Genomic DNA, 104,724 nt, shown 5'->3' with positions numbered 1-104,724 from the left:
AATCCTGGGCTCCTTTCTGGGAAATGAAGGGGCTTGAAAGATACATGCATACACACACTGAGAGTGAGGAAAAAGAGGGGGGGCAACAGGAGAGGGGGGGCAACAGGAGAGGGGGGGGACGACACAAAACACAGCTTGCCAAGTATATCTCCAACGCCTTTTTGACAGTGAAGAGGTTGGATTGAGTGTCTGCCTCCTGTGGGAGGCAAATAAGGAGCATATTCTGCGCTTCCCCGGTTACTGTGTGAGAATCCGAGACACTGCGGTGTCTGGGCAGACCTCAGCGATACCAAAAACATCACAGGAATGAGAAGTGTTTGGCGGTGGAGGACAAAAGAGGAGCGGACGGAGGGAGCAAATAAGAGGGAAGGCGAGAGAAAGAATAGAAGCGTTTAGAGGCGGCCATCGGCGGCTTCAAATGTCAGTCGGCTCCCGGTCGGACAATGGAGCACAGCTGTTGCTAAGCTTTGAACTGCAGCTGTCTGTCTCTTGTTGGCATTGTTTGCGTGTACATGTGGTCACGGGTTGTGTTTGAACATGGGGCTGCTATAAAGTATTATAGGAAGATTAGTGTGTGCAGTATTTCACTGTAAGGAGGGTGGCTCGAGGTCACAGGGAGTTGACACATGAGTAGGTGGCGAGCATGTCAGATGTTCCTGATTTAGAAAGCCTCGAGCGAGAGGAAGGGGTGGCGAAGAGACTGCGGCACTCGGTCTGGAGTGGGCTGTAATGGTTTGGGGTTGAGGGTCAAAGAGGGGGAGGGACATGAAGGACGTAGCTAGCGAAGGACATTTCACTCATCCGATCGAGGGTCAAGAGACGAATCTAGAGATGAAGTTCGATTGCTTTCCCACGGGCAGGATATCGTGACTGAAACGGCCGCAGTGTCCGTCACGCCTGAAAACTCCTTCGAGTGCCTCATTATGGGTGTCATCTGTGGATCATCGGAGAATATCTCCTCCTCGTCTCGGCTGCTTTTTGATCATCCTCCAGACAATGCGCCATTAGGCCCGGGCTGATGATCTAAAGCACAGCTCAATTACTCAAGGGGAGGCTCATTAGCATATCATAAAGCACAGGCGTGACTCTGCAAATAAAAGAACACATTAGACCTCCACAATATGTTTCAATTATTCATATAATGTAAGAGCGAGCAGATAGAAGCGACTCATACCTTGATTTGCATTCAGCAGAGGAAATTAACATTTCTTGAGCTCGAACACCTCGCAAGTTTTACTCGAGCTGTGTGTCCGCCTCCTTTGTCGCAGACAGGCGATTTAAGTAGCCTGACAATACGCCTTAGCGTCAATATGTCTTAAATGTCACTTTTCACGCTACACCATTTTGTCACAGTAGTTAAGGGTGCCACCCTGAGTGCCTAGTCAGCGCCTGCTCAACTACACAAGGCTCTTCAATTATTCATAAGAGGAGAAAACACACACACATGTGGTTTCACTTTGCATGTGTGTGTGTGTGTGTGTGTGTGTCTGTGGAGACAGATGATAGCATTCCCCACGAATGATGCGTCTTGTTCTGGCGTTTTAGCGAAACGGGTGATGAAATAGCACGCGGCTCAACAATGAAAATGTCAGTCAGCGCCATTCATCCTGCAAACGCCATCGACAGCCATCGCCGGTGATAAATGAAGGCACCTCTGCCTGTGCGGATCAGATGAGTCAGCAGTGTGTTGCAGGAATTTGGATGGAGGAAAGTAGCCAGAGTATCGACGCGCCTGTTTTTGAGCGTTGCGTGCAGCGAGGTTAAAACATTGCAAGCTTCAGCTGTGGCAGAGAGGGAATTTCCCTGAATAATATATCAGCCCCTTTGATTCAACCTCTGTCTCACTATTTTTTTGCATGCATGAGTAAATTCCTCTGCGTGCTCGTCTGTGCTGCAGTGCAGGGCTCTGCGTCGCCACATAAGGAATGTGTGGATGTGCGTGTGCGTGCGTCGGCCGCTGACTTTGTGTTCATTCCACAGTAAATTGATCTGGCTGCTCACTAGACTGGATGGAAAAGGGCCCCGGGCGAGAAGTGCACACTGCATCAGCAGATGGGAGAGCCCACTGTGTTGCCATCACATGGCATTCCTCCTCACTGGGCATGCTCAGTGGGCCACGCCCCGCACACCACCACCCTTCCTCCCAGGGCCTGTTTGAACCAGTCAGTCGGAGGTGGCGGCAGTACTCTCTCTTGTTTCTCATCTGACCTTCAAAGCCAGGCGTGGGGACAGTAGGTTGACAGGGGAGGGAGGGAGGGGGGGTGTTTTTCTAAAAGCTCTTTGGGTAGCAGTGCTGATATGTCACTCATTATTTCCACTCTGTGCCTTTGCCCTGTCACAGCCCGCTGAGAAGCATGCAACAACCCAGCGCCGTGCACGCAGAGCTAATGTAGCAGAGGCTTCACAATGGTTAGCAGAGATAGCAGAATTTAACACAATCTAACATCATCGGATTTACTATTAAAAGGTGCGATATTCAGAGCATTAATATATCAGCAAACAACTATTTGCTATGTAAAGATATAGAGGAGTAATGTCTACCTGAGCAGAGAATGAAGTCACTCTCCCTCTGTATGTGTTGTAATCTGAGCTTCGCCTTGCTTTGTTGACATCGCTGGGCCAGCCAGGCGTGCTTTTAGTGCATGTGAGCGCGTCGCACTGCTCTCATACGGCAGTTACAGTTGATAGCGTCGTCCCGACCGACGGCGTCGCTGCAGAAGCGTAGCACCCACCCTCCGATTCCCCCTCAGGTAAACATTGGCTACGTTTCAAGTCACATACTTTTTCTTTTTACTTTTAGTACATACTGCAGCTGCCATTACAAAGAACGTACTGTTGCATGCCGTATGCATACAATTGGGACATACTACTTTGTCATAACACGCCTTGAACTTTGACCCTCTTGCTCATATATCTGCTGAGCAGAGGATTGTGGGTCAGAATAGCCAGAAAAGCATGCTGGCTTGCATACTGCAAAATGCGACTGGGTGTAGTAGGACATCCTGGTATTTTTGACATACCGCATTTGACATACTATGTATTGGGACATACTAAATCTTTTTCTGGCAAACTAAATAGTATGGTAGTATGGGTATTGGCAACACCACCGCTTTGTCACGCCCCTTGGCGTCACAATATTTTCGGCATCAAAACCACTATAGTTAAACTACTACGTTTGTACAGTGTAAATGACACTGAACGTTGTGAACACGGGTCAAGAATGAACAGCTGATTGTAATTGCAATTATCCTGAATGAAAGTCTTGTGTTTGTTGGACCCATTCGCCCAACGTGTCTTTTTCGCTCTTTAAACTACGGCACCACACTCCCAGCACACTTTCTCGGAGCGTTTACTGATGCCGCGGTTGGGTTTACATTATAGTTAATGGAACGCCCGGTGCATTTCATACCGGCGGCCGTGACAAAGCCTGGGTATTTAACGTCCTGGGAATGAGAACGGGCTGCTATTGGAACACACAGATTGTTATCTGTCAGCACTTTCGCTGTTGTTTGCCATGTTGTTTCACTGTTAGCACCGTTAGCTGGGAGCCGTTGGCTTGTCGTCGACATGTTAAGAGCCGCTAAGAGGCAATAGAAAGGCGCCCAATCCCGTATTTAGCTCCTTTAACTCCTGGCTGCTTGATAACAACTTTTAAACCGTCCCTTAAATATATATACTGTATATCTGAATTGACATTATCAGAAAATACACAAATATATAAGCAGATGTAAAAAGGGAACTTGTGTAGTGTTTACTCAAACGGCTGAATTACAGGGAAGTGGAATCATTTCAGTCACTTTTGGCTTCACTTACGTAATCGGCTACAAAAGTTGTGCAACCTTATAAAAAATAAAAATGTGAATTAATTGAGTCTCACATCATGAGACTGAAATAGAAGTGTACAATTAGAGGTGTTATCCTTTTTTGAAAAGGTGTAAATAAACGCAGGAGCTTTGTTTCTAAAGTCACAGCAGCGGGTCTGATATTTTGAAGTTGCTCCATGACCTCATTCACACTATTTACAGTTTAACAAACTGGATACAAAGATTAAGATAGTTTACCAAATGATATGTAAACATGTGAATATATGAAACCACAGAAGGAATATGATATGATTACAGTTTATGAATGGCATCATTTTGTGGTCTCCTGCCCTACTGTTAACAATACACCTCATCACCATTATCATTGCACACAGCCTGCTGACGATGCAGAGGACTGAATCACAGACTGAATTCCTCCGTGAGTCACATGGCACAAACAGAAAGACCGTTTTTTTTTTTCTTCTTCTAAATCCTTCAGGCTTTTACACATCGTTCCTTTGTCTTGCCACCACATTCTGCTCGTCTCTGGTCCTTCCGTCTTTGTTCGCTCCCCTCTCTGACTCGCACGGCCGGCTTCCTGTTTATGTCAGGCGAGCATCAAGCCAATCAGCTGTGAAGGCTGTGATCCTCCTCGTAGCTATTTACTACCCTGTGGTCTGTTTAAAAAAAGACTGAAAGCGAGCTAAGCTTGGTGCATGCTGCTGAGTAAGCAGACACGCAAAGCTCCAATCAGAGTCCACACAACTGACCTACCATACATCTCGTGCCCTTCTGCTTATGAATGTGTGTGTTGTTTTTTTTACTCTCTGAAATGTGCTGCTGCTCACTCGGTGTAGCATTCATTTATTTGCTTATCGCGTTTCTCAAAGCGCAGCAGGATCTGCACGCTGACATTTTTTTGTTGCCGCTGCTGAGGGCTGGAATGTGCTGCTTTGCAAGTTTTTAAAGATAACAAAGCAGCGTGAGGCGTGTAAACTTTGGATGAGGTCACGGTCCGCCAACACAGCGCGCAGTGACACAAGAGGGGATTTTGTTCTGGATTCTCCCTCAGCGGTGTCATACCTTCGCTCTGTTTTTCTGTTGCCGTTTCAGCTCACAATTGCAGGTTATCAAAAAAGAGAGCCTTAGCTAACGTCTGTTATTATATGGTCGGAGGAAAGTGCAGGCTGCATTTGAAAACAACAAGAATAGACTACGTAGAGGCCTGTTCATGAGTCCAGCCTGTGCCAGCTTTCTCTTGGAGTTCACAGTGTGCTATAACTCTGTTAGACAGGGAGAAAATATAATCTGGGCTTTGCCGGGGCATTTGAGTTCACTGCAGGCATTACATGAGTACTAATGCCTGATTCAACACTGGCTCTGGCAAACATGCCTGACATTCAATGTTTACACCCCTCGGTGAAAGCTGCTAGTCAGACAGTCTGATAGCTCGGCCTGGAATTAGATTCAGGAAGTCATGAGATTTCCAGGTGGCTCGGCTTTCCTAGAATTGTTAAGCGGGGATTTTTCAAAGCGTTGCCAACAACACACATTAAACTTCTGTAAAGAATTACACCGATACGTTTCCTGCGCTTATCGCGCGTGGCAACGTCTAAATCCGAGAAACAAAACACTTTTTAAAATCCAGAGCGCATAAATGCATAAACCTCCTCTCAAATTCTGCTCCTCCACATCTGAAAGAGAAAAATAGTGGAAGAACATTCAAGCACTTGGACCTTTTCAGAGAGAAGAGGCTCCCTGGGTGCCATGATTTGGTATACAGAAAATCTATGAATAATGAATGTGTGCTGAACTCCTGCTGAACCCTCTGCACCAGCGCCGAGCCAGAGATCAACCCATGACATTCAACACACTCTCATGCACTCAGCGACCTCTGCAAAAGCTCCAAAAATACGAGGCAATCTGCTGTGGAGTATTGCACTGTGCTGCTGCACCTGGCTGCAGTTATATAGAGAGAGGACTTCTCCTTTGATAAACCTGATGACTGTTGGGAGGTGGCGGAAGAGGACGCAGCCAGCCAAAAGTGGAAAGATAAATACTAAACTGTCGACCAACCGGTGCTGGAGCGGTTGAAGCTCCCGCCCTTTTGGCAGCTAAAGTGTGTGTAAGCGGTTCAATGTTTAACCCTTGTGTCAACAGCGCGCATGTGTCACAACAGCATTCCTGTGAGGCGCTTGTCTTGTGACAGAGAGGTTTCATAATGGGAGCACTGCCCCGTGTGCATTGTTGTGTGGCAGGAGGAAGGAGCTTTGTCTCGGTGTAGCCCGACAAGTTTCATGTCCCTGCATGTTGTGTGTTAATGAGCAGAGAGGTGAGGGAGTGAATAGCCGGGTTAACTAGTTCAAACAGCAAACGCAGCACCCTGTTTACCCAGAATACGCTTCTCCTCTTCCTCCTCGCTGTAAATGGTTAACTTGGCAGGGATCATGTGAGCTAGAGCTGCAGTTACATGTGAACTTTGCTCGTCTTGTTGTTAGGCAACGGCGTTTTTGATGTGAGGAGACAGACGTGCACGTCACACAGCCTCCGGAAGGAAAGCTCTCTGCAAAGATGTTTCTCGATGAAAGATATGTACATGTAGGAAATAATAGAAATGAGGAGGGTGTTTTTGTCCTTCAGGGCAACCCTGGGTGTAGCCAGACTTGTCAGTCAGTGTGAAACCATTTCCGCTTCAAGGCCGTCTGGCTCCTCCCTGCCATTGTGTGGCAACGCGCTGTAGGTGAACTTTATCCCTCTGTGTTGAGAGAGAGCGAGCTTTCATGTGATTTGCATAGAGCAAGGTCAAGTTACACATCTGTGAGCCGGCTGAACAATGTGGAGGCCATCACTTAACATACGGAGGGGGAGAAGTAATCACAACCTTTCATATGTTAGTCTGAAAATCTGTCCAAACCTGTATGTCAACTGTGTAAAACAGCCCCAATATACAGCCCCAGTGTTACATGACCATCACAAACTGAAATCACACAGATAACGTTCGCCACACCCAGCTCGACGTGACCTTTGGACAGGCAGGTTTTCTGCAAACACATGGTGTAAGACGGCTCCCAATCAGCAGCGAGCTCGTAGTCGTTACAAATTTGCACAATACAAACTCGCGGGTTCGTATCACCTCTGGCTTATCAGGCTCCTTCAAGGGCACTGAACTTTCCCACAGCGCTCCCTTCGCTCCGTCCTTTTGTTTCCCCCTTGGGACGTTGCTGTTGCGTCAAGGCTCTGCTATTCATCCCTTGTGCTTCCCACAGTATTACTGTACCGCCTTGGCTGAGCTTGTTGTGGTGAGACTCCACTATGTGCCTGTCAGGAATAATAACTGCGTGCATGCATGACAACATCTTTCATATTTGTTGCAAAACTAGTTTGCCGTAGATGAAGTTTACAGTGTGAGGTCAGGCGATCTCAAGTTCCCAAATACAGGCTGTCAGCACTTTCATTTCCATAAAAAATAAGGGCTGTAGCACATGGGATAAAATAAATGGGATTTGTCTTGAAGGTTAATTCCGGTTTATATCAATTTGGGTCTTATTTCTGTAGTTTTGGCCAACATTCCTATCAGTAATAATTACATTTTACCCACAAGGGCTCTCATCTTTTCAAAATAATATAGTTAAAACAAAGTTAATGGTGCTAAATGTGATATTCAGAGCATTAATATCGCAGCAAACATATATTTGCTATGTAAAGATATAGAGGAGTAATGTCTACCTGAGCAGAAAATTAAGTCCCTCTCAAGTCCGTTGTTTGCCCTATTCGCGTGTTTTTGTACGTATCAGCGGATGTTGCGGTAGTTTTTTTAGCGTGACGTACAATTGACACGCAAAAAGCCTAAAATGCGTCCTCATGACACGCGTAACGTCGTTGTAATGTCGTGCTATTCATACGCCTTCCCGTGAGACCGGGTTGGCATAGAAGCGTTCCTGTGTGATGGCTATAAGAGATCATTACCGACATTACCGGTACTCTGACGTTCTTGCCGCGCCACACGACATCAGGTTCCAGATATTAGCAATTACTTTTGTATGTAGGCTGCAATATTATCACAACAGATAGAGCCAGAAGGGCACTTGGAGAGTGCAGACTTCCCCAAGGCCAAATGCCCCATCTCGCAACGTCAACGAAAGGGAAAAATAATTTGTGTATCCGCCCCGTGATTCAGATCCACTCCAAAACATAATAGCTTATTCTGCACCCTTCTGCCAAGTTTCATGAAAATTGGGCCAGTAGTTTTTTCCGTAATCCTGCTGACAAACAGACAAACAAACCGAACCGAAAACATAACCTCCTTGGTTGAGGTAATTAATGGCCAAAGCTACAGAAATAAGACCCGAGTTGTAATAAACTGTGATTATCCTCCGTGAATTCACACACACACGGTTGTACTCGTCATTCCAGCTCTACTTTCTATTCCAGCTCCTCGCAGCGAGCTGTTTTCTGAGACGAGGCTTTGATGTGGATGAGGGAGGTGAGGCGTCGTGTGCCCAGATGCCCAGACACTGTGGTTAAGGGGGCTTTATCACACAGACAGGAGGACAGCGCTCATCTCCTACCCGCCCATCTTTCACCGCGGCGGGAGGCTGAATGTGACAACCAATGCTCCCCAGCTGCTAGGGGGGGCCAGGCCCGCGAAACCACAAGCAGATAATGAATGCCGCACCATCGTGACAACTTGCACTTTTATGGAAAGGGGAGGAAGGACATCTCTGGCACGGACGCTCGCAGCATATGATGAAACATCCCCCATAAACCACCAGACAATCACAGGGAGGGCAGGGAAGCATGTGTGGAATCCGAGACGGGAACCTCGACTGATTTATGACCGCTACCAAAAAAGGGCTGTTTCCAAGTAAACGTGTTTAGAGCTTAATTGCTGGAAAACCGAAGAGAGATTGCTTTCCAAATGCAACCACAACATATGTAAACGATGCATTACGGTTGCATTTCTCCATGATCTTCCCCACTTTTCCAGCTCTGAATAAGCCACATGCTAGTCATAAACAATTTCCCCCAAAAATGAAGAGTTTTCCAATTAGGTCAGTATTTGCTATTCTTGGTTTCCCCTCCTCTCACAGTCATGTTATTTTGTATTCTATACATCACATAAATTACTTTGCATACCCTTCTGCTTTCAAGGCAGATGTTACTAGAAAAGCTTTGATCTTCTTCCAATAGCAAGCCTGAAATATCTTCTAAATAAAGGAGTCATAATTATGCACACATATTTTTTATGTATTATTCACCAGGGTTTTATCCAACTCTGGCTGAATTAATACATGCAAAGGAGTAAATACTTTGTGCGTTATACAGAAAAGGACAGCAGCGATGTGAAAATGATGCCCGACATCCGAGTGCTGTGTTGTTAACTGCTGTGCCGGGGATGTCAGAGTCCATTTTCTAGCGAGGCAGCTCAAAAATAGACAGGAGCTCCAGTAATAAATAAGCCTACTTTGGGAAAGTTTTATTTTGGCTCAGAGGGAAGAGGTTACATAACGCATGAAATACTCCTTCTTTTCTTTTTTGGCTCAACAAGAAAAAAAGAAAGAAATGTAACCTTTGTTGAGATAAGATGCTGGAGGAAAAAAAATTCCAAATATAAACGTTCCTGTAAAACACACATTCAGACACCTACTGTACATACATATTCATACTGCTGTATAAAGATTATAATGAAGTTGAATGTGTCACTGTCACCTGCATCATTTAGCGATTTTCCACACTGACAGTGAATATATCGTATGTGTAAGTGTGAAAACCTTGGTTAACCCACTACACAACAGCTTTTCGTCATTTACTCTCCTGTGACAGCGAGTTTCTTTCCCCCAAAAGGAAGCGCAGCGTCGGTGATGACGCCATGCTGGTCTTGTCTATAGCTTGTAGTTTGGAGACATGTTTCAACTTCTTCTGTTTGTTATTGTCTATTAGCGACACAAGAGTGTTTATCCCCAAAAGGGGGCGTGGCCATGCGAGTCTACTCTGGATGAGGTATTGCCAGTCTGATGTATACAGAAACTAGTGTGTGTGTGTGTGTGTGTGTGTGTGTGTGTGTGTGTGTGTGTGTGTGTGTGTGTGTGTGTGTGTGTGTGTTGAACATTTTGTCTGAGTCTTTCACAAAACAGGAATGACTGCACAGCTCTGCTCAGTACGATAAACATAACAACTATGAGTCAGGGGTGAAACTGCCTTTTAAGGGCAATAAGAAAGAAGCCATTTATATGTGCAGCTAATGTTGCTCATTTTAATAGTAGCTGATGAATCGGACCACCTAACCTCAAATACCAGTTCAATGAGTTCAAACCACGTGCTGATTGTGCTGCAAAAGGCCAGGGAAAGTTTGTTTACATCAATGTCTGACTGAAATATGTTTGGGGGTTTCCACTGGACGGGAAATTATGTCGTCAGCTCACGATGCATGCGAGCTGAATTACAGAAGCAAAGTTCATGTCTTTCTGTTCCTGGTTGCCAAAATAGACTCTGCACGGCAACCTAACCGAAACTACCGTCTGTTTAAAAAAATGGATGTGAAAACGATGTTCATTTGCATTTTTCTGCGGGGAATATTTCCTCTGTTATTTACCGAGTCGTCTGTCTCCCCCCCCCCCCCCCCCCCCCCCCCCCGGACGAGCCCGGCAGATTAAGGGGATATGTTACCATCTTGTTTTTTTTCTAAATGGATACACATGTGGCACATCTGGGTCCAAGCCTGACTCATTACTCACTTTTTTATGTTCCATTCTCTGCAGCCATGGCAACTGCTGCATGTTTGGCAGAAAGCTTTTGAAGGCAGTGGAAAAAGAGAGAGAGAGAGAGCCTAGGGAGGGAGCATAAAGGGAGAGCGAGGGAGGGAGGGAGGGAGGGAGAGCGAGCTCTCAGTAGTTGGCCTACATCCAGTGTAATCATGCCATGGAGCCGAAATGAGGCCTTTGGCAGCACACCAGGTTTCTGAGAACAAAGATGTGAGCTTCTAATGTTGGCGGTGGGGCCTGCTTGGCATCCTTTGCCATTTCCCAGCATCCCTTGCCTTGGCCGACTGCCAGGGCCCCCCCCCCTCCCCACCCGCCACCCCCACTGGGACTGCAAAGAGGATCAGAATAAAGAGAGAGACTTGTTTTTCACTCGCCTCTTGCTCTGGCCCAATGACATCACCTCTGCAGCCTCCAGCCCCCAGATTCCAGCCACCCAGCACATTTTTCCCCTTCGCCGTCGACCCTCCATTTTATTTGAATTCCACCATTTTATACCCAAATCAAAGCCGGCTCTTTAAAACGCCTAATTTTGTGCATACGCCGTGCATCATTTCTCTGCATCATGCCAGGATAGCACCAGGATATAATCCATTCAGGAAAAAAAATCAATAGAACATCAAAATACAGGAAGCTGCTAATATGACGGATGTTATGCTTTGGCGTTGTCTTTCAGAGCTCGCCAAATTTTTTTTTTTATCTGCGCTCTAATCCTTGCTGTGCAAATCTGCGTCTAAAAATAGCACCGTAAACAGGATATATATGGTAGTTGGGGTACCGTGATAATCTCCATGGTTACCTCTCTCTCTGTTACATATACAGGAGCTCTATAAAGCATGCACATTCGTCCTCGTCTGTGCAGCTATTAATCTGCAAGTTAGGTCACTACAACGGCAGTATGTCCTGTTATAACCTCCCTTTAGTGCGTCTGTGCAACATGTTAGTTTAGTTAGGTGCTCACCTCAGCAGTTGTGCTGAAACAGGTTATATAACATGAATGTTGTTCTCATGCAGGAGACTCAGAAGACATCCTGTGCTGTGCTCGGCTTAGGCAGAAAACTTCAGAGAGAATTTGTAATGATGCCATGAATAAAAGATGACCAATATAAAATTTAACAGGCTCAGAAAGTACCAAAAATAACGTCATCATCTCATCAGGCCCGCGACGCTGTCACATGCTGGGTATTCCCCTGGCCGTCACCTACCTCTCACTCTTTATTTAGCTACTTCACGTCTCAATTTACATAAAAAAAAAAAAAGTTCTACACAGCGTTATACTCCATCTGGCTTCGTGGCTAGCCTCAAATGAGATGGCCGTCCGCCGGGTCACACTGTGGTGGTTTTACTGTATACATGCTTCATATTGCCAATCAGAGCCATCTGTGCATGTCTGGCTTCCTCTCAGACCTTTGTCGCCTCTGTTCAGTAGCTACAACTCTGCCTTTGCTTTGCTGCAGCTTTTACTTTAAATCAATGGATCTTCCTATTATAGAATGGGGTCATTTAGGATTTAATTGAATCCCAGCATGCCTCCGTCTTGCATAATAGTGTGTAGCTATTTGCTCGCACAAACAACGACTGAGTGGAAACCAAAAGGATCAAAGCGTTAGGCAACTGTTTCCCACCGATCCTCAAGGAAAGAATTTGTTTATTTGGCCCCAACACAACAGTCATTTCCTAACTGTGTCATAAAACACTTCCTAGTGTTGTTCACTCCAATGAGGAGTGGAGCTTTGGGAGAAAGCGGAGATGGGGAAACGGTGTGTTCATACAGTAGTTTACAGTCAGAGCATGTGATGTTCTGAAGGGAATATTGTTGTATAGACGGGTTTTTCTTGTATACAAACATTACTGGGTTGCACTTTGGCAGCCGTAAACAACGTAGATTTTGCATTGTTTGTACGTTCTTGCTGACTATACTAGACCACTAGATACCATTATCATAGACGTATTAGTATGAGATCTGTTTGTTATTATCACCTGTTATGAAATGGGTAACGTTAGATCAGACATAAGTGTTCAAGTTACGTGAGCCCTCCTGATGGACGCCGCCAGACACTTTTTTCTTAGCAATTCCTCAACAGGTATAACGTTGATATAAAACTGGAATTTGGTCTTGTTATTTGTACAACCAGTCACACAGCAGCTTTTTGTGTGTCGGGCAGGCGAACGTTAACTTCCACGGCCGCTTGGTGTTGGCTGCCCCGGTAGACTACCAGATGTTTTCCCTTCAAAATGTAACGTTACGGCATACCAGAGTGCGCTTTCCCCCGCCATAGTTGCGTAACGTTACAGCAATTTTTGACCCGTAACAAAGTCTTGCATCACTTTAAAGTTTTAAAGCATAGTCGCGAAATATATATAAATATTTCCTTAGAGTGTGGGTCGATCACCCCGTTGTTGATCTGTTCATTTTATCGATCTGTGGAGCATGACAGCTGGACATGACCACCTGCTGCTTTGCTAGCGCTGTGTGACTAGAATGCTTTTGCCCATCAGGCCTGGATCCATAATCTCCTTCTGTTTTTAGCAAAAGCATTTTTTCCATCTTTTCTGCGGATGGTGCGGTTTACTGCACAACAACTCCTCGTCATCTCTGCTTTGGAGCTTGGCTCTGCGAGACATGGCGTGCTTTCTGCCCCCTAGTTGTGCGCGTTGCACAGTAACCCGTCTATTGTTAGGTGTGCTTTACAGAAACAATCATATGGCAACTGCACCACAATTATACGTGCTTGGTGGCAACAGACGAGCAACATGGCCGCCTCATTTTTGTTTATGGAAACCCTTTGAAGAGAAGCCTCATGCCACAGTAGCGTGATCATGGCCGTCTAAGGCGGTGAGCCAAACGGCCTCACGTCCCGTAGATGGGTGAGGCGGATGAGGGTACGTGACTAAACAGCTTGCTTCCTCTTTCCAACGTCACATGGGCTTGCACAAACATATCCTGCTTTGTGTCTGCAGGTTACAGACGCATTGCCTCACCCAAAGCCCCGGAGCTAAGCTGCAATGAGCTGGAATGAGCCCAGATGAGAGGGAGGAATCTGAACCACTGGGACACTCCTCCACTTCAAACCTACACTTTTACTTCAGGGGATTTTCGGCTGACTTTTTTTGACGTATGACCGGTTTCTAGTAACGTTTTTTTTTTCCATCATGTAAAACATAATGGCCTTACCAAAAATAGGTTTATTCAAGTGTGCTATTAGTATACTTCTTTTAAACTTAAAGTAAGAGAGTATACTTTCACTTTCCTTATTATGTACTTATCAGATATACTTAACAAAAGTATACATAAGTATACTTGGCTCATACTGACAAGTATACAGAAAAGTCTAAGTATACTTGGTTTATACTGACAAGTATACAGAAAAGTCTAAGTATACTTGACTTATACTGACAAGTATACAGAAAAGTCTAAGTATACTTGGCTTATAGGCCTACTTGTACTTAATCTTTTGATCGAGATATACTTAAGAAAAGTATAATTAAGTATTCTTGCCTTATAGGCCTACAGAAAGGTATACTTGGCTTGTAGTCGTGCTTACTGTTTGATAGAGTAGCCTATTAAAGTGTCATTAATCTTGCTGTACCTCTCAGACTTCTTTTTATATCTTGAGCTGTTTGATTATTAACTTACTTTAAAAAACAAAAAGGGAGTCTGAATGGCTGATTCATTGCAGTGTAATTTCATTTAGCGGTGACTGCTCGGTGCACTTGAATAAAATGTAGGCAGAGCTGTATTCATGCTGTAACCCGCGATCCATTCAAGCTTACAACACACACACTGGCTGGAAATCCCCACCTCATGACAGAGCTTCCTGGTTACTGGCTAACTGGAGGCGCCCTTTTTATTATTAACAGGGCAGGAAAATATTTAACAAAATTCAGTACGTGTTGAATTCATGCTGGTAAGCTGAAAACATGGGCAGGAAAATAATAATATAATATTAAAAAAATGATTTGCTGCTATTAAAAGAAATATGTTGCTGCACGTTTTTTAAGCTTCTATGTATATTTCTATAAATTATAGTTGTTTTTCTAATGGTGGATCCACCTCATCCTCATTCATTGCACAGCAGTAGTAGTAGTAGCAGCTCATGGCGTCGAGGTGTTGTGCATTGAGAAAAACAAGCTGCACCGGATAACGCTCTGAATTTAGGACAAAGCAGCAGTCAACTGGAGGAGCTCTCTCTCTCTCTCTCTCTTTTTTTATCCCCTGGCAGTCTACTGCTAACCTACAGCCACTTTTTTTTTCTTGAAAAAAATCTCCTTCTCGTTGCAGGCACCCTCGTTACACGGAGTCATATTTTTTGCAGGTTTGACAATAATAACAACGAGCTGTGGGTTATTCCCTTCAGTCGGAGGCGGCAGTCTAAGTATACTTGGCTTATACTGACAAGTATACAGAGAAGTCTAAGAATACTTGGTTTATACTGACAAGTATACAAAGAAGTCTAAGAATACTTGGCTTATACTGACAAGTATACAGAGAAGTCTAAGAATATTTGGTTTATACTGACAAGTATACAAAGAAGTCTAAGTATACTTGGCTTATACTGACAAGTATACAAAAAAGTGTACAGAAAAGTCTAAGTATACTTGACTTATACTGACAAGTATACAGAGAAGTATACAGAAAAGTCTAAGTATACTTGACTTATACTGACAAGTATACAGAAAAGTCTAAGTGTACTTGGCTTATACTGACAAGTATACAGAGAAGTCTAAGTATACTTGGCTTATACTGACAAGTATACAACAAAGTATACAGAAAAGTGTAAGTATACTTGGCTCATACTGTCAAGTTTACAGAGATGTATACTTGGCTCATACTGTATAAATTATATAAATTATAGTTGTTTTTCTAATGGTGGACCCACCTCATTCATTGCACAGCAGCAGCAGCAGTAGTAGTAGCAGCTCATGGCGTCGAGGCGCTGTGCATTGAGAAAAACAAGCTGCACCGGATAACGCTCTGAATTTAGGACAAAGCAGCAGTCAACTGGAGGAGCTCTCTCTCTTTCTGTTTTTATCCCCTGGCGGTCTACTGCTAACCTACAGCCACGTTTTTTTCTCATAAAAAAAAAAAAATCTGCTGCAGACACGCTCGGACACGGAGTCATATTTTTTTTTTTTGCAGGTTTGACAATAATAACAACGAGCTGTGGGTTATTCCCTTCAGTAATAGGAGGTGGTGGTGGTGAGGCTGAACTGGGTGCAGTTTTTGGCAGAGGTTCAAGTGATTAAATTAAAAATAAAAAAAAAGCAGTGAGTGACAGAGGCTGCAGAGGAAGAAGGAAGAAGGAAGGAGGAGGAGGAGGAGTGGAGGGGGGTCTGTCGAAGAAATCAAGTCAATAGAAACTGAAGTGGAAGCAGGCGTTTAGAGCTCCGCGGTGACGTCACTGCTCCACATTGAAGCCAGTAGTAGAGCGAGTGAGTGGAGGTAGATAGAGGAGCGCTGTAGTAAAGTACACACCGACATGAACTTCTCCCTCTCTAAACTTCTGCTCTAACAAGTCGAGGGGAGAAAGATTGTGTGTTTTTTTTTTATATATATATCATCGACAACCAGGAACTTGTTGGCTTTTTTAAAGGGGGAAAACCCAGGGAGAAAAAGCTGGGAAAAGCAGGGAGAAGAAGACACATTTTGTTGGGTTTCTCTCTTTTCTGTTTCTTCTGGGAGGCGGTCGACGACGAGCTGCTGCAGCTGCTATGTCGTCCGCGGCGGTCGCTGCTTCTTCCAGGAGGCAGTCGTGTTATTTATGCGACTTGCCCCGCATGCCGTGGGCCATGATTTGGGATTTTACCGAGCCCGTGTGCAGGGGATGTGTCAACTACGAGGGTGCAGACCGCATTGAGTTTGTCATCGAGACGGCCCGGCAGCTGAAGAGAGCTCACGGCTTTCAGGAGGGCAGATCTCCCGGGCCGGGGAAAGCTCAGCAGCAGCAGCAGCAACAACAGCTTTCTGGGAAGGAGATCCAGGCGATCAACCACGCTGCTGCTGCGGCTGCTGCTGCTGCGGCCGGAGGAGGAGATCCAGGCTCCCGGCCGCCGCAGCCGCTGGACCGCTACCCGCTCTCCTCCGACCGCCCGCCCAGGCTGGGTCCAGAGTACCAGTCCAGCAGACAGCAGAACGGCATCCCCGTGCCGAATGGATTTCCTAAGCCCGACGAGCCGCCGGAGCTGAACCGCCAGAGCCCCAACCCGCGCAGGAATAGCACGGTGCCCCCAAACTTAGTGCCTTTGGTTAACGGGAGCATGCCACCGGTGCACGCGGTGAACGGTAGACCCGGCCAGATTGGGCTTTCCTCCGGTAGTCCCGTAGACATCATGGGCGCTGGCAAGAGACCCGCCTCGGTGTCCAGCACGGAGCACGACAGAGACGGCAAGGAGAAGCACAGACCGGACAGCCTCACGCCGGAGCTCTCCGACAGCCACAAAAACAGGGCGGACGCGGACTGGATGGGGAAAGGGAAGACGGTGAGGGATCTGATGGCTCTGCACACCTTCGACAACAGGTTCAAGAAAGACCATGCGGCCATGCAACAAAGGGTGATGGGCTATGAGGCCAGTGCCACCGCTTCCAAGTCAGGTAAGCATCCAAAATTGTGCAAATTATTATATTATCTTTTAATATCGAGCACATGAATGGGTTAATAATGTACAAAAATAGTCTGCAAAGCATCCAAATTGTGCAATTTATTATATTATCATTATTGCCTCATTCGAGCACATGAATGGGTTAATAATGTACAAATGTTAAAATATAGTCTGCAAAAATTAAAGGTGCATACATTATTATATTATCTTTATAACCTCATTCCAGCACATGAATGGGTTAATTATGTACAAATCTAGTCTGCAAAGCATCCAAATTGTGCAATTTATTATATTTATTGCTTCATCCGAGCACATGAATGGGTTAATAATGTACAAATACAGTCTGCAAAGCATCCAAATTGTGCAATTTATTATATTTATTGCCTCATCCGAGCACATGAATGGGTTAATAATGTACAAATACAGTCTGCAAAGCATCCAAATTGTGCAATTTATTATATTATCTTTATTACCTCATTCGAGCACATGAATGGGTTAATAATGTACACATGTTAAAATATAGTCTGCAAAAATTAAAGGTGCATACATTTTTTTTTATTGTTTGTTATTATTGTTTTTGTTCCCTGTGGTGCAGCAGAAAGGGAACAGCACAAAAAAATGCATGTCTACTCCTCCAAGTGTAATTGTTGATCCTTGTCTGAGCTGTGCAACTCAACTGTTTTTTTGTTTAACCCTTTCCCCACCTCCAGACAGAGGAAAACACCCCCGGAGCATGAAGAGAAAAGCCTCGCCAGAACCGGAGGGAGAGGGGACAGCTGCCAAGCTCAACGGAGAAGGACAGCAGTGGTTACCGCAACCTACCGACGGACTGAAAATGCCTCCGGTTCCCCCGCCAAGCTTCGCCTCTCCCCCCTCCACAATATCCCCCCACTCCCGCACCACGCCACCTGAGGCGGCCCAGAACGGCCAGTCCCCCATGGCGGCTCTCATCATGGCGGCAGACAATGCAGGTGGGAACAGCTCCCCCAAGGACGCCAATCAAGTCCACTCCACCACCCGGAGGAACAGCAGCAGCCCCCTGTCGCCGTCCTCCATGAATCAGAGGAGGCTGGCGCAGAGAGACGCGTCTGGCGCAGGCACACCCCACGTGCCAGGCATGGACCAAGTGCACCCCCAAAGCATTCCAGACTCATCGGTACCCGGCAGCATACCCCTTTGCTGCACGCTGTGCCACGAGCGTTTGGAGGACACACACTTTGTTCAGTGCCCGTCTGTGCCCTCTCACAAGTTCTGCTTCCCATGCTCGAGGGAAAGCATAAAGCAGCAAGGTGCCACGGGTGAAGTGTACTGTCCGAGCGGAGAGAAATGTCCCCTGGTTGGCTCGAACGTACCGTGGGCTTTCATGCAAGGAGAAATCGCCACCATCCTTGCAGGAGACGTCAAAGTAAAAAAGGAGAGGGACCCTTGATTTTGTTTGAACACTTCTTTGGGGAAGGGGAAGCAAAAAATATGAGTATAAATATATAAATATCACATACATACCATTCAAACAAACTAACGGACTTGTACATATTGGACCCAAGGGAAGAGTATACTTCGTAAACATGGTTGTATAATTTTTGATTTTTGAATACATTGTGTTTCTATATTTTTGAAGATAAAGGTATGTACTCATTATAATGGACTACGTTCCTCTTTGTTGATGTTTAACAAAATTCTTGATGTACTTCTAGGTCTGGTGGCAGTTCCTGTTTAACGTAGAATGTGACTAATGCTACTCTACGAGCACTTGGCAAAACTGAAATGCTTTTAGCTGTACTTGTATGCACTTGTTTAAAAATTGCCAAATACAATTTCTGATCTTGTATGAACTTTATTGTCTGAGCTTGCTTCATTTTGAGTGATTAAGTTACCTGTGGACAGACGATGAGATAGGGGCTCTCTTGCTCTGATACGCAGGCTTGTTGTGACGGCTCAGGAGACTTGATTTACGCTGCACAACATAAGTAGGCTACTGTTTCAAAGCTGCAGGACGGCAGCCTTTTTTACTGCACACATGCCTTTTCATGATTCATGGAAAAGCATGGGCGGAAAGAAAAAAACATTGTCCAAAATTTGCTCTAGTTTGTGCATCGCTGTGACGGATGGCGGCGTACAGAAATAGGTGCCAAGTCATGTTCAGTCAGCTGGAATCTGTTGAGTCAGTAATGTGAGAAAGTGCATGATTGTCAACATGATACCATAGTGCAACCACGTTGTGTAACCACAAATTGGAAGAATAACATTCTTAGCTTTGTGTGTTTGATGTTATGAAGGTGTTTATTTTAGACATTATTATCCAATAATCATATCTTTGATTCATCATGCAGCAGACGAACCATAAATTATGAATAAAGTCAGCATTTCAAACTATCTCCAAGCATGAATTGGGTGCATTAGCACTGCAGCAACACCCCTTTACTACAACTGCAACATGCTAAGAGCAGCCTCAGTATGCAACGTGTGCTCCCTCTGAGTAAACAATACCGCTGCTGCTGCCTCACATACCAATCTCGGTCTGTATCTCTTCAGATGCAAATTTAATTGTTGCACAGCCATAAAAAAAAAACCCAGCAATGCTGCCTCCGTAATGGCAAGTAGGCAGCCAGACTCCTCTCTGCAAAGCCTTATGGGGTCGTTATGTGACAAACTGTCTGCAAAAGACTGTTTTTCGCTCTCCCTCAGACAAAGAAATCTCACTCCCATGTATAGCTGACACTGCAGCAAGCGGACTCTGACATGGAGATTCATATCTAGCAGAGAGGACTTGGTGTAGCAGGCGGTTGCGTAATTATTTGAGACATAATCTGCTTCCTGCTCGTGTTTTAATCGAGATGTCAGTGCCATGCCCCCAGAATTCAGCATGTTTTTTGGTAATTAAATGCCCGCAGACGACTCTCACGTTGTTGCTTCAGTTGAATTGGTGCCCACGAATCAGGAATCATTGACCCCACTGTTTAAAATGTATTTTGGTACGCACCACATAGTCCTAACACGGGTTACCGACTCTGTAACAAGCTGTATGGTGTCCTGATTAACTGATTGATTCATAATGTTGAATGAAAACACAGCTTTTGCAACCCAACTGTTTAGCCAACTAAGGAAGATCATTCGTCCCCTTAATTGACACATATTCTCAAACATTTAGAGCAGCTTTTGACCGACAAACATTTTGAAGACCGCTGGTTGTTTATAGTCCCTTTCTCTTTTTCGGAGAGTTATCTTATCAGATGGACTTTAAACGCAGCTCAGTTTGATAACAACAACACACCCACTCCATATTCCATCTCACATACTGTTCTCAGAGATTTCTTTTTATTAGTCTTTGACCTACTTGTTCCTCATTGCCACATCCTCTGCATGAATGCCAGGTGTTAGTAACCTGGCATGAAACATGATGCAACGAGGCACAAGAGAACATTTTCTCTCTTTTCCCGTAAAGACTTCCAGCCAATACCTGTTTGTTCGGTGCTGACTGAAATAGCCCTGTGCCGTATCTAATACAGTGATAATGTGTCCCTGGAAGTGCTTCTCTCTGTCATAACACAATGCTCCGGTGTTGCATAGTTACCAGAAGACATCGGTGCATAGCAGATGCTCCGCTGCAGCCTGTCGATTTATATGCAGGAGGGAACATTATGGAGCGGTTTTCAGTAAACAACCAGAAGACAAGGTCACGCAGAGTTGATGGCGTGAAGTTCAGCTTGAATATATATTTATACTGAGTGAAACCTCTGTTTTCAGTGTAATCATGCAGGAGCCATTTGTGGTTAATGACTCACAGGCTTTTTGTTTTGTTTACTTATAAGAACCTTCAGGGATTTTTTTAATGTTTAAGCTCCTGCTTATGAGACAAACATTGTTTGACTTTGATGTGCTTTTACCCGGGAACCGTTTTAAGACGTCTGAGCAGGTGAAGCCTGGGTGAAACTGATATCACCTCGGGCAAAGATTCATTTAGATCCTTCCGCTGCTTTATTGTAGTAGCTTTTGTTTGAAGCTGCACTGGTTTACAGTCATGTTTGCAGGATTAGAAACATCCCTAAAACCCAGACGTTCTTTATCAACACATATAATCATAAAATCCCTCGTTGACGGTTTGATTGATTTACTCGACACACTTATGTTAATCAAGCTAAGTGAAAGGCAATAACAGATATGTGACGCAGGGAGTCTGTTGCCACCCTGCCTCTCCTCTTAATGGTTAACTAAGCTGTAGTTTGGTATGCAGTGTTACACAAAGATGTTGACGTGATAGTGAAGCCACAACTGGGTTGGTCAGAGTTCATATTTGTTGTCTTTGGAGTCAGATAAGCATTGATGTTTCTGGTTCAAACACGCTGAAGAAATACTCAAAGATTACACACAACATAAGACTACCACTAATGCTGACAACATCGACATCGTAGAGCATTATGAATTCTAATCCGTAGGCATTTATTTTACATTAAAACGTTGAATGTGGTCCAGTGTGTGGGTGGAGGGAGGGAAGGCATGTGTGGGAGACAGTGAAGCTCTCCATGTAGCCAGCTGTTTCACTAATGAATCTATGTTTAGCACAATAAATCAAGAGGCACGCTCGTGCTGCTGTAATCCCCCTGAAAGCGAGCGGAGAGACAGGGACGCGCCAAAAGGAGAATCTGGTCCACATTTCCCCCCCCTCTCTATCCCAGTATAACTGATCCGCTTGGTTAATTTTAGACCTGTCAGGGAAAACAAGGTCACGGCAAATGTTGTATCGAGGACGCGACGCTCGTATCTGCCTCTTTTTTTTTTCCTTTTCATCAATCAAAGTTTCCCCTTTGGAGTTTGTGCTCCTGCGAGACCAGTAATGACGGTTTCTCTTCTCAGCACCGAGGGGGAGAAGCTGGAGCTCCAACCGGCAATTAGGAGGAGCACGGTTGAATCCGCAGGATGTGTAAAATCTCCCTTCTGATTCTTGGCGTGGTCCACACCGAGGTTTTTTTTTACATCTGACTGGTCTGGCCTGGTTACCATGAAGGCCTGCGAAGTTAAGATGATTACAATGCCGAGCGCCAAATTTGTTTTCTCTCAGACCCAATTACTGAGAAAGGCCTACGAACCGCTCTGTGCTGGAATCTTTTTTGTATGGCAGCTATTTTCTTGAGTATCAAGAGGTCACACAAACAAAATGCATGTTTCCACTGTACTTTTAAGATATTTGGTGTATTTCTTCCCCCCCTTCACATTCATGTTTGCCTCTGCATTGCTTTGCTTTGTGAACCCAATTTTCCATTTTTTTCTTGCGATCCTGTTTTTGTCCTCCATCCTTCCTTTTCTCTCTGACTGGCGGTTATACGCTCACACTCTCAATATTCCTGTATTCCTCCTCTCTGCTGTGGTGTTGCTGTGAAATGGAAATGAGGACTCTCTCTCTCTCAGCCTCCCTCTCTTTCCAGACATCAAAACGAGGCTATGCCTCCAATGTTTTTCTCAGATCTTGGAGTGCTGCCAAATCTTATAAGTGGAGCAGAGAGAGAGAGGGAGAGGTGGAGGAAGAGAGTGAGCCAAATGCCGAGGAAGGAGGGGGGGGGGCAGGACGGAAAAGATGAAAGCAGAGAGGATGAAAAATGAACAAGGGAAAGAGGCAACGTGAGAGATGAGGACAAAGCACGGGACTGATCCAAGAGCATTTGGGCTTTTTCTCATATTATAGCCGAGCCCAGCACAATCCCTCCTTTTTTCTGCTGAGCAACTGCTCCTAAGCTTCTGGCTCAGGATCAGCTGATAAGATGGCGTGCTGCTACTATGCCAAATGAAAAATAGGAGGCGAGAGAGGGGAGTGCTATCTCCTGCGATCGAGAATATTCGGCACATCACGATGTGGCTGTATAATACAGCCCAGGAGGGGCTCTAAATTTACTCCATTTATAAAAACCCTCCTGCAGATTTGAACATCTATAGAGATCTAATTGTGTAAAACAAAAGTCGTGACTTCCCTTCCTCTCTGACTGAACTCTACCTTCCAGACAGATATATTTTGGGCCTCTGGGAGGGGCATGCCAGTCACAGTAGTAAGATGCTTGTTGCCATCTCCAACATGTCGAGCTAAAGTTAGATTTAGCCGTCAATCTGAGCCGCGCTAAAAGTAAACAGCAGCTAGCAGCACAGCTTTTCTCTAGAAGGATCCTACGCCAGCTGCTCTGCACTTTGGCAAATCGCAAATGAACTACGGTTCGTCAACATGCAGTGTGTATTCTGAAAGACAGTGAGCCAGACCTTTTCAAAAACACTGATGCAATCACAGTGATTGACTGTCTGCTGGTTGCGTCTGTATGGTCGGTGAATGGGCTTTTGGCTGAGCTGTCAGCTTTGTGGAGGTTGTGTAGTGTGTGTGTAAAGGCATTGGGGGGTAGCAGGTGACTGTCTGTCCCTCTGCACCCCCGAGGTGCTTGTTTAGTCAGCTGAGAGCCTGGATTCAAATGGATGTGATGGCTCGTGAGGGCCATCTGTGCGCAGCCTTTTAAGCTGAATAGCGACACAAAGCCCATGTAGGGTAACGCAGAATGTGCCTGAAGTGACGATACGGAGGTTGAGCAGATCATTTCAAACAACGGGCTGGTACAGAGATCCACGTTAAAGGTCCCATATCGTGCTCATTTTCATATTCATACTTGTATTTTATGTTTCTACTAGAACATGTTTACATGCTGTCATGTTAAAAACAACAACTTTATTTTCCTCATACTGTCTGCCTCAATATGCCTGTATTTATCCTCTGTCTGAAACGCTCCGTTTTAGTGCATTTCAACTTTGCAACGGAATTGCGTTGCTAGGCAACAGCTTAGGTCCATGTTTCCTTCCTGTCAGCTGATGTCATTCACATAGGCCTCATCCGAAATTGCATGCTATGCACTACATACTCAGTATGTGTACTATCGTTCAACATATTTTTGTGTGAGTAAACAGTAGTCTGTATCTTTTCGGACACACTGAGCTGTAATTTACGTCGTCACTTCCTGAGAGCCTCCTTGACAGTTGGAGACGCGTAACCATGGTAACCCGTGCCATCGTCATGTGACGAAAATGACGGTTTGCGAGAATCAAAGTCTGAACTAATTAAAAAATATATATTATGGCTAGCAAAGTGAAATCTTATACTTTCATATAAATTGAAGCGTTATTGACGTTACAGAGCCGTCCATCAACGTCTGTTATGAACGTTGTTGTCACAACTGCATTGCATCGTGGGATATTTATGCCGCAGTATGGAATATCGGACGCAACATGGGACACATTTAGATTGTTTACGTTTAAAACTATGAAATGTTGTACAGTTGTGACATCACAAAGTTACAGAAATCCTGACAGGCCTTTTAAAAGCACAGTTTCTGAAAACGAGCTGTGTGTATTTCTCTCTGGATTGAGCGTTTCGATACTTTGACAGTATTTATATAGCACTTAAACCTGCTTTGTAATAAAAAAGACATTTTCAATATGGGAAACATAACAGCTACAGTAATATTATGTAGTAAAATGTTTCAACTGAATGCTGGTGTGTGAAGGGCCTGATGAGGAGACGGGCTGGTGGGCTGATGAATGGCTCAGTTTCCGGGGTGTGTCGGCAGATCTGCAGTGATGCATTATGGGATGCTCATTTCCTCGCGTCCCTGTCTGTTGTTCTTCGCTCGCTCCTCCGGAGGGGCCTCAGCCACGGACAATTACCGCCAGTTCAAGCTGGGACACGGGCGCTCAGTGTCTGCATGCAACGAAAATCAACTGCCTCCGCCACAACCACACAATTAAACTTTCACCATCGTGTCGCCTAACAACAAAGCGCCACAAAAATTGTCTGAGACAACTTTTATGTGCTGCAGTAAAACCAGGATTCCTCAGAGATCCTCAGCGTGTTGTACATCTCCTTTCATCTCCTCGAAGGCATACAGTTGTCAGAAGATAAGATGAGATATTCTGTCACTTGTGTTTTTATCTGGGAATACGACGTGTGCACATGCCCACACACACACACACACACACACATATGAGCACACTGATACCCATCCGCAACCTCGCTGTAGTTTCTTTGTATGTTACATAACAGTGAGTGGGAGCAATTTCTCCTCTGAGTGCTAATGTTGTTGTCAATCAGGGCTTTATAGTGGCAGCCACTGCACAATCTCTGCAGAGGCAGAATAAAGCTTTTATCGCCTTTGTTCGCCCTCCCTTGCCAGTCAAAATGTTCTATTCTCTTGCTTTTACCTGCACCTCTTTTTCCCTCCCTCTCTCTTTGTGTCTGCAAAAATAATTTTCTCGAGAAGTGTTTACACTGTCTCCCAGCCGTGGAACATTTGAGTTGGAGTTAAGGAGCGAGAGGAGGTCAGGTCAGCCGAGAGAACAAGCAGGGCCTGTGTTTGACAGGTGTGTGCTATTATTGGAGCCGGTGACTTCGAGTGTATTACACAACTGTGTCGCTTGGACTGGTTTATTTAGACCGCCAGAAGAGCCTTCGGAGTATCTGATAACTCGGGCAGTGCGTGTCACAACAGGTGTCGGGGGGGTGGGGTGGTGGGGGGGGGGATAATGGTACAGTAAATAAGAGAAGGGTTTTTATAGCTCAAGGTTGAGCTCAAATTTGGAGAAAGCATTCTCGAATTTAATTCTGGCTCAAAGGCGATCCAGTTGGTTGCATCCAACAAAAGCACACTTGTATTTAGCCATCATCAAATGAAGTATGCTAATGACAGGTTGTGCTGGATATACTGTATACATGTCTGCTGCTCTGTAATGATATAATCACAGAGCACAAACCGCTCCCCTCCCTTGTCCTCCTTGTTGGCTGGAATGTGCAGGGGGAGAAAAATGATCCAATGTCATCCGGAGTGATGGAAGCTTCTCTGTTGAGCCAGAGGGATATGTTCAGGGGAGGGAGGCGGGGGGAAGGGGGAGAGCGGATATTTCTGGTTGAGTGTGAGTTTGAGTAAGTCCGGGCAGCGAGCCAAGCATGCCGATGGAGGGGGAAGGGAGGGGCGGGAGAGAGAAAGCAGAGAGATAGAAACCCTTTTGGGCTGGCGCACTGTCAGCTCCACTAGCACACAGCTGCTTCTGGAAAATTCTGCACCCTGCCCTACTAAACCACCAGGCATGACATGAATAACAAGAATGGCCTAGCCGTCAACAGCGGATACTTTTTCTTTTGACGTGGGCCTAGCAGACTGGTACAAATGCCCTGGCCTTGCACATAGTGGAAAAATCAACAATGAGGGGGACACCGGGGCACAATGTGGAAATGAAATCCCGGGTTTAGAGGGCTTTGTCTGGACAAGGACGTAGTTGACACAGACCCTGAGGGCTTTGGAAAAGGCGGTGTAACAAAATGCCAACTGATGTGTTTTGATGGGGTTACTTGTTCACCAGCCAGTCACTAACTGGAGGGTAAGAAGAAGCTACTAAATTGCTTTTGCAAATTTCCTCTCTGAGCTGCATGTGTCAAGACAAAGGCACATGCGTTGCTATGTTTCTAACATGACCAGTCAACACGCTCACACACTTTAATAGGCTACTCTATCAAACAGTAAGCACAACTACAAACAAGTATACCTTTCTGTAGGCCTATAAGGCTATAAGGCTACTTAATTATACTTTTCTTAAGTATATCTCAATCAAAAGATGAAGTACAAGTAGGCTTATAAGCCAAGTATACTTAGACTTTTCTGTATACTTGTCAGTATAAGACAAGTATACTTAGACTCTTCTGTATACTTGTCAGTATAAGACAAATATACTTAAGCTCTTCTGTATACTTGTCAGTATGAGCAAAGTATACTTATGTATACTTTTGTTAAGTATATCTCTGATAAGTACATAAAACGTAAACTGAAAGTATACTCTCTTATTTTAAGTTTAAAAGAAGTATACTAATAGCACACTTGAATAAACGTATTTTGGTAAGTGTCCAAACTGCATGTGTCAAGACAAAGGCACATACTAGTTGGCGTGCGTTGCTATGTTTCTAACATGAGCAGTCAACACTTGTCTTTCCAGCAGTGTTGGATAATGCAGATGAGATAATACTAGCCCTTATGCGTCCACGAGGTTGTTAGCCATGCACAACCCTCCCTGGTGTTGACATTTCCCTGCCCAACCTGTCTGAACACATAAGGCCAGGGAGTCTGTATCCACGGCTGATAAAGAGGTGAGTCACCCGCTCATCTATCCTCCTCTCCCCGGCAGTACTATTACCCTTAACCCCCGTCATCCCCGTTCACAATGCCTTATGTGTACATCCAGCACATGGTGGATTGTATGAATAGCAGCGACCGCATGGCTCGCCGCTGACACCTGACATTTTCATGCCCCAGCAAGCCGCTGATACATTTGGCGCTTGGCACGCATTCCTCTCCCGGGTTTATCCATCTGTTGATGCAGAGCCCAACCCCCCAGCCACTACTATGTTCTCGTAACATAACACGAGGCTCGCCTTTCCCTCTATTCATCTTAACATGCGAGCACTGCATGGCACAGCCTTTCGCCCCTCCCTCCTCCATGTTTTTCTCCGGCTCTCGCTCGCTCGCTCTCCCTCCCCGCCGTGCCATCTTTCTTTCTCTCACACGCACACTACACCAGTCCACCCAAGTCATTAGTCTTCAGATTGGCATTCAGCTGGTCTCAGAAACCCACCAAGATGGGGAACAAAAAAGTGAGATGGGAATTGCGTGAAGCTGGAGTGATAGTGCTGGCAACAGACAGAATGTAAGATTGTGTGCAGGCGGGTTGCTTCCTGGCTGCCCGCCAACCTCCAGCAGCAGCACTGCAGCATGTCAATATGTCCGTTGCCAGGGAAACAAGGAGAGCACACACAGCAACACAGTCCATAGAAAACCTTATCGTTACATTTTGAATTTAAAATGCTCAATGAAATTGTACTGCAGAGTTCACGTTAAACCTCCCCTCTACACCGGTTGCCTCTGCCAACCAGTAGGAGTCGCTAGCAGTGCAACAACATCAACATGATCCCTCACTGGCTTCCCACCCATGAACATGGCCATTTGTGCTAATTGAACGTGTGCTCAAGCCCAACGTACTGCTACTAATTTGGATGAATCCACACTTACAGGTACTGTCAACATGTTCTCATCCCAACTCGTCACATACTCACGCTTTGTCAGACCCCTCGGCGTCACTTTTCGGTCGTAGCGAAAACGTGTTTTCCGTACTTACGTTACGTTGTTTCCGTACGTATTTACTTAGTTTACGTACTTATTTTAAGCCCAACCATGATGTTTATCTTTAACCTAAGTGGTTTTGTTGCCTCAACTTAACTGCGGATGTTTGCGTGGCGTACAAATGACATGCAAAAAGGCTAAAATATTTTACTCATGACATGCGGAATATCTGTGTAATGTTGTGCTATTTATACGCCTTCCCTTCTTTATCACCTTCTCTGAGCATTTACTGTTGCCGCGGATGGCTTTACCTTGTAGTTAATTGAAAGCCCGGTGCATTTCCTACAGGCGCTAAAGGGTGCTTTGTGCGTTGGTATCACATGTCAATGGGCGTGACAAAGCGTCTGTAATTTACGCCCTGCTACTGAGAACAGTCTGGTACTGTAGCACACGGTGTTTTCAGCCACCGAGGAGCTAGTTTGCTTCTAGGAGCAAATGCAAGAACCAGAGTTGACACAGTGTTATTCTTGGTGATTGAAGACTTACTGTACATACTTTTGTTTAAAAAGAAAATTCAACAATGTCTTTAAGAGAATAAATGTATGGAACTTTGTTATTTTTCTTTATCTTTTTATGATCAAAACATGTCTTTTATTGGCTCTGCAGGGTGTGAATTTCTGTGTCCTCGCTGCACACGTTATCGGTGATTGTGCCCTGCAGCAAACAGCTTGGCGGTGAGTTATTACTGGCAGGGGTACACTCCTCCATCAGGCATTGTGAAAGAATGACCTCAGATACATCAGGCAGAGTGCTGGCTCTGTTGCAAAGTCACAACTTGCAACATAAGTCATGCGTTTTAGTCTGTTGAGCTACAAAGTGCCACAGCAACCTAATCAGTCTGTCTCGAGCTGCGACCTTGATCAGAGCCACCTTCTCTATCTATTTGTGACACTGTAATGCTTTTTTTTCATTTAATAGTGATGAAGTAAAAATATATATCTCAGTGTTTCCTTTGTACTGTGATACAATCTGTCACTCTGGAACAGGCTGTATTGTGCTCAGTTTAAAGCATACACTTTGTAAAACAAGCTGTCTTAAGTGACCTCAGTGAGAAATCGCTGCCCCTTTATCTGTCTACTTGTTCTCAGCTTTGTCAGTATTATTGCTTTTCATGAATAGGCGATGATTTACAAATAAATAAACAAATACAAAATGTATTAAGCTATGTATCTAGTGGCCATATGTTGTAAAATGTAAATATGTTTGAACATATGCCACTGATTAGCTCACAATCTAATAACCAGATGATGGTCTCATTACAATACGATGAAGGCAAATTGTTTACTTTTTCATTTGGGTGAATATTTGTGAAGGACAGCTAAAGGACAACTCTGTCAGCCACACCTAGCCTGGCACCCTTATCCGAGCCTGGCTCCGTCTGTGCTCGTATCACTGGAGGGGAAAGGGGGTGTGCCAACTATAGCGCCTTAGTGCTTTTCTATCTGTGCCTGTGAGTGGTCTAACAGCTGCTGCTGCAGTGTCTGAGCTTGCTCGGGGATGCAGATGAAAGTGCTGATGTGTCCTGTTATTTTGGGTTGTGTGGTGCCCTGGAGGCCAAGGAATTTTTTGGAAGAGACCGGACAAGATTGTTGGAGGGGGTGGAGTGGCGTGGGGGGGGGGGGGGGGGGGGCCGTGCCTAGAGGGGATCTTAGCTGAGAGTTTCTCCCAGAATGCAATGTGACCCTCATTGCCACATGGCGCTGTGGGAATCCTGAGGGGGTGTGGAACTGCTGACAGTACCAGGCTGAGCGATGGGCACAGACATGAGCACAGAGATTGATGTCTCTGATGATTGGCGGTATTTCTGGCTGTCTTTTGTACTTGAAGGGAGGGGCTGCTGATGGCCTGTCATGCTCTCATTGTTTGATCCAAACTACACTTTATGTTGAGTTTCAAAGCCCTTCTTGACATTGAAAACAAAACTAACTCACCTCAAAGACCATTTAGAAGTCATGTCAATTTTATTTTAGGGCTAATAACGGGCTAATTTGTTTTAACACCACTAATTTCTGTAACGTAACTTGCGTTAAGATACTGGCATCATCTGAAACTAGAAAAACCTAAGGAATCCATTGGTACCAACCATGTCATACTAGCTGGTCGCAAAGGAGGCTAAATAACGCTACAAACGTACACTAAATTTTGGCGAGGAAAAACTGTCATTGCCATTTTTAAAGGGATCACTTGACCTCTGACCTCAAGATGTCTCAACAATAAGAACGCCTTTCTTGATTTCCACTTGTCATTTGTACACTATGTATCCTGTATTGACTGCAATGTAATGCTACGGTAAGAGTTAGTGATGTAGTATAAAAAGCGAGAAAGAGCATTTATTTTGGGTGGGTCAGGAGGTGGATGGATCCAACAAACACCAGCCTTTAACCAGGAGACCGGTGTTTTGTTTTGTATATTACGTTAGTGGTGTTTGTGACGTGTTTTCAGTTGTTGTGTTACGTTGTTTCCATACATATTTTGCTTAGTTTACGTACTTATTTTAAGCCCAACTATGATGTTTTTCACAAAGTGATTTTGTTGACTGAACCTAACCGCAGACGTTTGCGTGGCGTACAAATTACTAGGCTAAAATTCGTACTCATGACACGCAGAATGGCCGTGAGACCGGGTTGGAGGGAGAGTGACTTCATTCTCTGCTCAGGTAGACATTACTCCTCTATGTCTTTACATAGTAAATAGATGTGTTCTGCTATATTAATGCTCTGAATATCAAGTTTAGCACCTTTAAGAAATGTTGTAATGTGCTCTCCTTTCATTTAATGATGATATTCAAATATTTGATCAGTAGACTATTACTGTGGTGTTGTTGTTACAGTCTATATTATTGACTTGTAATCCTGGTGATGCATTCAATTTTAACTCTACTTAATCTAACTTACTCCGTCTCTGCTAGAAGCCCCGCTGCATACCAGCAGCTGCTACATGCCTGAAATGTTAATGTCAGACATCATACTCCGGCATCAACTCTCTCTGCTGGCTGTAAATGTTATCATAGATCTTTGCACAGACATAATGCTCCCATTTCCATTCAACTCACACGTGGTAGTAATATTACAGCTCGTTTGGCTTGGCGCATGAGAGGAAGATGCCATGTCATTTACTTAATTGCATGTCCCCCACGGCTCCCACCTCGAAACTACTTGATTTATTTGGTTGCCGCTTACTGAAAATCATCCAGGATTCCCAGTGTCTTCTTGTCCTGTAGTTCATCAGAGAAGCCTCGTCCGTGTACAATATGACACTGTATTAATTAGGAGGGATACTCGCAGATTGCTCCATAAATCATTTTCATCACATTTTTATGCTTGGTCTAACATTGCAATTTGCAATCTTGTTCCCCTCATAAGAGAGTACACCTCTGTGAAGACTTGTGAAGACAACAGAGTCATTGTCGTGTTATCCTCAGAGGAGTTTGACAATATCCTTAGAAGGATAGACAGCTGTGCTGACTCACTGATGTTGTTATTCTCAACATCTGGGACATTCAAGGCACAGTGTGTAGCATTTCGGGGGATCTATTAGCAGAAATGGAGTATAATATTCATAACGATGTTTTCATTAATGTATAATCACCTGAAACTAACAATCGCTGTGTTTTCGTTAGCTTAGAATGAGCCCTTCATATCAAGGGTGCGGATCCTCTTCACAGAGTTCGCCATGTTGCTGCGCCGTGTTTCTACAGTAGCCCAGAACGGACAAACCAAACACTGGCTCTATAGAGAGCCTTTCTTGTTTTTACGTTACCTGAAGGCCACCATAGTTCTCTGACACACTTGTGAGAGTGCAAAACCGCCAGCCGCTGTCTAACTTCCGTTGCTCCTAAAGTAGTGTTATTATGGTGAGGATGGCCTCTAAGGGAGGCGAACAACGTTACCACAATTTTGCACTCGGCGGCTCACGTTACAGCAGTCTTGGAAAGCAACTCTGTCTCCCACAAAATTATGTTCCCATACAACCAAACTGCATAATCAAAATATGTTTTGAGGGAAACTTATTTTCTACCAGATTACGGTCGCGGTTTTAAACACGTGATTAACGAAACGGAAATGCAACAAAACTACTTTCTTAGGTTCAGTAAAAAAAAACATCATGGTTTGGCATAAAGTTACTTGAAAACAAAATGAAAACACAAGAAATGACTACGTTTCACATGGATCACAAACAGCGGTCTCCTGGGGAAAGTCCAGTGTGTGTTGGACCCATTTTAGGAGACACGGCTGTGGAAAGGGAGGAGTGAGGGGAGGGGTATTCAGCTGGTTGCAATCTGCAACCACACCACTAGATAACACTAAATCCTACACACTGTACCTTTAAAGAGGCGGTTATGTCGGGTTGACTTAATCTCAAAGAGTCACTTGACATTATTTCCACAGCAAGCTGGTAAAGGATGTACTAATTAAGTTTCAAAATGCATTAATGAATGATATTCTGTTTGAGTAGAATAGGACCTGTGTTGGTGCATTAAGCGCATTATGCATTGTGATTTCAGCGGACCTCACGGGGAGATACAGCCCGATTTTATCAGATGACAAAGCTTTCAATGCCAGTTCTCTGGTTACAATATTACTAATTATATTATGTGTCGACATTCAGTTCTTTGGCGATCTGAATCACGTGATTGTAAGCAGACAAAGGCCCGAATCAGACCGCTTTGTTATTTTAGCCGCTCATGTGATCAGCACTCAACTCCAAAGGGCCGCTCTCAGCCCTCCAATCCTCTGCAGCCCGACACAGAGAGAGTCTGTTACCGGAGGAACAAAGGTCAGTGTAACTGTGTCGCCACATTTTCAACTCACAGGATCTTGAAAGAGACAAAGGGGGCTGCGAACAAACACGCTTTGTTTTCACTAAAAACAAGACAGCGTTTGTTGTTACGCTCTGGGCTGTGATGTCATCGTCATGGTTCATCCTCTCCGTGACCTCTGGGGCCGGTGACTCTCAAATAGCTTCATCAGGAGGTGAGCGCCAATTACAGTGGTTGATTTTGTTTCATTGTCACACCCACACACACACACACACACACACACACACACACACACACACATACACACACATACACACACAACCCCCTCCCCTTGCACAAACGCAAACATGCAATGCATTCATCTAATATCACAAAAATAGATCTGTGAGTTCACTGTTGTCTGAAATCCCAGTGGGGAGCTGTGCTACATAGACTCTCTGCAAAAAAAAACCATTATGATGTGTGCTATACTGTCTGAGTACCGTCATTATCTGAGCCAGAAGAGAGGCTGAGAGACATAAATCTGATTATATTGCAAGAAAGCTCTTTGACGTTTCGCAGTTAAATCGTAAAATCGCAGCATGCCTGAATACTCTCTCACACGGGAAGCTGTGAACTCCTAATGCAGCCGACCTTTGATGATGTAATCCTCGTGATAGATGCGTCAGGTTACGGCCTTGGGCTGCTCTGAACGCTCTACTCCCTGAAGGCCTCGCAGGCTAAACGGGCCAAAGCAGCCCCCATCAATACAGCACCAAGCAACGCTCTGGATCACCTCAACTGGTGCAATTAATCTTGGCCTTGTAACAAGTTGACGGGCCTTTATCTAAACAACGATGGCAGGGGCCAGATTAAAAACGCAATGTGATCAAAGTGGGATCAAACTGCTAAACCTGCCTTAACAAAAGAAGAAGTAGAACGTGAATGTTGGGGAAATTATGTACTTCCACCCCCTTCTGCAATGCTTGTAAATGTGACTTACTGGAAAATATGTTTTTAGTTGACCTTATTACCATGCTAGTCAGTTTTAATTGACATCACACTCGAGGTTAAAACTACCTGAAAGATGGATGTAACATTCACAGCATGAAACTGACATTTATTTTCTTAAAGGATTAGTTGAACATTTTGGGAAACATTTATTTGCATATCTTTCCAAAAGTTCTTTAGCTTAGCTTAGCTTAGCTTAGCACAAGGAAACAGCTGGAAACTGTTTCCTTGCCTGGCTCCTTCCAAAGATGGAAAATCTTCCTACCAGCTAGTTAACCAACCCTAAAGCTCATTAATTAACATATTATATATGACAATAAACTGTATATCTTTGACTTGTGGACAAAACAAGACATTTGAGGACGTCATCTTGGGCTTTGGCAAACACTGATCGACATTTTTCACCATTTTCTGACACTTTATAGACCAAACAACTAATCGATTTGAGAAAATAATCAACAGTGAAAATAATCGTTATTTGCAGCCCTATCTGACATGTCCTAGAATAATCTAAAATCTTTATTTCAGCATGTCGAAGTCGAGCCACGTCAGCCGAGCAAGATTGCATGACTTTGAAAAGTCACATTTATTGAAATAGGTTGCGAAATATTAAGTAACTCTTCCAGTTTTTATTTAAATTTTAAATCAGCTCCCACAACGCGCTGCCGCCTGACTAGAGGACGGTCCACGACCTGCTTTGAATACAATACACAATGCAATTCAAGGAGGTTAAGAATTAAATCATTTGTGCATTGTTCCCTAGATTCATACTATGTTTTGATCTCATTAAAATGCGATTTGCAGTAATGGGTGTCACGTCTTGTGCATAATCAGCTGAGCACACCACGAGTCAAGAGATTGCATAACCTCAATATTTCATGATGCTTCTTTGGCGTTGCCTCATTCTTCTTGTGTGTGTTTACAGAGGGAGGAATGCAGCTGTGAGTCAGCACAGAGGAACGGCAGTGAAAGTCAGCATGAGGCCATGGTCGGATTATACAAGGTGATGTTTGAAAGAAAGAGTCAACGTCATCAGTTCAGTATGTTCTGGTGAATTCCTTTAGGGTAAGTCACATCAGTTGGCATGTTGGCTCCTATTATGTAGCTTTGATCTCCTGTCAAGAAGGTAGCTGAGTTGATTTGTGTACTCTGTGTAAACAGGTATGAAATAATAGCTTCCACACAAAGAGAGCCTGATAATATTCCCGTAAGCAGTCTGATTGCTTTATTGTGTACAAAATAAACTCAATCAAAACCAGAGAACATAACAGAGCAGCAGGGGTATAACAGGTGGAGGATAAAACCTTTAGTTCTGTTGTTACTGAGCTGCACACGAAGCTTTCAGCCCAAATGGCGGAAGCGTGGCTCTGCTGCTGGGCGCTAATGTTGCAATGGAACGAACAATTTACTTTTCACGCCACCACCACTAAGTTATAGGTGGACTATAGTGTTTGGCGTGATGGCGTTTAGTAGTCTCATTTAGCCAAATGTTAGCAACCGCCTTTTTGAAGACATGTAAAAGCTTCAAAAGTCACAAGTGGGATATTTATCGACGTATTTTATATCATAGAACAAAACGTTAAAATCTCTTACGCTTTTGTTAACCACAGACCTTATTTCAGGCATCTAAACAAAAATAAAAAAAATAAACATTTGAATGAATAAATAAAAGCACATTGATAAATAAAAACAGTCTGTATCAGCTGGTACTTTTGTCTTTCATAGATGTTACCTGGACAACAGCAGTGTTGTGGTGTTTAAACTGATTTGTGATCATTGAGCACAGGACATACGTACAAGTTGAAATAACGTGTCCTTTGAGGCTGCTGTAACCACATCCAGGAGCCACATCCAGCACAAACACAGAGAGCTTATAGCATCAACTTGCTGCCCCGAACACGACAAAATAGTGTCATGTCAGCGCGCAGAGAAAATAGCAGTAAATTGGGAAGCAGAGAGGTACAAAGAGGTGTGGAGGGAGGGTTGGAAGGAGGTGAGGAAGAGGAGGAGGGGGGGTGCTGTGAGATTCAGGCTGTACCTGAGGCATGGAGGGGTACATCATTATTCAGAGCAGCGCTTTGATGTTGAGGCTGGGTGAATCTCACGGAGCAGGCGAGAAGCAGTTCTAATTAAAACAGTAACAATGCAGCCCGAGTTGCCCTGAAGAAACGGGGGCTTTGAAGAGTCACTGAATGCCCCATTTAGAGCCGGCTGCCCATAGATAACAGCAGATATTACACTGACGGACTCCGAGGCCTCTGTCGCAAAATGTGTATTTCTTTACTACATTTCATGCCTCTCAGTGTGTGTGCGACGAGTTCCTGGTGTCCTACTTTTTCTGGGTTCTTTGGTGGCGTTGTGGGCCTGACAGGAGTGACAGATTGAGATGGGCTGCTGGTGCTCAGAGGCCAGGCGAAGACAGGAAAGCCTGGGGGATCTTGGTATGACAGGTAGACAGAGGGGAGAGCAGAACTTCATTATAACCGCCGCAGAGAGGAGCTTTGAATATCAAATTAGCGTCACCAATCAACACAAGGAAAATGTTCTCGCATTTTTATTATGATACATTTTAATGAAAATGTCAATAGTGTAGTGCTTTTCCCCGGCTTGTACAACGCAGATTTTCCCCTTGTCCGCCAAGCATGTTTACGTCTCTCCTCATATCTACTGAAAGGCCCAAGTGGGCTGTAGAGAGAGCTGAGTGATGCTCTGAGACAGTAGCAGTTCAAAGAGACTGTCTGCATAGAGAGAAGGGTCTAATTTTAACTTGGAGACAGAGGGGCTCGTGAAACAGCTCTCCGCCTGACTACAGCTCAATTATTCATCAACACAAGAAGTCTCTCAACTAAAAAGCCTGACACGTTATTCATTCCCCCCCCGCCCCCACCCACTCACCCACCCTTCTTCTCCCATGCTGTTTCATTCACACACAAAACCAGCCACCCACACACACACACACACACACACACACACACACATACCGGAGCTACCCACCCTTGAACCATACAGTGCCCTCCAGAAATGCAGGCAAGCTTTGGTGTAGACGATTCAAAAGAAACACATAATGAGGTGTACTGTGCTGGGGAATTTTACAAAATCATGTTTTCAAAAGGCAGAAAAGAGAACTTTTATTCTGAAAATCACAATAAAATAATATTTTGTCAACTGGCAAATATATATTTTTAATCACTCCCCAACTGAAAGTCATGTTATATTTTTAGTAAACCTCGGCTGCAGCCACATTAATTCATATCGATTTCAACATATTCTCTATTAAATCAGGTGGGTTTATGTGGTTCATTGTAGAGCTGCAACGATGAATCGATTAGTTGTCAATTATTAAATTAATTGCCAACTATTTTTCTAATCGATTAATCGGTTTGAGTCATTTTTTAAGAAAAAAAAGTTTAAAAAAATTCTCTGATTCCAGCTTCTTAAATGTGAATACTCTCTGGTTTCTTTACTCCTCTATGACAGTAAACTGAATATCTCTGAGTTGTGGACAAAACAAGACATTTGAGGACGTCATCTTGGAATTTTCTGACATTTTATAGACCAAACAACTAATCGTTTAATCAAGAAAATAATCGACAGATTAATCAACAGTGAAAATAATCCTTAGTTGCAGCACTAGTTCATTGTGAAGTATTCTATTGAAATAATGTCAATGTATTGTTAACCTTAAAAGCATCCAGGTTATCCAGCATAAACACAAGACTCTCCTCTATTTTTTTGCTGAAAACTCTAAACAAAGATTTGTCATGTTCACAAGTAATCAGGATGTGAAACTAAACTCTTGTTTTAGGCGTGAATGCGTTGCCCGATGACTCAATTTCTGTTTTGAACAAGTGGCAGCAGGCGTCATCTTGCGACAGATGACCAGTCATGTGACACCAGGCTGACTCCACCATAGCTGGTTGTGTAATAGGAGAAATTACAGAATGAAGCCTTTAGTTTGTTTAGCTTGAAATCACTTAGTTGTACTTGAGAGCTGGGACTGCCATTCATTTTCTGTTGCCAGTGGAGTATTTTCTTATCTCAGTGACAACAAATCTACAGAGAGAGCATGAACAATTTTACTTATATATATTGTTCCCTTCTGGGCTAAGCAGCTTTTTTTTTAAAAATGATTGATATTGACATTTTGAAAATTGACATTTTGTTGTAACATGAAGGTTACAAGTAATTTCTTAGGACATTTTCATATTATAAAAACTCCCCCAGCCACCCTATATCTCCATGACTAAATAAATGATACATACAATAAAGATACTAAGCAGCAGTACAGAACAAAGAGGTAGATTTGTCAGGAAAAAATAAACACATAAATAGAAATATAACAAAATTATTTAATTTAATTTAAAAAAGAAGAAGGAAAGAAGAAAAAAAGGGGAAAAGACAATGGACTTTATCAGTTGACGTTTGCTGTGTGTGATGTGGTCCAGGAATGGGCTCCATATTTTCAGGAACAAGTCTTGGCGTCCTCAGAGTCTGAATATGACTCGTTCTAAAACTGCTGTGTTGGACTTTAGTTCAATCTTGTTGGACTTTAGTTCAATCCATTCAAATGACAAGGGTGTAACCGTTTTCCATTGTCTCATAATAATAATCATCTGCAGTTTTTTAGGGGTTGGGGTCTTGGTCAGAGACACATTGAACAGTTTATAAATTATGTTATTACACGGCTTTGTTGAATACTCGATTCTGTCACGGCGTTCTACGGTTTGTTATTTCTTTATAGCAGACCGTTGCTATGTATAACAGACCGTTGCTATGGACGCAGTTCTGATGTCAGACTCTGAAGGACCATTTTTGTGTCAAATTATTGATTTCTTAAGTAAGTAGCTGTGTAATAAGCAGGATAATGTACAGCTAGCGGGTCCTTGTTGTAAAATATCGCCCTGTCTGGGTTTGTTTCACAACAATGACCGGCTCGCTGAACATTATCCCTTAATTATCTGCCCCAATAGATCCTTAACCATGTCACAGTATCTCATTTGGCTTCAAACCAGCTTCCCTCCAGTAACTTGTTGACTTCTCTCACAGAAAACACTGCATGTCTAATTAGGTTCAAAGCATCAACTATACTCCAGATCATATGACTGCAGCTGTACAGAAGCTCAGTGTGACTGGGCTGTGACCGATTGGGAAGTAAGTTGTCGACCTTCACACAAACAGCTACAGATTCCTGGTCAGCACAAGAACCTGTTGAATGTTTGTAATAACTCCGTGGCTTTGGAAGGCGCTGGGTGGCCTAAAAGCAGTGCAACCTCAGGCAATCTGGAAAGGGGGATTTGCTCCTGCTGTGATAATGACACCATTTTAAGACCCATTCAGACAAGCTGACAAATTGATGCTGAGGCTGTGTTTTCATGTTAGCGACTGTAAAGCAGATAAACACATGGACCTCTCTCTCCCTGATGGACAGCGACAGTATGATGAATTTATGTTTCATTTTAAGAGCTAATATCAAACCCAAAGAGGCTTTGTGTAAATATCTCACTCACTATATGCCAGACACATTTTATTTGTTTTCAGCAACAGACAACAAATCCAAGTGTGGCTGCATAAATCTGCAGGATCAATAGAGAAAATACAATAACGCATCCTCAGTATTATTGCTCCGCAGTAAGTACTTCCCTGAACATTTTTCATTATGAAAACTGAGATTTATCATCGATTTGCCTGCCACAGCATATAACGCCGCTGAACTTTGTGGTGTGTTTGCGTTAATGTGGATTTAGTACGGGCTAAGTCTATCTGTGACAGGCAGCAGGTGCTGTAGATCATGTAGAGAGGGAGATAGGGACAGCTAAAGACAGTCAGGTGTGGTGCTGTTTGTAGATAAGGCTACAGAGGCTAACTTTAACATCTGATGGGAGAAAGGAAAAGCTGTGATTGCTGTTGCTCTGGAACATTGGCTTCGGAGATGGAGGTGATTTCAGAAACACATCCTCTCTGGATAAATGTCAGCTTTAGACAGGAGGTCAAAAAGTCTGGGGAACACATCTGACCATTTGCTAAAGTCCCCCCTCAAACAGTGATTGTCCAATCGTAGCTTAGCAACTAGTCACAGCAGGTCTGTCGAGCTTTGGATTTCTCCACATGTTGATGTGGTGTGCATAGTGCTGTTAGAAGAGAGACTCTTTTCTTCGAGAGTTTAGAGGCTGGTGCCTTTCCAAAACCAAAAGCAGAAGACCAAAAGTGTAAAGAACTGATCACTCAGTCTGTCCATCTGCTCTAGGCTGCAACTGTTAGCATATCCACTACTTACTTACTTACTTCGAAAGCGAAGAACCACATCATGAATTATCAGCTTGTGAGGATGCTAACTTTTTTGCCTGGATGCATGTAGCTTAACCTCAGTCTTTTAGCGCCATTGACTGTAATGTAAACCCATTCGCGGCAACAGTAAACACACATAGAAAGGGCGCCAGGAGTGTGGTGACGTAGTTTAGAGAGCAAAAAGAGACACCGGCCGTGCGGGAGGGGAGGTGGATGGGTCCAAAAAACACAAGGCTTTCATCCAGGAGACCGCTGTTTGTCTCCCATGCATTCGTGTCTCGTGTTCACAACGTTCAGTGTCATTTTCACTGTACAAACGTAGTAGTTTTAAGCCCAACCATGTAGTTCTTTCCTAAACCTAACTATAGTGGTTTTGTTGCCTAATCCTAAAGTGACGCCAAGGGTAGCTATAGTGGTTCTGATGACAAAAATAAAGTGTTGAGTGTGAAGTTTGTATGAGCGGTTCTTGAGAAAGCTACAAGCAGCAACGACACAGGCCGAGCATTCGTCCCGTTCTGAACAGGCATGTTTTGCACAACAGCAGTTGTTATATTGGAGGGCAAAATTGAGAGTTGCTGGACAACGAGAAGCCTGCTTTTGTCTTTTGTCTGAAATCAGAGACCCATTGTATTATTACTACAAATTTCGTGAGGTAAATCTGCCACGCTATCATTGTTTACTGCGGTAGTGCCGTGTGCAAACAGAAAGCTTGACACAGCAACAGTAACTAACGGCGACAGGCCTTAGTGAATAGTCAGTTGGTACATTTCCATCATCACGGTGGAGGTTGAGATCATGGATAATGTCCCTTCTTATCTAAGATGGTGTGTGTGAATAGTGTTTTTTTTCCAAAGTGGAAGGAGATAGACTGCAGCACGTTGTGACAGGGACGGAGCGCAGGACACTCCAGTTTCCTGGCAGCATGGAAACAACAGGGCACCCCCGCTCTTCTCAGCCCGCGAGCCGCTATCTGCTCTCTGTCTGTCTGTCTGGTGGCCTGGATAAACATGTGTCACGGCATGGAGGACTCTGCCAACGACACCCATCAGCCCCACAGCCACCTCCACCTACTAAACCGTGTGTTCCCCTGACAAGAAAATGTCAGCTCTCATGCTAATGACATGATTTAGCCTCGCAGTTATTAGTGTTTTCGCGTGTTGTAAAATAATGCTTTGATGTCTCCCTCCCGTTTGCAGCGCAACAGGAGTTCATCCGGAGTTTTATTCCCGCACAAGTTTGTTTTTCCTGTGTCGAATCTTATGTTATGGTTTGGCTCTCTGAGCAAGGCATCATCCCTTTAGAAGCTGAACGCAGTGCCAGGCAAGCTGAGTATTCGGCCGCAGGCGATGAGGGCAAGAAACTTCTTTTTTGCTTAGTGAAATAAGCAAACCCAAAAAACACAGCATTAATTATTCACCCTCCCTGCACCAGTCTGCCATTCTGATTATGACTGGAGGTGGTTACAGGATATCAGGAAGGTTGCAGAGTAGGCATGACAGAGGTTCAAACTCTTAATATGTTTGCTGCCAAGAAATATGGGCCTCTGCGATGTGAAAGCCGCCTGCAGGGCATCAGAATGAATAGTAATAATTCATCAGCAGAGAATGCAGCTTATTTTATGAGCCACTCCCCTGGAAGTAAAAGACGAGGCAATTACTAGTCTCATTATTTTGTGAATGACACTGATGGTCATTTTGTTTCCGTACTTAAAATAGGCATCGCAGGACTGATTATTAGGTGAAGCTGGAAATTGTTTGTGCTAATCGTGCACTTATGTAACTAAGAGACAGACATAGAGAGATGGAGTGATACTGTGAAACATGAAAGAAGGGTGTTGGCTCCTGTGGTTTGATTACAGGTGAGCAGGTTTGTCAGTGTCTGCCAAAATACGGTCTCTCTGCCAAAACAAGCAACATTAAACTCCAGAGGGCTGGGCTTGGAAAGTTACCAGTGACTGAGCACACTTCGTGGAATTGTGCTAGCGGGGTGGTTTTGGGCCAACCCAACACAGTTGTCTTTGTTTTGTTGGTGCACAACATAAAAATGCCATTGTGTGCTAGTCACATTATCGCTGCGGTCTTTGCGTAACATCGCAATATGATCTGGTGCAACAGCTGCTCTGACACAGTTTGTGGAGGGCAGAGAGTTGACTCACTGCGCAGCCAAGGTGGAGTTGATTGAATTATAAAAGCCATTTACAGCCCTCAGTGACAATAACAACCTCAGGCAACTAATGAGCTTATCTCCCATCCCACTGCTCACAGAAGCATATTTTTTTCAAGACTGGGCAAAACAGATCCTGATGGTAAAATGTCGCAGCGACACTTCCAGCAGCATCAGTGCGACTTTCTCCCGTGGTGTGGAAGTTGAACTGCAGTGTCGGTAGTCTTGGCAGGCCTGCACAGAGAGGGGTGCGCTGTGAAAACTGGCATGTTGACGCTTTCATGCCACTGTCACGCTGTTCACAAGGTGCCCTGGAGGAGTGTCACAACGCATTCTTCTCACCTAGTAGAGCATGTCCCTGTCACACTCCGGGTTGCTGTAGTCAGACGGCATTCCCCTCCTGCCATCTGTCCCTGCTATTACAGTCGCATGCGATAGTTATTCAAGTCACAGAGGTTCAAGCTTTACTCTGAGCTGGCTACTAGGGCTGTGCATTATTGGCAAGAATCTGGCGATACGACACGTATCATGATACAGGGATTACGATTCAATATATTGTGATATATTGCGATAGGACTGCAACGATTAATCAATTATTCGCCAACCATTTTGATAATTAATTAATCGGTTTGAGTCATTTTAAGAAAAAAAGTCAAAATTCTCTGATTCTAGCTTCTTAAATGTGAATATTTTCTGGTTTCTTTACTCCTCTATGACAGTAAACTGAATATCTTTGAGTTGTGGACAAAACAAGACATTTGAGGACGTCATCTTGGGCTTTGGGAAACACTGATTGATATTTTTTCACACTATCAACACTAAACAACAAATTTATTACTCAAGAAAATAATCGACAGATTAATCGACAATGAAAATAATCATTAGTTGCAACCCTATATTGCGATACTGTAAGCAAGGCGATACATTGTGATTTAAAAAAGAATAAAAAACACACCTCCATATGCATAAAATCTGAGTAAAGAATAGCTAACTGTTTTTTATGCAATCAGAACATTGGGATCTGCATTTACGTTTATACTCGTCCTTGTGACATCACAACACAAAATAAACCACAAAATGTTTGGCATGTAATCTATCAATTAAAAATCTATAGTCTTTTTGAGAATCAATATAGTTTCATACAACATAATATTGTGATACTCAAGTGTATCAATATTGCGTTTCTAGTCGGGCGGCATCAATCTCCCCACAAGAAAACAATGGAACATCCAGCACAGAGCGATTTTTACTGCTGATCATGTGTGGGCGTCTTTACTTTGTTATGCTGATGCCACAAAAACAACCACCATCTTCTTTTTAATATTGAATGTGTATGACCAGATTATTAGTTAGGGCGGAGGACATGTGTACAAAATATCTTTGGTTTTAACTCATTCCACTGAACATCCTGAATATGGTTATGATGAAAAATGCCAGCTGGAAGTCATAATAAGATACACCAACAAGCTCCAACCACCAACCTCATAACAATCTGCATGAGAACAGACATGGTTAATATGTCTTGTTATTAACATTGAGCTAATAGTAACCCAGGCTGCTTATCATAGTCTCCAGTTAAAGCAAAAGCAAAAAGAGGAAGTCCTTATATAGTCGTCCATGTGTCAAACAATTAACCGAGTCTTCCTCGCCTGGCACTGCCTGGTGCGACATTGTTATTAGTACAACATTTGTCATGTTGCGGTTTCCTAACCTCCCCCCGTCCTCCAACAGTCTCAGAAGCAGCCGAGAAGGCACCACATGGTACGCTGCGCACAGCACATGGTTTCGGTTACAACCAGGCTGTAGTTTTTGGAGAGGCAGAACACGTGGCTTCCTTTGAGGCCAAATCATAAGCATAAGCAGGGTGAAATGTATTAAAACCCTGCTGATTTTATACCAATCTTGCATGCGGTCACATGGATGCTGTTTTTATGTGTATTTGCAAAGGCTTGGTTGTGTGTGGTGACGTGTCTGCTCATGTGACCACGCATATGTGAGTCAGAGGAAGTGGGTTAAAGGTGAGATACAGTGCTAAGAGCTTCAATTACCACTATTCATTATTTTCCGAGTACAGTGATGATAACAGCCAACTGAAAGTGAAACTAATCTAAATGTGTGCTCTTTAATTTAACGCCACGCAACTCACTGAAAACATCCATCATTACATTTCAAATATGCAGCATAAATATTAGTTCACTCGAGAGAAGACTTTTCAGAAAGAAGACAGGGAGCCATTTTTATTTATGTTGTTATCTCTCGCTGTTCAAATAAGGCATGGTCTGTCACGACAGCTGCAGCATAACATTGGTTATAACTGTATACACCAGAGATGAAAGTGAAGCATATATACAGAACCTAATTGCAATGAGGACTTAAAAGGCTGCAGATGAGCGCATAAATCTGAGATAGAGAAAATGCATTATGCACAGTCCAGATAAGATGGACATCATTTGTCTACTTCCATTTGGAGTCCAGGCACTCAAGGCAATTTGACTGCAGTGTTTCTCTTCGGAGAGGATCCATTAGTTATTGGCAGAATAGCTAGGGGCCAATAAAACACATTGACTTCAACCTTTACATCCTATTTCCCTTCCCGTCCAAGCCCTTTCATGGTTCATGCTCTCACATTACATTTCAGAGGGAACACATCTTATTTCATTCAGCATGAATACATGGTGGTGGGTGGAGTTTTTAAAGCAAGCATGAAACACATCTGGGACTAAAGTGTTTGTGAGTTGCTTTTGGATGGTAAGAAAAACAATGATTTGATGTGTCACCTTGGATATGGCAGTTGACAGCTGTTCCATGCACAAGCTGGGCTTAATTGGCGGGGAAATTAGCCTGACCTTGACTGCGGCGGCGCGGCCCGACGAGCGCCGCTGCCTGCCACTTGAAATGACATTGTTGTAATTTTCGACAGCAGCGAGCAAACACTCTGAGCATTAATTATATGGTGGAATGTGCCTTGGTGCAACAGACGCACACAGTGAATACTTATGTAAGCTGTCGCTCCAGTCTCCATAGTAACCCGCAGCATTCTAACACATGCCTCCTCCGATCTACCTCCCCTGAAGTGGGCTGTTTCCATGGAAACCAGGCAGCTGCCTTTGATGATGGCTCTCATGAAATGACACCCGCTGATAACGCTGGCTCCTCCGAGTCTCCGAGAGGGAGGATGGATGGATAAGCGGGTGGGTGGCGGTGGTGGGTTTTGCAGAGAGAGAAATTATGGAGAAAGAGAAAGCGAAAGACCATTATTTCTCCCAGAAACTGAGTCACGTAACCGCAGCACAGCTCGCCTCGCTTTCCCAGCTGGAGTGGTTTACCTGCCACCAAAGCATGTAGCGACAGGAACACCGAGAAGCAGATAATGTGTAGCAGAGATGACTTTCAGCCACATCAGGGCCGGCATGATTCACATGCCTCATGTTGCCTCATGTGTCATGAAAAAAAAGTCAAATTTTGGCGCTTAGTTACGAGCTTAAACCTGCAGTAGGCAGAACGTTTTTGGCATCAATGGGCAGAAATTTCATAATAACCTTTCAGCATATTGTAATTCAAGTGTTCTGAGAGAAAACTAGACTTCTGCACCTCCTCATGGCTCTGTTTTCAGGCTTTACAAAATCTAGAGACTTTGGCCAATCACAGGTCATTTCAGAGAGAGAACGTTCCTATTGGCTGTGCTGCGGCTGGTGGGCGGTGCTTGGTATTTCCTCAACAGATCTCAACATGGCTGCTGGGTCACAAACTTTCTCATTTTACGACTAAACAGTACACTACAAGATGTCTCTGAAAACATTTGAGTCGAGAAATAGGCATTACAGTAACAGAATATTGACTCATATTTGATCAGCGCTGCCTAGTTTGACCATTTGATTGGAGTTTGCGAGTGATTGACAGCTACTCAGAGACGTCAGGCTCCAGCTCAACTCTGACTGCTTGTTTTCATCCGGTCTGTAAAATCTTGCAGATGCCGTTAGGAGCACCGGAGGACACCGGAGGACACAGTACTACAATGGGACCTTATTTCTAAAAAAATATGTACGGTATTTTTTTGATATCGTTTGAATTGCACCATGAATCACACATATATTTGTCAATTTAAAACATAATTTTGCAAGTCAATAGCGCACGGAGTGAACTTGCGCCTTTTGTTGTCCATCTTCAGAGCATTGTAGTTTCACCACAGTAGACCCGCATCAATAACATCCGCCGCTGTCGCGTCTTAATTACGTAGCCTTGTGTTTTTTGCAATCGGATTCTCTTAACACCACTTACCATGAAGGTCATGAAAAAGTGGTTAGGAAAAGACATTAGGACGTCTTTTTTTTACTTTTCGACTGCAGCCAAAGTGTCAGAATACTTTCCTCCACTCTATTGCATTCATGCCACTTGCTCTACAATCATTTGGCAGTGGCAGTACAACCCATATTTTCCACTGCAGCTCTCTGTGTCAGCTTTCTGACCTTACTTTCATATCATGTGTGGGAGATCCTGTTGCATCAGGAGCAAACTGTTTGTGGTTAGAAGTGACTGTTATTCATCAGCGTTGTGCAACATCCTCGAATAACCTGATACCGTTTTTAGCCGTCCTAACTGAAATTGGCTCTGAATCGACTCCGCCTCCTGTTAGCTGTGAGCGGCGTGGGTTTAGTAGGTGCTGTGGGCAGATGAAACTCTAACCTGAATATGTGTCTCCTGCCTGTAGGCTAAAACTGCTCGCTGGGTGGAGAAAATAGCTTTGGCACCGGCAAGCAGATCAAAGTGATCAGACAAGTAATCCCCCATGAGTCAGAAGGGAACCAGCTGGGGGGAGGGTAGGCGTGCGTGTGTGCGGGGAAGGCCAGAGCAGCGTCTTATTTCATCACTCTCACTTATTCATATGAGATTCAAGTGTGAGTAGTTTTGTTTATAAGTGTTCAGACAGTCCTCCTCCAGTGTTTCATTTTGCTCTTCCTGTAAGGTAACTTTGAAGTTAAAGGGCATTTTCGCTTTGACTGAATCCGAAAATCACTGTACTTTCCCCCTTGTGAGGAGCGCCAGCTGTGTCACTACACGTCTCGCTCCGAGCCGGGGCATATTTAGCAGCTGCCGCGCTCGTTTCAGACACAAATCTAATGGTCTGATGATCTTATGTTTCTGAAACTGAGACGCATCACTCTCACAAAGCCAAATGATCTAACCGCAGTGACAGAGACGCTGCCAGTTTGTGGTAATGCGTCATGACTGAGATCGAATGTACAGCCCCGAAAGAGAATGAAAGGAAAAAAGGAAAGATAAAGCATGAAAACAAAAGCGTGTAAGAACAAGAGCATTAAATCACCGAGACAAAGATGTGAGTTTTAAGCTCGGCTGCATTTCTTGACCACACACTGTGTTCAATCTGACTTTCATTAACATCGTCTAGTAGAACGCAGCCCTCTTGACTGATATGTCACTGATATTTAAGATGTCTGGCTTGTCGGCGCTCTGAGATGTAAACTTGTAAAGTTTTAATGGTGAGGCAGACACTTTCTAATCATAGATATAAAACAGTAGATGCAACATTACGTCATAACTAATGGGACAAGCGTCCGCTGTCTTACCTGGGTATTGTTTACAATTGCCACCTATGGGCACTAACTGGTCAGCTGTTCAGCACCTAATTGCTTTACCAAGAGGACCAAAGAGACCAGGGAGGCTGGCATCACTTTCCACACGTAAGTACAGGGTAGATGAGATATATATTTTTACTTATGGGTCAACTAAAACTACAAAAAGTTAGTGAACTAGCTAACTTTACTGTTAGCTACTAAGCAACGGACCAGCTGAGTTCTAAGTCAAAGTTATTGTTTTAACAAAGTTATTAATATTACTCTAATATTTGACCGCTAAGCAGCTGATTCCATGCCAATCATATCATGCCACATACAACATGTTAACGACAAGGAGAAGTACTACTAGTACTAGTACTAGTAGTACTCCTAAATCCCACTTCATAATATTTCATGTCAAATCCAGCAAGCCAGCTGCGTTACAGTCTGCACAAAAAGTGAAGCCCAGGCAAATCAACATAACAGTAACGTAAAACGGCAAATCAGGAAGTGACTGATTGTAATTGTTCACTATAATACCCATAGTACTGAATGTATTTAGGATTTCTACATAAAAGACATTACTTAATGTAGTATATTAGCCATTCAGAATACCAAAGACAGTCCTTACATATTAAGTTTAGGCAAAATTGAAAGAATATAATCATTGTCTGCAATATAAATACACAATTATGAGATTATCTTTATGATAGAAAGCGTGATTTGCTCTCTTGGAGCTATAATAATCAAAATTCTACCAAAATCTTTGTTTTCTTTTGGTTAATTTTAGACAGATACGGTTGTCTTATACTCATTACTTTGAATAAAAATCAGTATTGGTATATTGGTAGAAAAATATAAGGACAACCTAAGCCTCTTTCACCTTAGGTTCAAATTACAGCAAGTTTAAAACTGGACCCAGGTACAGCAAGTCATGAGTACATGTCACATCTACTGTTCTATATCTATGGCTTCGTCCGAAATCACATACTATGCACTACATACTCAATAGGTGTACTATCGTTCAACATACGTTTGTGTGAATAAACAGCAGTATGGATCTTTTCGGACGCACTGAGCAGTAATTTACGTCGTCACTTCCTGAGAGCCTCCTTGCCGGTTGGAGACGTGTAACCATGGTAACCCGTGCCAACCTCATGTGACCAAAACGACCGTTTGTGAGAATCAAAGTCTGAATCAATTTAAAATATATATTACGCCTAGCAAAGTGGAATCTTATACTTACAGTTAAGTGATATTCATGTTAAAGAGCTGTCCATCAACGTCTGTTTTGAACGTTGTCGTTAAACCACATTGCATTGTGGGATATTTATGCCGCCGTAGTGTCCAGCGTTGCATACTGTAATATTTCACCGGAAATAGTATGCAATTTGCGTACTCTTTGTTCCATACTAAGGTTTCGGACACATTAAAATATCTCACATACTGTTTTAGCGTAATAAATAGCATGTTAATATGAAATTTCAGACGCAACATATGTTTCTAATAATAAAAAGAAAAGCTTCCTGAGAGCCCTGTGTCGTGTCTTTGTGTCTGGATTAGCTGGTAACAGAGAAAAAATGTCATTAGGCGGTCGACTCACTGGGAATTTCACAAAGTATGAGTGTGTGTGTGTGAATGTGACTTCAGGTCTCAGCATTTTGATGGAAGTGTTTTGATGTTCGGTATGACTCATATTTCCCTCTATATCGCACTCAGTGGGTGTACTCGCTTTCCCTCAGCAGCAACTAGTCAGACATTGCAGGCGGTTTAAAGCACAGGTGCAAGTAAAAGTATATTCTCCAGGCAGAGGCAGAGCCAGTCGGGGTAGGCTGATGTTCGTTTGGGGCTTTGTGCCAAAGAGGAAGTTATTCTGCTCTCGAAGGCACGGTTGTGAAAATACAGTACACTCGCACAGATGGCCGCGATGAGTCACGTCACGAGGCTTCCTCCTTTTCTGCTGGATAATCCTCATCAATTAGCTCTATTGTCAGCTGGCTTTTCACACTAGTGAAATTGATGCCTGAATGCTTGACGGCAGAGAATCTGGGCCTCTTTTTCCTTTTGAATGGTGACTCACCCGTCGGCGAAGAAAAATCTTTTATTGTTAGAGCTTTTCTCTTCAGTGAGTTTGGATGATTTATTTACGAAGCCGCAGGCATTCGCGGCTAAACCCTCCCACCGTGTACTGTCATGAATAAAGACGCAGTTGCATCACAGTGGTTTTCATCAGTTTAACACCAAAGGCACACCCAAAGGGGTTTAAAAACAGCACTTGTGGGAAAGATGGCGAGCAGGCTCTTACCTGTCCTTGTCCTGCTTTTAGTGTTTGAATGAGGTTTTGTTATCTCTGCGATTGCTTTCATGGTATCAGTGACGGGAACTGGATACAACCACAAGAGATTTTCTGAGGCAGATGTGCTACTGGAAACGTTATCCCTGCCTCCAACACATACAAAGACATGCACACACAAAAGGAATGTCAGAGCTCAATGAAAAGAGGCTCAACAGCGGGACAGTATATCACTTCCTGTGCTAAACTTGACCTTTGAACCTAAGGTGTACTGATACGTCTGACAGGTGTGGTAGGAAAAGGGCAGAACAAAGAAGCAATTAGACACTGTGTCAGTGACAAATCCATTTCCATAAGATTTCTCACACATGACCACATTTTCATGCACGAGTAGCAAGATAAAAGGCTTGTATAGACCAAAGTCTAGGTCTATTGCAGAATCTCTTTGTTACCTACTTTTCATCAAGCTACATAACTGTTTTCAAAGCTACACTAATCAATATATGTAGAAAAACAACAGATCAAATGGCTGTGTGTAATGTGAATGGTGTTGCTTGTAGTGTAGTAATCTTCTATCATGATACAGGTCATTTCCTATCTCGATAATGATAAATATCACTATATAGCATGTTTTCTGGTAATTCAATAAATAAATTGTCTGTATGAATTAATCACATGGTAAAGCCTATTTTTGTAAACTCCTGTGTGAATTAAATACAGATGAATAGTAATGAGTATCTTTTCATTTTAAGAACTTGAGTGCAAAATAAACACAAGTTTTAAGTGAAATTAGAAAGAAAAAATAAAATAAAAATATATACAATACACATTTTTATATCGTTTTGACGATATATACGTATTGTCATATTGCCCAGCTCTTTGACGAACCCTCAGAGCAATTATCACCTGACTCATTTGACTGCATTTTAGCATCTTTCAGCTCATTATTTTGGTTTTATGGGCTGCAACGTTACTGTTTTGGTTCACTCTCACCATGGTTAGCTAGTAAACATAATGGAATATTAAGCCGTCATTGAGATATTTCACTCAGACTCAAAAAAGTCTCAGTTTGTCGTAGGTTTGTCGAAGTATGATTTAGTTTTGTGCAAAACCGCTCATTGAGCTACATTTCTCATCTTGTACAATATAGGTCACCAACGCTAGCGAGCTAGCTAAGTTAACTATGATCCACGCACAAATGAAACGTTATCTTACATGATGTGTTTTATCCAGCGTTTCCTGGTCTTTTTTCAGCACAGTCCTGCACGGAGTTAACAGCTAACGTTAACTAGCTCTCGTCCTGCTGATGTCAACACAGATTTGTTGTTTGCAATGTAGAATTATCATGGAAAAAAATAGGTTGTGTCCCCTTGACGTGTCGATAGTGAGTTTACTGTGTCCCAAACACATTTTCTATGGTACCCGTGACGGCGGGACGCTGTTGGTCTGTGCCTGTGACGGTACCTGTGGTACTGTAGAAAAACGAGTACCGTCACGTTTTCAGAATTTTGGCTTCGACTTGGTACCAAAGTATCAGTTCCCATGACATCCCTTATAATATGTCAGTGTTATCAATTATAGAATAAATGCAGCTTTAAGTTTTGTCTTATAGAGTTTTTCTCTAGGTGACTCAGGAACAGTGAAAAGGATTGTGAATATGGAAAAAGAATAACAATATTCTAAATAAAATATTGCAAACATAGCGGTAAAAAAGAGGAATATACACAGTCTGAAACAGCTGATGATTAATGAGCAAGAATTCATCAAACTGATTGAAGCTATGAGAGTAAAATAGAAATGAGGTCTGGGAGGGTGAGTCCAAATTTCAAAAAGAAAAGCATCTCCTTCCTCTTTGTTCATAATCAGAGTGTACAGTATTAGTAAGTCTTCATGCATGAGGAGGTGTGTAATCCAGTGTGACATATAGTCTGTCTCTGTGAGGTGCTGTAATGGGATCCGTGAATGGTACAAACGCATGTGTTGTTGTGGTGTGAACAACACTTACATCATGGTGTAGGTGTGTGACAGAGAAGAGCTTTGCTATACAAGAAATGAGGACACTGCATCTGTTCGCTGCTGAAAGTGGGACAGCTTCAATAACTTGCTGCATACATGATATCGGTCCGTTTCTTTTCCTCAGGCGGTACACAAATTTAGTCTCGAGCACAGACTTTCCGTTTGCTACACTCTGTACAGAAGCCTTGGAAATAATTTGCAGGGCAGGGGCATGATGTTGAATTTCTGAGGGCTGTTTCTGTTGATTCAGGGGGAAAATCCATTTTACAGCATGTGCAGCCAGCCAAGTGTCCAATTAGTGCTGTAAAAAAAAAAAAAAAAAAAAAGATTTCCTCATCGAGGCAGAATTGGAATTACATTCTGTGAATTCTGGAGCCGTCCTCGCCAAGGTCTGACACGAGGGAATCAATGACTTCACTGAAATATCAAACTGTGTCATAAATTATAGTGTTTCATTGCCTACAACCTTGATCCGCCGGAGTGAGGCAATTTCGCCGTCTTTGCTGTTGAAGATGAGCCGCGGCACTCCAGCTGCACTCCTGCGGATATTCAAATAATTGCCCTCCGCTCTGTGTGAGAGAGAGAATGAATTTGAATAATGTATTGCAATGGGAGTGAGGCCACAAGGCCTCTGAGGTCGTAAATTCTGCTGCTACATCGGCTCAGCCCACGGGAACGGGAGGCACACAGGGTTGTTTATAAAATGCCCTTGGAAAAATGAGTCTAATCCCCAGCCAAACCGTAAGCCATGGGGAGAGCATTAGATAACCCACAAGCTGCAGAGTAATGAGAGTAATGAGGGAGATGGAGAATCGGAGCCAGGACAGAGAGAATGCATCCATTTATTGGCTGTATGCTCTGATTGCCCAGACCATTTGAGACAAACTGGAGCCTGACACAGTGCTGAAGTCCATTTCGTCTGATCAGCAGCAATAAGCGCTTTCCACAGCCAGTGAGTGCTCCAGGCTGGCCGCAGCCATGTATCATGCACATTGTATAACCTTATGTCTAGTTATCTAGCATCAATTAGAGCTGGGACGATTCACCTATCTCCTGATTCAATACTATCACGATACTTGGGCGCCGATTCAATATGTATTGCGATTCGAAGTATTGTGATTCGATATTACGATTTAACGCAATTTTTGTTAACTTTTTTAACACTAGACCATGGGAAAAAGTTGAATCATACACTTCTAGGGACTTTTACTTTGGAAAATATCAAAATTAATAAAGTAAAAATGTTTGATTTTCTGCATGTATGTAGTCCGAGATGTCCTGAAGTCAAATATATCAGTAATTGTCAGGAATAATTTATTCCCACAATGAAATGAACATGATCGACTGCGACATTTATGTTTAAAATGTGTGCTCCGCTAATAGTAAACGCCCGTGCATATCAAATGCAGTGCTTCCTAAACTAACAGCTAGCCACCAGGGGGCGATCCAGATGTTTTGGGGAGCTGTCCTACCGCTGTGTGTGCACCCTATAGCGCTAGCCTGTGAAAAACCTTCCTGAATGTTATGGCTGCAGAGTAGAAGAGTAATGTTGAATATAAAACTGAATTCAGGTGAAGAAGAACCTAATTTTAAGTCCTATTTTGATGCAAAGATTTGTTAATTAGCAGGAATTTAGCACAAAGTGAAAGTGAAAGTAGTGTAGTGCTCTGTTGATTTAGTTTTGGGTAAAATAGTTTTGATACAATTTTATTTTCTTCTAGGAGATGCACTGTGAATACGGACCAGTCTTATTTTGATGCAAAGATTTGTACATTAGCAGGAGTGTAGTACAAATCATTTTGGCCATAATCAGCAGCCTTAATCTTGTATCTATCTAAGAAAAATCTTCCTTTTTCTCTTTCCCACAATGTGTCTCATGTCACCATCCCACCTCTGTTTTCACACCGCTAACAACTCTACCACCTTGCTAGGTGTGCGTTAGCTGCAATGCAAATGATGCCGCCGTGATAGCTTACACATCTAACAACAGACAGGGCGATGACGCTGCAGCCGAACTCGTGTTCTTTATTCAAACACAACATTTTTCTACATGTACAACATTAATTCACTTTCGGCACGTTATTTGTCACATTGCTCGTGGTGTAAACCACAGCACTACTCCATCACAAAGAAGTACAGAAAAGCAAACAAAGGCTCTTTACTCACAGACAGCATGACAGACCGGCCTACCAGACCAGCCTGTACAAAGCAAGCCCAGATTCCCCAGCTCCCCTTGATGTCTCATTAGCAGCAAAAGCAGGCTTCCTCCTGTTTAGCCAAAAATGAGAGAGGTGGGGGATGTGTGTGTGTGTGTGTGTTTTGGGGGTGTTGTCCTAGAGGGTGCTTTCGCAGAGTGCAGGTGAGCCGCGGGGCTGGCTGGCTGACTGCAGTGTTATTGCGTCCAAAAGGGTTCCTGTAAATGAGGGCTGCCGCTGCATCCCCCCAGCCTTCTTCTGGCAGCCCACCCCATAAAGCCTGGGTGACGGAGCAGGTAATAAAGGGCCTGAACGCAATGAGTCAGCACTTTAGCCTCCATTTAATTTCATCTGAATGCAGCGCTGACCCCCCCACACACACACACTCCTTCCCCACCCCCACCACTACCCCTTCTGTCTCACCATACCACTCCTTTCCGCTTTCTCTCTCTGCAGTAGACTTAACCCATTCCTGCCTCCTGTGTCAGACTTAAATGACTGCATAGCAGTGCTTTCAAACCTGCAGAGCAAACACTGTCCCGTATGTTGTTTTATAAACCGCTTCCCTGTCACCCCTCCGGAAAATGCCAGTAAATCAGGACCATGTGCTTCGAATGTTTCCGTCCTTTGTTGTTTTTGGTATGCAGCCTCTTAAAGTTCGCCGTGCTGACAGTGAGTGTTGGTGAAGCAGAGGCGGGGGCTCGAGAGGGAATGTAGGCCACACATTCCTTTCCTAGGAGCTGTCTGAGCACAAGCAAACGCCGCAGCACAATCAGACCAGGATTTCCGCCATTCCACCGCGTGGGCCAGACTCTCTGAGTTTTCCTCTCACTTTGCACGAACCCGAGGCTCAGATCCCCGCTGTTGCTCGCAGCTCCCAGTCTTGCATGACGTGCGACTTTCCATCCCTAAACAGATCCGTCTCCTTCCATTAAAATGATTGCCTAGCTGTTGCTCTTTGTTCTGCGTCTGGATGATGAATCTTTCCAAACCGGATGCTATTCAAAATGTGTGTCATACCCAAATATGCACACTCAGTCAACTCTGCAGGGTTTGTTTTTATCTCCTGCACCAGTTTGCAGATACTTTTACAATGTGTCCTAGTTCCAGTTTTAACTCTATATGATACAAGATATTTCGTCATGCAGTGCCTAATTATGGCTCGTCCCTGTGCTGTCCCCTCTTCTGCTCCACTGGGCTCTTTCATTTTTATTTATTGTTTGTGCCGTTTCCTGGGAAGGAGGGATGACATTGTCCAGACCTCCTCTCTTCCCGCTTCTCCCCCTCCCATGATAACTCTCTCTTTCCCTTTCTGACTCCCTCTCTTCTTCCTCCTCCCTATTTCCAACTCTCTGCCCTTATGTCTCATGCAGCTGCAGTACAATAACAGTGTTTGAGTGCAATAGTCCAGACAGGACTTTGGTTTAAATAAGCACCCCCGGGGCCACATAATAACCCAGCAACCCCCTGTCCTAGTCTCCTAGTCAGTCCCTCAGCGCTGGGGCCTGCTCCACAACACATTCCTCCTCGTGCACCCTGCCAGCCGCTCAGCCAGCCAGCCAGCCAGCCGGGCAGCCAAACCACCATAGGAAAAATACAGAGCATGGAACTGTGATTCACAGCCCTGATATAGAATATCACCTCCTCCCTTCTCCCCAGTCCAACAGCTGGTTTCCTGGAAGCAGACTTGTGCGGTGGGAGTTCGGGCTGGGAAGGGAAGGCGGTGGACTCGAGGAGGCCTGGACTTCGCTCCTTCAAAGGCCTCTCTGTTCACATCTGCAGCTCCCTGCCGCAATGTTGCAACTTCCACATGTGTTTACGTGAAGGCGAAAACATACATTATAAAAAATAATAAAAAATACAGGGTTTGACGTAATGCAGGTTATCTCATAATGACATCAGTTAGCTGAAGGTCCCTGTGTGTTTGGAGGTGAAAAGGTGAAGTGGAGATGGGAGGGCGCTTTCTCAAGCTGTCAGAGACAGATGACTTGCACACTTTAGGTTCCTTGCATTGTTGGTGTTCTGGGAATTATTAGCTTGTCACTGAATAAGACTGTCAACTAAATGTCTTAACTGTCAATGTAATTGTTAGCGTCTGACTGTGACAATATATCCCTCTGTAACAATGAACCCCGATATATCCAAACGCCAGGGATGGATGTAATGACCAAAAAGGAGTCCGTTAAGGCAAATCTGAGAGATCCCACACATACTGAGATGTTATGTTCAAGTTAACCGTTGTGTTTCTATAGTGTGTGGAGAGCAACCATTTGGCCAAAACAGCACACCACACACTAACAGATCCCATTCATGAACAACAAGAGTCCCGGAAATTTCGTAAAATCTCTCGCGATCGAACGTGACTTTAGTGTAAACAAACATGGCTGATGACGGACAGTCAGAATTAACGATGTGAGTTTTTGTACTACTTTGTACTGAAAATTCACGAAGGATGGATGGATGAAGTCATGGAGACACGTTAAATAAACACTTGCGCTGTTGCCACAAATCAACAAGTTGGTCCTCCATTTCTGAGGTCCATCTTAGTACTACTTTATGCTTTGCCTTTTGCATTAGTTCATGCATTAGCCGTGGTCACCATGACAGCGGTGGTTGTCCTTCCTTCTTCAGTCAGCTTGGTTCCCAATTGGATATCGTTCCTTCCCACGTGACTGCGTCATCGGCTGTCCTCGGGGTTCCCCACACACAACAGGAGATCCGATAGTAAATAATGAACATGATTAATATTTACGATTTGAAATCGGTGCGGCCAGGATGGACTTCCGAGCCGAGGGGATGTAAAAACATTCTTAACAGACCTCACACCACAGGGATATCTGGAAAGATAATCTTTAGAAACATAAAAAAAAATCAGTGCTGACGATTGTCGGGAGGAGGGGAATCAGGCCCAGGTGTAGTGTGTACCCTGTATAAGTTTAAACATGCCACAGAGTCATTGATGCAGGGTTTGAATAGAGTTCCTCTGCATTTTTTACATTTGCAAGTAGAGCGCCCTTAACCTACTTTAGAGAGCATGTCAAGTCATATGTCTGTGTAGCCTTTCCCGTCTACACAATGACCTTCGAGTAGAGGAGAAGAATAGAAGCAGGGCTCACTTCCCTCCTGTGCATGAACAGCCTAATTTAGGAAAGCGTGTCAGCGTGAACCTTTGTCACATTGCCGGGCTCAGAATACCCATTGTTCCCCTGATAGAGTCATTCCACTTAGAAAAAGGCTTTTAAGAGAGCAGAGAATATCCTGCATCCTGCGCCTGCACACATCTGCATTTGTATGCATGCAGCCGGCGAAATTAGTGCACACACACTGGCGAGACCACTCGCTTACACACATGCATGATATGGGGAGATTAAGAATGGAAGTAGGCTAGCATGAGATCATACGTGCTCTGGCTCATTAGGTACATTTAATATAGTCTGCCTGGTAAGCCATCTGTTCCATGCGGATGGTGCCAGATATGATGTGATGCTGGCAGCCATGCTTGTTCCTGTTTACCATTTTGAGAGATGGTTGTTATGTGTTAAGACTATACTCTTAAATATCCTCTCATAAAAAAGTTCAATACGGAACCCAAAGTTTCTATAGCCAAAAAAACAAGGAGCTTTTTGCCACAAAAAGGATTAATATTAGATTTATACAGAAAAATAACCATTGGAAAGTTAGATGAGAAGCTCGATACCACTCCCAAGTCTGTATGATAGCTGGAAACGGTTAGCTTCGCTTAGCACAAAGACTGGAAACATGGGAAAACAGCTAGCCTGACTCTGTCCAAAGGTAACAAAACCCACCTACCAGCACCTCTACAGCTCACTCGTTAAGATGTTATATCTTGTTTGTTGCCTAGCAACTAAATACCCAGGTTATAGTGATGCGCAGATCGGCCCACAACTCTCACCTGAAAAAAAGCAAATTTCAAACTATTCTTTAAAAGGTTCTTTGACTTTTTCTAGTAGAGAGGAGAGCTACAGAGCAGTACCTTGGCAATCTGCGGAAGCCTAATTTCGGCTAAACCAGGTTGGTAGTACTCTTTTATTTTGTCATATTCCTTGCACTTTATCCGTTTCTGTATCTTTAACAAGAACATTGCAAAAGAACATACAGTATGTGACTCGAATTAGCATTAGAGTCGAAGGTGTCCGTTAGATGTCCGTTTAAATGTCAGTTAATGCCTCACACTACGTGATATAGCCTTGATTTTCTGCTTGCCGACACTTTTTGGACCTCCAGTACAAAAGAGGCTGAGGCAAAATCCACGTTGACTCCGTGCTTGCACATCGTTGCACATTGGCGCTAGAGCGCTATGTGTGAACTGTTCAAAGATGCGAGCCGAGAGGTTTGCCGGTCCACGCATTCCAAATATCTAGCATGCTAAATATCTGAACCTGTCGGGGAGTCTGTCAGGAAGCTACAGCCAATGAGAGCGCGAGACACGGGTTGAGGGGAAACTTGTAACAATAGGAACTTACTGTATGTGTTGCATTACGCGAATAACGTCAGTGTCACTTCTTGGGTGTGTTTTAGTGACAAAACGTATTGTCTACACTACATGCCGGTCAGCCATGTAGTGTGAAAACCACAACGACTCGAAGACTTCTGATTACAAGACAGCAAGTTGTGTATTGTGAACAGTACTCTGATCTGATGACTTTGAAAGTCGCATAATGTGAACTTAACTTAATGCTAACTGATAGCTTGCCAAATATTTAACCCTCTAACCAACTGTCAACTGAAATGTCAAACTTCCTGTTGCGTGGATGCTAAGTGGGTTATCTCGCAATTCACTAATGGTACTGTAACGTTACAAAAAATCATCAAGTTTATGTGTATTTGGCTAACTGTTTACGTAACATTTATAGTCCATTATTACAAAGGTTGCATGTTTTTAAGCACAAAGATCTAGCTATGCATGCTACAGTTGATTTTAGGGCATCATCTACGTGTGGCTTCCAGGATATATTCTATATTTTCACAAAAGTGCTAAATGAGATTCAAATGTCAAATTGAGTTTGGTCGGCGTATCAGGAGGTGTTTCGTAAGTCTGTGTCATCGGTATGGCTGTCTGTATTTTCGTGGCGGTGTGTGTGTATGTGTCACTGCAGCAGGATGTATGTGTGTGTGTGTGTGTGTGTGTGTGAATCCGCAGAGACACAAAGCCCCCATGCCTCTTTGCGGTTGCCAGCAGCCCCCCCCCCCTCCTCTCGTCTCTGGCTGGGAAGGTCTTGGGGATTAACTTTCCACTTCTCTGATCCACTTTTCCACAGAGCCAATAGCTATGCAGGTCTGGAAATGTGTTATGTGGCTGGGTGAGACAAAAATCAAGGCCAATTCCAAAATAATTTATGACCCCCGTCTCAAGGTTATTTCTGCTCTTTACCTTTGCTGCCTGTTCATTTCGATGACCTCATCTCCATTATGAATCCTGCTGTAAACAAGGACATCATTTATATTCAGAGGACATTTATTATACAGAAAGCGTGGCTTAGCCTCACTAATACAGTTGTCCAATATATTCCTCACTGTTGCTAGCATTAAAATGCATCTCCCATTTATTACATAAGCTTGTTTTGCATATTTCCATTAAGTTTTTGTATTCACGCTCCGTTCCAAATCACAGTAATTGCTTCCTCCTCTTGCCTCTTTGAGTCTGAAGAGATTACGCTCTGCAGCTGCAAATGATTGTTTTACAATTGGACGGGGAATCCAAAATTAGGATGTGTGAATACATGGTGGCAAAATTGAAGTTTCATACTATAATTTCACCTCCAGCTACCACACTGCGGTTTATTAGCACAGTATATCTCTGATTTCAGGGAGCACTGTAAGATTTCAGCAGAGCGTCGTTCAAACCGCAGGGTAGAGATATAAAATGGGTGAGTCCTTTTAGGAGACGGGAATGAAAGCCTCCCATCAAGGCAGCCAGGGAGGAGGGAGCTGAGGTATTCCTTTGAAGTGGGTGGCTCAGATATTAAATAATTGAGTTGCAGGAGATTAAAGTTTCAGAAGCTAATTTGGCCCCCTCCACGGCCTGTCACTCTGGGGCTCGACGAGTCTGCAGCCTGCAGACGACTGGTGAATAAGTGTGACTCACTTCCTGTGTGTGGCCGGGCTGGAGAAACCCTATATCTGTGGCAGACTGAAACAGGAAGTTCATTCAGGGCACACTATGCGTCTCTGACTCAGAGCGAGGGTGACGCCATTTTTTGCTGTCCGAGTTTTCAGGAATCCAATCCTCCATGTGCTCGAGCAACAAAGAGGCACAGCGAGGTTTCACTTCCCCTCCTTCTTTTTTTCCCTCATAAACACTCAACATAGTTGCTGACAGCTGAACTGTTATGTGGAAAGAAGTTCATTTGCTGATGCAAGAGGAACACGCTGCTTGTGTAAGCCTGGATTTCACTGTTATTTAGATGGGAGGGTTTCGGTTTCAGTCACTGCGTGCTGACGGGGAGGCTGAACCGCCTGGAGGTGAAAGCGCCGTTATTTTCGTCTGGAATGTGCCTCTCAGCTGACATTGAAACCTAATTTTCAAGCACCTTGAGGATGACACTGCCCAAGTCGTAAAGTAATTGATATGTATGAGGGCATATAAACACAAGCACATTGTCTTTGAGGACAAACAACAGACTTTGTGGAAGGAGGTGTAAGGACATGGTGGTGAATTACCGATCCTGCTTCTGTCTCTGTGTGACTTATGCTGGTGCAGCGGCGCCACAGCCGACCTGAAGTCTCCCACGATGACTCAAACCCCCGCGGCGATAATGAAAAAGAACAACTCTGTCTTCCTGCGGCTATAGATTTGCTGGATAATGCCCGGGTGTAAGGGGCTGTAGATTTGTTTTCCTGAGTCTTTAACCTTGCAAAGATGTCAAGATGAATCAGACTTACAGTAGATGTGGCCCAGCTGAGGCCTGAACCGTCTCCATGGCTTTGAAATATGAGACTCAAACGTCTGGTTCTGCTATATGGCTCTGAGCTCACACTCCTGAGCTCGTTTGTTTACAATTCCTCTTTGGAAAATTATTTAACAAAGCAAATATGCGGTATCTACTCAACTTGTATATTCAAATCTGCCCCCAATGACATCGCGTTAGAGCCAACAGCCGGTGTGAACACTTACAGCGTCTAGTATTTGTACTGCTTAGGTTAAAGCTCCTGTCACCTGGGCCAGTAATATGTTTTGACTGTCAATGGTCAGAGTTAGCTCAGGGCGGTGTTGCTATGTTGCCGGGGAAAACAGGCCTCCCGTTGTCATGTGGGCCAGAGGGCTGCTGGGATGGAAAGCCAAAGCCCTGCGGTGAGATCAGTACGTGGAGGAGGACTATGTTTAAGAATGAGCCCCTGTGGGCTGTTTACGCCATGCTGAACCAGCAATACTCTCATCTAGCTGGAGGAAAAACAAATAAAGCTTATAAACTGAAACTAAAAACACATCGTTACTAGTTGCTGTCAGTTGCATCATATACTAAACAAACTGCATGTCGTTTTGTATCGAGTGTGTCTGCAATCTGACAGAAGAAAACATGCTGCAAGATGGAGGCATTTTTATTGAATATGCACATTTTATTGTCCTTGTTTATAAAGCCTCTATTGAAATTATAGGAGATGTTTTGGCGTCTGGCTGAAGAGCTGTTCATATCTGAGTTTGTTGTTTTTGTGTTCAGTGCAACATTCGGTCACAATTTCATCACAGTCCAGTGAAAAAACTTTTTCTGTTATCAGCTTCGAAGACTTATTTTTCTGGTAAGATAATTTCACTTGTTTGCTGTTCGGTTTGCTTCAGTAATTTTCCAGAAATGAGCTGGCACTTAACTAGTTCATTTGGACTTTTTCTGGAAGAAATATATTTGGAGTATTTCTTGCAGTGATGCTGAATGACCTCTACAATGTTATTTAATAGGGCTGTCAAAGTTAACGTGATAATAACACGTTAATGCAAATTTGTTTTAATGCCACTAATTTCTTTAGCGCATTAACGCAATCAATCTTTCGGAAGTTGTAGCGAGCTCAGTTTTAAAGCTAGAGTGAATATGGCATCATATGAAACTAGAAACCCCAAAGGAATCCACTGGTACCAACCATGTCATACTAGCTTGTCACAAAGGAGGTTAAATAACACTCCAAACGCTATCACACTAAATTTTGGCCATTTTCAAAGGGGTCCCTTGACCTCTGACCTCAAGATATGTGAATGAAAATGGGTTCTATGGGTACCCACGAGTCTCCCCTTTACAGACATGCCCACTTTGTGATAATCACATGCAGTTTGGGGCAAGTCATAGTCAAGTCAGCACACTGACACACTGACAGCTGTTGTTATGTTATTGCATGTTATGATTTGCATATTGTTTATGCTAAATGCAGTACCTGTGAGGGTTTCTGGACAATATTTGTCATTGTTTTGTGTTGTTAATTGATTTAAAATAATAAATATATACATACATTTGCATAAAGCAGCATATTTGCCCACTCCCATGATGATAATAGTTTTAAATACTTGAGAAATCTCCCTTTAAGGTACATTTTGAACAGATAAAAAATGTGTGATTAATTTGTGATTAATCGCGAATAACTATTTTAATCAATTGACAGCCCTAGTTTTTAATTACCAGGTTCTACTAATATTTAAGGTTAAAGTCCCAATATCAGTGCTGTGAGAAATGTGTATATACATGAGTACAGATGGTTTCCCTTTTTAAAGGCTTTTATGAAATAAATTCAGGATGAAAAAATACACACAGAGAAGGAATTGGCAGATTGTCACAGACATTTATTCTTTTTCAGGCCAAAACGTTACAACAGCTGCCTAATATCAGTCACCAAGGGAACATCAGCATCATCTCCAGATAAACACACAGTATTATGATTAAAACAACAACCCCAACAACAAACACAGGGGTAGCCTTCAGCGGGAAGCCACGGCTCCTCTGCACCTTCACCCCCCTTCTGTTCATTTTAAGCCCACCTGAGAACTTTAATGTGCCTCACAAAAACACAGCCAAAGGGCGCCGGTGGTGTTTTTCAGCAAAGGCACTTACAACTACCTCTGTCACTTTACCTCTCGCTTTTACTCCACTGAGATAATGTCTTCACTGCCTCGAGGGATGATCTCTAGGATGAACCCTACAGATGAAAGAGAGCAGTGTGACGACAGGTGGAGAAAAAAAAGAGCAAACACGACCTGGCGGGGAGTTTTTAGTGGTGGCAGCTAAACAAAAGGCCCACAGCGACGTAGATCCCTCCCTCCTCTGGTATGGTGGCGATGCATGCTGGAGCTCTGTCTGCGTCTGTGCTCCTGTGCAGACTAGCTCTGCTTTAGCTACAGGCTAGGAGGGAGGAACGGAGGGCAGGGTGTGTCTGCTCACCATGGAAGCAGGTGGGCAGATTGCACTCAGAGGTGTAGGGAGGGAGGTAGAGCAGGTGGTGTAGTGCCCCTGGCTCGCCCTCAGCAGCCACGCAGCGCCAGGTTGACGTGACAACGCCGCTGATGAAATCACACAGACACGTAGCTTAGTGCAGCCAGTAACCTTTTCAACAGGAGAGACAAAGGCATGCCGCGTGAATGTAGAGGGTTGACATGGTTCAAATACGTCCTTTCAGAGCTCCTCTCAATATAACCATCTGTTACAGACGAGCGCCTTTTTCTTATGGGTCTTTCTCAGAAACACCAATATTTGTGTAGCTTTAATATTCATTATGGTGGAAAAAGTATCCAGATCTTTTACATAAGTATCAATAACACACTGTAAAAACCAGGGGTTTCACTTTTATTGGGAAATAGTGGATCATTTTAGTGGGATTCCAACTTGGTTAGAGGAGAAATGTCTCCATGGTGGAACTACTCAAAATTCATGGGAAATGAATGAATAAAAAAAAACATTTAAAAGGAACCCGAAGCCAAAGGGGTTGAGAATCATTGGTTTAAGTCTTTAACAATGTGTTGTATTTCATAAACGTATCCAACGTTTTATATGTAAAATCATAATGTTAAAAGTAACTCGTAGCTAAGGGTTTAATAGGTGTAGAGGAGCGATAATCAAAATATTTCCCTCTGACATGTCACAGATTTAAGAACATAAACTGTATATTTTCCGAGGCAACGCTTCCCTCCTGGTCACTTTACGAGACATTCATTTTTTTCCGAAGGTTGTCCCAGATATCCGGCAATGTTTGATCTAGGCCAGCTCCACAGCAGGGTAGCCAAGGGGAAACCAAGGAGCCAAGTTAACTGGTTCATGTCACTCATCAACTTATTTTAACAGATATAGGTTGCATTTACATGTGGCAAAATAAGGCAGCTACTTCCATGAAGAGTTTCTAGTTGGAAACACTTCATGACCTGTTTTCAGTGACACATCCTCACATCCCAGAGTGATTTTTCTGACACTAAGCAGCTTACTTTATATATATATATATATTCATTTACATTCACTTTTCCATTGCGCCTGCCAGGACAAGAAAGCAGAAGAGAGTGAAGTTCAGGCTGGGGCTAAACAAAGCAGCCGCTGTCATAAGCCATCAAGTTCTAATAAGGCATAACCTAGTCCTGGGTGGGCGAGGGAAGCCGCTGTTTTTCTGCTATTTCCATTTATAGACTGCACCAACGAGCCCCCGGGGAGATTGCTCGCCATGACTCATGTCTCCAGTGCTTCTGGTCCAGACTGCACTCTCTCCCTCCTTCATCATCCCCTAGCACTGCTGCCTTTTTCTACCCCGTAACTGGCTTTGTGTTTTATCTCAACATCCTTATTTTCATTATTTGCTCTGCATTTCTCTGCTTTCATTCATGCAAGATAAAGCCTTGTAAACCTCGACAGAGAGCGTGCAAAGGAAAAAACTAAAAAAAAGATAAAGAGAGGGAGGGAATCAATGGGAGGAGTGAAGCACGAGGGTCAGACCAGCCACTGTAGCTGATGATGAAAGCGATAAGCGGGCTGAATCAGTCCCGTGTAAATAGCAACTACAGTACAGACTACAGGCGGCCATTTCCCAGAACTGTTGTTGTGGTGAAACGGCAGCGTCAATATGGGGGGATGTGTCTGTCTGCCTTTCCCAGCACAGCAGCCTGCAGGCTTTTCACTATCACGTGGTCTGCTTGTCCTCTCCCACCCCTTCCTCCCCCTTTCTTTGGTTATATTCCAGTCACGGCCCCCCTCCCCACCACCACCACCACCACCCCTCTCTTCCTCCACCCTACCCCCCCCCCACCACCACCCCTCTCTTCCTCCACCCTACCCGCCCCGCCCCTCTGTGCTCTGTCAGGTCACCCGCCTTGTTTGTTCAGATGGAACAGAAGAGGAAATGAAAGCTCTGAGTCCACTGTTAACCCATTCCTGGGACTTTGCTCCATTATTGTGTGCATTCCTGCTGTTTTTCAACTCGCTGTTTCCATGCGACGACGATTGTTTGTTTCTATATCAAGAGGCAGTAACCATGTTTGTTATTTTCTGGTATGTTTGGGGGGAAAATAACAGAGGAAAAGCACTAAAAATACATGCAAATCTCAGCTGCTCCAAATACGATACGGTGACAAAGCTGCACCACAGTTGAAGATAATAACCGTGAAAAAGATCAATTCACCTATGTATAGGTTTTACAATTTTGAAATAGATTTTTTTAATGCCAGAATTGATCTATTTGCTTCATTTGAGTTTATGCAGATGTAGAAGGAAGTTACCACTTTTATTGTTGTAGTCTGAGTAACATGAAGTCATATCCGTTTTGTATGTCAAAAGCAAAACAAACCGTTGTCAACCACAGCAAGCCGGGATGAGAAAGTAGAAAAACTGCACCCTTTATTTTAAATCCAGAGTAGTAAACACTACACATACAGTCAAGTATGGAAACCCTTTGGGTTTCACACATTGGCAGGAAAAGCAGAGCTAGACATCATGGCTAAAGCTGCTTGCTAACTCTGTCATGGATAGGAAACGTTATCGTATCGCAACGTGCAAGCTGTCACTTGTATCTCCGTGGTCAAAACGGCCGACGCTACAACTGTAGAGCACCCATATACTGACATTTATGTTAAATAGATTCAAACGGCCCGATGGAGCTGACCATGGATGTATAAAGAGAACGGAGCTGACGGCAGAGCTAGCGACGGACTTGGCGAAGTTAGCGGAAGAATACATGTATGACTACGTCTGGTTTTCAAAATAAGGTGTTAACAAAGGGAGCTGTATATACAAAATACATATATGGAAATATGATTGATTGGATTATAATCTCCAGAGGTATAAAACATTACATGTCCCTTATAAATTCAAAAGAAAAATACCACTAATTTGTGAGGGAAATGTTTTTATTCTTTGATTTTTATAAATTATTCCTGACAATGAGTGATATATTTGACATCAGGACATATCTGACTACATAAATGCTGAAAATCAAACATTTGAATGTATTATTTCAGATATTTTCCAAAGTAAAAGTCCCTAGAAGTGTATAATTCAACTCTTCCCATGGTCTAGTGTTAAAAAAGTTAACAAAAAACGCAATAAATCGTAATATCGGATCGCAATACTTGTAAAATCACAATACTTAAAAATCGCAATACATATTGAATCGGCACCCAAGTATCATGATAGTATCAAATCGGGAGATAGGTGAATCGTCCGAACCCTTATAAAAATACATGCAAATCTCAGCTGCTCCACATACAATACAGTCACAAAGCTGCACCCCAGTTGAAGATAATAACCGTGGTCTACTTAATGTGCAGCTTGGGATATGTATGCATGTATGACTTCACTGGAGAACTGCTGTGTCAGATAAATCCCTCTCTTATTATTTGTAAAGATTCACACTTTCTCAAATGCATATAAGACCTGCTGTGTTTGTACACTGTAATAATGTGTGTATGTGCGTGGGTGCATAGCTTGTGCTCATGCTCCTCCAGTCTGCCACGTTCTTGCTCGGTTACTATGCAACCAGGTCAGAACAACATGGACACCACAGTAGCTGAATGGCCATTTTGGGTAAAAGCACTCTGCAATAATAAACAGCTTCTGGCACTGAGAAGTTGTTTTCCAGCTGCAGATCGGTGCCAAAATACAGAATTAACTGCAATACCATTTACTGCTGTGGAAAAACATCAGCCGTCCAAACCCACATACCTACTGAGGCTTTGAACAGCTTGTAATCCCTCAGCAGCTAGATGGCTCTCAGAAACATGCCAACTCCGGCTGCTGCCAAAGAAATTACTGCGCAGTTATGGTGTTATGTTCGTATAAACTAAAGTGTTCTCTCCTCACTTTGTTGGAGTTTTGCAGGGGACAAAAAAGTAATTACGTGAGCTTAAATGGTCGTTTTTTTTATATCTCAACTTGGCCACAGCTGGCTGTTGTGTTTGCTATGTCTTTACATGGGGAAGATAAGCCTTAGAAGCACAAAACAGCTGCCTTGGATTTTTACAATGTTGGGGCAGGAATTCTTCATGCTTATTTTGAAGTGGCGCCAAAGATATTTGGAGCGATTTTTAGGGGAGATCAAGTGAACTCTACCCTCTCTCAGAGGAAGGGAAGAGAAACGGGAGACGTTGTTGCTGCCAGAATCTCTAAGGCTCAAATTAATTTAGTATTAGACAAAGTGTATGATCAAACATTACCGTATCATTTCTTCACGTGTTTCATCCTAATCCACAAGTTATGTTCTGTCAATTATCTCTTATTGACTTGAATCAATGAAAGCACATGTGAGTACAGCTTGTGCAAACTGTCAAGGTTACAGCTTTTTCCTGAGTTGTGACTATAAGGGCCGTGCTGTGTTAGCCTTGCGCTGACATGTCATCATCATGGCCTCCACGACCACTATGCCAGGTTTCTTGGAATCGCTGGGAACACCACTATTTTCCCTGGCGGCGAGCCACTTTAAACAGATCGGTCACAGAGAGTGTGTTTTGTAATTGAATCAAATAAACAGGATAAGCTGGCCAGTAAACAGTGGAAGGAGGGCAAGGCGTCGCAGGAGATCTCAGGCGTCTCAGGTGCTGCTCCACCCACACCGATGAGGCAGGAGGTTCGTGGAGGTCAGCCACCCTGCTGTCAGTGGCCCCCATGTACTGTAATGTACACAAGATGAACAAGAAGCATGGTGTTACACTTTCATGATACACACACGTGAAATCTTGCAGATGCTATCAGGATTACCTGTCTCATGCACTAATGTCAGGATATAGTGACCGTTATATGAAAATAACTTTTTAAAATCATATTTGCTCCATTTCTTCCCACTGCAGCTTTAAGAGCTGTTGGTACTCAACACACAGACATGAGAGTGGTATGGTATTATGGAACAGAAGAAGACTGTTTCAGAATTATAGGCCTATAGCGTGTTGTGAGGTATACTGTAAATAGGATTTATATTCTGTAGTATTTCTCCAGAATTGTAGGCAATTTAGTCTGGCTCACTTCAGTTAGCTTAAAATAGTATCATGTGATGATTAGTTGCTCATTTTCAGATTCCTGTTTACTCCAGTAAACATCTTTTAGAGGGACTATCACGGAGGATGTGAGCTCCAGTTAAGCTAATTACAGTTTATTTTGCTCTGAGCTCGAGTCAAGATCACTTGGTGAGTGTTTTGAATTCAACCACGGGTTGTTACAGTCGAGTCCCTGTTAGTATCTAATTTAGAGCTCCTTATTGTTGTCCGAGGTACCAGCTGCTGATTTTTAAGTTAGTCGGTAGTATTGAACAAAAGGTTAGAAGTTGGAAGTAAAATCCTGTGATCCTACTGGACAGAATAGAAGGGGTCAGAGGTCACGATCCAGCCTGAGGACACAGAGAAGGTCACCTTTGTGATTTGTGGATAAATACATGATGGTATTGTGCCTTGGGGTGTATCCAGGCAGGACTTCAATCTGCAGCCGTCCCTCCCCCTCTGTGATCAGAGGGCCTGGGCTGTTGTGACTGGGCCAGTCTGACAGATAGACCATGATGAGAGTCAAGGCTGAAAGCCAGGCTCTGTGACTGCAAGGCCAGGCCAGGCCAGGGATGACGCAGGCCCAGGGAAACAGAGAGCACTGTGGACAGCCCTGGCCCCGGCCCTGGGCCCTCCCACCCCCCACCCCAGCCCCTCCTGTGCCTCGGAGCACTTCCTGCCTCTGTCATTCTACCAGCAAATCCAATCCCTGATCAAAGGCCAAGGAGAAAAAAGGGGAAGAGAAGACAGAGAAGTGAAAAGGGCGAGGGAGATTGACGTGCGTGTTGGGGGGAAAAGAGAGAAAACAACAAACCGCTCTTTATCTGACAGGGGAGGCAGCTGCTCGGGCCGGGGCACCTGTGTGCCTGCTGCCTCCCAGGCCGACGCCAAGCTCCGCCCTAGTGCCCGCCAGTGCCAGACCTATGAAAGGTTGCCATGGCAACACCCCAGGCCCGCAGTCTGAAATAAACAACCTTTCAACCTCATCTGAGGAGGGTAACCTTTTAGATGATCTGTGGCCAGGCTGAGGTTGCGCTGGCACCACCGACGTGACTAATTACTCCTTCGCCAGGTTCACATTGTACCTACTTTATCTGTTTGTGGAGAATTAGAAGGGCTCAATTTCTGAAGGCAAAAGAGCGTACCCACCTGTTCTTGCGCCTGCCCGAGGCAACACAGAAATCCTGCAGGACCAAGGCAGCACCATTGTTTCAGGGCAATTACCCAGGCTAGATTAAAAATCAACTATCATTGAGCAGATGTCCTGGATCTTTTTCCCTGCACGGAGGGGAGGGATCTTATTACATCTCACCAGGCGGGGTACGGACAGTGGAACCCTTTCCTTACGATTGGATATGTCCTCTCTGTTTAGAGTCTACACACACACACACGCACACACACACACACACATGCTCGCCGGTGTAGAGGACAAGGCTTGTGGTTCTAAGCAGAATTGACATCCCATTCATTTGAGCTGGTCAGGGTCTGATGTCCCCCATCTTATCTTACAAGGCTTAGCGCTGTGAAATGACATTGGCCCGGCTCCAGCGAAGACCAGTGCAGTGGCTAGCATCCCTGAAGCTGGCTCACTCTGCACCGCACACACACACACACACAGCGACGCTCGGCTGTCTGTCTGCAGCTTAATACTGTGTTATGGTTAAACGCCGCCATTCAGTATCATTTCACAGCTGTTAATGTTCCGAAGCGGTCACTGTCTGTCATTGCTAAAAATACCCTCTGACAAGAGCTCACTAATTGATGTCAAATGTGAAGCTGAACTTGTCAAGTAATAGGAGCTGATTGCTGCATAGATTGGTGCTATGAAATTGGACAAGTGCACTTCAAATGTTAACTTGATAAAGTCTGCATTGGGATATAAAACAGGCTGGGCTCACTTGTGAGACAAACATTTTACCGAAAATCCCCAGTCGAATTTGCCTGAATATGTTCTCTGGTTTGTTTTCTCAGCTCTTGTTGTTAGTGGTCACTTGACGGCAGTGATGCAGCAGGATGAGGAGGCGGTTGCCATGGTGAACACACTCACAGGAGTAGGAATCTTTTGTGTGCAGGACTTGTGACATAATTGCCTTCATTATTTTTCTTGTTAGGAACAATAAAAGATGTGCGAATATATACAAACGGATAATTTCTTGAACGCATCGCAGAAGCAAGTATGTGAGCATGATAAACATGGTCGTGTCTAGAAGGTAACCCGCAAATTGTGAAATCTGTTCTGAAATCTGCAAAAACTCTCGTGAGACTTGCTGCCCGACAACCTATCCTAACCTTATCTATTCAAGATCAATGCCTAACATTAAAGCAGCAGTAGAATTGGATGAAATATGATTTTTTTAAAAATAAGTTATTTTTATAAAACGGTCACTACATCCTGACAGTAGTGTAAGAGACAGGTAATCTGAAAAAAATTGTGTGCCTCTGTGTCTTCCGGTGCTCCTAATGGCATCTTTAAGATTTCACGGACCGGAGGAAAACATCGCCAAAAATATTCTGCCTACTGCTGCTTTAACTATTCAAGGTCAATACCAAACCTTCACTATCTCCAGTTTTCCAACTCGCGGGTTATCTTCTAGACACAACCGTTAAACACTATCACTTTGACTTACTGCATGCCCGTCGGCTATATATCCACCACCTGTGTGTGAATAGCTTGTCGATTAGATTGTGAGGCAGCAGATGAAACAAAACTATTAGAAACAGATGACATTTTAACAATGTGCTGTGTGTTCCATCGTCACCAGCGTCACACCGTGTTGTTTGACTTTGAGGTAACAAATGAAATCCTGCCAGCGCGGCCGTACTGTAGCCTGCTATCCATGTCAGTAGTTTCATTTGCCCTGCTTGTCCCCGTCTGTTCTTTTGAAGGTTTTACTCTTTCATCCCCCTTCATTTAATCTCGCCCGTCGTGACAGCAGCGCTCCTGTCCCTGTGTTTCCATGTGGGGCGGGTTCACAGCGAGGAGTGTGGGAGGGTGGGTGATTGATACTGGCGGGCCGGCGGCTCTGGTAGCAGCGTGGAGCGGTGAGAATACGGCGCCGTGAGATGATAGAGGTGGCATATGATAAACGAATAGGTGATGAAATGAGGCCTTTGAAGGGAAACTATTTCTGTTCCCACCTCAAGGGTTCATTATTTACTTTTTCGCTTTTGTGTTTCCACTGAGGACAAAAACAACCTTCAAATACTATAGAGCTCTGAGGAATAAGTATAGTACTTTACCTCTAACATTTTTTTACCAAACTTAAAGTTCTGGGAATGATGTTGAAATAAAAACCCAGCTCTACTAGTTTGAACATCACTGACAACATTGTTTGACTTTATTCACGTTCACTCTTTGCTTCATCACATCCTCTTGATTGCTGGATAAATCTTCCTGGGCATTGCTTGTGCTCTGCTCGGCGTGGTCCATTAATATTCCAATCATCTCCTATATCAGATAAAGAGAGAGAGACAGACTCCTCTTCATCTCTCAAAACACCAGCTGTGCAGAGCCGTGAGACATGCACACAGAGCTGTAAACAGAGCACTGCAGACACATTAATACATTCATACATGCAGGCAAACTTATATAATTGAGGAGTTTGCAGGCAGCGGCATCAATTTTGCATGGCGTTCATCCTGCATGATTCACGACGTGCACAGACTCTTGTTCTTTCCTTAAAAGAATTTCAAATCGAGGCACCTGCACACTATATAGGAAAAAGTGAGGAGGAACTGAGCGAGTACATGTGCAGATATCACCTCCTGCAGTCAGGTGGGTGTTGATATGCTGCTGGCGCCCCAACAGTCCCTCCTTTCATATCCCACTCATCTCCCCCGTCCCACTGCCAACCCTTCATTTCTCAGAGCCTCTCTGTCACTCACGCTCCACACTATCCTTGTGTCCCCCCCCTCCTGAAACTCGAGAATTGCATCGAAGCAGTAGTTTTACCCCGTGCCCCTGGGCTTTGCCGGTCCCCGCTCCTCTAAAGCGATTAGTCACTCAGGCATCGAGTGGACCAAGAGTCTGGAAGCTTCTGATAGAGGACCGCTCGCAGCCCGAGTGACAAACTCAAGGACATTTTAGTGTTGTTGTTGCTGTTTGTTGCCGTTGTTTATGTGGAGGGCTGCGTGCGAGTGTCCAGCTCCTCGGGGCCGAGTCGAGGCAGCGAGCCATGGTAATTACATGCCACTCGTCACAGCGCTTTCCCTCTCTCTGCCCTGACCATCGCCAGCAAAAAGCTAACAGCTTGTGTGTTATCTTAGTAATGATTCACCCATCAGTTCACATGGACACAGCACTCTCCCGTCTCCCTGCACACAAACACTCACCCCGTGCTCTTGCACGAATTCACCCGCTGCAACACAGCTACGTTTAAAATGCACAGCCTCAGTGTCACAAATACTGGGCTCCATTTCCCTTCTGAATTTCGATTTTCTGCACTCCAGTGCCTCATTTAGTTATATTTAGGATCAGCTAGACGAATCTGAAACCCATCAGCGTGCATCTTAACACACACAGGGTAAATTGGTAAGGTTGCTGAGCAATACAGTGGGTTACCTTGTTTCCCAGGAAACAACAAAATCCAATTAAAGGAGCCCATGAACCATAGCAACATGTGGTAAACACAGCATGGCACCGCCGCGAGGTTGTTATTCAATCATCAGAAGTAAAACAAACAATTACTGCAGAATGACCCTAATGCAGGAACAAATGAGAATTTATGCATGAGGAAGCGTGGGTTGGGAGTGGAAGTCATCCATCCCTCATCCACGTCGGCAAGAGACTGTTCGAGTTCCTTATTCACAAGAATAATGATAATACTGATGAGACAGGCATTGTGGGGAATTTATTATTTTGCTGTCTAAATGTCTTTCATGTTCAGGACAAAGCATTTCCAGTGGTTTAGCATTTCAAAGAGAATCCGCGATATCGTTGTTATTAGGATTGATGGAGGTATGTTACCAATGCTAATTAACCGATGCTAATTGTGTGGTTTAATAAATTCTAATCAGGAGGGCGGCTTCTTAGAGTTGATTAATTTTTCATAATGCCTCATTTATTTCTCTTCCATGATTATTGTTTTTTGTTTTTTTTAATGTTAAGGAGATCATAACATCTGCGGAAGTACTGCAGGTGGATGTAAGCTGCTCCAATGATGACTGAGTAAAATAACACCTGGATAATTAGCTGATAGGAATTCATACGCGCCAACCTCTTATATTACACCCTCAATATAGATCACCTATACAGACGGATGTGTATTCTCGTCACACGCTGTGGCGGCGATGAGGGATCCATATGAATAGGATTCATTGTAATTTTATGGAGGGGATCACATTTCAAAGCTCGCTCACTCTCCCAGTTGCTATGGCAACAGTCTAACAGAGTTGGGGTTAGATGAATGGATGGGAGGACGGGCGGACTAATGCAGCGAACATTGATCCACACTGCAGATGTTATTTAATCCCCCCTTATTAAAATAAAATGTTATTTTAACCCCCATTATTTAACTTTTATTAGCAGTATGTAAACATTTAATACATGCTTAATAACACAGTATAATGTAGGTTGTAAACAAATTTAAGGACATTTTTAAGCTTAGAATTTTACATCTTTATGGATTTGCATCATAAAGATTTATGAATTGATTATCTGCTGCTTAGAAATGGACTTTTATTCGGAAATATTTGCAGAACAGTGTCATAGAAAATGCAGTGACTTGCAGGGCTCCATGAATGAATACAGAAATTGTGGATTATTACTATTATTTAAACATGAGGACACACTTCATAACCTTTTTCTATTTAAAATAAATATAAATAACATTTATAATGAAATGAAATGGCCATTATGAAAGGCAAACTCTCTGTAGAAAGAAAGAGCTGACAGCAGCAGTGCTGTAGCAGAGACGCTGCTGGTGTGGACACCACAAGCGTGAGACACAGCAGGTCAGCGAGGTAGCCGCCACGCGCTGCTGATGTACTAGGGTTGTTAATAATTAACCGTTTAACCGTTTACTGACATTAAGCATTTAACCGATTAACGTTATCGGTTAAACGGTTAAAGAAATATTAATAATTAATTAAAAAGCTGAACAAAACTGAGCGGAGCGGAGCTGAGGAGTTGTTACCTCGTAGCATTTATTCACCGACAAACAATCTGTACACACACTGCTACACCTACGTTCACAACTATAACGCCACCAACAACCCCACACTCACCGCCACCACACACGCACGGTCTGTCGGACACTTGCTAAAGTTACGTCGCGCTGACAGAGCGTATGTCTGTGACTGGAGCTCCTAGCTGCTAACGTAGCACAAACACACACACTGTTTGTCGGACACTCGCTATTGTTACGCCGGGCAGACACACAACTAACAACCTGCTAAATTAAACTAAATATACGGTGGAGACTTTTGCTGGGAAAGTGGCTGCATGTCCGCGACACTACACTCAGCAGCGTGGCTGCTAACTCTCCCGGACGGTGAGCTGGAGACAGTGAACGCAGCACGATGGCTGCTACAGTAACTCTCCTCACAGTGAACTGGGGACTCAATTGTCTGTTGTGCTTATACACTGCAGCTGGCACACCGCTGCATGCAAGGCACAAATCTTGTCAGTTAACGGTTAATAATCGGTTAACGAGGGTCGGTTATCAGTTAATAGCATCAATTTAGCATCCCTAAACTGTACACTTCTTAGGGCAGCTTGCATTCAAACGCACATGTATTGTATTGAGACGCCACCGCAATAATGGTGACTTGTTTACTTCCCCCGGATTTGTGTATATATCAACACAAAAAGATTAAACAGAAAACTTAAACTTAATTATTGGTGAAGCAATATCTTGTGAAACTGCTGCACACTCATGATGTCATGACGCCCTGTTCATATTTTCTGTTTTTGGCTGATAGCGTTGCTAGTGTGTTTGCAGCCAGATGGCCTTGTGTGCATCTACAGCTGACTCACAGTAACTGGTAGCGGAGGCTTTGCTCTTCACTACAGGCTGTTAATCATGCTATTCTGAGCCGCGGTCAGGCATCTCTCCCTTTCCCCTGATATACGGCGTTTAGCAGAATGGCAGCGAGATGATTAAATCTTGTGTTGCAGAAATGTTGCACAGAGAGAAAGAGATTGCCTGTGTGCAGCCGAGCTGATGCTGGATGTGATTGAGTCGTCCTTGTGATTGGAACCCCCCCTCCTCTCTCCTCGCCTCCCCGCCCCGTCTTGAGACTGGTTGTGGCTTGTAACCATGGCGACAGCATGGTCGTGTTACCTGCATAGAGGGGGAAGGAGGGGAGCTCGTGACTTCGAAGCTTGGGTTACTAGCCGTGGCGGATGGAGGGAGGTCGAGTGGGGGGAAGGGGGGACTTCACACAAAGACCACACTGTTCTCTGCACGTCCATTCACTGCTCGAGCAGCCAGTGAGGGAAACAAGATCAATAGCATGAAGTAGTTGATTAGAGTAACTCAATATTACGACTTCAGTTTCCAGAGATGCTTTTAGAGCAGGTCGTCTCTGTCTGTCCCTCATGTGAGCAGACCGAATCATTGCCAAGCTCCGCACGCCATGAATAACCTCCTAAACATAGGACTGACTTCATCGCTCCCAACGGGAATCCTAGTGACACATATTTACCTTAGCCTCATGCTGCAATCACATAGCTTACATGGAAAGGGAGCAGCAGAGTTTAATGTGCTCTCCCCTGAGATCTAAAGCAGGTTTCATTAATTGCACGCGCAGAAATTACTACGTGTCACGGCCGTCAAACAAACCATCTATGAATTGCTTTGGCGTAAGTTTTCTCTCATTAGGCTCACTAATTTGTCACTCATCTTTTTGTAGAGCCGCAGTATGCACCTCGCCCTGACTAGTCTGACTTCAAGGCCTCCTTCAGTCTTTATTTACACACCGACTTATTATTGAGCGGCTGCTTTACACAGAGAAGTAATTAATTTTTGACCAACGATGTGCCAGTTGCTTGACAACAGCAATTACATCTTAATGAGTGAAAAGCTTAATGTCAAATGATTGAGATGCAGCTGGATCGGTGCTTAATAGCTTTTAAGCCCTTTGAAAAGCCAATAGTGACAACACGCGCTGGCTTAAATACACATTTTCATCTTCAAACGTTATCTTGTAGGGCGTGATTTATGTGAGGGCACTGAAGTCTCAGTGCTCGGTGAGTTATGTGTTTTATAAATGATTGAAGAGCAATATTTAAAACCTGCAGACTGAAGGGCAGCAGACAGGGTGAAATCTTTAAAGAGACAGTTTCTGTCTGAGCTGTTCAAATATGCCAGTGAGGCTGTCAGAGGCTCACCTTTTGTATTTTCTGTGTGGTTTACCTTCAGCAGAGTGAGGTGAAGTCAATACTGAAACTGTACATTCACTCAGCGCTGAGCAGCTGCACAAATGGCCTCAGGTTTCCCCCCTAGAAGCAGGCCAACGAATTCCAGCGACGCATCAATGGGGTTGTTGTTATGATGGAGCGAGGCTGGCAGTGGCCAGATTTGGAAGGACTGTTGCCATGGAGACCACTCGAAGGGCCAAAAGCAGCTGTAGACAGTCAGCTGATGCCCTTTGGGTAAATCCTTTCAAACATGATTTGCTTACTTCTTTATTTATTTATTTCTCTTTCAGCCAAGAGAAAGCCCCCTCACGACGCACAAATCGCCTCCGCCATTTTGTGTCCTGTGAGAGGATGTAGGTGGAAAGCTCACACATCCTACATCAAAGTGGGCATGTCTGTATCACACATACTATTTTAAATTAAAAAAATCATGCATCAAAATGTAAAATTCTGTCTCTCAAAAATATGATGCATTACAATTAGCTGATAAATCAATTACTCACTAAAAAGAAAGTTAATCAGACACTATTTAGATACGAAATTTCAAGCAAGCTTCTTAAATGTGAGTATGTTCTATATGTTATTATATCCATGTAAAGTGAATATCTTTGTGATGACCGTGATGTCACCCATTGGTTTGTGGACTGACATTTTGAAGCCTCGAGTTCTGCATTTAGTCCGTCGTCATCTTGTTTTTTGGAACCAGAAGTGACACCAGAGGGTGGAGCTAAGTACAACTGAATGTTGAATAAGACATTTCTTGGCGACCAAAAAGATTAATATTAACTTTCATGAACTGACAACACACTGTGAAAGGGTTAAAGTTGAAAGACAAAAACACGGACAACTCCCAGACCAGACAACACCGTGGTAGCGACCTGTCAATCACAAAGTAGCCACGCCCTAAAGCATCCCCTGCTTTATGGTCTATTTGACTCTAAATGGGACTATAATTTACTAAATGAACATCATGCTGTATTGAAGAAGACTTGAAACTAGCGATTGAGACCATAAACTCATGTTTACAATGTTTACTGAGGTAATAAATCAAGTGAGAAGTAGGCTCATTTTTTCATAGACTTCTATGCAATCACACTTCTTTATGCAACCAGAGGAGTCGCCCCCTGCTGGCTATGAGAAAGAATGCAAGTTTAAGGCACTTTTGCATCGGCTTCACTTTTCAGAACTCGAGGTTGCACACTGGTTTTGATCTGTTAGTCACACAAAACAACACATTTTAAGTGCTATTTTCACAATTTTCTCAAATTTTAGACCCAGATTATTTTCATTATCAATTGATTGCTTCTGGAGATAAGAGGCCCTTTGTTTCCGAGCCCACTCCATGTTAATGTATTCAGCGTGTCACCGTGTGTGTCACATGCTGCATGTGTTATATGTGTCGTCTCTTGTCGAACAGGCCGACGTCTGTGTGTGTGTGTGAGCGGTGGTGAATTGGACCTGTTTGAACAGATAATGCAGCCCAGCACGTCAAAGAGGACAATGGGATCTTTTCTGGTCCGGAAGAGAGTGTGTAACACTATCTGCGGCTTAAATGGAGCGAGACAAAGAGTCAGGGGATCGTCGTGTATCACCACTGCCACTGTCCTGCAGGAGACAACAGTGGGTGTGTGTCATCGCTCAGTCTCCAGTTGCTGTTTTGTGCAAGTCATGAATGATATTGTTGCACCATGTGAAGGGACCTCGCCTTATTATAAGTGAATATCATAAGACTGATGTTGTGCGGCCTTGTAGCTTGGTTCCACGTCAGCTGATTATATTAAGCAAAGTGGTGAAATCTCGCTGAGCTTGTTTGAACGTTGGGGAGTTGACTCTGGTAATCCTCATTTGCTTACAGCTGGTGGTGCTCATTTGCTTACTCAGGTGAGTAAGGGCGAGACATACCTGCCATCATCACTGTTTACTCCTCAAACATCATAAAGAACAGGTGTGTCTGTGTGGAACAAAGTTTTGGGTCATTATAGTTTTAAATGACGTCTTACATATAAGTTTAATAGAAATTTCTAACAAATTATTTAACAACTACAAGTTCAAAAATCACCACAAAACATGTGATCACTTCACAACCCGAGAGTGACATTTTAAAGGTGTGATATTTGAACCTGCAGTGAAAGGTTGAGGTGGGTGTGGGTTTGTGTGCGCATGATCTGGCGCTTGTTTACACTGCAACTAATCCGGCTCACCTTACCTCGCTCTACCAGTAATCGTGGGAAAGAATGCGGCTCCTCTACTGTACTTGTTTTCCTTTGTGTCGGGAGGTGTGAACGGGTCATAACGTGATTCGCTGCCGCCGCTTCTCATGACAGTCGTGCCTCCCAGGTGTCACCTTTCCAGATCATCGTGTTGATACTGTGTAATGGGGAAAGACTCCAAACAAACTGGAGCTGCAGTGACCTCATTTGCCTCGGGAGGTTCACAGCGTACAGCCGTGGTTTCACTTTACATTCATCATTGTGCTCTGAAACCATAATTAGTGTGAAAGATGATTCAGATGGAGCTGGTCCAGCTCGCCTCTTGGTAATAGAAATGATTAGGATCTTATTGCTGAAACCTTATTAGAAGACATTATTTACTGATGTAGATTGCACTGTAACTAACATGAGACAATCAAACTTAGTGCATAAAGTTGGTGATATCGATCCTGTTTGGACGTGTGTCAACTAGGGCTGGCAATCGATTCAAATGCAAATTAACTAATATACCTTAAAGGGAGATTTGTCAAGTATTTAATATTCATATCAACATGGGCAAATATGTTTGCTTTATGCAAATTTCTATATATTTACACAAATCAATGACAAATATTGTCCAGAAACCCTCACAGGTACTGCGTTTAGCATAAACAAATATCAAGACCAACAACCTTCCCAACAAGACTAGTATAACATAGTTGGTACCAATGGATTGCTCTATAGTTTCATATACCAGTATCTTCGCCTCTAGCTTTAAAACTGAGCCCGCTACAACTTAAAAATTGCAAGTTGCGTAAATGCATTAAAGAAATTTGTGCCGTCAAAACGAATTTGCATTAAACGCGTTAATATGGCATTAATCTTGACAGCCCTAGTGTCAAAAATAACTTTTACACTGAGTTCCTGCATTTCAGTTGCTGCATTCATAAACATGACACGTGCTGTGTCTTTCTACTTACGAGGTCGTGAATACCACGAGAGGAGGGCGTTCATATGGACTCTTCTCGTGAACACGGTAAAAACGACCCCATTGCAAGGCACCATAATAGCTGAAGCCCGTGTGTGGAGCTTGAACCCAAAATTCAAATATGCACAAGTGCTTTCACAACTTCTCCTCTGCACACATCAGCAAAAGGCCCCAGAAGGGTAAATGCTGACCACTTGGCAGAGGTTTGGTAGAGCTCCGCCACATTTGGGCCCATTTAAAGCAATGTTTCCCAGCCGTCAGCAGCTGCTTTCCATCAAGTGGCATTTTCCTTGTCTACCCCCCTAGCCACCTCCCCCTCCACCACCACCACCATCCCGTCTTTCTTCACGTCAAACTTGGCAGGCAAGTTTACACTCTGATTTTCAAAGCCGCCCTGTTCTCTGTCAAATGTTGCGTGGCAACATCAAACGCTCTGCCGGACAGAGCCTTCCTGGGATTCCAGCGTGGTGGGCGGATAATTGGAGGCAGGCCTCAGCGGATCTGGCAGATGTGTGATGAGTTTTTACTGGAGCGTTGTTTTTTTTTTCTTTTGGAGTGGTGTGTATGTGTGCGTGGGGTGGGGTGAGAGACGGGTTTTAGAGGGAAAACACAAGGGCTTTCTTTGTTGTCGTCCCCTTCACCCTCCCTAAAGATGGCCACAGGGGCGTCTTATTGGCCCAGTGGCCAAGTCAGGGCTGAGTGTGGCAGTAAACATTGCATACAGACACGATATCTGAACCCAGCATGTGGAATTTGATGTCTTAGGTCTGACTCACAAAGCCTTTAAGCCTCCAAACATTTCCACATGTCCTGTCCTTGGTTTTCTCTGTTTCACTTTTTCTGGAAGCTGCCGTTTTTTTTGTTACTTTTGCAAAGACACCCAGATAATTACTGCGCACTCTAGTCTGGGGGTTGACCGCAAGTTTGGATGAAGGTCACTGCAGTTGCTGTCAAACATATAGTGATTACAAAGACGCTCAGGAATTCCCCCCCTTTTCCCTCCGCCCGCTCACCCCACTGTAAAAGCAGGAATGCTGGACTTGGATTCTTAGTTTTCCTGTCCATCCATCATTGAGCAAGCATAACAGGGACCCCAGACCAGCTCCTCCCAAGCCAAGGGTGGGCTTCCACTCAAAGTGCAAGAGGCCAGGGCTCAGTGGAGGGCTGCGGAGAGGGAAGAGAGGATGGGGGGGGTTGTTGGGAAATTGTTAGACAGAGAGGGAAATGGACAAAGAAAAAAAAAGACATGCAGACAGAGTTCCAAGAAAAAAAAGAATGAAACACAGCCCTCCCATGTTTTTGTTAAGTCCCTCGGGCTCATGCAGACAGTATTAAGTTTAATTTTTTTCTTTTTACACAGGAAGGCGGTGCAGATGTTCCTGAGAGCAGGCCTGCGGTTTCCCTGTTTTCCTTTCGCTAGTCTGTTCCCGGCTCTCCAGCGTTGCCAAGGCGCTCCCTTACTCGGTGCTGGCGTTTTTGTTTTTCCTGAGAGTGGGGCTCCAACAGGAGGGTCATCTTCAGGCCAGCTCCAAATGAGAAATAGTTGGCCGGCTGCCCTGGCGGCCGCTCAAATCCGCCCTTTTGAAAAGATTACTGTGCTGCTGCTGCCGCCGCCTCCTGTGGGGCATGCCAGATCTGCTGAGGGGAGAGGAATGTGCAGGAGGGCTGGAAGAGGGAGGGACGGGGGGGCACCGGGGGGCCACATTTCATTCGACCTCTTTCAGAAAGTTTTTCTCATTACTTTTCTTCTCCCTCTCCTCCTCAAATGTTTCAATTTGTGCTGCGCAGAACAGGACGTGGACTGTTCCCAAATAAAACCCGACAGGGTTTTTCCACCCAGCCAAGAGTTGTGTGACACAGTCCAGTTCAGCCTCCTCCCTCCCCTGGTTGTCTTTTGGCTGCTTGTTTTTGTTTCTTGGGGACCAGTGATGAATGATCGATTGATAGCGTTAAGGCCCACTGTGGGACTGCCGCGGGCTATCTCTGCTAAGCTGCTTTGCCTGATAGGCTGCTGACTGTGGAGACTCCAAAGCCGGCGCAATAAAAGTTGATTTGTGGGGGCATCGTGAGAAGCCCCAGACACTTAAGAGAGGTGTGCATGTCTCCCCTGGCCTGTCACAATCAATACTACCCCACCACCGCTGGGCCTCTCTGTCTCCACCGTGTTTACTCTTAAATAATGCATCACACTCTCGCACAAATACCTTCCATTCACACTAGGGATGGAGACCATTAGCAGTGGCCGTGTGGAACAATGAAATACAGCCTCTGCGTCCTCTTTCTTTTTATACAAGCAGCAGATAGAGCATTTTCCTTCTCTTGAGTGCTTCTGCGAGGCATCATTTTAGTGCTGCCTGACCTAATTTAACAACCTCAACATCCAATCTTTTCAGGCTCTGATTACACACCCGCCTAGTTTCAGCTTGGATTAACCTCTGAAAAGAACTCTATAACAATTAGTGGAACAATGGAGATAAAAGGCCTTGCTTGAGCTAGGTTGTCTGAACCTGACATATTTTGCCCCTCTTAACTGCGTGCCCTGAGGGGACTTCCATGTTGTTTTTATGAAAACTGTTACCACAGTATATAAAACGGTATATTAACAAGGCGTCTAGCAAAAGGAAACACTTCTCCGCTATTATATATTACTGTTTATGATTCTCTCAGCGATCATGTTACTGGAGACTTTGATAAATGCTGAGTAATTACATCACCGCTCCACTATAAGAATGTAGGAGCCTCCCCAGGGATCATTAACTGCTGACGGATTTGGAGTGATGAGGCCTTGGTGGGTGGTCCTTATCTGAAACAGTCAGGAAACAGGGCCAGACCCATAAACACCCCACTCACCACAGAGGAAGCATCCGTGTATGGAGACCACACCCTAAGTTGCTGTAAACCTTGAATGTGCCCAAAATATAAGAAAAAAGGGGTTTCGTCCAAATCCCTGACTCCCTATGAGAGCAGCTGAGGCAGAGAAAACAACAACCCAGCTTGGTTTAATTTGCAAGACTGGTCTGTTCCAGTAAACATTACCGCGCATGCAGTCAGAGCATTGCTATCAGTGTGTCTGCTCCACGCTGACGCTATAAGAATAGCAGTGTGTGTTCCTGAGTCACATCATCTGCTTAGCAACACGCACGCCGGGGAGAGCGGGACGGAGCGATGTGATTGGGGGAGACCAGGACCCTCAGGACACTGAGCGCTAATTGCAAAGCTGTTTTTCCTCCTCCATTTTTAACAGATGCAATACGCCAGCCACAGAAAGGGGGTTGCATAACAGGATTTTACAGCAGATCCCCCTCCTCCTTCTCCTCCTGTGGCTCTCCCTCCATTTCCGTCCTTTCATGCACCCCCACTCCACCCTCTCCCTAACAACTCCATCTCTTCCTCTCCATCCACCCATAACAGCTGGAGCTGAGCCAGATGCTTCTGATGCTACCTTAAAGAATACACACAGACAAAAGACTGTATTTTTACTGCGACTGGTGTTAAAAATGCATGCAATACACCTACAGTATCTCCCGATTCGATACTATCACGATACTTGGGTGCCGATGCGATATTACGATTTATTGCAATTTTTGTTAACTTTTTTAACTCTACACCATGGGAAAAAGTTGAATCATACAGTTCTAGGGACTTTTAATTGGAAAAATATCTAAATGAATACATTAAAATGTTTGATTTTCAGCATGTATGTAGTCAGAGATGTCCTGGAGACAAATATACCAGTCATTTTCGGGTATTATTTATTAATTTTTTTCCAGCAACCCAAAAATCAAAGAATAAAGACATTTCCCTCACAAATTAGTGGTATTTTCTTTTTAATTTATAAGGGACATGTAATATTTTATACATCTGGTGAATAAAATCCAATCAATCTTATTTCCAAATATGTATTTTGTATATACAGTTCTCTTTGTTCACACCTTATTTTGAAAACCGGATTTAGCCACATGTGTATACTTCTATATAAGTCCGTCTCTAGCTCCCCCGTCAGCTCCGTTCTCTTTATACATCCATGGTCAGCTCCATCGGGGCCGTTTGAATGCATTTAACATATATGTCAGTATATGGGTGCTCTACAGTTGTAGCGTCGGCCCATTTGACCACGGAGATGCGAGTGACGGCTGGCTGTTCCGCGTTAAAAAACAATTTCAAAATCGTTTCCCAATCTTAATGCTTATATGTGCGTATTTGAGACACAAAATAAAAATCCTTTGTTAATTGGTTCGGAGACAGTGTTGTTGACCTGACTTAGGTCTTGGCAGTCGTGACAAAGAGCTCAGTGTGGCCAGCCTTTGTGCTGCAGAGCTGGAAGAGCGGTTTCCATATTGGGACAATATGCACCGTGACCTCTGACCCTGCTTAGAGGCGGCGGCTGGAGAGCACTCGGAGATTCGCTACCCAGAAACACAAAGCATTCCAGGCTCACACACACACATCCACAAACAGGAGAAACAGAAAACATGTTGGCACAAGTCGACAACGCACACATGCACACCAACTGTTACTTTTCGTTCATCAACCCTCCGGGCCAAAAAATTACACATGCAAGCGTTTTGCTGTCTGACGGGGGCAGGGCAGACTTGGCTGCGGGGGGGGGGGGGGGGGGGGGGGGGGGGGCTGAGAATATTTGCAACACACAGGCTGGTGAGCTCACTCTGTAAGGCGAACATGAAGTATTTGTTGCCACAGGGCCAAGAGAGAGAGCGAGTGTGCATCAGCATGAGGGGGTGGGATTTGTTGTGCTTTGTGGGAGATGGGAGTGGGAATTAGACATAGCTGTTGTATGACTTTTAGTTCAGTACACTTTCCGTCCCGGAGAAAACGAAGAAGAGTTACGCAATGCAAATATTACTCAACCCTGATTACAGTCTTTCATGTGAACACCAGGGAGAAGTACTATGTGCCAGGGCGTGTACAAGGAATACACAAAATATAAAGGACATCTGTGATTGCACAACAAAAACTCTCATTGTCACTGATTCAGAAAGTGCCTCTACCGTTTTGTACTTTGTGCATGCATGCATGTTCAGAGGAACACACTCTTGCGCACTCTTTTTCATGTTTGGCTGACTACATCTGCCATCCACAATAACCCTCGGAGTGATGTCCAATGTGCTGAGTATGTTCTGATGTTTGTGTGCTTGGTTAGCGAGGGTGAGGGGAGGATAGTCCAGAAATAGAAATGTTTCATGAAAACATCAGAATGGAGAATCATTTCACTGTAAAGGCTAGTTTCATAATGGCCCTGGAGGAACTGAGGCTTGTCTGTTCCATTTGAGCTCCCGTTTTGCCCTAATTCACTTCTGCAACTCGAACGTATTTAACCCAATGTCAGCTCCGACTACCCTCACTCTCTTATCTCAGCCTTTACTCCTGTCAGGTCATGTTTGTTACGAAAGAAATGCTTTTTTTTTTTGTCTGGGAAAGTGCTGTTAACATCAGAGCTGTGATGATGACGGAGTTACTGTATGTGAGGCAGCAATCATTTTCCCTCTGAATGCCGGTAAGGAGAGGGAAGCACAACCATGAGTAAACAAGGTGCGGCTCCGTCGAGATGATTTTCAGAGGAAATTCATTTCCCTGCCCAATCAAGTCTGAGTCATTCTGTTTTTGTGTATTCTCCCTGAATATGTGTGTGTGTGTGACAGCAGCCCAGTCCCAGAGCCTTTTCTGGCAGGAGGCTTTTTGACTTGTCGGGGCTCAGGGCAGAGAATGTTTATGTAAGTGGCCAAAAATAGGCAGCACATTTTGTCATGTTTAACGTGAGTCATGAGTACACCAACTCTCTAAGCACAGCAGCAAGGGACTATGTGGCCTCTATTTTCTGTTATTCAATGCGTGTCAGCATACTAACATGTTCATAATGATAATGATAACATGCTGATGTTTGGCAGGTGTAATGCTCACGTTGTTCACTAAGGGTTGGAATCACCAGAGATACGATATTATCATGATACTTGAAGGAACAGTTTGTAGGATTTGGCAGGATCTAGCGGTGAGGTGAGGAGATCGCAACCAACTAAAGCCTCTCCTGTGTGCCAAGCGTGTTGGAGAGCTACGGTGACCGACGCAAAAACGCGAATGGCCCTCTCTAGAGCCAGTTGTTGTAAGAGTAGTGTAGGTCATTTGGAGCAGACCCAGTGCGTTGAGTGTGTGTGTACATTGGAAGTGAGTGGTGAAGCAAAAGAGAGAGAAAGCGGCAGCGACGGGAGCGAGTAACGTTATCGACTCTGGCCCAAGCAGGAAAAGTGCAGTTTGTTTTGTCCGTTCTGAGCTACTGTAGAAACATGGCGGTGCAACATGGCGGACTCCGTTGAGAGGGGACCCGCTCCCTATGTAGATATAAACAGTTCATTCTAAAGTAACAAAAACAATATTCTTATTTTTATTAATATTATATTCCATTTCTGCCAATAGATCCCTCTAATTGTTACACACTAGTCCTTTAAGTCACGATACGATGTTATTGCGATTTTAAACATTTTGCGATATGCTGAGTTTTGCGATAAGATATGTTGCGATATATATTACCTTTTTTCAACTGCAAATTATGTTGCAATTACAATGTTGCAACACCAGCACAAGCCCACCATTTCATACATGGCGTCCCATATGACTTACTTAACATTATGCTGCGTACTGTGGCAAGTCAAGCGCAAAATTGAATCACATATTTCATAACATGAATGAACATCAGCTTCTGACGAACGCAGCATTTCACGCGCCACTTTATTATTGCAGAGGCAGCCAGTCAAGTCCACAGGGGTGTCTCTGCTGACCTAACATAATGCCCCTTTCATCATATACACATATTGAATATGTAAACTGTCCCACGCCTACCATCCTCAGCATCTTCCATAATGTGAAAGCCATACGCAGTTTATCACTGAGATGTCCTCACTTGCATACAGAGAGACAATGACACGGATACAAGGCCTAATATATAAAGTCTGTGATGTTAAGCATTAAACGGCCTATTGAGCCCATGTTTTCTTGTTCCAAGCTAGCTAAGACTAAATCTGAGCTAATCCTCATAGCAGACTCTGTGCTTTGTTCCCTAAAAATAACCTAAATACCAACTCAAAGAGAAAGGAAAGGCCTGATTGTTAAATAGCAAATCAAAACCCGTCTCCCCTCACCATTTTACTCACACAACCTGCTAACGGCGCCCGGCTCCAGCCTGAACACTGGATCAATGCGTATCCAGATCAATAGGCTTATTAGAGCTGCAGTTGAGTGGTGAACAAAGCCGATTAGCTGAGTCTCCACAGCATGTCCCCTCAGGTTGAAGAGAAACACAGAAAAGGTCACCAGTCACAAGGTCATTACGCCTTGTGGAGCTGCTGGTCGTACATACTGAGGCAGCCCTCTCCCTCTCAGCACATATGATTAATAGAATTAGACTCTGGGAAACATTGATCAGCACTCTCCACGCTCGCTCTTATCCATGCAGAAATCACATCGATTTTTAATCATGTTTAGCCCTTTTGTAACAATGCTAATGTTTGAAGTAACCACACGAACCCCTACATTTAGTTATAAAGATGTATACTTAAAGCGAGGGTCCATCTGCGTTTTGTTACGTTTCTTTCTTTTCAAATGGAAATGCCCACTGAGCCGTTGCAAAAAGCAGTGCCAAAGGTTACCAAAGTAAGCTAATCATGAAGTTGGTCAATAAGGTTATGAATAATGTGAACACTAGCACCAACTGTTTCAAAGTGAGCTATGCTAAGTTTGGAAATAACTGAAAGGCGTTGTATGTGTACTCCCATGTTCCGCGAGGTAAAATTACTGTTTTTGTGAATGTAGTCTGGTGGCTTTGAAGAGAGCGATATAACGGCTTCAGTTCACCGTCAGAAAGGGCCGCCTGATGGCGAGGTAAAGCAGCTGTGGACGGGAGCAGCAGGAAAACGTATTTTAGCCACCTAAGTTTAAGTGTACGCTATATTTAGGATATTTTCACCACTTTACTTTTCAGACAGACCTTTCAGATGGGGAACTGAAGCCAGTATATGGCTGTCTTCAAAGCCATCAGACCAGACTCCATTCACAAAAACAGCAATTTTACCTCGCAGAACACGGCAGTTGCTGGTTTACCGCTGCATAGTTTGTTTTTGTTATTGCGTGACTTTCGTATCTGAACTAACGTTGTGTCCACATAGTAGTACATTGTTTAGCTTCCGTGCCGGTACTCCTGCCTGCTTCTCCAAACAGGGAGCGTGCCAATTGTGATCTAAGTTACTTAACTAACGCTAATACACTGACTATAAGGATGTATATATGCTGTACATGTAGCAGCGTCATCATGCAGAAACCTACCTAAGGTCATGTGGGAAAAAGGTTTTATAAGGGCTTGGGAAAATAGCATTTTGACGCTAAAACATTAATACTTTGACCAAAATTTTAATGATCAGATTTGAATACAAAAGGAACACTACTGGGGCGCTACCGAATGTTATAAAAACCTAAAAAAAAATAAAATACTGGACCCGCCCTTTAAAAGAGGTTTACAACAAGCTTCTTCAAACATTTGCTGCTACTGTTTTAAAGGTCAGCGAGTGCAGTAAGCCTTCGTGAGGCTATTTCTGTGGACGCCTGGGGCTGAGCAGTGAGGTGCGAGTCTATGACAGTCAAAGAAGGCAATGTTCTCCAGTCAGAGGACATGACATGAATGGAGTCACAGCTAGGCTCATTTTTGTTACCTTCTTACCCAAGAACATGTCTGAAACTCTGCCAAAAGACACTCAGGACTTTGTGAGTTCTGCCTCTATAGGAGGTATACGACTGCATACATGGGGGGAATGAAAGAGACGTATTCATGCCTTCAGGGTAATTTCATGATTATGGGTACCTGGGGCCTTATAAATCTTTTCAATTAGCAATTTATAGGCTTTCAATGACTAATATGACCATTCAGTGCTATATTAGATTATTATTTGCATCCATTAGAGTATACTTATTGATAAGAGTCAGGTGCAGAATAAATGGAACGAATGTTGAATAAACAGTTTGTAAGGTGGGTGAAAGGACAAGATAAACACTGTGGGTTTCGTGTGAAAACAGAGATGACTGTATTTAATTGGAAAAGCCACTTTCCCATGTGTGACTACCATCCTCAGACCGAAGATGAATGGGCTGCTCTTTCTCCTTCTCCACAGAGATATAGGCCTTGTGTTTTGATCCCCGCCTTGTGAATGGAAGGCTACTCTGTATCCTGAAACCCAGTACTAATGGGGGGAGCAGGACTGTCTTGGCCGACTCTGACCCCCACGCACAAAGGCCACCGTTGACTGGGAGGCCTATAATGAGTTGGAGGCGGGAGCTGAATAGAGGCCAGGGGAATATCTGATGACTAAGAGGCTGCGAACGCCACTGTACACGACTGTGTGATTAATGAATGCAGCATCATCACAGACTGGCCTTCGCCCAACACTCCGAGGGCATCACCTCCACTCCTGCTCTTATGTTGCAGTGTGGAGCAGACGAGATTAATCTAAAAAAAAAAGGAAACGTATACTTTAACGTATGGATCATTTGCTTGCGAACTTCCATGTCATTTGGGTAGTTTTTTATAAAGTCAGCGAGGTGTGCTGTAGTCTGCGAATATTGATCTGGAGCCTTATGTCTTGTGTGCTGCTGGCTCAGGGTATATTTGCAGCTGCCGTTACTGGAAATGGATCCCTGGAGCGATCTGGATTCAGCTGATCCAATTAAACGCTGTGAATAATTGATCCGACAGTGAAACTGAGCCCTGTCACATGGGAGCGGTGACATCATCATTTAAGGGTTGAAACCGTACTCCTGTGCAGCTGGACTGCCCCGGGTCGTTTGTTCCACAATCAGTCCACTGTATCTGATTACCGCCTGTGAAGGACACAAAGCAGACCATGAGGACAGACGGGGAGGTTACGCTGGCATTATCACGCTCGGCAAGACTGTACAAAGACAACAGACTCACTGATAGCCGGGAACTGGAAACTCATGAGATTGTCACATGTTGCAGTCTGCAAACCTGAACCCACTAAGCTGAGAGAAATTAAGTTCTGACTTCATCTGGTTACAATGTCGAAGTTACTCTCTATAAGCGAAAACAAATCTTTCCTTTGTTTCCTTCCTCACAGTCCTCCTTTGCCTCTCGTTTAGCGGCTGTGCTGCATTGCGTGCTACAAAGGCCATTCCTAAACAAGACCTCCATGTGAACCAGATGGACTCTGCGTGGGTCGATTATCTTCCTGGCCATGAAATAAGGTGCAAATAGGAGCCATCTTTGACCCTGGCCTTGGAGGAAGCTTAGATTGTAATATCTAATGAAACCCCTCCAGAGAGGTCTGCTCCTGCCACTCGCCACCTTTTCATCTAGATCTGCACCACAAATGAGAAAAAGGGGGCTGTTGAACATCCAACATCTTGTCTGAATTAGACTCGAACCCTTGGGCAGGAACAGGGGGAGGTCTGCTCTCCACGTCTCCCCTCGGTTTCTCACGGAGGGAGGAGAGGGTGTGGGGTCCCGCTCACAGCTGACTCTCATGCTGCAAACATTTTGCTGGGTTAGCACTTCTGATCTGGTCACAATGAACTCATGGGCCTGATGAAATCATCCAGAGAGTCTCTCCCCACGTGGCCACACAGTCATCGTGCATCACTGTGTAATGTCCCGAATTGCCAAAGTGGCATTATTGCTGTCTGCTTGTGGAAAGTCGAGAGACTCATCAACTGAGCCTGATTCAGACAAAGGCATGACTAGTTTGTCCACAGCAGATGTTTTGTTGATGGTTCCAATCTTGTTCATTTTCCCTCTCTCTCTGGTTGAAAATCATTTACCACTTTGATCACTCTCATATCTGTGCGTTAAGTATGGAATTATATAACCTCATAATCAGTCTGAATTTCTATTTTGTTTCACTTCACTCACTCAGCCTGACATCCCGTTCATGTTAGCCCATTTTCTTTCTTTTTTTTTTGCCCTAACCCCTCAGTAGCAAATGAAGTATCCATCTGTGAGTCGGCGTACAACACAGCTATGTCTCATCCACGCCTGTCACAAGTTTTGCAGACATTTTTGTGTGAATATTTTTAATGGATGTAGCTAGGTAGCTTGCAAGCTATGCAGGAAGATGATAGTAACACTGTTAATCCCTCCTACAAAGCTCTGAGAGAGAGCTCAAGGTGACAAGACTCTGGAGAGTCACTGTGCCCAGCTGTTGGTAGTCGTGAAATAAATCAGTTCCAGCCATAGACTGTATATAAAGATGGAAGACACGTCTTCACTGTACAAAAGTGAAGCCAAAATATCCCGGATAAGGGAACTGCCATCTTGGGATTTTGACGTCATTTGGAGCCAGAGTCTGTGCAGTAGTGATCGGGGCACTTGAGCCGCGGTTATCGATGTCACCTGCCCGATCCAGTCGTGCCAAGCACAGCTGCAGCTTGCTAGCCTGAGCCACTTAGCTGCTACGTTAGCACCACGGTAGCTGTTCGGCTAGAAAGACACAACAACTAACCATAATATCTCTGTAACTACATGTTCTATTACACAGACCTGTGACGGTTATAGAAAGTAAAAGTTACATCTCCTCTCTCGTACAATTCCCGAGCTGTCACTGATAACCATGGTAACCCGTGCCAACCTCATGTGACCAAAACGACGGGTTCTGAGAGTCAAAGTCTGAATTCATTTAAAATATATATTTTGCTTAGCAAAGTGAAATCTTAAACTTACAGTTAAATTGAAGCGTTATTGATGTTACAGAGCCGTCCATCAACGCCCGTTATGATCACTGTCGACGCTATCGCATTGCATTGTGGGATATTTATGCCGTCGTAGTGTCCAGCGTTGCATACTGTAATATTTCACTGGTATGCAAATCACGTTTTACTGATTTTATACTGACGTTTCAGATATACTAAAATATCTCACATACTGTTTTAGCGTACTAAATAGCATGTTAGTATTGAATCTTGGACGCAACCTCTGTCTTCTGCTCCACTAGCTCAGTTGTTGGCTCACACACATTCACCGCTGCTCTCTCTCTCTTGCTTCACCACTCACTTCCCATGTACACACACATATACACTGGCTCCAAATGACCTATGCTATTCTTACAACAACTGGCTCTAGAGCTGGCCATTCACGTTTTTGTGTCGGCTGCCGTAGTTCTCCAACACACTTGGCACACGGGAGAGGTTTAAATTGGTTGCAATCTGCAACCTCACCACTAGATGTCACTAAATCATACTAAATTGATAAGCATTTGAAGTTGAGCAACAAGTCAAGCTTCAATCATTTGTTATATGCAAGTTAAGGCAACATCCACAACTATACTGTAGCTACTGAATAAATACTAGCCTACAGTAGTGGTTTGCTGTTGGGATTGTCTGGGTTGTCACTTCTGCGATATTGACAATCTATCTCAAGTGAAGATGAACTTTATTCAAGTACATGCTTCTTTTACCCCCTGTATAGAAGGTCAGCAAAAGCAAATATGGCCATGCCCACACATTTCTCCATGAATTGAGTCATTGGAACTTCATGCGGGCAATGAGGGGACCCTGTCAGTTAATTAGACGAGGTTGGTGACGGCTCCATCCATCACCTTACGTTTTCTTTCACTCTGAGACAAGTCCAGTTGGAACATTTCCCTCATCCGTCAAACCGGAGAACATTTCCAACCGCAAAGACCACCAATGGGTGGGGAGCTGGAATGAAATCTTTCGAGCAACACACCGACATGAGCTCGACCTCCCAGGAAAGGTCATGCGGTGTTACCATGGCAACAGAGAACACCACCGGTATGTTAAAAAGGTAGCCAGGAGGGGTGCAGGGGGGCGCCTAAACTGAATCCATGGCTGCGGAATTTCAGTGGGTGGGTGCGGATGCATGTTGAATATTAAAATACTCTCTCTAAATGGAGCCGGAGTAGCCGTGCCTCCATTCATTACACCACTCTGATGTTCCATAACCATTAACATCTGTTAAAGCCATATACGCACCACAACACATCCAGCTCTCTGGACAAGGAGGGTATTTTTAGACATGTACTCATTAGTGCTGAGAGATCATTTGTAATGAAGGACGGGAGGGGAAGAAGGAGGCCAATAACGCAGTGAAAGATGGTATCCATATTCAAATACCTGAGGAGCGAGTGGGTTTAACTGGTAGTGAGGAGAGTGGAGGTGAGATGTGAGGGGCAGGCCAATCAAAGATTTTGAGGAGAGCGATGCAATAAAATAGTCAGAGCAAGGTCAAGGAAATTATGCAGCACATCATGCATTATCTGAATGCTTCTATCCTCTGTCTCTAAAACATAGTCGACACATGTAACCTCTAACTAATTACACATGCTTATGAAACTGTTATGTTCCCTGGACCGGGATCAGCCCTATTGTTCTCGCTGGGATCAACATTCTTCCAGTAATTCAGCCGTAATTCAAATGAGCATGTCAGCTCTATTAGCAGAGCGGCTATCATTCACAATCACGCATGCTATCGATTAATGGACTCTCTTTATTGTGAACTGTTCAATTATTCCACTCTGAAATGATATCCTGCATTCAACATGTACCATATTTCCTGTTATGGTCATATAATGGTGGTATTGAATTGTGGGAGTGTTATCTGTTTTTCTATAATGGGATTCAGTTTTAATTTGCTGCAGGAGGGAAAGAGCCGTGCAATCCGTCTCTTTCTCCAGGTTGAGGTTAGATTGGATAAGAATATAGAGCCATTGTCTTACAAAGTGAGAACACAAACATAGATAGGGTGGCAGACAGCCCTGCCACTTCCCTCCTCCTCCGGCTCTTACAGCGGGATGTAGCCTGATACAACAGTGCCCCCTAGAGGACACACATTACTTAGTCTGTGGACTTAGATCCACCAGGGGCAAATCCAGGTGTTTTTACAGACTGAAAATTATTCAGAATATAATGTTAATGTAGTGTGATTACCATGGTTCAGATTTATTCTTTATTGCCCTCTATAGAGGACATTTGCTTTCACAGTCTGTAAACAATCAAACACGCAGAAACAGGGTGTAAACAAACAAGAACATCACAACAACACAACACAAATCTATTACAGTGTGCCCAGGTTGGTTAAGGCAGTAATGGCTGAGGGCACAAAATCCTCCAAAAGCTATTTTTTTCCAGAGTAGTTGTCTATAGAGAAGCAAAGTGGACCACCATGGGACCTTATTTTGGAAAGAATATGAACGGTAGTCAACAGCGAGAGACAAATATTTTTTTGATCCTGTTTGAATTGCACCATGAATGTTGATGGAGAGGTACTTAAAGCTCTCCACCATCTCCGCTGGTTGGCCGTTGATGGAAATGGGGCAATGAGGTGTGTGGTGAGTAATTTCATCAAAGATGAGCTCCTTCGTCTTGGTGACGTTGAAGAGGAGGTGACTGTCTGTACACCACAGGATACATGGTGCACTTGATTGAACATTTGTCTAGTTACCAGATGCTGCACTGAATGGTACATGTGTCAAAGTGACATATAACCAAGCCCAAACGAGTAGCAAAAGCCATGCAGTCCAAATATGCTTTTGCGTGCCCCGGCCTTGTCCCACCAGGCTGGCGCTGTCACTGGCAAAACAGAAAACACAATGGAGTGATGGAGAGACTCATTTGCCAGAGCGGCCTTTGCTGCCACACAATTAGCAGCAGAACAGTGGGCACACCAAATATCCAAGTGCCACTCCACAGGGAGGCCAACTTGGTGTGTGGCTCCAAGTGGAGTCGGCCAATTTGGCTGGTGACTCCACTGGCGCGCGAGGCCAGTCATTGTCCTCCCAGGCAGCCGGCAGATGGGAGAGAAACATGCCCAGGTGCTGAGAAGAGCAGTCACTGATGGAGTGATAATATCATCATATCAGTAGTAATATTTATTCATGATTGGAAATTAAAACATCTGATGAAATCCAGCATAATCGCTAGGGCTGTCTAGTTGCTCATAATTTGTCACAGAATGTGTTTTGTCTTTGTAAAGGCACATTTCATTTTATTTTTACATTTTACTATGGTTTTTGTATGTAGGTCCAATTGTCTTACCAAAAATAGGGAAAAGAGTGACAACTCCAACAATGAATATAGATATATAAATATGAAGGGTATGGTATAGTTTAGAGGTATAGACGAGATATAAAATGTTAATTAGTGAGCTTTAGAGGTGCTGGTAGGTTGATTTTGTTACCTTTGGATAGAACCAAAGCAGCTGTTTGCCTGTTTCCAGTCTTTATGCCAAGCTAAGCTAACTGGCTGCTGGCTCTGGCTACATATTTCAGCCGATTAGACTGGCTATTAAAGCACCATAAATGAGGGTCAATAGGAGTCTACTACACTTAATAGTAGGTTTTATCATCTATTCACATGGCAGATCACAGAAAGAAGGTATAAAAGAACATGACAGTGACCTCTAGCGACGGTAGTAATTATGACAGGAGTAGAAGCGGAAGTCAGGTGCTGTCGTATAGACAGCGTGAAACTCTATATGGGCTGGAGGTCGGGGACAATGGATGGGACACAAAGCATGGTTTTCACCCAGGAGACTGGAGAAACAGTTATATTAAGCCAAAACGCAATGTTTTTCTCTAAACTTAACTAAGTAGTTTTGTTGCCTAAACCTAAAGAAGTTGCAGTTTTGTTGCCTAAACCCAAAGAAGTTGCAGTTTTGTTGCCTAAACTTAAAGAAGTTGTAGTTTTGTTGCCTAAACTTAAAGAAGTTGTAGTTTTGTTGCCTAAACTTAAAGAAGTTGCAGTTTTGTTGCCTAAACCCAAAGAAGTTGTAGTTTTGTTGCTTAAACCTAAAGTAGTTGTAGTTTTGTTGCCTAAATCTAAAGTAGTTGTAGTTTTATTGCCTAAAGCTAAAGTAGTTGTAGTTTTATTGCCTAAAGCTAAAGTAGTTGTAGTTTTGTTGCCTAAACCTAAAGAAGCCTTTTTCTTTGTGTTCATAACGTGACGTTTCATTCAGTTTTACAACATGTTAGAACGTGTTGCTTTAAATTTCGCTTTCACTTTTACAACGTAGTAGGTCCCTAATGACCCAGATCTATGGCTCTTGTAGTGACCGATAACACCTATTTAATGCCCTGATAACAGTCGAATCGGATGCATATTTAGGGGTATCTTCTCATCTACCTCTTTCAAATGTCTATCTATTCCTTTAAAAATCACTCATTAATTGAGCTCTAATGTTATTGTTGCATCAGCACACAAGATGTATTCATTTGGGCTTATGAATTGGCGTTTCCATTGAATCCTACAACGTTTGAAATGAAATGAAATGGTTAAAACAATACAAATAAGTGAAAGGCCTCTGTGCACAACTCTCTAAAGGAGAGAAGCATCAGCTTTCCACAGCCTCAGCCACCTACTGTACATCTGCCACCCACACCTCCAGAGCCTTGAGATGTTATCATGCACAGAGCTGTCATAAAGAGGATGCTGAGCTAACACGCTAAAAGAAGCTACAGATAAACTGGTCTTTGAAAGATATTCTAAAGAAATGGATGCATTGTTAGTAATCAATAGGCAACCATTGATTGCAGCATGTCCCAGCCATGAAAGAAGGTGCATGCCTTTCCCACTCATGTTGCTGTATGTCCTTCACTTGAGATAATAGCACAGAGAAAGCTCTTAGGGACTGCATTATCTGTATCGTTCTTTGCAGAATGACATGCCTGCAATGACAGAGCACAGCATGCTCTCATAGGGAAAAAACAGTTGATGGTCCTAACAGACCTCGATGGGGGAAAAAATGCAGACAACAGGATGGCGAAGGTGATTCAGACCACAGGGTGTTGATTTCTAGGAAAGTGGCTCAGGAGGCTGGAAGTATGAAGACAGATGGCCACACGGTGCACAGAGTCCCCTATGAGGCTTCACATACAACAAGAAATCCATTTATGAGATGGCTCTCTGAGTGTAATGCCACTAATTTGGGTCTGATGAGGAACACAGGAGACGAGTGCCAGCAATGGGGACTTTCAAGCATCCCTAAAAGGATTTTGGAGAGCCCAGATGTGCCGTGCATTGAATTTGATTCAACTGTGTTTATCCCTACAGGGGCTTTTAAAAGGACATTTTATCAGGTTATATGCCGTTTATAGAGTTTTATATACAACAGAAAAGTCTGCAGTGATTGCACTGTGTCAGTGAAACAGCAGTATGAATACAAGCTTTGAAAACACCCAAATATTCAATCACGAATTGAAATATATTAACATCAGGGGTGTACAAGTGCTGTACTTAATTACAATGTTGAAGTACTTGTACTTTACTTGAGTATTTCCATTATCTGCTCTTTTACACTTATCCTCCACTACAAGGCAAATATTATACTTTTTATTCCACATTTATTTGACAACTTTAGTCAGAAGTTCCTTTGCAGATTCAGATTATTGATATAAAATAACGAAAAGATATAATATATTATCATAGTTAAAGATAAGACTTTATTGATCCCTGCATGGGCAGAACTTCACAAAGTACTCAGCAGTATATAAAATAATTTAAATTAACTCCACCTTTACCAGCGGCAACATTAAAGTGATATACACATTAATGAATCAGTATTATAATCCAATAATGGACTAATATTATTCTAAAATGGGCCATTTTGCATAACAAATATTTTTTACTTTTGGTCGTTTAAATATATCTAGATGCTAATACTTAAATAAAAGACTGAATACATGATTTTAACTTGTAACAGAGTAGTTCTACATTGTGTTATTACTACTTTTACTAAAAGATATATCTTCCACCATTGGTTAAGAATGAAAACGTGCCATCCAGTTTCTAACCAGGCCATACCTTTTGTCGTTTAACTGCTGACACGCTGAATTTTGCCTTACAAAGGATCCACTGACTTTGACCGGTATTGATTTTTGGAGATACCAGACAGAACAGGCTTCTTTCTAATAAGGATCAATACGGGTGTCTAGGACAGCATCTTCTATGAATAGAGCTGTGATCCACCCCTACTCCCAACCCTTGTAATGATTTCATTATATTGTGTTTTTAGTCATGCCTAAGGGATGCCCAAACTTTTTCCCTTGGAGGGCCAAAACTGGAACTCAATGGTGGGCCATGGGCCAAAAGTAAACACCTATTTTATTGTACTGTTAAGATGCAAAATGGTATTAGGGTCCCAAATTCCCCAAATTTAATATTTTTTAGCTTTTACATAGTTAACCCCTTAAAACTCACCTGCTGAATACAATTGGGCTGATTTCCAGTCATACCCAATTCATGCATTTCCAAGACTGTTTAGGGACCCCAGTATGCAGAAATATTTAAATGCACCATTTTTGGAATAGTGCAAATAACAAATTTATACTGCATTCAAAAAACTGCATGTTTTTGCCCCAAACTGCATGTGATTATCATAAAGTGGACTTGTCTTTAAAGGGGAGACTCGTGGGTACCCATAGAACCCATTTTCATTCACATATCTTGAGGTCAGAGGTCAAGGGACACCTGTGAAAATGGCCATGCCAGTTTTTCCTTGCTAAAATTTTGCTTACGTTTCGAGCGTTATTTAGCCTCATTTCTGACATGCTTACATGACATTGGGTGGTACTAATGAATTCCTTGGGTTTTCTAGTTTCATATGTGATGATATCACATACCAACCTCCGGGTCTGAGAAGTGAAGCCAATGTAGAAGTGCCTTAAACTTTTATTCTTTCTAATAGCCAGCAGGGGGCGACTCCTCTGGTTGCAAAAAGAAGTCTGATTGTATAGAATTCTATGAGAAAATGAGCCTACTTCTCACTTGATTTATTACCTCACTAAAACTTTGTAAACATGAGTTTATGGTCTCAATTGCTAGTTTCAAGTCTTCTTCAATAAAGCATGATGTTCATTTAGTAAATTATGGTCCCATTTAGAGTCAAATAGACCATAAAGCATGGTATGCTTTAGGGCGCGGCTACCTTGTGATTGACAGGTCGCTACCACGGCGTTGTCCGGTCTGGGAGTTGTCCACGTTTTCTGCTTCACAGTGTGTTTCACTGTGTTTTCAGTTCATAAAAGTTAATATTATCACTTTGGTCGCCTAAAGATGTCTTATTCACCGTTCTGTTGTACTTTGCTCCTCCCTCTCGTGTCACTTCTGATTGCAAAAACCAAGATGGCGACGGCCAAAAACCAAGATAGCGAATCAAGGATTCAAAACGGCAGTCCACAAACCAATGGGTGACGTCACGGTGACTTTGTCCACTTCTTTATATACAGTCTGTGAGTACAGCCACACAGAGCTACTAGCATGGCAGTAGACTCTTTCAACAATCTTCTTCAACAATTAGCTCGAATTAATGGGAAAGATCCACGAGGTAGAGGGATTAACTTAATTCGTACAAGATCTTCATAGCAAAAAGAGGATAGACTGGTTGAAAATAATGGAAATAGCTGGTGGTTTCGCCTCCTCCATCTAATCCCACCTATTGTGGTGGGCTCTTTAATTCATGGGCTATGTTATACCTAACATGTTTAAGCACGACATGATTTGCTGCTCTCACCAGTCACAGAATGTTTTCATATGAGACTCCCTCCAAGAAAAGGAGAACCCAGATAAAAAGATCAAATCCTAGAGTATTAAAATATATTTTTGAATTCCTCTTTGAAACGTACAACCTGAAGTGACCATTCACTTAGATGCAAACAAACCCACTCGGGCAGAAAAGAGGTTTAACAGCTCTCCAACACAAGACAGGCGGGCTGATTGCAGAGAAGGGGGCAGAGTATGTCTGCTTTTAGAGGCTGTGTTGGCTCGAGTGAAGCCAAACTGGACACAAATCATCTGGAGCACCATCCAGAGGGGTGGGCGTGTGGGTGGGTGGGAAGGCAGAGCAGATAAAACGAATCCTAAAAAGCTCCTGGCAGCTGAATAAAACAGCCCCAAAGGCTGTCTGTCATGGCGTGGTGTTCAAGCGTTGGCCCCCTCTTTCTGTTGCTGGCTTTGTTCATGTCCTGGTTTCACAGCGCTTTCATCTCCCTCCCTGCCTCTCCCATAGGTGCCTGTGTAATTACTACTGACACAAAGAGGAAGAGGCAAACGCGATTCCACAAACATTACAAAAGTAATTCATTCCTGTCAATTCACTCTTTCATTGTTCAATTCACCTGCCAGTTTGATGAGCTTGCCTTTTTCTGTCTTATTTCTCTGCAACCTTGTTAAAAAAAAGAGTGCTCTGGGCTCACTTAATCACCACTACCATCACACTACCCAAATAAACTGTCACTTAGCATTTAAACTATGCAATGAAGTCACCTTGCTTGATACTGCCAGTGCTGAATATTCTAATTTCTAGACTATAAACACGTCACTATAAAGCCTTTAATAGCACATGGAGCATGAATCCTATCTCGTAGCTTCAGTCTGCAGGTGCAGGAGTAAACGCCTCCTTCTTGATCATTTAAAAGCAAATTGTTACTCCACAGTCTTTTAGAGGACTGCCTGTTGCCTATTTACCACGGTTATGATATATTTATGACAGCAGTGAGGAGGATGTTCAGATGTCCTTGATTTGGACGGATCCGTCTAGCAGTAAACAACATTAGCGTTGGTGGTTGCAGTGGGTTCATATTGTAACCTTCAGCTCTAAGACCCGTCACAGATAATAGACAAACTCTGACACCAAATGTGCAGTTTATATTTCTTCACAGAGCACCGTGGTGCCCGTTTAAGTGCAACATTTTTTCTTTCTTTCCCCCCCCGAGAAATCTACGCTAACATCATGATTGCATCACCTCACACATGTCTTTCCTGTGGGCATGAAATCGGCACAACAGCTGGGCTGTCAGAAGGTGTCATTTTTGCAAAAAGAAGACAGGGGAATAACTGGTTGCAGAGGCTTTCAGACACACTGCCGCCTCCCCCGCTGCTCTGCTATGAACTGCTGAACTCCAGATGGGGCTGACTCTTTGACTTATTAAAGATTTACTAGGTGAGTCTGCCGTCGTGCCCTTGACCTTTTTAAGGCTCTGAGGTGCGGCAGCGGCTGCACAAAGACGGTGAGCAGTTTGGGGATTGGAGGGGGCAGGAAGTTGACAAACGACTTTTCTGGCTTTGCCAGTTGACAGCGTTGGCAGGCTGTCAACAGATAGAATGCAATATCATTTGTAGTAAATTACCAGCCCACACAAAGTGACACAAGGCAGCGTAAGTCAAGTCGTTCTGACAGCTCCTTCAGCTGCCACGCAGAGAACACATCTGCCAAGAAAACTGCACACGCGCTCAGACACATACCACGCTTTTACCCACATGTACCAACAAAACAAAACACACACACACCAACATGGCAAGATCCATTTTACATAAGCAACAGAAATCTTGATACAAGACGATAAACTTTACACTTCAGGTGAAATTTAACAGTTTATTTCTTTATGAAATAAAGGCTGGGGACCTTAAAGGTGCTAAATATGGGATCGGGAGCACTTCTATTGCCGCTCAACGGCTCTCAACATGGTGACGGCTAGCAGCTAATGGTGCTAACATCGCTAAACAGTGAAAATGGCGAAAGTGCGGCCAGAGATAACAGTGTTTACCTGAAGGGGAACTGAAGGGTGGGTGCTACGATTCTGTGACGGCGCTGTTGGTCAGGACAGCTAGCCAGTGGGGCACGCTCACATGCATGAACATGCACTAAAAGTCATGCGCAGCCGGCCCGGATGTGTCAACAAAGCACAGAGAAGCTCAGATTACAACACACACAGAGGGAGTGACTTCATTCTCTGCTCAGGAAGACATTACTCCTCTATATCTTTACATAGCAAATTGTTGTTTGCTTCTATTTTAATGCTCTGGATATCAAATTCAGCACTTTTAATTCAAACTAATTATGTCTGTGCTACATTTGATCAACTTTTAGCATACACTCACATAATACTACCTTGAATCAAGTGAAAAACTACTTTTTGAGGACTGTGTCATTTAATTTCTCGAATCAAGTGATATTTGCTGCTTCTTCATGAAATTACATTAGAAATGAATTTAATATATATTAGAGTAAACATACCTTACAGTAGAGAGACATTTGTTTACAACAGTTAGATCGATGAGACAAACCGGTGCAGGAGTGTGAGAAGAAAAGGCAGAGAGGCAGCCGCTGCCACAGTCGATCCAGCAGTGATAAACAACAACAGATAACCAAAGAAATGTGTGATGTGAAAATATTATTTCTTCTATCTGCGAGGCCTGCTCTCAGGAGACGGTGGGATGGGGGGGGGGGGTTTGAGGAGTAAATATAAGAAGTGAGAATGAATATTGTAATATATGAAGGAATATTTGGCTGATGTGGAGCAAAGTTTGCCAAGTGTGTTGTCTCTGATTTACAGTGCATCTATTGTAGACCAGTTGGGAGTTCTTACATGAAATGAGTTTTTATGTAACTCGAGTACAAGAGCTTGGGGGAGGATGTACTGTAGGTGTGAAGAGGATCGGATCTCCTCTGCTGACTGGAGCTGAATCAGGCGGATGTGTGTGAACACAAGGTGTTTTTCTTTTAAAATGGGAGCTCAGATACACGGCTCCAACTTGATTGTAAAGGCTTGAAAGGAAAAGTGACAGCAGATCTTTTTGTCCTATATTTAATATAATCTCTAGGGGGAAGAAAAACACTGCAAACTATATCTGGTGAAACATTCTCCTTTAGTTTAACCTGGCGTAGTCTGTGAAGAGCACAATGTGAAATAGATTAAACAATATTTTCTGCAGACGGTCATTATAATGTAGATTTTAGTGTAAATTTTAATGTTAATTTTTTTGCAATGAAAATAATATTGGGTAAATGAAAATAAATTTCATATTGGTCAGGATTTTAGAAATACTAAGGTCATGAGTCCAAGTCCCACAACACACCGCCCCCCTCAGAAGAGACGCCAGATACAAAGTATGTATAAAGTAGGGCTGGGCATTATGGAGAAAATATAAAAATATCATGATACTTGTGACCAAATACCTCGATATCGACATTGTAGAGTTGACCATTGGTGCTTTCACAAAATATTTACACATGAGATTTTTGATAATTATTAGTACTGTGGATATAATTAAGTGTAAAAGGCAAATAATAGAACAGCTACAACAGTCAGATCATTACATCACTTAACTGTAATATGGTCTTTTAAAACAGGAAACGACAACACTTATGCCATATTATAATATTACGACATCCAAAATCTAAGACGATATCTAGTCTCATCTAATTGTAGAATGTAAATTCCCAAACCCTCTGAAATGCCAAAATTCTTGGAGAGGACATGACTTCAGTGTCCCAAATGGTAGCTTTGTCCCAGTTTAACATATTTAAATGGAGTGTAGCCTACTGTAACTTTAGAGGACCACAGTAGAGACTTCGTATTTTTGAACCAGTCTACTATAACTTGTGAATCCATCCAATCCCAAAAATGGCCTTAAAGGTCCAGTGTGTAGGATTTGGCGGCATCTAGTGGTGAGGTTGCGGATTGCAATCAACTGAAGCTTCTCCCGTGTGCCAAGCATGTAGGAGAACTCAACCCGGTCTTACAGGAAGATGTATAAGTAGCATGACATTACAAGGACATTCTGCGTGTCATGAGGACGCCACGCAACAAAACTACATCAAAACATCCATACCTAGGTTGAGGCAACAAAACCACTTAGTTAAGTTTAGGAAAAATGTCATGGCTGGGCATAAAATAAGTATGTAAACTAAGTAAAATACGTACAGAAACAACGTTACATAAGTACGGAAAACATGTCACAAACGTCACTAAAAAACACCCAAAAAGGCATTATCATATCATTCATACACCTTTTTGTGCGAACGGACTGGAGAATTACAGTGGCCGACACTAAAACATGAATCTCTCTCTAGAGCCAGTGTTTGGTTTGTCCGCTCCGTATGTAGATATAAACGACTCATTCTAAGGAACCGAAAAAACAAAGATTCTTAGTTTCAGGTGATTATACACTAAAGAAAACATACTTATTAATATTATATTCCATTTCTGCCAAGAGATCCCCCTAAATCCTACACACTGGACTATAAAGTCTAAGGATAGAGGGTGTCTCGTAGTGTACAGCTGCCTGCTGCGTATAAAACTTAGCGGTTAGTGTGAACCAAAACAGT

General features: G+C 43.6%; 1 protein-coding gene and 2 long non-coding RNA genes across 6 annotated transcripts; 2 read left to right on the top strand and 1 right to left on the bottom strand.

Moving 5' to 3' along the window:
• Nucleotides 1-15,540: 15,540 nt before the first annotated feature.
• On the top strand, nt 15,541-18,993 carry irf2bp2a (interferon regulatory factor 2 binding protein 2a). Its single transcript, XM_074646590.1, has 2 exons — nt 15,541-17,153; nt 17,872-18,993. The coding sequence occupies exons 1-2, from the start codon at nt 16,274-16,276 to the stop codon at nt 18,588-18,590; spliced, it is 1,599 nt and encodes a 532-aa protein (XP_074502691.1). The 5' UTR covers nt 15,541-16,273; the 3' UTR covers nt 18,591-18,993.
• Nucleotides 18,994-25,706: 6,713 nt separating this feature from the next.
• Nucleotides 25,707-84,154, top strand: LOC141774185 (uncharacterized). Of its 4 annotated transcripts, none has more exons than XR_012595259.1 (4): nt 25,707-26,554; nt 28,951-29,018; nt 35,019-35,158; nt 81,955-84,154. It is a non-coding gene; the product is annotated as an uncharacterized LOC141774185 (long non-coding RNA). The 4 variants fall into 4 exon arrangements; XR_012595260.1 differs by lacking the exon at nt 25,707-26,554 and adding an exon at nt 26,564-27,314; XR_012595262.1 differs by lacking the exon at nt 28,951-29,018.
• Nucleotides 52,595-55,811, bottom strand: LOC141774186 (uncharacterized). The gene is made up of 3 exons (XR_012595263.1): nt 54,590-55,811; nt 52,890-52,992; nt 52,595-52,724 (listed from the first exon to the last, which is right to left on the bottom strand). It is a non-coding gene; the product is annotated as an uncharacterized LOC141774186 (long non-coding RNA).
• Nucleotides 84,155-104,724: the final 20,570 nt, after the last annotated feature.

This window comes from Sebastes fasciatus, chromosome 9, assembly GCF_043250625.1.
Source record: "Sebastes fasciatus isolate fSebFas1 chromosome 9, fSebFas1.pri, whole genome shotgun sequence".
NCBI classification, from domain to species: Eukaryota; Metazoa; Chordata; class Actinopteri; order Perciformes; family Sebastidae; genus Sebastes; species Sebastes fasciatus.
The sequence above is the reverse complement of the archived record's forward strand: the minus strand, read 5'-3'. Positions and strand labels throughout refer to the sequence as shown.

Coding starts and splice junctions, on each gene's coding strand:
- irf2bp2a (XM_074646590.1), top strand. CDS start 16,274: ATGTCGTCCGCGGCGGTCGCTGCTTCTTCCAGGAGGCAGTCGTGTTAT. Junction 17,154..17,871: donor TGCCACCGCTTCCAAGTCAG/GTAAGCATCCAA, acceptor CCCCACCTCCAG/ACAGAGGAAAACACCCCCGG.